Source organism: Antechinus flavipes, chromosome 3 (assembly GCF_016432865.1).
Source record: "Antechinus flavipes isolate AdamAnt ecotype Samford, QLD, Australia chromosome 3, AdamAnt_v2, whole genome shotgun sequence".
In the NCBI taxonomy this organism is placed as follows: Eukaryota; Metazoa; Chordata; class Mammalia; order Dasyuromorphia; family Dasyuridae; genus Antechinus; species Antechinus flavipes.
In genome coordinates this window covers 634435170-634575316 of record NC_067400.1, presented here as the reverse complement: position 1 = coordinate 634575316, position 140147 = coordinate 634435170, and the positions used below count along the sequence as shown (strand labels likewise).

Genomic DNA, 140147 nt, shown 5'->3' with positions numbered 1-140147 from the left:
AGCACCTGAATTATTATTCTCAGGATATGATACCTGAAGTCAGGAAGACTTGAGTTCAAATCTGTGTGTTTAACACTTCCTAGCTGTGTGACCCTGGGCAAGTCACTTAACCCCAATTGCTTTAGCAAAAACAAACAAAAAAATAAGGTCAAATGTAAATAATGCTTAAGGTATTTTTTTTTTTTAATCACTCTTTCCCTAGGAAGGTGATTCATTAGTTTAGTCATTTCTCCACCTCAAGAATGAAAAAAACAAAAACAAAGAAAACCTGGCTATTTGCAGCTTGTTCCCTCAACAAAAAACCCCAAAAAACCTAAGGTCAAACGTAAATAATGGTTAAGATATTTTTTTAAATCACTCTTTCCCTAGGAAGGTGATTCATTAATTTAGTCATTTATCCACCTCAAGAATGCAAAAAAAAAAAAAAAAAGATTGGCTATTTGCAGCCCATAGGCCATATCAAGGGAACTTTCTCCCATGAATGATTTCGCAGAAATGTTTCAGTACATTAGCGACTAAAACAAACTGCCACTTGAAGGGAAGCTAGGTGGTGCCATGATGGATAGAATATTCAGCCTATACTTAGGGAGACTCCTCTTCTGCCCTCAGACACTTACCAACTGGGTTACTCTGAGCAAATCACTCCACCCTGTTTGCCTCCATTTCCTCATCTGTAAAATGAGCTGAAGAAGGCCAAGACAAACCACTCTAGTATTTTTGCCAAGCAAGCCCAAAATGTCATGAAGAATCAGACAGAGCCAAACAACAATAACCTGTGGCTGGAAGGTGAGTCAGGTAGAGGGTAAAGATCATTGCCCTGCAGAAATGTTTGTCCAGATCCATAAATATGTGACAATGACTGACAAATAATTCTTTGACACGCTGCAATCCACACATTCTTCTTAGTCCACAAAAAGAGGTTAGAGTCTTAATCCCAACTTCCTTCATGTCATAAAAGTTGAGCAAACTGAGGTAAACAGTCATAATCTTCTATATATCCTGAGGAAACAAACTTTGTCAAATAAACTCTGAAGGAAAACTAAGCCAAGTTATAGATTAAACTAATAGGGTTCTCAAATAAGCTGCTGGAAGAGGAAGATTTACTTCTTTTCGAAGGAATATTTAAGTCTTTAAGTAAGTTTTCACATCTGGGATAGATTTTGATCAACTCAACAACTTCTGAACTAACATAAACAGCCTGACCCTTCCCTTTAACATATACCTCAAATCAAATTTTCAGCAGATGATATTAAGTCAAAAATCAAAAGTTTTCATTACAGGGATTTGGTGACAGAAAGTCATTTGTTCGGGAAAGAGCAAGTTGGAACCCCTGGGGACGACTGACACCTGGAGAATGGCAGAGAGTGGATGGAGAGAGATTTCCATGCCATTGGAGAAAGATCAATAAGAGCGTGTAAAACAGTGCAGGGACAGGGGCCTTACCACGGGGATAGCGTTCTCTCTGACCTCTGCCATCATCCACACTGTTCTGGGAATGAGGAACAATGGAAAAAGGAAATCCGTGGGGTGAGCCCTACAAAGCAGAAGCAGAAAATTGTTAAGGGGAGACACTAGAATTAACATTCTGGATGTTTTGACTGCATGACAAATAGAGATAACAAAGAAATCAAATAATTATAGGAATCAAGAACAGGTGAATGAGGCTCTAGAGTAAACAGAGAAAAGATGGATGATGAAGAGAGTAAGAGCTATCTTTTTTAGAAAAGAAATTTTAAATAAATAAATGAACAGGACTACCCGAAAGAGAAGAGAGAAGGGGGAAGTTATTTGACTTAGAAAAAAGAAAAAGGGGGAAAGAATTCTATAACCAGTTAAAAGCGAGAGATTAAAAAGTAATTAATAAGCAAACCTCCAAAAATAGAGGAAAGAAGGGCACACAGGAAGGGAAAAGGGAAGATGTAATGCCAGAGAAACTGAGGCAAGATAGCAATTAGAGAGTATTTAATATTTTATTTGAAAGGGAGAGATTTACTGGGACCAAATGGATCCATGGTTTGATCTCAGGGCTGAATGAGATTATCATCTCCAAGAATCCAGCAAGCAATGTGAGTTCTCAATAAGCTATGTATACATGGCTCAGACTCAGGGGGTATACTGAGGCAGGGGCAGAGTCAGGGTGCTGAGAGCAGGAACATTCTGACAGGGTGGGGTGAACCACCTGAGATGGGGGGAGGCACTCTGAAGAAGGGGAGAGGCATCTTGATAAGACAGTATCTGATATTCTAAAAGCTTGGGATGAGGAGAGGCATTCTGATATTCTAAAACATAAGATCTTTTATCCTTATCAAATATTCTGATTAAGAGGGAGGGGTGGTTTTGCAGGAATGAGCAGAACAATTATAAACTGAGGCAGAACAATTCGGAAAGCTAGGCAGGACAATTTAGGGAAACCGAGTCAGGATAATTAGGGAAACTGAGTCAGAACAAAAAGACAAAAAAAGACCCCAAAAAGTTGTGGCATAACAAAGAGAGCCGATGGGAACAGGGCTATCTTAAAAAAGATTAAGGAATATAGTACTGTGTTTCCTGCAGAAGTTGTGAGGGGGAGGGAAAGAATTATAACTTTTTTTTTTAATCCAATATCAGAGATAGATAGAAGAAAATATAAATCTAACTCTCAAAACTAAATGTAATTGAATAAAAAAATCCAATAAAATGAAAAAATGACAGGTTAGATAAGAAAACAAAACTCTATAATCCATTGCTTGCAAGTAACACATTTGAAAAACAAAGATACACACCAAAGAAAGCTGAGGGGATGGGAAAAAATTTCCTAGGCATAAAGCACTCCAAAAAAGAGTTTCCATCATGCTATCTGGCAAATTCAAAAACGACCATTCCAAAACCAGATATAACCAAGGAAACAATATTATGCTAAAAGGAACTACAGACAAGAAATTGATCTTTCCATTCATATGCTCTGAACGTCTTAACATTCAGACTTATAAAGAAAATGCTCTCTGAGCTACAAGACAAACAGAAACACAACAGTGAAAGGAGACTTCAATATTCTTCTGTTTTGGATAAGTTTAACAGAAAGAGAAGCAAGTGGGAAAATACATAAGTGAACAAATGACTAGAGAAAGCAGAATTTAAATACGTAGCATTTTCTAAATGAGGCTACAAAAGAATACACATATTTCTCAGCACCTTATGGAATGTTTGCAAAAATGGATGTTGTACAAGGGTACAGATATATTGAAAATAAAATGTTAAAAAATAGCAAAAATAGTTAAGACATTTTTCTACAGACCATAACAATAAAATTAGTCACTGGTTCTTGGGACCACAAACAAAAGATATAAAATGAGTGAAGTTAAGAACAAATCATAGATAGAAATACTTATTTGGAAAACTGTTTTAAAAAAATATGGCAGAAATTAGGCTTAGATCAACACTTTATACCACACTCCACAATATTATTCTAAGTGGACACATGACCCTAATATTAAAGATTATACTATCAAGAATTAGAAGAGAAATGGATCATATGCTTATATACACATATATATACTCAGAGCTATGAGAAAGAAATGTAAAAGACAATCACAAAAGATAAAAATGATGACTTTGATTACTTGAAACTGAAAAGCATCCACATAAACATTAATGTACTAGGATGATAATAATATCTAATAAGTAAAGAATAATAATAGCAAACACTTATTTAGTGCCTACTATGTATCACTGTGCTAAACACTGAGAACTATTATCTCATTTGATCCTCACAATATTAGAAGGCAGTTGTTATTATCCTCATTTTACAGTTGAGGAAACTGAGGCAAGCAGTAGCAAAGTAACAGCTAGTAGTGCCTGAGGCTGGATTTAAACTCAGGTCTTCCTGACTCTAGGCTTATTGCTCTGGGTACTGTGCCACCTAACCTCTCTAAGGCAAATAAGGATTAAAAAAATAAAAAAACTCAATAGAAAAAAATATCTTTGGATCAAATTTCTCTGATAAGGATTTGGTATCCAAGATACTTAAACTACATACAAACACACACATAGTGTTTATAAATCAATATGATTAAGTCATTTCCTAATGGATAAATGGTAAAAGAATATGAACAAAGAGGTATCAAAAGAACTGCAAAATATTTACAACCCCACGAAAAATGCTCCAGATCACTAATAGAGAAATGCTCATCAAAGTAATCCTGAGGTTTCCCCTCACACCCTGCTCTGATAAAAAAAAAAAAAAAAATCAGCAATAGTCAATGTTGAAGGGGTGGTAGGAAGATAGGCACATTAATACATTGTTGGTGGAGCTGTGAAAAGGAACAGCCATTTTGGAAACAATTTGGAATTATGTAAATACAATGACTAAAATAGCCACACTTTGAATTAAAAGCTCCATTGCTAGGTTTATACCCCAAGGAAGTAACCAAGAAGTAGGAAGTCACCAAATACTCTAAATTATTTCTAGCAGCATTTGATAGTGGAGTTAGAAGAAACAGTGGGTAATGGCTGTGCAAATTGTGGTATGTGAACATAATGGAATATTACTGAGCTATGAGAAATTTTGCGTGTGATGAATATAGAGAAGCGTGGGGAAAAACCAACATAGAGTGAAGTCAGCAGAACCAAGAAAACAGTCTACACGGTAATTAAACATAAGTGGAAAGAACAAAAAGTCAAAAGTGAATATTAAAAATATATGTAAAGATAAAGCAGGACTTAAAGGATCTGAGCAGATCCCAACTCCTCCCTTTGTGGAGATGGAAGATCTACAGATATTAACACATGACAGATTTGGGGACTTTACTGACAGATCAACCACTTGGACTGACTATTTTCCCTTTCAAAAAATACTATTTGTCATATGGGATGGCTCTTGGGAAGAGGGGAGGGATAGATGAGATAACCATAATGATGAAAATGTCAACTGAACTTATTTAAAAATGAAAAATAAAAAAACAGGTTGGCTGCTAGAATTGATGTTAGTAGTTCCTTTCTTCTCCCTCTCTTAACCCTCTGTAACCTGACTTTCAACCTCACCATTGCACTGAATGCTCTTCCTTAGTTGCCAAATCAGTGGCCTTTTTTCCATCCTCACTCTCCTTGACCTCCCTGCCACCTTAGGCAAGTTTGATCATTGGATATTCTCCAGCACATTGTTCTCTCTGGGTTTTCAGGTCACCTATTCTCTCCTGGTTCTCCTTCTTCTCTGACCAGTCCTCCATCTCCTTTGCTGGCTCCTCTTCCAGATCCCCTCCACCACAAGTTCTGTCCTGGGCTCTCTGCCTTTATACCACTTCATTTGATCTCATTAGCTCTCCTGGATTTCCTTTTCGTTTCCATGCTGCTGATTCTCAGACACAATCGTCCACCTCTAACCTCTCCATCTGCCCCCTGGAAATCTTGGATTAGCTGTCTCACAGACTCTTAAATTCAAGATGTTCAGAATCTGAACGTGTCATCCCCCATGTGCACACCCTCCTCTCTTCCTGATTCCTGCCATGCTTCCAGTCCCCTAGATCATCCTGGACTCCTCCCTCCCTTTTATCCCCCAGGCCAAGGACTTCACCTGTCACAACAGCTCTCGAATCCACCCCCTTCTGACCCCGCCTTCATGCTGCTCCAGAACTCATCTTCTGATATCAGGACCACCGTATTAGTTGCTGGCACTACCGCCAGTCTTTGTCCACTCAGCTGTCAGACAGGTCCAGCCCATGCCATCCCCCTCTCAACAAGCTGCAGGGGACCACTTGTCACATCAGGGTCGAACGTTCAATCTTCCCAATCTCCCCCTCTAACCCAATACATTTCCTTTGATCCTTTGTCACCTGGGGACACGCAATCTCTAAGCTGGGGGTACTTTTTCTGGCCACCCCTCATGCGGAAGCACTTTCCCTCCTCTCGTGCCAGCCTCCTGGCTTTCCTCATTTGCACACAAAATCCTGCTCTGTACAGGAAGCTTTACCCCCACGTTTCTTAATTCCCGTGCTCTCCTCTGTGGATTTTCCCCCCCATTTATCCTGGTCATAGTTTGTACGTAGTTGTTTGCAGTTTGCCCCACTGGACTGAGCTCCTTGAGGCCAGACTCCCTTTTGCTATTCTTTCTATTCTCCACACCCAGGACCATGTCTGTCACAGAGCAGGTGCCCGATAATTGTTTCTGATTGAGAACCGAGAGAACGATTTATACAGTAACAACAACGTATACAGTAACAAGCCATTCTGAAACACTTTGTAACTGGTCTACCCAACGACCATGATCTCAGAGGACTCCCGATGAAACATGTTTCCCATCCCCGTGAGCAAGGTGAAGAACTGGATATTTTAGTTCTGATAGACTGAGATATTTTTATTCTGGGGACGAGACCAATCCTGCAGTTTTTCTTTGGCTTCTCGGTACGTGTTTGCTGCAGAGGGCTGGTTTTTCCTTCTTGTTTTGGCAAGGATCAATGGTAGTTTTGTTGATTAAAAACTTAAATTTTTTTCCCTCCAGTTTGATTTCATACATTCTACCATGGCATATCTGCCACGTTCAGGGCCCTGGGGTTTCAAGGACAAAATGAACAAGACAGTGTCTGTCTTCTCGGAGCTTACATGGGGAGATAGGCCATGGCAAGAACACAGAAAACCCCCACTCGTCTTTCTTGGGGGAGGAACTGCAGGATCCCAGAAGGCATTCCGAGTGCCACAGGGAGCTTAGCTAATGAGCGAGACTAGTCATGGAGGGCTTTCCTGGTGGCCCAGGCACAGCCCGTGAAGATATTCCCTCCTCGGTTTTGATCAAACAAGTTTGCAGAGCCTTCTTTCAGCCAGGATTAAGCCGCTCAAGTAGATTTCCTCTTGGGTGCAAAGTGAGCCATACAAAAAGGTTTAAGCAGATGATCTCACTGTCTCGTGGTGACGTCCAAGACGGAAAGAAGGCTGTGAGCAGGAGACAAGGCAAGTTGTATGCAGCCCCCTACCTGGCCACCGTTTGTCCCTGGGTTCACTGGACCCCCATTTCTGTTTCTTCTCTCCTTAGGCAAATGGGCATTTTAGATAGGAGTGCCCAGGCAACTGGGAAAAATGCATCTCCATCAATGCCCGTGAGGTCCCACCAAGACCCTGAGCTCAAAGCCAGTGGGAGTGGGAGCAGATGCCAGAAGAGACAAAGACCACTTATCCCAGCACAGCACAGCCTCGTACCCAGCATCCCTGGAGACACCTGCAAGAGCCCCCAGAGTGGAGAAAGGGAGCGACTGAGTCACTCTCTTACATCAAGTGAACGAAGTAAGGATGAGGGATCGCTGAAGGGAAAGGGGATATTTTAGAGCCAAGCCGCAGGCCCCGAGTTGTTTCTATATTTGCACCATAAGCATGGGGCCAAGTTTGAGCTTGTTCTTCCCAGGGTGTGTGTATATGTGTGTCCCGTGTGCCCGTGCACACTACACAGGCAAGGGGCTCGGGAGAATCACTGTCATTTCTATTCTTGTTACACCTTCTGGGTAAATAGCCCTTTACCAAGGTAATTGGGGCCAAACGTTCATCAGCCTTGGAGAGCACAGACTAACCCCCCAGGAAGCCGAGGAGAGGGACGGAGAGCGTGCCTCGGAGGGAGTGATGGCCGCTCATGGGGATTTAGCCCATCTCAAGGCTTGCAAAGGAAGGCTGAGCGTGGGGACAGCAAAGCCAGTTTGGCTAAAATTCAAGTGAGGGGCTGAGCTTCCAGTGCCCAGTGGAGGGGTCTGCGCCAGATCCTTGAGCCACAGGGCCCTGGAAGGGCTGACGGAGGCGCTCCGGCACAGCTGGGACAAGCGGGAAGACCCCACAAGGAGGGCCAGTGACCAGGTCTTTGCAGCATTTGGGGGGGGGGGGGAGATGAGAACCTAAGCTCTTCAGGTAGAGAAGGGGATTCACGCAAGCAATGATGGGGTGGGAGGGCAGAGGTGTAGGGAAGTGAAATCCATGTTTTAAAAAAATACAATCATTTTCTAAAATTTTAAAAATTTTCCTCCAAGGCTGGAGCAAGGGAGAACATGGAGAGGGAGGAGTGAGGTTCTGAGACAGCAAGAGAGGACCTTGTGAAGACCGGCCGCCACTCTCTGGGGTCTCCTCTGAGAGGGAAGGCGGCCGGAGAGGCGCCAGGCAGCAGCGAGGGCTCTGAGGGAACCCGCCTTGAAGGCCTGGCCCGGTGGCGGGCAGAGCCAGAGCTGATGGCGGGCTGCGCAGAAGGCAAGGAGGTGGGGGAGCCGGAGCAGAGCCTGCAACAACCGAGCTCGGGCTCAGGGCTGAGCCTCAGAGGGGGCCCCGGGTAGGCTCCCAAGGGATGCCCGGCCCTAGAAGGCTCCACCTGTGCCCCCGAGCTCTCAGGAAAGCAGCCTCCGAGCAGCATGGGGGGCTCTCCTGGCTGCCGCAGCCGCCCTCCCCTTGGTGCCGACTCTGGGCTAGAAGAATGGGTTTGTGCCACCTGGGTCTCACCAGAACAGGTAAAGTGACTCCCCCGTCGTGGGTCATTTCCTTCCCCCACCCCACTCCCCTCCTTGCTTTTCTGCTTGTTTTTTTTTTTTGGGGTGGGGTAAGCTGGCCACTTTATAAAGGCGTGTTTTCAGACGACCCTCCCCCCACCTGGCAGATCCGAGTGTGGCCTCCGCTTCCCCCCAGTGCCGCCTCCTCAGCAGCAGAACCTTCAGGGGGTGCCCCAGGAGGCTGATCACCTCCCCAAAATCTGGCTGGGGGGAGGTAGTTACCCCTGAAGCGCGAGATCCGGGCCAAGCCTCTGTGCCCTGGCTGCGGCCGAAAGCTCAACTGTCCGCGATCCGCCCGAGGCAGCGCCCACTGGGCCTGCGGCCGGCTGTGGCTGCATTCTCACCGCCCAAGGCCCGTCCTGGGACCCACGGATCCGTGTCTGCGCCCCCACCCTGCCCATCACCCCCCAGTGGAGAGCAGGAGCGACGCCTGTGAGGGGCCGGGGATGGCCCAGAGGCCGCTCGGGAAGGTTCGGGCCGGACCCAAGCACCTGGTCCGGTGCAGCTTCTCTCAGTATGGATGACCAGAGGGTCTGCAGTCCCCTTCTCACCACGGCCACAAGTCTGGCCATCGGGCTGCTCTCCCAGGGCAAACACGGCAGGTCTGAGCAGCTCGGGGGGACCGAGGCGGGGGCCTGAGGGATGCCCCCGCGAGCTGGTCCCAGATCTAACAGAAGGGCCTCTCTTACTCACACACTGAGGCACAGACGCGCGGCCTCCTACCCGGGCACCAGGGGCAGATCCAAGCTCTCGGCTCAGAGCCCCCGCCAGGGTCCCCGAGGCTCCAATCACCGCTTCCGCCTCCCGCTCCCACCCATGACCTCCCCCCCCCACGACCGCAGCTGGTTCTAGTCGAGCTGAACCGCTGTGTGCCACCCCAGGCCAGACGCTGCGACTCCTGACCAGGCCGTGGGCGACATGGGACACGAGGGAGAAGCGGAAATCCCGGCCCGGCCTCCTTCGGCGCCAAGGCCAGAGGGGCAGCGGAGGGAACCCAGGGCCCGACCACCAGCCGTCTGGAGTCCAGCGGTGGCCAGCGCCCCACGCCCCGGACACTTCCCTGTCCCCCGTCTGCCTGAGATTTCGCGGGCTCGCTCGTCCGTGAGCACCCAGGGTGCAGAGGGCTCCCGCAGGCCAGGGGGGCTGCCGCTGGAGGACTTGGGAAACCGCTGGAGAGCAGCGGGCCGGGGGGAGGACTCCAGGCCAGGCCCTTGCCCAAGGCATGGGCAACGGCTGCCTCCTAGGGCCCTTCCTCTCAGAGCTGCAATCCCTTCCCCTCAAATGTCTCCTGTTCCACCATCACCCCCTCCTCACAAACGAGCCCCTGCCGCTTGGGGAGGGAAGAGGCTTCACAGAGCGCTTCTCCCCACCCATGCAGCAACAGCACTGGTTTTAGAGATGAGCTTCACTGCAGACCCCCCGATTCCCGGCCCAGGGCCCTTGGGGAGATCGTGGACCGAGTGACGGGGAGCTGAGGGCAGAACACCTCCGACAGGCTGACTCGATCACAGGACCCCCGTGGCTTTGGATCCTTCTCCCTCGGCACAAAGCCCAGGTGTGACGGCAGCCCCGACACTTCCTCCTCCACACCCCGCCGAGGCAGCAAGGCCCTCCCGAGGGCCTCCCCCCACTCCAGAACCCCCAACGCCGTTCGGCACTTCCGCCAGACAGGAGAGCTGGGCTCCCCGCACCTGCCACCACAGGGTCATTGGCGATTTTAAATGGGGCCAGATCCCTGGGTCATGCACGGGAGGGGCCTCCTGGGAATGCCCGAGATGACCTCCACGACCCTGACAGCGTCCCGGAGGCGTTATTATGCCCAGCATAGCTGTGCCCGAACACCTCTCCCGCAGGGCACAAGACTTTGTCCGGGGGTCTGCCGATGCCCAGGGAAAGGAGGGCTGGAGGGACACAATCCTACCCAGGAAACCTTCCTGAAACCCGGCCCGGGCTGGCTCTGGGGGCACCGCGGGCCATTTACTCACCGTTCCTTCCCAGGGAACCAGTCTTCCCTCCATAGAACACGGAGACATCGTGGTGCCCTGCCCGTTGCCAAGTCTCGGCCACAGTGCCCCGTGGCCCCCGGATGCCAACCCTCCACACTCAGAGAGCTCGGCAGCTCGGGAAGGCGCCCCCGGACTGGAACCGGCCATTTCCTGCCCCATCGGCCCCCCCAGGGGCCCGGATCCTTTGCCAGCATTTGTGACGGGCAGCCTCGAGCTCTGCACCCCGACAGGCCTCCGGACAACCCCGGCCAGCCTTGTTCCAGCCCCAGAGGCCGTGGCCCCGTTCACCCCCTCTCCCCAGGTTCCCTTGGCTTTACCTTTGAGAGACAGTGCTCCTCTGGGCCTCGTCCCTCCCCCCTTCCCAGGTGACCCCCAGTCTAGATCCTCCTGGCCTTGCCCTCTCCACCCCCCCCCCAAACTCAAGAAGCACACAGGGAGGGACAATCTGATGGCTCCATTTATTGTTCCCAACTCCCCCTCCCCCAACTTTGCCTGGGATGGGCAGATCAGCACGGCTGCCCCAGAGGAGGAAGGGGAGGGAGAACCCCCAATGGAGTAGAGATTGGGAATAGAAAAGGGAGGAGGGGAAGGGGCTGAGAGGAGGGAGGGGGTAAGAGAACTAAAATAAAATGCTAAATGAGAGAGAAAAGGGACTCCTTTTCCTCTTTGCTCCCCCCCTTGGCTCAGGGAGGAGGGGAGATCTCTCCCCTTCTCGCAGGGGTCCCCAGATTACAGGGGGCGGGGGGCCTGTCTCGGTCTCTCTCTCTCTCACTGTGTCTATCTGTCTTTTGGGCCCAGGGAGGGGAGGAGGGAGGGGAGGCACAGCACCAGAGGATCCGCCGTGGCTCCGCCCCACGTGCCCAGACGCCCCAAGTCCCCTATCTCAGACCGGGGGGGACGGAGGAGGAGCTCCCCTCCGCCCGCCGCCCGTCATTCACTATGTCTAACTCCCGCTGAGTGTCTCTTGGTCTGGCTCGATTGCGCTCTCTCTCTCTCTCTCTCTCTCCCAGCCCGAGGAGCCCTCCCCCCGGGCCCCGCCGCCCCTACCGGACCCGGCACTCGCTACAGCGGCCCTCGTCCACGACCCCGGCGGCCCCGTAGTAGTTCTGCCCGCAGACCTGGCAGACCAGGGGCGCTCCCACGGCGTGCGTCTTCTTGTGTCTCCGCAGGGCGGCCCCCTGGCCGAAGCCCTCCCCGCACTCCACGCAGATGTGGGCGGGCTCCTCCCCGGCTGCGGACTCCCCCCCGTCCTCCTCCTCCTTCACCCCCCCATCCCAGCTCCCCAGCCCGTGCTGGGCCCGCTGGTGGGCCAGGAGCTCCGCGCCCTGCAGGAAGCCCTTGCCGCACTCCACGCACACGTAAGGCTTCAGAGTGGGGGCTCGCCGCGGCCGGGACACCACCCCGCCGGCCCCGACCTCCACCTTAATCACCCTCTCCCCCAGCTCCTTCTCATCCCGAGCTCGGCCCGAGGCCAGCCCCCCCCCATCCCCGGCGGCGGCCGCGTCTCCATCCTCCACCGCGGATCCCCCCATGGAGGCGGCGGCGGCGGCGGCGGCAGCGGCGGCGGCGGCGGCGGCAGCCACCTCGGCCTCCACCTCGGCCACCACGGCGGCTCTGGCTCTGCGGGCGGCCGCCTTGCCCTCGGCGGCCAGCTCGGGGTGCAGCCGCAGGTGGCGGGCCAGGCTCTTGGCCTGGCTGAAGCCCCGGCCGCAGCGGGGGCAGACGAAGGGCTTGAGGCCGCTGTGGGAGCGCCGGTGCTTGGCGAGGCTCTTGCTCTGGGTGAAGCTGCGCCCGCACTCGGGGCAGGCGTAGGGCTTCTCGCCCGTGTGGATGCGCTGGTGCTGCATGAGGTTGGAGCTCCAGCTGAAGCGCTTGCCGCACTCGGAGCAGGCGTAGGGCTTCTCGCCCGTGTGGATGCGCCGGTGCTGGACCAGGTGGGAGCTCTGGGAGAAGGTCTTCCCGCAGTCGGTGCAGGCGTTGGGCCGCTCGCCCGTGTGCGTGCGCTGGTGGCGCGTCAGCTTCGACCAGTGGCTGAAGCTCTTGCCGCACTCGTTACAGATGTAGGGGGCCGGTGGGCGTGGCCGGCCCCCGGGCCCCGAGGGAGGGATGGGAGGCGGCGGCGGGGAGGGCTTGGGAGGGGGCCAGCTGGGCTCATCCTCGTCATCGTCCAGGAGGAGGATGTCCACTGGAGGGAGGGAGGAAGGCAGGTCAGGAGGCGGCCCTCGGCCCACCCCTGGGGGCCTCCTCGGGGGTCTCGGTTTCCTCATCCGTAAAAAAGACAGGGCTGAGATCCTCTCTCTGCTCGCCCCCTTTAGAGCAGGAGTCCCCGAGGCACAATCTCGGCAGCCAGGGGGAGGCCGGCCGGCTAAGGCCTGACAGAAGGGCCTGGAGGCTTGCCAAGGCCCACCCCGTCTTCTCTCCCTCAGGCTCCTGGTCCCCAATTCCTTCACTGACCCCCCCTTCTCTAAAACGTGGGTGTGCCTTCCCAGGAGAGCACCGAGGAGCCAAAGGGACCCAGGGAAGGCCAGGCTCACGGAAGGGGGAGCCCTGAGCCCCAGAAAGAAGGTGCCACGGGCCAGAGCTGCTCAGTCTCCAGCGAGGTGGGGGGCTGCCTTGGGGGGCACCCTGCTGGCCAAAGGGGGGAACCCTGAGCACCCCAGAGCCAGGAAAGCGAGTTCCTGGGAGGCCCCTGCCACCCAAGGGCCCCTCAGGGGAAATGGAGGGGGAGGAAGTGAGCTATGGCTGTGGCCCCTGGGGCTCTCTCTGCATGCTGGAGCTCCCCCCCAAAGCCAACCTGCTGGATAGCCCCAGAGTCCTTGTCTCTGGAGACCGGAGCTGACAAGTGCTTCTGTCCGTCTGAGCCGCTCTGCCCCCCCTCCTTCCCCTCCCTTCCCCCACCCCTCACCTGGGTGCTCGCGGCTGGCCATCTGCTGCTCCGAGGAGTCCAGGGGCTCGGGGGACCAGTCCTCCTCCCGCAGCTCCATGCCTGGGGCGGAGATCCTGGGGGCGGAGACAGGGGCCAGGGGACACTGAGTGTGGGGGAGGGTCAGGACCGAAAGGCGCTGGGGGAAGGGGGCGGGAAACTGAGGCTGGGGAGGGCTGCGGCTCCCTCCGGGACCGTCCTGCGGAGTCAGGAAAGGGGGGGATGGGCACAGGGTGACCTTGGGCCAGTCACTCCACTCCCCGGGTCTCAGTTTCCCTCTCGGGGACAAGATGGGGAAGGGGGTGAGGTTACGGCCCACCTAGTTCGGGCGGAGCCCAGAGGGAGAACTGAGGCTCTCCCCTCCCCCTTTCGGCCTCAACTTCCCCTTGGAGCCTCAGAAGCAGCTTCCGGTCTCGAGGCCAGGCCTGGCCAGAGGGGGGGAGGGGCAGGGTCACGTGTCACTCCTGCCCCTCCCCTCCCCCAACATCCGCAGGAGGCGAGAGCGAGCACCAGGAGGAGCCCGCTACCTGGGCGCGCGCCCCCAAGCGGGAACGTTACCCCGCCCCTCCCCCCGCCTCGGGAGCGCGCGGGCGCGGCCCCGAAATGTCCTTCCTCTCCCCGCGCATGCGCGTCCCCGAGGCGCGCGCCCCCCACCTCCACCCCGAGAAGGGGGCCCTCCCCGAGGAACGCGCATGCGCGTCCCCAGGCGCTCCCCTCCCCGTACCCCCCCCCTCCCGCTCACCGGCGCGGTTCCTGTTCCTGTCCGTGTAGGTCGGGCTGCGGCTGGACTCCCGGAGCCGCCGCCGCTCCGTCTTCCTCCTCCTCCTCCTCTTCCTCCTCCTCCTGGTCCTCGGACTTCTTCCTCCTCTTCCTCCTCCTCCTCCTCTTCTTCCCTGACGGCGGCGGCGGCGGCTCCTCGGGGCCCGGGGTCAGGGGGACGGCCGGCCAGACCGGAAGTGACCTTGACGTCACGTCCGTTCCCTCCCCAGGCCCCGCCTCCCCCGACCCCGAGCTCGCGGGCCGCTCCAGGGCTCCGGGACCAAAGCCGCCCGCTCCTTCGCGGGGCCTGCCGGCGCGTCTGGGCCGCGGGCCGCCCGGAGGCTCCGCTCGCCAGGAGGCGGGCGGTGTCCACACAGGCCCCGCCCGGTACTCGTTTCCGGGCCCCTCTAGGACGCCGAGTCCTCCCGCCCGCGCGCTCGATGGTCGGAGGCGGACTGGGGCGGGACCGACTTTGAGGGGGCGGAGCCTCGGTCTTTCCTTGCGCCTCGTCCGGCCCCGCCCCCTCGGCGACCTTCCTCCGCGGATACAAAGTATAAGCTGGGGGGGGGGCGGGGCCGCCGCCCAGCGGCTACTAAGTAACTCCCGCCTGACGTCACCGCCCGGCGCGGACCAGGCTGTCCTGGGAGCGCGTGGGCCCCACTGAGCCAAAAGTCCAGAGCCCGGAGAGGAGGGACTCGCCGCGTGGGAAGGCCCCGGGGTGCCCCACGGTGGGACGAGCTTGCGATGTTAGGCCGCGCGGTCCTAGCGCCGCGCGCTGTCCGCGATCCTCAGGCTGGCCGCTGACCCGGGAAAGGAGGGGAGGGCGTGGGAAGGGCAAGGGGGTGGGTTACTTCCCGCCTCTGACCTCTAGGGACCTGGGGGAAAGGCGCCCGGGGGACCCCCAGCCTCCAGTCTGTGGCCCAGGGGCTTGAGGCGGGGACATCCACTGGGAGCTTACTGCAGTGACCGGGAAAGGCCAGGCCCGGCCTGGGTGAGAGCGCTCTCCTCTCGGTCCGGAAGAAAGGGGGGTGGGGCAGTCCAGGGAAGTGTGGAGGAGGCGGGGAACTGGGGACTGAGGCGGGCCTCGGGGAAGTGGCCGGGAAACATCACGGTGTTCCAAAAGGTGCAGCGCAGTTGGAAGCTCTCCCGAGATGTGGGGGGTGCCCTGCAAAGGAGGGAGACGGATTTCGGGGGTCCCTGGCGTCCTTGGGATGATGAGAAGGGCCCAGGAGACAGTCTTGACACGTTCCTCCCCAGGAAAAGGTGGAGATAGTGGGCCTGCTGAGGCCAGAAGACAGACCCGAGTTCCACGTGGCCTACTTCCCAGCCGGTAGCTTTGACTACCTCAGTTCCCTGGTCTGCAATATGGGAAGGAGAGTAGCACCCAGAGTGGTTGTGAGGGTCGATTGAGAAGCTGTTTATAAAGTGCTGGCACATGTAGGCACTCTCTACACTGGGGTTTAGGATTATTATTGAAGGCAACTGAGGCAGGATCAGAGGGAGGGGAGGAGGGCCAAGGGAGCCCCGAGGGTGGACCTCGGTGCCCAGCTCTTCCAGGAGGACAGAGGAAAAGCCAATCTGCAGTAAAGAGATGGCTGGGCCTGGGGAGCCCTCTGGGGGCTGCCTTGCCACAAGCTGAGGCTCCTGGACTGGCTCTGGGCAGCTCGATGGCTTAGCCCACAGGCTCTGACAGTAGCTTTCCAAGGAACTCAAGGATCCAGCGCTTCTCCCCTTCTACTCCAGAAGTAGCCCTTCAAGCCGGAAAACCCACTCTGTAATTAGCCCGGCCTGGCCAAGGCAGGGTCCGACCTATGGTTTGCCATCTCAGTAGGAAAGAGCTTCCCCACTGGGGCCCTGCTCCCCTCACTTGGTGTCGGGGAGGGCTCGGCCAGTCTCCCTCCCCCGCCCCCATTCCTTGTTTCTGAGGGTACTGGACTCCTCCATCACGTTCAGGTGGTCCATTGCCCTTCAGGGAGAAGGGCCTGTTTCTGCTGCCAGCCTCTGCCCAAAGGACCCCACAGATTTTGCATACAGTTATTAGGTAGGCACCATGGGTAAGCTCTGAGTCTAGGCAGTGGAGGGGAGGGAGACCAAGTCAGAAGGAAACATTCTCCTGGGGGAGACCAGACTGGAGCCCAGGCCCATTGAGTCTGCCCACCTCTTTAAAACTGCCACAGGTTTCTGGGGGGACTTCTCCAATGCCCTGGGATTTTTCAGAAGGACTCTGGGAGAAGGAGCAGAAACTCCTGCCCTCCCTGGGCTGGGCAGCAAGGTGGGCAGAGGGAGAAGGGATCTGCTCCCTGGGCCGTACCCCGAAGGGGGACCGAGAGGAAGACCAGGGTCATATCTTGTGTACTGAAGGTACACAATCTTGTGTACACGGAAGGAAATCTGTGCTTTACACTAAAGGGAATGGGGGGGGGGGGGGGGAGGAAGGAGACTGGAAGGGGTTCCACTGGGGTGTGATACAATAGAGAGGAAAAGGATGCAGGCGTGGGGGTGGGGTGGGAGCACACTGGGCACAGGCAGCAGGAAGCTGCAGACTTGTGCTGGGGGGCAAATAGGTGAGAGCCCTTCCTAGGAGGGATGGGCCTGAGGGTGAGGAGGTGCTGCCATTTCATCAGCCACACTTGCTTCACTGACTCGGGGCTCCCGTGGGGCACTTCTTAGCCCTCATCCTTCTTGAGCCCTTTGCTCGGACCTGGGGACTCCAGCTGAGTCCCGGGACCCGTCCTCTGCCGACCGCTGAAGCAAGGACTGCCCCCATGCCCCCGAGGTGCCGAGCCTGAACCCACGCACCGCAGATGTGGATGATAAGAGGGGAGACTGTTCTGCCCCCTCACGTTGCTCTTTCTGCAGCTTCACAACAATTAGCACTGGAGAAGCTAACATGAACTGTTTAAACAGAACTGAGTGCTACTCACAGACTGACCTCAGCATAGCTAGAATAGGGGCTTGAGCTGATGATGTTAGAGAAGAAACGACCCCTAAGTTATCCCTCAAGTCTTGGCCTTGAGATGCTAAACCCAAAGCATGCTTGAAACACATTAATACGTGCCAGGCGCAGCTACACGTGGTAAGCAAACCCCCAAGCAAAGATAGAGACCATTTAACAGGGAAACCCACAGAGGGCGACCAGGAAGGAGTTCTCTGGTCCACATAGTCACACGGATAGTTAATGGGGCCATCCAAAGTATATGACACAACCCGTCCAGGAACAGTGGCCGGGGCAGTGATCATGGTTTGTGCTGTCAAAACTGAAGACGCTTCCCAGAAAAAATTCCAGGAGAGCTAAACCAGTCAGGAGAAGGGGGCCCCAAAGCTTAAGGTCATTCCTTTTGGCAGGTTGACAGTGGGAGAAGAGAGAATGATGTGAAGGCTGCTGGGTAGCAAGGAGGCTAGGCAAAGAGGGAGGCTGTGAGGTGTCTCCTAGGCCTGAACTCTCCTCACCTTTGCTTCTTGGAACATTTTGGGGTGACTCCTACATGTGCCCCTCCAGGCTAGCTTGCCTCCATCTTGTGTTGTTGGCTGGCCCTCAGCATGGGGCTCGGCACTGCCTCTGGTCCTCCTCTGGCCATCCAGCAGCTCCTTCTCCTAGATCTCCCTTCTATTTTCTATAGAAAAAATTTTTAGAAAATAGGCAAATGTGGCGAGCCCTGAGATCCCTCTTCTCTTACAGTTCAAAGCCCGCGCTGACCTCCACAATCATCCCCACCCCACACTTCATTCTCCCTAAACTGTCCCCTGACTCCAGGCTAGAGACTGGTCTCCTCCCTGGAGCTCATTCGGGCTCGGAGCTGCTTTTCCCCAGGTAACCGGGAGCCTCTCCCCATAATTGACTGGGTTTTCCCAGAACCTCCCCTTTAAAAAGAAAGCCCAAGGCAAGCGTGACTTCATTCCTTTACGGGTTATCTTCCCAATCCTTTCTAGGTACCTTCATCCCTTCCCTGCCCTCTCCATTCCAAAGGAATCTGGGCTGAGGTATCTTTCTATGGGCAGGTAGGCAGCACAGGGATTCAGTCAGTGCACTGGATCTAGTCAGGATGAATCATCAAATCTGCACAGAGACACTCACTAGCTGTGTGACTTAACCCTGTCTGCCTCAGTTTCCTCATCTGTAAAATAGCAAACCCCTCCAGTATCTCTGCCCAGAAAACACAAATGGTGTCAGGAAGTATCAGACCTGACTGAAAGGACTGAACAGCAATAACAAAGTATCTTTCTGGTTGTAATTGTATTCCCAGGCCACACTGTGAGGCATGTCAAAGCTCTTGACTTATTTCCATGGTCCTTCCTCCCAGCTCTGACAAAGAGCCTGTCTCTCTATCTGCTCCAACTCTTCAGCGAGTATCCTTAGTTCCCAATCGATTGTTCCCACCACTGTCCCAGGCCTCTTTCATCTTCAGCCTCTCCATTTCTGTCTCTTCCCTCCTCCTTAGTCTCTTCCATTCTTCAAAATCTCCCACCAGACCCTATGTAGAAGTTAATAAGTGCATAATGATCGATTGACTCGTTACTCCCTTCTAAAATCCTTAAGTGGACATTATTCACCTTGTCGAATAAACCACTGGCTCCCTATCAACTCTAGGAAGAGTCACACTTGAATTCTATTTAACTCAAAAAGCTCTTTCTGACTGGATTCCAGCCTGCACTTCCACTTTTACTTCTCTTCTTCCCTTATGTTAAAGTCCTTCCATTGTGGTACACTTTTGTGGCCTTACAATATACTTTCTCCCACTTAATTTTTGTGCTATCCCCCAAGCCTGGAATGCCCCCTTCTCTCAGGACCCACCTGATACAAGATGCCATTTTTTTAGACCTAGAACTAGGGCCTTGTACTTCTCACACCCCAAATATGTATTTATTTTCTCTGGAACTTAGAGAGTTCATGTTGTATATGTCTCTATCAAAAGAATATAAGCTTCAGGGTAGAAACTTTCATTTTTATCTATACGGCATGGTAAGCAGTAGGTGCTTTTTCATTAAAGTTAATCAATTGATTGCCCCAATTTCATCCTCCCCAAACGTCGATATTTCTGCTTAGGAGCCTCTAAATCATCCTTAACTCTTATTTACTCAAGGTAAATGGACTCAATGGTCATATCTCCTTTAAAAAATATATTTTATTGATCTTTTATTTTTACATAATCTAGATTTGCCCCAGTAATCCTTCCCAGGGAGCAATCCTGTAAAATAAAAGATTCCCCCCTCCCCCAACCAAAAAAGAGAATGAAAAGAATAAAAAACAATAAAACATCAACATGTTGAAAAAAGTCCACTTTTATATGCAGCATCCTGCACAGGGGCCTCTCACTTCTGTGCAATGAGAAGAGGTTTCTTATATTTCTCCTCGTGCATGCCTTCACAATTAAGGTGGGGGCACCACCTCTGGGTCCTTCCCAACCTAAGTCATTCCTGGGTTCCTCATTCTCTCACCCCCTACTTGGTGCAGAGGCCTGTTAATTTCATCTCTGCAACATTTCTTGTGGATTCCACCTCAGTAACACTCCTGACTAGTTCACCTCTGTAATACCTGTTGTGGATTTCACTTCTGCAACACCTCCTGACTAGTTCACCTCAGTAACACCTCTTGTCTATTTCACCTCTGTAATACCTGTTGTGGATTTCATCTCAGTAACGCCACCTATTTCACCTCTATAATACCTGTTTCACCTCTGTAATACCTGTTGTGGATTTCATCTCAGTAACGCCACCTATTTCACTTCTATAATACCTGTTTCACCTCTATAATATCTGTTGTGGATTTCACTTCTGCAACATCTCTTGTCTATTTCATCTCTGTATTACCTGTTGTGGATTTCATCTCAGTAACACCACCTATTTCACCTCTATAATACCTGTTTCATCTCTGTAATACCTGTTGTGGATTTCATCTCAGTAATGCCACCTATTTCACTTCTATAACACCTGTTTCACCTCTATAATATCTGTTGTGGATTTTACTTCTGCAACATCTCTTGTCTATTTCATCTCTGTATTACCTGTTGTGGATTTCATCTCAGTAACACCACCTCTTTCACCTCTACATGTGGATTTCACTTTTGTAACACCTCTTGTCACTTCACTTCCACTACTGTCTGATTCACTTCAGCAATATTTCTTCAATGTTCCCCCTTCTCTCCTCTGACATTGATTGCCCCATCACAGTGCAGACCCTCAATCATCCTAGGCCTGGTCTATTGCGATGGTTGCCAGAGAGCTGGCCTGCCTCAAAGCCACACCCCTTTCCAATATATTCAGCACTCAGTTGCCAAAGTGAGAGTGTCTGTGTGCTTACTCTTCTTCCAGGCCACCCACACCTCCTATCTCTTTAGGAATCTATCTCTCCCTCTCCTCCCCAATTTTTTCTTTGTGTCTCTCTTTCCCTGTCTCTGTTTCCTTCCTCTTCTTTTTCTCCCCCCCCCACTTGTGTCTCATCTCTATTTCTCCTTTTGTCTCTTATAGTGTCTTAAATATTCAAAGGTGAATGAAACATAAATTGAAAGGAAGCTGGATGCCTTGCTGGATACCATAGTGTTCAAGGGAAGGAACCCCAGGACTGGGCTGGGCCTCCAGGGCAGAGAAAGGATGGAAGGAATGTGGAGAAGAACTAGCCTCCAACTAGTTCTCCTGGGGGTAAGAAAAAGTGTCTTGTTGAACATGGAGCTGAAGGAGAGTTTTCAAGAAAAAAGCTCAGAAGCCCTGTCCTTTACCAAAGAAGGGCAGAGGATGGCTGAGCTCTGGATAAAATCTAAGGGGGAGATCATCCTGGATAAGACAACTGCACTCCTGTAGCTATCACCACTCTACTTTAGAAGTTGCCATAGCTCCCTTTTATCTCTGGAACCAAAGTATAAATGTCTCATTTTCACTTTCACTGAAAATCTTTCTTCACAGCCTGGGTTCTGTTGTACTTCAAGGTGGAATTATTTTCCTCTCATGCTTCCAGTCAAATGCCCTTTATTTGGGAAGCAACTAGAGCATGCAGTGGATAAGAACCATTGGGAAGAACTGAGTTCTACAAATCTATGAAACTCACTTTGATGAAAGTCTTTGCCTCAGGCTTCCTCTTCCCCATAAAGTGGGGATCTTCTTAACACCTACTTACCAAGACTGCAGTAAAGATCAAATGAGATAACACAGGAGAAAGTGCTTTGCAAACCTTAAGCTAGCAATTGTGACCATGGCATTCCCAACTCCCATTACCATGCTTTTGCACAGGCTGACTTCCACACCTGGCATGCCCTCCTACCTCACCTCAGATATGGATCTCCATCTTTGCCCTCAAGGAGCTTTGAATGCAGTCTGCTCTGAGTACAGAAGAGATCCAGGTCTTCTTCTTAACCTGTTGTCCGCCTCTATAGTACTACCAGCCATGCCAGAAGGCCCCGGCTAGCTGGCCTACCAAGAGATTGTGTGCCGGGCGCCTCCAAGGACAGAGATTAGAACGAGGCTACTCCCTCTTCCTCCTGCTTCTAGGAAGAGCTCTGGAACATAGCTCTCTTGGGCCACCGCTCTCAACGCCCTCCCTCCAGTTTCTCCTGTGGCATGGATCTGGGACTGATCACTCCGCAGCTTGGGTAAACTGACCCCCTCCCCAATCTCCCAGGGGGGACCTAGAGGGAAAAAGAGATGGCCCTCCCAGCACCCCTCAACGAGTGCTGCTGGCCTTGCCTACAGGACCTCAGCATCTGGCCCCTGCTGGCCTCCCTCAGCATTCCTAGACCACCTCCCCTTCCCCCACTTCCCTATCAGAGTCGTCCCTTCACGTGCCCTCCACTCCATTCCACCATGTGCTTCCCTCCCCGCCTCCTCCGCCATCAGGAGGAAGCTCCATGAGGTCAGGGACCTCCCTGGCCTTCCTCCCCTCCCCCCTTTGGCTTTCTCTTTATCCCCAGCACTCAGGGCAAGACTGCGCACAACAGACGCTAAATAAATGCTTGTTGACTGAAAAACAATCTAGTCCAAACTCTGCATTTGACAAACGGAAACGCAGCCACAGAGTAAGGAAGAGCCTGACCCAATCGCGGCTCCTGTGTCCCGAGTCCAAGCCCCTTCATCAGGGGAAGGCCGGGGGTCAGCTCTGGCCGAAAGTCCAGGCTGAGGCAGCCCAGGAGTGGAGGGGAGAAAGGAGAACGAGACAGCAGAGGCTGAAGGGTACGGTCAGCACGTGTGGGGTGATCTCTGCCCCGCAAGGCCGGAGTTCCTCCGAGATCCGGGTCGCGAGGCCCGCCGACTCCCCTCCCCCTCCCCCCCAATCTTCTTCTCAGCGTCCCTCCCTCCTGAGGGGGCGGGGAAGGCTGGGAGTAGTAATCCAGCCGATTACTCTCGCCGACTCCCATTGGCTGGGGCTTCGAGGGCTGCAGCTCGGGATTAGTCCAGAGTCCGGCCAGACCCCGCCCCCTGCCGTCTCTCCTCCAAGGCGCTGTCATCCAGGGGCCCCAGCTTCCGGCGGAGCCATCTCCTCCCCGCCCTCCCTCCCACTGCCGTCTCCACAGCAACCACCCCTCCCTCCCGGGGCCCCACAGCGCGCGCCTGCGCCCTCACCAGCCTCCCGCCCCCCACCGCCCCGCCGCCTGCCTGTCGCGCGCCTGCGTACTTCTCCGCATTCTACGGCTCCCCGCCTCTCGCCGGAGGACGGCCTATGAGGAGCCAGGCCACCGCGCGAGGCTTCCCGGGAAGTGTGGTTCCCGCGGGAAACTAGGCTCACTGCGCCGCAGAGGCTGCTGGGACATGGAGTCCTAGGTGTGCTTGTGCGCATGTGCGGGCGGCTGAGGGGGCTTTCGGGGGCGCGCGGGCGGGCGGGGGGCCTGGTGGTAGACACGGACACGGACACGGGCACGGGCGTGGGCTCCGACACCGAGTCGGGCGCGGGCTCAGAGGGAAGTGGGCGGACGGACCGACGTGCCCGCGGTGAGCGATCTGGGAGAGATAGAGGGGGGACAAAAGGGAGGGGGCGGGGCGGCGAGGGAGGGGAGCCCCCCGCCTCTCGGACGCCGAACTCCCCTCCCCCCTTCTGCCCCGCCCCACGCTCTCCCCCTCCCCCTCCCTTCACCTGCCCCTCCCCCTTGGCTAGCCTTCCCAGCTCTTCTGCCCCTCCCTCTGTGCTCCCCCTCGACCCCGGCCTCTCCCCTCCCGCCCCTCCCCCTGGTATCTGCCTCTCCGCCATCCCCCCTTGCCAACCCTTCCACCTGCCCCTCGGGCCTTTCCTCTTTCCCCTCCCCCTCCCCCTCTGTTCTCCCGCCCCCTCCTCTGCCCTTCCTTTATGTCCCCCTCCCCCCTTCCCTTTTCTCTTTCCTCCTCCCTCCCCCCCTCCCCCGGGCGGAAATAGGCTTTGGGTTCAAATTCCAGCCCCACAACTTAATGACCCGGAGCCTCCATATCCTCCTCCTCCCTGAAAGAGGGGGTGGGGGGAGGGGTGCCGGGGGCGGGGCCGAGGCCGGAGGGGGAGGGGCCCCACCCCGGAGGCCAATGAGAGGGACCACAGAGGAGGAGGGAGCCCGCGGCCCCGGGCGCCAGGGGCAGGCCCTCGGCCTCAGTTTCCCCGCGCTAAGGGCAGCGTCTCCCCGCAGGCTCCGGCAGCCCCTCCATGGAGGTGACGCCCCCCCTGCTGCCCCCTCAGGGGCCCCCGGTGAAGCAGGAGGCCCGCGCGGGGGAGGCCCTGGCCCCCGACTCCCCGTGGTGCCGTTTCCGCCACTTCCACCTGGGGGACGCCCCGGGGCCCCGGGAGGCGCTGGGCCTGCTGCGGGCGCTGTGCCGGGACTGGCTGCGCCCCGAGATCCACACCAAGGAGCAGATGCTGGAGCTGCTGGTGCTCGAGCAGTTCCTGAGCGCGCTGCCCGCCGACATCCAGGCCTGGGTGCGAGGCCGCCGGCCCGAGAGCGGCGAGGAGGCCGTCAGCCTGCTGGAGGAGCTCTGGGTGAGGGGCCGCCCCGGGCGGGGGGCCGGCCTCCCCACCCCCCCCCCCCCCCCCCGCGCCTGGGACCCTGTCCGGGCCACACCCCCAGCCCGGGGCCGGGAGGGCGGGGCCCCTCTCCTGTGCTGCGGGCGCTCCCGGAGGAGCCTCCCCCGCCCCTCTCCTGTGCTGCGGGCGCTCCCGGAGGGGCCTCCCCGCCCCTCTCCTGTGCTGCGGGCGCTCCCGGAGGGGCCTCCCCGCCCCTCTCCTGTGCTGCGGGCGCTCCCGGAGGAGCCTCCCCGCCCCTCTCCTGTGCTGCGGGCGCTCCCGGAGGGGCCTCCCCGCCCTCCCTCCTGCCTCCCGCGGAGCTCTCCCTCCCCCGCTTCCTTCAGGCAGCCCTAACCCTGAAGTGCCTCTTCCCCAGGAAGCCTTCCCTGATTCCCCGATAGAACGCGAGCCTGAGGTCCCAGGGGATTTCTTTTCCGCTCTAGTCCGTGGGAATAAAGGCTTGTTAATCCCCCCCACACGCAAGGAACTGAAATGGGCAGATGGGCCCGGAGCTCCCCCTGCCCCCTCCGTGCCCTGGGTCCCGCTCTGGGGGGGGGGGGCGCCCACGCCTTGCCCCGGGCCGTCTCCTCCCCTCACCCGGGGCACTGCCCGGGAGCCTCCCAGAGGGGCCAGCTCCGCCTTCATCAGACACCCCCCCCCCCTTTATTTTTCTCTTGAGTGTCTGGCATTCGAGGTCTCCGCAGTTTGGCTGCTCTCCTCGGCCTCAGTTTACCTTCCTCTGCTTCTGTCACATTGTGCCCACCTTCTCCTTCCTGTCTGGGCCCCTCCCCCGCTGCTCCCTGGCCTCTCTCTGAGCACTGCCCCTCCCCCCAGGGCTGCAGAGCCCCCCCCTTGGGCCCGACTAGTGGAGGAGAGCCCCCGGGGTGCCCCCCCTCACGTGACCTCTGACCCCAGCTGCCCGGCCACGTCCCCTCCCTCCCCCTCCTGCCACCCTCGCTTTGCCGGGAAGGGCCGGGCTCCCCAAGCCTTGTGATCTTGACCCTGGTCCCCTCGTGCTCCTCTGAGCCTCCTCACTGCGCTCTCTGCCCCGGCCGGAGCCCAGGGCAGCTTGGCCCACCCCCTCTTGGGCTCGGGGTCTCTGAGAAGGCCCCCGTGCTGGCCCCCGAGAAGGTTCCCTGTGCCCCCCCCCCCCCGAGAAGGACCCCCCCTGTGCTGGCCCCCGAGAAGACCCCCAATGCTCCCCCCCCCGAAAACTCCTCCCCACGCTGACCCTCGGGGGAGTCTCCTGGGGCCCGGGTCCCCTCTGGCCTGCGGGGGCATTTCCAGGCCTGGGGGGGGGGGGCAGAGATGGAGCCGGGGCCTCCTCCCGGGGAAGCCGCTCCCCACAGCGCCCCCTGAAGGTCCGGGGTGTGAGGGAGGTAGGCTTCTCACCCAGCCCTTCCCCCGTTTCAGGGGCCGGTGACGGCCCAGGATCGGCCCCAGGAGCTCAGGGGGCAGCGAGAGATGGCCGGCGTCGCCGGGGCCGGGAAGGAAGACGGCGGGATGATGCCGCTAGGTGAGAAGCGGCCCTGAGCCCGAGGGGAGGGGGAGGAAGGGGTCTCTACTGCCCTCGGACCCAGCCCTGCCCGAGCCCAGGGGCTCCCCGTCCTTCTCGGCTCCCGGACCCTCATCCGGAGCACGGCCTGCTGGCTTGTGGCCACGTGACCGCCAGGGAGGGGCTCCCCCAGTCACCCAGCAGGGTCTGCGGCCCCCGGGAGGGAGGGCGGCAGGAAAGGGGGCGTCCGTAAGGGAGAGAAAGGCGGGGGGCCCGGGGGGCCTTCCCGGCCACAGGCAGGGGAGCAGCGTCGGTAAGTGCGACCGGCCTGGGGGCCGCAGCTCGGGTTCTCCCGGGTTCTCCCAGCCTCCCCCGCCCCGGGCCCGGGCGCCCCGTCACCTTGTTTGCAGCTGGCCCCAAGCCGGGAGGTCGCAGTGAGCTTCCAGACCAATGAGGGCGCTGGGGGGATCCCCCAAGGTGAGGGGGACGATGGAGGCTGGAAAGGGGCGCGGGCCCAGCCCCCACGGCGGAAAGGAGAATGGGGGGGGGCGAGGGAGAGGCTGGACCCTGGCCGGCGGGGAAGGTGCCCCTTGGGAAGGGCCCGAGGAGCTGTGGAGAGTCCCAGGAAAGCGCTCCCGGAGCTGAGCCTTCCTCGTCCAGGGGCCGGAGGCTGGCGCCACCGGGCTGGGCACGGGCTGCGGGGGCTGCTGGGGCTGCTGGGGGCCCAGCCCGGGTGGCTCTCCTTGCAGACCCTCTCCCCCTCCCTCCTCACAATCCCCACCCCCCCCCATTGTTTCCCCTTCCTCCTTGTACCCCTGACCTCTTTGGGGCCCCTTCCCCTTTTGTTCCCTCCCCCTTGTGGTCTCTCCCCCTCCCCCTCCCTCATACCCCCTCTTGTTCCCTCTATCACATGCCCCCTTCCTCCTAGGGCTCCCTTGCACCCCCTCCTCCCTCACACTCTCCCCCCTCCCTCACACTCCCCCCTCCTCCCTCACACTCTCCCCCTCCTCCCTCACACTCCCCCTTCCTCCCTCACACTCCCCCCTCCCTCACACCCCCCCTCCCTCACACCCCCCCTCCCTCACACTCCCCCCTCCTCCCCCACACTCCCCCCCTCCACCTTTGGGGCGCCCCCTGGCAGCTGCTTTGAGCCCGAGGGCAGAGCTCGCGCTTCCTTCTCCTCCCGGAGCAGACTGGAAGGCCGGGGGGAGCCCCAGCTCGGACCCCGGCGTCCCTCCCCCGCCGGCCCCTAACTCCCCGTCTCTCCGGCAGGAGGCGAGCCGCCCTCGGGGGCCGTGAGTGTGAACGCCGCCCCGGCGCCAGCGGGGGCCTCCTCGGAGCTGGCGCGCCCCTACAAGCAGGAGCCGGGCAGCCCCCCGCCGCTGCCGGCGCTGCCCTCCTGCCTGCCCTGCTTCCTGGGCCCGGCGGCGGCCGTGGTGGCGGCCGCGCCGGCCTCCTGCCTCGAGTGCGGCAAGGCCTTCCTGAAGCCGGCCCACCTGCTGCGCCACCGGCAGAGCCACTCGGGCGAGAAGCCCCACGCGTGCCCGGAGTGCGGCAAGGCCTTCCGGCGCAAGGAGCACCTGCGGCGGCACCGGGGCACCCACCCGGGCCCGCCCCCGGGCGCGGGGCCCGCGCCCACCCTGGGCCTGTGCGCCGGCCCCCGCCCGGCCCGCGAGAAGCCGCACGCCTGCCGCGACTGCGGCAAGACCTTCTACTGGCGCGAGCACCTGGTGCGGCACCACAAGACGCACTCCGGGGCCCGGCCCTACGCCTGCTGGCAGTGCGGCAAGGGCTTCGGGCGGCGGGAGCACGTGCTGCGCCACCAGCGCACCCACGGCCGGCCCCCGGCCCCCTCCGGCCCGGCCGCCGCCGTGGCCGCCACGGCCGGGGGCGGGCCCTTCGCCCCGTGGCCCGTGGGATAGGGGCGCCCGGCGCCCGGCGGGCCGCGGCCCGACGCTGGTCGCTCCCCCTCCTCCCCGACCCTCCGGACCGAGCCCGCCCCGAGGAGGCGAAGGGGAGAGCCCCGGACGTTCGGGGCGCTGGGGAGGGGGCCGGGGGGAGGGCCCGAGGCCGAGGGGCCGCGGGGGGGACCGGACCCCAGGGATGGGGCGGGACCACATGCGGCCCGGAGCCCGGGAGGCCGGGCCGGCTGGGCTGGGAGGACGGTCACCCCGGGCCGCCCCCGCCCCACCCCGACATAGGATTGGAAGCCAAGAACACAATAAAATCATTGAAGCTACGGACGAAGGGCCCCGCGCAGAGTCCCCGTGAATCTGGCCTCCGGGGGGTGGTTTGGGTGTCTGGGGGGGGGCCCGCCCCCTGTCCCGGCCGGGGTCTCCCGAGGCACGAGGCAGGGGACTGATGGTGTTGGCTTTGGGGTCTCGAGGTCGCTGAAAGTCTGAAATGGGTGGAAAAAGTGCTTTCTGTGGGGCCGTTTGGGAACATTGGGGTCCTCGGGCAGCCAAGAGAAGCCCCCTGAGGTGGGGGGGTCCCGTGGTGGGCACCTGGGGAGCCTCTGCCCGTATGCCGGGGGCAGCCCTGGACGGGAGAAGGGTGTCCCCTGGAAGGGGGGGCTGCCTCGGGGGTCTTTGGGGAGGCCCCTCGGACAGAGCTCCCCCTCCCTTTGCGGGCCTCGGAGTGCCGGCTCCAGCACAGGGTCTGCTACCTGCAGGGCAGCCGCTAGGCTGGGATTAGGCACCTGCTGTGTGCTGCCGAGGGCGACGGAGAAAGGCCAGCAGCAGACCCTGCCTCGGGGGAGCTGAAGGGCCAGCAGGGGACGGCAGGGCAATGGCCGACCCCGGACGAACGGGGAGGGAGGACGGAAAGTGGGGGACAGAAGGGGGCCGGGAAGGCTTCCTGAGGGAGGGAGGCCCCCGGGCGGGACTAGGCTGGTCACCGGGCGGCCTGTGGGTCTGTCTCTGTTCTCTGGCCTTTGTGACTGGGGGGGCCTGGGCCGCCGGAGCCGTGGTGGGAGGGGTGTCGGGGGACTCGGTCTGGGGGCAGGGCCTGGCCCGGCTCTCCGGGGCTCGTCCTGCCTTGGGCTGGTGGCCGGGTCCTGGGCTCTGGGTCAGTCAGTGGGCGGGGCTGGAGATGCGGGTCACAGCTGGAAGGAACCTGAGGTCTGTGGGTGCCCTGGGCCTGGATGCGAATCCTGCCTCGGGGCCGACGCAGCCAGAGGAGGAAGGGGGGGACGAGTGCCGACGGCCGCAGACCTGCGCGCTCTGAGCCCGCCTGCCGTCCCGGCCCCCACGGAGGCCCGGGAACCCGAAACCTCTGCGCCCCCTCCGGCCCGGGCTGGCCCCCGTTCCCCGCGTCCCTCCTGCAAATCCCAGCTCCGGGTTTCCTCCGTCCCCATCCCCAGAGGCCGCTGACAGTACGGGCTAAGCGGGTGTTCTCCATGTTGCTGCCCGAGAAAAATCAGATCCAGGAGGGGAGAAGCGAGAAAGGAAACAAAAGCAAACGGACAAAAGGAGGAAGTGCTCCCGGCGCCGCAGACTCCCCAGCCCCGGCCTCCCTGCGCTCCAGGGAAGCATCCGCAAGGGTGCCCAGCCCTCGGGCGCTGAACAGGACAGCGTCCCGGAGCTCCAGTCTTGCTGTTTAGTTTATTTCCCCCCAATCCACACAAGGCCCTTGGAAGATTTTGGCTTCCTGGTTTTTCTCTGTCCTCCCCCCCCCCACATCCCCTTTTCGCTCTTTCTGCCCAGAATCTCGGGGTAGCTGGAAGAGTCCGTTGTGGCCCAGAACACAGCTTTTGTCACCGGACCGGGACGGTGGGGCGAGAACGAGGGCCGTTCTCTACACCAGTGCCGAGGGGGATGAGGCCACAGACCTCCCCCCCCCAGTTGGATTGAGCAAAGCGACCCCACGGGGGCTTCTTTCCAGCCATGAGACGGGGGCACGGGGGCCACCGGCCGCTCGGCGAGGCTCCGAACAACAGGGAGGCCGGAGTTTCCTTCCACACGCGAGTCTCTGAGTGGGAGCAGGGGGATCTCGGCCATCGCTCACCCCCTTTTGACGGCCCAGCTGGGTAATGGAGAAACGCCCATTGAGCGCCCCCCAGATGCCAGCTGGTACAGACCCCAGGTTGGTTAGGTGAGAAAAGTCATTAACAGCGAAGGCACTGGAATGACCAGGGAGGGGAAAAGCCGTTTCTGTCCAGAGCGGAAGACGAGAACCGAATTGGGACTCGGTGGGAACCAGGGAAGTCAGAGGTGGGGATGGAGCGAGGCTTCTGTCAGGGACACAGCCAGGGGGATGCCCAAAGCTGGGGAATGGGAGGGGGTCTCACTCCTGGGATGGCCGGGAGCCGGGCCAGTGTCCTTATTGGGGACTGGGAAGGGCCCCGGGCTGGTTTCCGAAGTCCTGACCGTCTTTGCTGTGGGGGGTCATGGGAGCCTCTGGAGTTTTACCGGATCGGGCACGGGGGTCCCGCCGGCTTTAGGAAAATCACTTCAGTAGCTGAATTAGAGTGGCAAGAGACCCCTCCCCCCAGGGCCTCCTGTGGCGGTGCAGACATGGAGCCTTCGGCCGGAGCCGGCTCCGAAGAAAAGGCAGGGATGCTTCAGAGCCGAGATCCGCAGCTCAGACCCCGAGGGACTGGAGGGTCGGGGTGCCCGGCGCTGGGAGAGAGAAGGGCGAGGCGGGAGGAGTGGGGCTTGATGGCCGAAGGCGGCCAGAAGTGATGGAAGACCGATGGGAACTTAAGGACTGTCAGCAAAGAGCTGGTAATTAAATCCCTAGGGATCGGTGGAATGAGTTTGGATCAAGGGAGAAAGAGGGACCGCCATGGAATTCTGAGGGACACCGATGATGATCTGGTGGTCAAGGAGGCCACCGGGGAGCTTTGTGAGAACCGGGAGAAAGCGGGGTCCCGAAGGTCTGGGGAGAAGTGGGTGACCCAGGGGGCGGCTGAGATCACTGGAGGGAGCCCTGCAGGGGAGTGACGAGCTTGGAGGCCGCGCCGAGAGCTTTAGAGGAATCGGGGAGAAGAGTGGGAGCGCCCACTGGGGTTCGAGAAGTTTAATCATAAAGGGCAGAAAGGAGCTGGGGGGGGGCGAGGCTGGGAGACGAGGCGCGCGGAAGGCGGGGCGGGGTTGGCGGGCTGGAGGGGCACGAGCCGGGAGGGGGGCAGCCACCCGGGCACAGGAAAGAACCGCTCCGGGGGAGGAGCAGACGGGAAGGGAAGGGGCTTCTGGGGGAGGCAGCCGGGAGGAGCTGTGCAAGAACTTGGAGGGACCCCGCAGGAAGAGGGGTCCGACTTTTCTCTCCCGGGCTGGATTGCCGGCAGGAACGGGGGGGATTGCCGGCAGGAATGGAGGGGGGAGGGGGCGCGGATTGCCGGCAGGAACGGGGGAGGGGGGGCGGATTGCCGGCAGGAACGGGGGGGGGGGGCGGATTGCCGGCAGGAACGGGGGGGGGGGGGCGGATTGCCGGCAGGAGGGAGCGAGGGGGCCGTGCGGAAGGGTTTACCGGGGAACAATGAGAGACCGGGGGCGGCAGACGAGCCGGTTCGCCCTGACGCCCCTGGGGGCAGTTGCTGCGGTCCCGATTCCCAGAAGAGGAAGTCGAGGCGAATTTAGGCTTAGGGTTACATGAGCGCTGCCCTGGGCTGACGCGCCCGGGCCGCAGCTGCTGAGCTGGAGGCGGAGTTCCAAGGCCCAGGCCCGGACGCGCGGCCATCGGCCGCTCCCGTGACCAGCCCCCCGACTCGGCTCCGGTCCCGGGGCTCCCGGGATGGGGGGGGGGGGAAGGGAATTCAGAGCGAGGGCGGAGGCCCGGGGAAGCCTCAGGCGAAAAGGCCCGTTTTGGGGGAGGGCTCTCCTAGGCCACGCCCACCCCGACCTCGCTCCCAATCCCCTCTGCCCCTCCCCCCGCTCCTCGGAGCCTCTCTGGCCGAGGTCTCCCCCTCCCCCACCTGCGCTGTCCCAGCGCGTCCCCACGAAAGCCGGGAGGAGTCGCCGGCACCCCGGCCCTGGCCCAGACTGGGGCTTCGGGGCCGCCCGGCGCGCGCCCGGCCTTGGGGGTTTGCTGCGCCGCCTCTGGGCCCCTGTTGCGCGGGCTTGCAGTTCCAGAAGCCTCCCCCCGCCTCCCCGCCGCCCATTCTCTGCCCTCGGGCTTGTGAGCGAGTGAATCTGGCACAGCCCGAACCCGCTCTGGCTCCCATTTCCCCTCCCGGTCCTGGGGACTCGGTGTTTCCAGGTTCCTTGAAATCCTGTTGCAGCTGCCTCCCCTGGTCCTCCCAGGCCTGCCCGAGTCCTCCCGGGCCTCCCCTGGTCCTCCCAGGCCTGCCCGAGTCCTCCCGGGCCTCCCACTCTGCCTTCCCCTTTCATTGTGCTCTCCTTAACAACCCCTTCGGCTCCGCCTTCCTCCTCTCCAGCTGCTTCTGTCCTGGGACATCTTGCCAAGCGTGGGATCCCCTCTGCTGTGTCCTCTACTGGGCCAGGGGCCGGAGTAGCCCCTCACACCCCCTTTTTCCCCTCAAGTTCACTGTCTCCTTTTTATTGGCCCAGCCATGCAGTAAGGGGACTCCCCCCCAGCGCCCTGCAGTAAGGGGCCCCCCAGCACCCTGCAGTAAGGGGACTCCCCCCCAGCGCCCTGCAGTAAGGGGCCTCCCAACGCCCTGCAGTAAGGGGCCCCCAGCACCATGCAGTAAGGGGACTCCCCCCAGTGCCCTGCAGTAAGGGGCCCCCAGTGCTCTGCAGTAAGGGGACTCCCCCCCAGCACCCTGCAATGAGGAGCCCCGCTCTCAGCTGGGGCTTCTTGATTCCCGTTGCCCTCGGTTGAGCAGCCTTTGGTCCAGCGCCTGTCGGGTCTGCCACCATTGGGGTCCTGGGGCTTGATACTCCCACTCGGGTAAATCCGTGTGTGGATCTGAGTCCGAGACTCTTGGGAGGAACAGAGGGAAGTGGGAGAGAACGGGAAGGGGAAGGCCAGGGACGGGCTGGAGTCTCAGCCCGAGCTCTGGGGCCGGACCCCTGCCCGATGACCGTCCCACACGCCCCTCGGGCCCCCCAGTCACCCTCGGGCTCCCGGCCAGCGCCCTCCCCTATGTCCAGTTCCCGAATGATGTCACTGGGAACTTTCCCGAAGCACTGCCCGGGGAGCTCCTCCTGTGCCCATTTCTCAGAGGAGCAGATCCCCTCAGGGTGCGGGGGTCGCCCCCAGCTGGGAAGCGGGAGGCGGCTCTGGCTGCTGCCAGGTGGTTCTCCAAGTGGCCGGGGCCGCCGGGGCCCTTGCCGGGAGTCCCAGGGTGGGCATTGTCCGCTTTAACACGAAGGCATAGAGGCTCGGGGGAGCTGGGTCCTGGGTCATTTTGAAGAGTGAAAAGGTCGAGAGGTTTGGGAACCTCCGGTTCAGCGGGCCAGCTTGCCCAGCAACCCTCAGGCTGCCCAGGAAACCTCTCCTCCCTTCCTGTTTTCTGCCGTCCCGGGGTTCCCCGCTCTGCGCCTTCCCCTTCCCTTGTATCTGAGACGCCCACTCCCCCCCATCCAATATCCAGCCTCCTTCCTGCCGGCCTCACCACCCTTGGAGCCCGAGTCAGGGGCTGGCCCTTCCCTGCCCACAGCAGCCCCTCCACTGGTGCCTTGGAGCCTTTCCCATCTTGCGCGTTTTTGATCCTCGCCAACCAAGGGGGTCCCGGGGTACAAATGCTGAGTATGTGTGTGTGTGATTGTGTGTGTGACTGTGTGTGTGTGTGTGTATGTGTGTGTGACTGTGTGTGTGACTGTGTGAGATTGTGTGAGATTGTGTGTGACTGTGTGTGTGTGTATGTGTGTGTGACTGTGTGTGTGACTGTGTGAGATTGTGTGACTGTGTGTGTGTGTGTATGTGACTGTGTGTGTGAGTGTGTGTGTGTGATTGTGTGTGTGTGACTGTGTGAGATTGTGTGTGACTGTGTGTATGTGTGTGAGATTGTGTGTGTATGTGTGTGACTGTGAGTGTGTGTGTGTGTGTGTGTGATTGTGTGTGTGACTGTGTGTGTGTATGTGACTGTGTGTGTGAGTGTGTGTGTGTGTGTGTGAGATTGTGTGTGTGTGTGACTGTATGTGTGTGAGATTGTGTGTGTGAGTGTGTGTGTGATTGTGTGTGTGTGTGTGTGTGTGTGTGTGAGATTGTGTGCGTGTGCGTGTGTGTGACTGTGCGTGTGAGTGTGTGTGCGTGTGTGTGAATGTGTGTGTGACTGAGTGTGACTGTGCGTGTGCATGTGTGAGTGTGTGCGTGTGTGTGACTGTGCGTGTGCATGTGTGAGTGTGTGTGTGAGTGTGACTGTGCGTGTGTGTGTGAGTGTGACTGTGTGTGAGTGTGTGTGTGTGCGTGTGTGTGACTGTGCGTGTGTGTGACTGTGCGTGTGTGTGTGACTGTGCGTGTGAGTGTGTGTGTGCGTGTGTGTGCATGTGTGAGTGTGAGTGTGTGTGTGTGTGAGTGTGACTGTGCGTGAGTGTGTGTGTGACTGTGAGTGTGTGTGTGTGATTGTGTGTGTGACTGTGAGTGTGTGTGTGTGAGGTTGTGTGCGTGTGCATGTGTGTGACTGTGTGTGAGTGTGTGTGCGTGTGTGTATGTGTGTGTGTGCGTGTGTGTGTGTGACTGAGTGTGACTCTGCGTGTGCATGTGTGACTGTGTGTGTGACTGTGTGTGAGTGTGTGACTGTGCGTGTGCGTGTGGGAGTGTGTGTGAGTGTGAGTGTGTGTTGTGACAGTGTGTGTGTGTGACTGTGAGTGTGTGTGTGAGTGTGTGTGAGTGTGTGTGTGAGTGTGTGTGTGTGCGTGTGACTGTGCGTGTTCATGTGTGAGTGTGTGTGTGTGCGTGTGCGTGTGCGTGTGCACATGCACGCAGCGGACAGAGGCCAGGCTGGGTCCAGGACGCCTGACAGACTCGTGCCTCAGACACTCAGTTTACCCCTCCATGAGGTGGAGATGATAGTTGTGGCGAGGACCATCTGCGCAGATGCTTAATAAGCAAACCCACACACCAGCTACCGTCACACCTGCACACACCGACGATGCCCAGGGGTATGTGCGGGCCCATGGGGGGGCGCTTGCCGGGGAGCTGAGCCTGCCTCTGGTCTCTCCTCCGGGGTTCCTCGGGGAGACATCGGGGCCCAAGTCAGAGGGCAGTGGGTAAGCAGCCCAGGGAACGAATCGGTCCCGGGGACTCGGGCGGCCCCTAGAAGGGCCGTTTGACCTCATGAAGTCTCGACCCCAACCGAGAATCAGGCCTGGGGTCACTCTTCCCTTCTAAGGCCTGAGGGATGTGGGGCCCTGCCTGTGTCACGTAACCCCGCTATGTCCACTTTTCTCACCTGAAAAAGGAGGTGATGGTTCTTTCTAAATCAGAGAGTCCTTTTGTGGGTATCCCGGACCCCCCGGTGTCTTAAGGGCAGCTGGTGGCAAAGTGAATAATGTGACCCTGGGCAAATGACTTCACTTTGTTTGCCTCAGTTTCCTCATCTGTAAAATGAGCTGGAAAAGGAGATGGCCACCTTCTCCAGTATCTTTACCAAATGAAGTGGGGCCCCATTGAAACAAAAGAAAAACAACCCCCAGCAAGTGGTGTGAAGGCTGCAGACCCCTCCTGGGGCTAGACTAGATAGAACTGCAAAAGAAACCAACATTAAAATGCGGCTCTCAAACTATTTCTGAAGACAAGTTTACCGGCCCCGGGTTGAGATTTGGGATTGCCACGGAGCTGTCTGGCAGCCCTTTCTGCAGCGACCCAGAACTGCCCATCGGCTGGGGAACGGCTGAATAAGTCCTGGTATATGAATGTTAGGAAACAGTGTTCTGTAAGAAACAACCAACGGGGGATTTCAGAGAGAGGCGAGAGGGACTCACACGAACTGGTGCTGAGGGAAGTGAGCAGGGCCAGGAGATCATCATACACGGCAACAGCAAGATTCTGCCATGACCAGCTATGGCAGACTCGGCTCTTCTCAGCGATCCGGTGATCCAAGACAATTCCTAAACACTTGGGATGGAAAATGGAGAAGAATGGAGACTGCATGGAAGCATAGGATTTTCAGCTTTTCTTTTGTTTATTTCTTTGCTTTTTCTTTCTCATGTTTTTTCCCCTTTTGATCTGATCTTGCACAACATGACCAATATGGAAATATGCTTAAAAGTATTGTACGTGTATAACCTATATTCCTTTTTCCAGATGGGGAATCCGAACACAAAATCTTACAAAAATGAATGTTGAAAATGATCTTCACATGTACTTGCAAAATTAAACTAGTATTAAGATTTGGAGTTCCTATGCACTCTAGGGCCCCATTACATTCCCTTTGGTGGGGGAGGAAAAGAACTGCCTGAGGAAAGTTTTTATTTTTTCTGCTGTTTTGCTGGAGTCATCGTTATGGTGGTTGTTATCATTGGAATACATCTATTTTGTGTCGAGAGAGATTTAGACCAAAACGTCTACAATGATTTGTCAATAAAGTTTAGTCCTTTTTAAAATCAAAGGAAACTAAAAAGAAAAAGGAAGAAAGCTCCAACTCATTGCCCTTTTACACCTTCAAGACATTCAAGATGCTTCAGTGCCCTTCCTGGAAGACAGCACCATTAGATAGACTAACCTTCTGATGCCCCCTGTGGCCGAGGCCAAACTTGCAGGCTCCACAGGTGACCTCCCAGGCTCTCGGATCTCTGAAAGTGTCTACAGATTCCCCCACATCCCTTGAGTCCAGCTCAGTGAACCTAGAGGAATGAGCGACATTACTGTGTTTGGAATGAGGGTTTGCATCAGGGATGCCCAATTCCAAGAAGCCTGGACCTTCACAAAGCCCTGAGCCGGGACACTAGGGAAGGGCTGGTGGGGACCCTTGGGGGGACGTAAAAGACTCAGAGAAGAGGGCGGTGTAGGTGCTACATGGATGCTACAGGCTGGATAGCTGCGGAGATTTCCCAAGTCCACAGGGAGATCTCGGAGGTTTGGAGTGTGGGCCAAAGTGAAGTCGGGGGCGGTTTTTAGAGACCAACGTTTTAACTAGAGGAAGGATGCAGACAGTGTGTAGTTATCTGGTCTCTGAAGGTGCCTTCCTCAGAATGTGGGACATCTCCTGTGACATCCTGGAGAGAGTTGGGGAATCTCTTGAATGGAAAGTGGGAAATCTTTCTCCCCGTGGACAATGAGTGCCTTTCCCAATGACTGGGGATGGAGGGGGTGCATGTCTGGTTCGACCTTCCTCTTTATTTTGGTTCTTCAAAGGGGATTTGATGATTTTTGCAGAGATAAGAGAACCTCTAGGGTTGAGAGGGGGGTTCCCCACATAGACAAGATCTTGGGATGAAGCCAGATCCTCTGAAAAGCCTGAAGTTGGAGCCACTAGAAATAAGGGCAGGATCCTTCAGATAGGGAGATCAAGGAGGGCTTCACGCCAGAAGTGAGGGAGTCTGTGAAGCCGAGTGTGTAGTGACTTCATTGTATATTCAGTTTTTACATTTCTTCCACAACTAAATGACTGCTAGTTGTGGTCAAAGTATAGAGGATTCCTCTTCCATGAGAGCAGAGGAAGGAGTTCAAGAATACTCCCCCATACTCTAGGTTTCCACCAAGCCAGTGGCTGTGACAGAAAGAAGGGAGTGTATTGGAGAGATTCTGCAGAGATGATGGACTAGAGATGGAGCAGAGATGAAATGGACCAGAGATGGAGCAGAGATGAAATGGACCAGAGATGCTGCAGAGATGAAATGGACCAGAGATGCTGCGGAGATGAAATGGACCAGAGATGCTGCGGAGATGAAATGGACCAGAGATGCTGCGGAGATGAAATGGACCAGAGATGCTGCGGAGATGAAATGGACCAGAGATGCTGCGGAGATGAAATGGACCAGAGATGCTGCGGAGATGAAATGGACCAGAGATGCTGCGGAGATGAAATGGACCAGAGGTGATACAGAGGTGTAAGCTTGGTCCTGGCCAGACAGGGCATCAGGAGGTTAGTCTCTCCATGGAGCTGTTTTCTAAGAAGGGCATTGAAGCATCTTGGAGAAATGGAAGGACAGGGACAGGAGAAAGTGTTTAAAAGGGCAGATTGGTGATCCTGACCTAGGCAGGTTGATAGGGTGACTTTCATGACTGGTACAGAGATGCCCTCAGCTCTTTCTCTTTGAGTTCTCCCCACCTGGAAATTACAGAGTTTCTTGACCCTGACCTGAAAGTCCTGTGGAATCCCCTCCTCCCCCACCGTTGTCCTTGTGGGAGAATGAAGGGATGAACATTTCCAAAATCTGGACTTTGGGAAGGCTTGAAGGGAGCAAAGGAGGGAGGAAATGGAAAAGGGAACAGGAAGAGAAAGGCAGGAAAGGAGGAAGAAGAGACAAAGGGGCAAGACCAGGAGGAAGAGAAAGAATAGAGAAATGGAGGAGAATTGGGAGGAGAGACAGGAGGAGAAGAAAATGAACTGGAGAATAAAAAGGAAGAGCCATCTGGGGCAGGAGCAGGGGTAGAGGACCGTGGACAGAGCAGAGGAAGGCGGCTTTGCCTGTCAGTTAAATGTTAAGAACTTCCTATATACCAAGTCCTGGGCATTCCGGTATCTGGAAAACCAGAAGCAAAGTCCGTGGATATCTAATAAAGGAGACACCATGGGAATGCCCTGATACAGAAGAGATGCACGCGCTCAGAGAGAGGGAAGGCACCAGCCCTGGAGCGGGGCATGGAGGGGCTAAATGAGAGCTGACGGGTAAAGGAGCTGAAGGGGAGAAGAGGGGGAGCCTGCAAAGTGGTCCAAACCTGGCAGATGCCAAAGGGCAGACTGCAGGGAGAGAAGTCAAATGTAAGAAGACTAGAAGGGGAGGGAGAAGTCAGCTTGTGAAGGGTTCTAAAAGCAAGAGTAGAGTTTACATTTGATCCTGGAGGGGATCTTGTGTGTGTGTGTGGGGGGGGGGGGTGGAAACGTGACCTGGCTGCTCCCGGCAAGATCAGTTAGACTTCTGAGTGAAGAATGGACCAGCGACGAGGAGATCCATCAAAGCTACTGACCGGAGTAGTGACATGAAGTGAGGAGGGTCTGTCCTCCCGAAGGAACTCAAAACTCTTTTATTCAGATGCAGTACTATCTTGGCAAGATTTTCCAACATATATTTTAAAATGTTTTGTCTTATTACTTGTTTGTTTTATTACATTCTAATTTTCTTTTAAAAGTTTTATTTACTTTTGAACTATTCTAAAGATTCTTACTATCATGACATGATTTCTGGGGGAGCTTCAGAATTCATTACCTTGTTCTTTTTTTCATTGGTTGGTTTTTGTTTCTTTGACTGGCTTGGTGGATTCTCTTTTCTTTAAAGCACAGCAATCATCCATCCTTTCAGGAACACTTTTTTCCCACATTTTCTTCTTGATGAGTCATATTGTGGTTTGTGCATTTGAGAGCTGGTCTTTCTCTCTTGGCCATTATGGCTTTTCATCTTCAATTTATTTATTGATTCTATTTATTTATTTGTTTTTTTGCTGAGGCACTTGGGGTTAAGTGACTTGCCCAGGATCACACAGCTAGGATGTGTTAAGTGACTGAGGTCAAATCTGAACTCAGGTCCTCCCGACTTCAGGACTGGTGGTCATCTAGCTGCCCCTCATCTTCAATTTCTGATAATTTTCACCAAGTCTCCTCCAGCCTTCCGTTTTCATGGTGTGCTCACATATTTCCCCCTGCTTTGACCCCTTGGGATTGACCTTAGCCTTCTTGAGAAGCACAGACGAACTCCCTTTCCCTCCTTGTGACTCTGGGGCCATGTCTCCCTGCCCTCCTGCACAATTAGATCTTCTTTCTGTTAGGTTCCTTCTTATGAACACAGGATGCTTCCGGAACATCTGCATGCTCTTAATATTCTTCGGACAAAGATGTCACACTGAGCGAGAGCAGCAATCTCCGAGTTAATATTTAGATTAAACATTGGTTAATATTTAGCCGTCCATCAACATTCATTAAGCACCCACTGTGTGACAGTGCCACATGCTAAACACTGGATTAGGTAACTGAGGACCCCCCATTTACCCTTCTTAGCACTGCCCACTTGGTGATGAACTCTTTGTCAGGAGCAGCCCACGTGATAAGAAAAATGCAAATGGTCCCCGTGTGATCACCCCCTTTTGCTTCTCCATCTGCGGTGGCAAAATCTCCCCGCCCTTTGCTTGGAAAAGAAACATTAACTCCTGCAAACCCATAGAGGGTCAGATTTTCCAGCTCTGGCTGCTTGGAGCCTCCTTCTCTGCCTTCTCCACTTATCAGTCATCTCCTTTTTTGACTTTTTTTAGCTTGATGACTAAAGGTTAGGGACAGAGCTGGAGGGTGGCTCCTGAGATGACTGGGCAACAAATGGGGAAGTGAGCCCTTCTTGAGCAGCAGAGGACGGGCAGCCCATCCTGCTAGGGAGGTGAGGGAGGAATTTAGGATCCCTTATGCAGGCTGTGAAGGAGGAGGTGGAATTCAAGCGGCCCAGAGCATGTCAGGAGTCCGTCTTAGCCATGTTGGAAAGCGAGATCAACTGCAGGGGTACGGGAGTGTTGGGCTGGTCCCAGTAACTCTGGATTCTGGTCATCTTTTGATGACCTAGAGGCTGGAAATCAGGAAGGGCTCCACCCCTCTATACTGATCCTCATGTGCATAGTAGGTGCATAATAAATGCTGGTTTGATTGGAGGTACAGCCTGCTTTCCTCATGACTCATGAGTCATGAGTTTCTCTGAACTATTTGAATTGATTTTTCTTGGTAGTTAAGGATATGAGAGGTAGAATAACGTGGAAGAAGAACACTAGGTTTAAATCTCTGTCGATTGACTCCAATTTTCCCTATCTATATTTTGTTGGTATATAAATGTTTTCATGTCTTCTGACTCATTACGCTATGAGCTCCTTAAGAACAGGGACCATCTTTTGCCTTTTTATTTCCGGATCTTAGCACAGTGCCTAAAACATCTTAGGTGCTTAATAAGTACTGCTTAAGGTCCTGAGTTCAAATTCATCCTCAGACATTTAACACTTATTAGCTGTGTAACCCTAGGCAAGTCACATAACCCCAATTGCCTCTCCAAAAAAAAAAAAAAAAAAATTAATGCTCATGATGGATTGACTGAATCTCACTTCTGGAATTTGGGACTAGGGACAAGTCAACTTGTTTCATTATCTGTAAAATGGGGATAATAAAATCATCTCTATTATAGCTATAAGGATAAAAAAAAAAGTCATTTGTGTAAAGAACTTTGCAAACCTTAAATGCCATGTAAAGTTATTTATTATTAGTTTTCTTTGCTTGACATTGAAAGTCTGAAGTTTGACCACTACATTTCCGAGTGAATTAAATTTCTCATTTATCTTTATTGAAAGCCTACAAATTTTATTAATCTGTACTTTGTCTTCTTTTCCAATATTTCTGGCCAAGATTTTCTTTTTTTGTTTCCTGCTATATGACATTCAGAATATTAAATTCATAGTCCTTTTCTGGAATACCTATGCTCTTTAAATAATATTCATTTCAAAGTCAGTCACTGTGATTTATATAAACCAAAAAGTGCACACTCATATATATGTTTTTTAAGGACTGAGGTCTTTTTATTCCACCCTAATTATATTTCACTTCTGTCTTTTTTAGTAACAAAAAGACCATTCTTTTTCAGACACTATTTTGTTTTAGAGTCTTCATCATCACTTTACAATTGTCTCTTCTCTTCTTTTTCTTTTATATTTCTTTGAGGTTTCTAATTTCTGCACTAATTTTCATTTTTATTCTTCTTTTAATTATTTTCTTAATTAAGGAGTTTTACTTTCTTCTGGAGATTACAAAGAACTTCTGGTTTTGTTATCTCTTTCATGAGGATGTTTTCAAATTGCTCACCTTCAGTGTGCAGTCTTTGTTCACTGTGTTCTATTTACCTTTTGTCCTTCTTTGCTGTATCTCACTATTGTTCTTCAGTGAAGTGAGAGAAGATGGACTTATATACAACCTTTCTCTCTGAAATCTTCCTGTTTGTACTTTCTATTCTGGTCAAAGGAGCATTGGATAAAATCCTTGGTTCTCCTCCCATGTAGTGCTATTTCCTCATGTTGCAAATAACACAGCTGAGTTATTTCACTGAGTTAATCATGAGTTTAGGAAGAAGGCCTGGCTGGATCCCTGCCATGTGGAAACTACATGGAAAAACAACTCTAGCAACGCTCATATCCCCATTTCTAGCAGTATAGAGGTTCTTTCTCCTCTAATCAGTTTTGTATTCCCGAGTCCCATCCTTTCCATAGTTAACCACTTTCTCCACTTCAGGAAAATTGAACTCTCTTCTGCTTCTCTGCTTCACACTCTGTCTCACTACTTTTAATTCTCTATCTTAAAGTAGCTCCTGCTGTCAATGATCTCTCCAGTAAGGAGTGAGTCGCCAGGGGAACAAACTTTCCATCAGCTGGAAAGACATCACTGGTGTTTTGTGAATCAATTAAACTGGTCCTCAAATGTCAACTCTAATGCCTCCACGTGATTCCTGAGGGTTCTATTTCTGGTACTTCTCACCAGAAAGCTCACTGAGCCATTGTGTCCAGATTTTCCCTACTTGCTTGACTGTGTGCAGCCAATGCTCAAAAAGATTCCTCCTATGGGACAAGGTAAAGAGTGCTTCTGTGTTCTCAAGGTCCCTCCTCAGCTGTAATGCTAACTGACCAAGACCCGGTCAGTCCTCTACTTTGGACAAGCATATTCCAGATGAAGGCTGAAAGGACAGCTTTTCCTGGTGTATTCTGAGATCTTCAAGATGAATGTGGCCCTCTGCATAGCTCTCATCATCAGCCTCGTGGCAAGTGCTCCTCAGAGGGTGCCTTTAGACAGGTGAATGCTGCTGGGCAGGAGGCAGCCTCTTCCCTTTATCAATAGGACTTACCTTAGAGGTCTAAGGCAGGAGACACCCTTTTGGCGATTAGACGAAGTAGGGCATGGGAACTCCTGGTGGAATAGTTAATGATAACAGTGATAACGATGATGATGATGATGATAACAATAACAGTAGCTACCATTCATAGTGTTCTCAGGATTTCATAGAATTTTTACAAATATTATAGCTAGAACTTATGTAACACTGTGTGTAGTGTACTGTATTAAGCATTTTACAATTTTTATCTCATTGAATCCTCCCAACAATCCTGGGAATTAGGAGCTATAATTATCCTCATTTTACAGATGGAAACTGAGACAAGCTGACAGAATGGTCATGCAACCAGTCAATAGTGGAGACTGGATTTGAATTCAACTCTATTAGACTATAGAGCTGTTCCATTTTATCTTCATAATTCTGGAAAATGGATGCTATTTTAGTCTGTTTTATTGATGAAGAAACTGAGGAAGACATCCTCTTATCCCTGGCCTAAATTTTCTTTAAAAATATATTTCATTGAATGCCCATCATTTGGAGAATGGTTGGGTAAATTGTGGTATATGAATGTTATGGAATATTATTGTTCTGTAAGGAATGACCAGCAGGATGAATAGAGAGAGGCTTGGAGAGACGTACATGGACTGATGCTAAGTGAAATGAGCAGAACCAGGAGATCATTATACACTTCAACAATGATACTGTATGAGGATGTATTCTGATGGAAGTGGATTTCTTCAACGAAGAGAACATCTAACTCAGTTCCAATTGATCAACGATGGACAGAAGCAGCTACACCCAGAGAAGGAACACCGAGTAAACTGTTTGCATTTTTGTTTTTCTTCCCAGGTTTATTTTTACCTTCTGAATCCGATTCTTCCTGTACAACAAGAGAACTATTTGGTTCTATACACATATATTGTATCTAGGATATACTGTGACATATTTAACATACGTAGGACTGCTTGCCATCTGGGGGAGGGGGTGGAAGGAGGGAGGGAAAAATCGGAACAGAAGTGAGTGCAAGGGATAATGTTGCAAAAAATTACCCTGGCATGAGTTATGTCAATAAAAAGTTATAATTATATATAAAAAAAGAGATAATGTTGTAAAAAAAATTGCCCAGGTCTATGTTGTCAATAAAAAATTATTTTAAAAAATAAAATATATTTCATTTTTATATCATCACCTTTAATTCCCAATGTATCCCTCTCCCCACAGCCAACCCTTGCAACAAAGAATCAAAAAGAAAAAGAGCAATTCAGCATGAGTAACCAAGTATCAAGCCAAGTTGGAAGTGTCTGTAGTGCTCCACTCCCTGGGACCCCACCCTCGTAGTGCCAAGCCTGGTCATTATATTTACTGGGTGATTCATTTGGATTTCTGTTGTCCTGTCCTTGACATTTATACTTCTCTAGTTCTATGTGTGTTGTCTCATTGGCTCTGCTTACTGTATTTGGCCAAGTTCTTCCTAAGTCTTTTGGGCTTTTCTGGGCTCAGTGTGTTTCATCATTCTTGGAACATGAGCTATTCCGTCCATCCATCCATCCACCCATTCATCCATTCATTCGTGATTCAGACATTTCCCAGTCAGACAGCACCTACTTTCCAGTATACATTCCAGTCTTTTCTCTTACAGAAAATGCCACTAGAAATATCTTGGTGGGTGTGGATCCTTCCTCTCCATCTTTGACCTCGTTGCTCACATATGTCAAGGAATGGGATCTCTGGGACAACGGGAATGTTCCAAGCATCCTCTCCTCATGGAAGCTTCTCTGTGGGAGACAATGGCTTGAAAGGACTGCCAGATATCCCCCATATGGCAGCTGCCTGGTGGCTTTCTTACTGGACTCTAACCTTCCCTTCCCTCTCACCTAAGTAAGACAGAATCAGTCAGCATTTATTGACTGGCTGATGTTTTCTGGGTCTGAGCGGATCGTAAATCCCATTCAGTACTGTGAAGTGGACAAAATGCTAAGGAGATCTTAGGTCTTATTGTAAGAAGCATGAGGGAGAGACAGTCTCACTGCCATTTGGCCTTGTCAGACCACCTGAAGAGTGTTCCATACAGGGAAGGACCTTGGTTCCCCAACATAGGAAACAGCCCGGAGATAAGAGACCTGGGGCTAAAAGAGCCAAGCCCCAGCATCCCAAGTCCTGGCCCCTGGAGGCTGAATCAGAGGCTGCTGCTGGGTCCCCCAACAGGCAGAGCCATGAGGGGAACAGACTGGCATTTAAGAAAATATTTTGAAATCCATGCTGTCCTGATCTTGCAAAGATGTCAGGGAAGAGTTGATCAGAGATGTAGCAGAAGAGAATGTGTAATGAGGAGGCAGCAGGAGAGGTCTGCACCGATTATTTGTGTTGAGGGGCTGAAGATGAGAATGAAATAAGAGAAAAGACAAGAACAGACTGGAAGGGAATAAGAGAGTCTGAGAGCTGGAGGGGAGGCAGCTGCTGTCCAGCCTGCAGGGTGGGAAGAGTGTCAGCTCTTCCATTGTGTCAACAAGCATTATTTATTTTATTTTTTTCTTTTTTTAAAAAGCTTTTTATTTTACAAACATATGCATGGAGGAGATGTGGACCGGAGATGTTGTAGAGGTGAAATGGACCAGAGACACTATAGAGAGGAAATCAGCAGGCCTTGGCACCGTTGGGGTGAGAGAATCTAGGGTGGCTCCTATGTTGAGAGCCTGAGGGCCTAAGAGGATGGTGGACCCCTCTGCTGTTGTTGTTTGTCCTTTGTTCTCAGAGGGGACCGTGGAGTGAGGGAGGTGATACCATGACATGCAATTGAGTTGGATTGAAGTGAGTGGGGGCTGTGAAAAGTCATCAGCCTCACTAATAGGGAAGGCAGGAAGAGGGTCAGAATCAATAAACATGAATTAGGCACTTACTATTTGTCAGGAACTGTCTTAAGTGCTGGGGATACAAAGACAGGTCCTGTCCTCGAGGAGTTCCCAATCTGATGAGGTCCGTATAAAAACATATGAAAAGAAGCTGAAAGGTAGGAAGGGTCCCTGGCAGGACAGCGGTGGTAGAAGACAGCATGAAGTCCTGGAGCCGGAGTGAGAAAGGGTCTGGGGAGGTGTGAGTTACACAGCTGAATTTATCTTGCAGAATGATGTGTTTTGGGGATCACAAAATCTGGGGAAAAAAGGGGGGATTCGGGGAGAGGGAATGAATGAATTCAATTTTGAACACGCCGAGTTTAAAATGTCTATAGGACATCAAGTTGAGTTGTCCAACCAAGAAGCTGGCGATGTGGGATAGTGTAGCTTGGGAAAGAAGTTAGGCTAGAAAAGTCAATCTTAGAATGATTAGCATAGAGATAAGTGATTCTAAGGGGAGCAGATGAGATCACCCAGTAAAATAGTGTAGACATGGAAGAGAAAAACAAAGAGAAGAGACAGAGATGGTGGGAGGGAGAAAGGAGAGAAGAAAAGAAGGAAGGGACTGAGATAGAGACAGGAATAGAGAAAGGTGTTCTGTGTAGAGAAAAGAAAGTCTCCATTAAGAGATGATGATCAATAGTGTTGAGGGATTTAGAGAGGAAAGGGAGAATGTGGATTGAGAAAAGGCCCTGAAGGGATCACCGGTGACTTTGGAGAGAGCAGTCTGGGTGGAATGAAGAGCTGGAAGCCAATTGTAAGAAGAGAGGGAGTGCAGGCTCTGGGTACATGTGGACTTTTTTTTTTTTTTTTTTTTTGCTGAGGCAAGTGGGGTTAAGTGACTTGCTCAGGGTCACACAGCTGGGAAGTGTTAAGTGTCTGAGACCCGATTTAAACTCAGATCCTCCTGACTTCAGGGCTGGTGCTCTAACCACTGCGCCACCTAGCCATAGAAGCGGGTGGGGAGGGAGGGGAGGAGGAGGGGGAGAGGGGTGAGATATGCTAGCAGGAATGGAAGGATAAGGGAGTTTCGGGAATAGGAGAGCCATGGGCATGGTTGCAGGCAGTGGGAAATGTGCCAGCAGGGAGAGAGAGATTGAAGAGAAATGAAAGACGCCAGATGACTGATAAGGAAATCTCTTCTGCGTGACTGCACATGCACGACCTATAGAAAACTGCTTGCCTTCTCAATGAGGGGGAAGGGAGGGAGGGAGAGAGTTTGGAACTTTAAATTTAAAAAGGTTGTTAAACATTGTTTTACCTGGAATTAGAAAAATAAAACAAAAAAAAAGCTAAGTGAATGAGGGGAAGGCCAGAGGGAGCAACCTGCTGGAGGAGATCACTGAGCAGCGGAGGGATCAGCCTTGGGCAGAAATCGGGCTGCTCCTTATGGAGTGGGGGGCGGGGTGGGGGGGAAGAGGGCCAGAGGGCACCTGAGGGAGGAAGGGAGGGGAAGAGGGACCTCAGAGGGAATGTCCTCATTTATAAAATATGAGGCAAGGTCTCGGATAAAAAGCATGAGCAGGAAAAGCTGTGAGAGGTTTACGGAGTCTTGGAGAAGAAAAGGCTTGGAATTGCCCCACCGGGGAAGGTGAGAGAATGAGCGGATAAAGGGAGGTGCAGTAAGATTGCCTGGCAGCAGAGAGGGCCCAGCGGGGATTATATAACAGGAATTTGTAGTGGGCCCAGTGCGATCCCTTTGAGACTTTCTCCACTTTCATTTAGTAGCAGGAGGAGGAGGATGAAGGAAGGGGATGGGGAACACGATCCAAGACTGGGGCAGAGCACAATCGTCGATATGATGGGGGAACGGCTTGAGAGAGGGTGGTGTCCAATGGACTGGTACGGGGCAGGAGAGGGGTGGGGAGAGCTCTAGGACACGACTGTGGGGTGGCAGGACTGGAAGTCACTCTTTGAGGTATAGACAAAGGAGAAAGGACGACAGCTTGTGAGCAGAAAAGGCATTTCAGGCTTCGAGAACATGAAAGGGGTGATGCAAGCTCCAGCACAGTCATCTTTGGGTGGGGTCTGAGGCCACGAACGAAATGGCTGGAGGTCCCCCAGCTAAGCTGTGTCTGAGTATGGGAACTTGCCAAGGGCCCGAGAGGGTGCTCTGGGGGGCCCAGCGGTGTCCCAGGTCCTGCTGCTGCTGGCGCACCTCCCTGGGAAAGACCGGAGAGAGGGAGCCAGCTCGGCCTTTAGACTTTGTACCAATCGTTCTCTTTGTAGCACCCTAGTGAAAACCTATTTAGAAAAGCTAGCTGTCCTGACCCTTATCTGGCCACTGGATTCTGCTGAGCCTGCAGGAGAGAGAGGCTGATGGCTTTGCTGAAATCCAATTCACTCGCATCCTTCTGATGTCATTGATCCTCTTCAAGAAGGAAGGACCAATAACAACAAAACAAAAATCAAGCTAAATCTGGCCGGCCAGTTGAGAGAGAGAGAGAGAGAGAGAGAGAGAGAGAGAGAGAGAGAGAGAGAGAGAGAGAGAGAGAGAGAGAGAGAGAGAAATGGATGGATGGATGGATGGATAGACAGATTTATAGCTAGATAGCTGGATAGATAAATGGATAGACAGATGATAAATAGATGGAAAGATGATAGATGGATAAATGGATAAATGGACGGATAGCTAAATGGATGGATGATGGATAGATGTATAGATAGCTGGATGGATAACTGGATGGATAGATGGATGGACAGATGATAGATGGATAAATGGATGGGTGATTGATAGAGGAATAGATGGATGGATGATAGATGATTGATGGGAGATCACACTGGTGCTCATAAGTCTATTGTACCGAGAAATCCCTCCCCAGCTCTCAGGATTTTTCTAGTGAAATAGCCCCAGGGAGGGCTTTTGTTAGTTCCTCTGGGCCGTTGACCGAGGGGAACAGCAAAAGCTATGGGTCCCCAGCAGAGCCGCTAGTTCCAGAGTCTTGGTGAGTTCCCAACCAATCGTTAAGAGTAACTCCCCCAGGAAGAGATGACCATTTTCCCGTGATTGCTCTCCCCCCCCCCCCAAGCTGCTTCCCCTGAGCACCAGTTCCCGGACGCCCTTTGGGTCCATCTGCTTTTATGACGATAAAGGCCCTTCCTTCGAGGAACGAGTCTGGCCTCCTGGGAAAAGTTAGGCCCGCGACCCCGGGCACTAGGGTGGGGACAGACAGGGGGTCAGGAACTTTCTGGATTCTCGACGGGCCTGGGCAAGGATGGGGGTCAGAGCCACCCCGGATCCCCGGGAGATGCTGGGATCGCAGCAATCTCATTCTAGTGTGGTGAGATTCCCCCGGCAATGAGCGCTGAAGCGGGTTCGAAACCTGGCTCCGGCACTTCCTGGCCACGTGGTCCTGCACAAGTCCCTGCCCCTTTCTCCTCTGGAGAGAGCACTTCTGCTCTCCTCCCTCGAGGGGCCGAGAAGAAAATCTCCGCTCCTCTGTACCATGGGGACGACGCCTAGAGCATCAGTGCGCTGTGAAGCGCGTTTCAGGCCGATATAAAATCACCGGGCCGCCTTGCCCCGTGCCCAGTCCTCGGTAAGTGTCCTCTCCTTCGGTCCCCGCGGCTGCTGGGCGTCGGAGGCGGGGTTTGAACTTCCTGACCGGCTAGCAGCGAAGTCGGGCGGCCCAGGGGGGCGCGGGCGGCTCCTTGCTGTGGTCCCGACGGCAGCGCGTCCTGCAGCCAGCATTCTGACCGCGCTCCAGGCGTTTGCTCAGGAGGACTAAAGGCGAATTTTCTGGCGGCTGAAACCAAGCGCCAGGGCTTCTGGTCCCTCCCCCTCCCCTAGTCCCTTCCCCCTCCTTCACCCCTTCCCCAGCTGGATCTGACCGCCACGTTCCTGCCCCGGGGCGGGCGCTTGGGGAAGAAGAGCGCCCCCAGCGTGGTCCTGCTGAGCTGGGCCCACTGTGGCCGCGGAGGCAGCTTCGAGTCCAAGGCTAGCCTGGCTCTCCTCGCTCCGGTCTTGGCCTCTTTCCTCCTGTTCATACTTAAAAGTACTGGAGGGAGGGCTGTTTTTGCCCCCCAACTTTCCCTAACGTCGGGGCTTTCCCTCTTCCGATGTAAATCAGGATTATGTAAACACTTAGTGAAACTTACTTTTCTATTTGGAGGTTTCAGCACACAGGAAGCACTTAATAAATGCGCAGTCTTTCCTCCTTTCCCACAGGCTAGTTTCCCCCCTCCCAACGCTATGCTCCTCAGAAGCGAGCCAGGCCATCAGTATCGATTAGGCGCCAACCGCGTGCCAGGCACTGTGCCTAGTGAGCGGGGCTGGACACCAGCGAGGTGTGAGGGAGTCAGTAAAAGGAGGCTGTTGGCCTTGGCGGCCCGGGAGGGCACAAGGAGCCGGGGACCCAGGCCTCAGTTTCCCTATCTGTAAAAGGAGGCTGTTGGACTGGGCGGCCCTAGAGAGCACAAGGAGCCGGGGGCCCGGGCCTCAGTTTCCCTATCTGTAAAAGGAGGCTGTTGGACTGGGCGGCCCGGGAGGGCACAAAGAGCCGGGGGCCTGGGCCTCTGTTCCCCCATCTGTAAAATGAGGCAACCCCAGAGAGCACAAGAAGCCGGGGGATTGGGTCTCAGTTTCCCCATCCGTAATTTGAAGCTGTTGGACTGGGCAGCCTCAGAAGGCACAAGGAGCCCGGGAACTGGAACCTCATTTATAAGTTGCAGTCCCGAGGTCTCTGTGGCTGAGAGGAAGGAAATGGGGGTGCCAGAAAAAAAAGCCAGAGATGCGAAGTGGGGAGGGGAGGAAGAGTTCCGGTCCGGCAGGGCCTGGCCAAAGGTATGGCCCCAGGAGCCAGACTGTCTCTGCCCCCCCCCCCATGGGGGGCTGCGCCTGGGGCCTCATGGACCATCGGGAAGGCGGTGCCCTACTGGGGTACCTAGCATGTGGCGGAAGCGAGGGACCCCAGGCCACAAGCCACGGGGAAGCTGGGGGGGAGGGGCACTGGAGCTCAGGCTCTAATGGGGATATGACGCCAGGCCGGGTCCAGGGACTGCCCACGCCGAGACTGGGAGGCAGGAGATGGGGGGCAGAGGCGGGGTGTAGATAAGCCCTTCGGGAGCCCCCTCAGCCCGGGACAGTTCTAGGGGAGACGTCCCCTGTCAGGGGTCTCCAGTTAGACTGGAAACTCACTGAGGGCGGGGCGGCAGCGGACGGGTCGAGATCCCCAACTCTGGCCCAGCTGCCCCTCCCCCCTACATTGGCCAGAGGGGAGCTGTGGGGGTGGGCGAGCCCAGCAAGTGGAGACGCCCCCAGGGAGACCCCAGGTGGCCCAGGTGGCCACTCCAGGCCGCAATGGGACAGACGGCAGCCGTCCCTTTGACCTTGGAGGAATATCCCGAAGGGTGGGAGGGTTCCCGAGGGGCTGCCACCGGGGGACAGCCTGCTCCCTGCTTCCGGGATGGTGAGTCCCGGCGGGAGGAGGCAGAAGCCGATCCGGCGGTTCCCCGTGCTCCCAGCGGCAGAAGCGCTCGTCCGAGGTGCCGGCCCCAGGGCCCAGACTCGGGGGCGCAGGACCCAGGCTCAGGGGCGCAGCCCTGCTCAAGGACGTCTCTGAGGACCGAAGTGTCCAGTGCTGCAAGGGCTCCCAGGGAAGAAGTCTCCCGCAGGGAAACTGAGGCAGGGTACAGTGGCGGAGGAAAACCAGACCAAGGGTGATTTCAATGGTCAAAGGAACTGCCGGGGTGGGGCAGTAAGAGAATCGCTGACAGTGGCGCTCTTAGTGGGCTGGAGGCAGGGAGACCCACCAGGAGGCTCTGTGGGCAGGACAGCCTGATGGCTTAGGTATTGAGAGACCACGAGTTGTTTTGGGTTCCTCCTGAAGTGATGCCTGGGTGAGCAGAAGGGTGCCCAACTTGGAGGCTCCTGGGCGGGCCAGGCTGATGCCCACCAGCAGGCAGCCGGGGCCTCCGCGGTGATGGCGAGGGGAGTGGAGAGGGAGGTCGGGAAGCTCGGAGGCCCTGGAGCATTCCTCCTGACTGCACCCTGAAGGGACGTCGATCAGGCGGCTACGGGGCTGCTCTGGGCTAAAGGCTCCAAAGGGAAGACCACCTCCAAGCTCTCCTGAGATTACTCCTGTCCGATGCCTCCCAGAAAGCCCATTTTCCCCGCAAAGAAAACCCTTAAGTTTTCCCGGAGCCCACGCCTGCCGACATCCCTGTCGGGGCAAACCCTTCCTTCCTTGGAAACTCCTTCGTGGGCGGAAGTTGATGTTGGGTGGAAAGTGGAACCCACGGAGCCCCCGACCCGACCATAGCTCTTGAAAAATAAAAGATCCGGCGACTGACTAAGCTAATAACGAGAGCTTGCTCTCTGTAGCTGCTTGAAGGGCGACAGCAACTTTCAATGCCGACCGGGGAAGGCCACGGGACAGAACTGGCACCTCCCGCCTTCCTCTTTCCTTCTGTCCTATTAAGCAACAGCAACAAAATTCAGAAAAATGCCCACGAGGAAGAGTTCCGAAAGGGACACAAACAACGCAGACTTGGTCTTCATCTCGTGATATTTTATTTATTTATTTTTTAATTCGACAAACTCAGTATTACAGCTTCATATATAATATATTTTTGCTTGTGTATTTGAATGCTTTTTTTGTGGATTACTAAGTTTAGAAAAATGGAAAAGAAAAGAAAAAAAAAGAGGTGAAGTCCCTTGTAACTAGTTATGCATATGACACTATAGAAATGTTAGCCATGATTAGCTTATATATATGTATATACACACGCACATACACAATACATATACACGTACACTGAACATTTCAGTAGTTTTACTAAATGGGTTGTTTTTGTGCATCTGGAATTGGGGGGGGGGATGATTACTAAGCTTAGAGTTACATAAAGAAAATAAGGCTGATCCTAATGATATGGCATCAGAATAGGAACAAATGTAAAATCTTACTCTCGGGTTCAAGAAAACAACTTCACAAATACACAGTGGGGGAAGGCGTGATTAGACAGACGGGATTTTGTCTGAAAAAGACCTGGCAGTTCTAGTGGACTAAAAGCTCAATATGAGTCAAATGGGATTCAACAGCCAGGAAATCGAGGGTGATTTCAGGCTGCCTGCTCTAAGAGAGGTATGGCTTCCAAGAGTAAAGAGGGCTCCTTGTGGGCTCCCGTGGTCAGACCACAGTGTTCAGTTTGGAGGCCATAACTGAGGAAGAACCGGGATAAATTGGAACACTGTCCGAGTGCCTCTGGTCATGCATTTGGAGCCTAGAGAAGACCTGGGGATCATGGTAACTGTCTTCAAGTATCTGAGAGGCCATCCCATGGAAGGGGGATGGCCAGTCTTCTCAAGGGCAGAAACGGGAGCAAGGAGGGGATGCTGCAAAGAGGTAAATGTAGTTTCGATAGAAGCAAAAACTTACTCTTAGAGCGATCCCAAGTGGAAAGTGCTACCGTGAGGGCTCGGTCCGAGGCGCTGAATCCCACCCACCTGCCTGCAGTCTCTCAGGTGCAGAGCGGCAGGGCTGGGCTCAGCGCCCCATTGCCGGCCTCCCACTGGGCTCTCCCCTCACAGAAGAGCCTTCACCAAGGCTGGGATTCTTCTCATCTTCTCTGTTACCGGGGGAAGAGCGGAGAGGCAGACCGTGGGGGTCTCTTCCCAACGAACATATCTATACATGCATGTAGGTAAGCTATACATCCCCCCAATACATACATATCTACATGTCAGTGGTCTGAAGGAATCGCACAGTTGAGGCACTATTGGACTCGGCGCAGGAGTGTGGACCCCTGCACTGACTCGGGCTCCTGCCACCGGAGGCAGCTAACGGAACGACAAGATGCGAGGCGGTCTCCAAACATCCAGCGGCCCTGGGCATGCTGGGAGACTCTGCCATCTCCAGTCTCCAAGAGTCAACAAATGGCTTCTCTACGAAACTCTTCCCACAGGATCCCATCCCTGCCACTAACATCCAGGAAGAAGTCTTGCACGTGGGATATAGCAAGATGGCATAAAGTCATTCTATTATAAAGAATTCTCACGTAATTTTCTATGGATTTTCTGGGACATAATCATTTCCCTATAACCTATTCCCTCCCCGTAAATGCCCCCCTCCCACCCACCCCGACCCCATGAATAGTCCCTTTGTTTAGCAGAAATACTGAATGTGGTGATTTCGAAGAATAGCACATCTGGCTCTTCATTCACTGTTGAGCATTTCTGAACAGGGAAGAGGGAATCATGTTTTACTCCGAGTCTTGGGGACGAGATTGGTCACTGTGCTTGTGCTGGACTCTAAAGTTGCCTCTGTCACTCCATATGTTGGCCTTCTGCTTTTTCACACCAGCCAGATGGTTCTCTGCATCTCGAATACTATTTGGATACGTTTGTATGCCACAATTTGCTCCGTCATTCTCCCAACTTTTGGGAATTTCCAGGTTTTTTGGTACTAGATGAGTCAAATGCAAACTTCAAGTGATATGAAAATATATTCTAAGTCACTAACAGTCCAAGAAATTCAAATTAAAATAACTTCTCAGTTTTACTTTATCCTATGCAAATTGGTTTAGATAATAAAAGATGGGAACCACGGTGAAGTAACCATGGAAAACAGGCACCTTGATGCTTTTTTGGTGAACTGTAAAGCAGTCTGAACATGGTGGCTTTTGGTTTGAAATCACCCAAGTAAATTGACTAGAATGTCTATACTTTTAACCCAGATAGCTCACTACTGGGTATGTAGCCCAAGGAAGTCAAAGAGAGAAACCAAAGTCCAATCTGTAAAAAAAATATCTAAGAGCAGCACTCTTCATGGTAGCAAGATGTTTGAAATGAAGCAGGTGGCCTCTTGTTGGAGGAACAAGATTGTGGAAAGGGATTGTAAAGGGTTATTTCTGGGCCATGAAAAGCGATATATATATATGAGGCAGGGGGAAGTAAGCAGAATCAAGAGAACAATATATGATGACAACATAAATGGGGAGATCACTAAAACCAAGTCAAAATGAGTAATAGAAAACCAAGGAAGGTTATGGGACATGATGAAACAAAATCCCTTCCCCTCATGGCAGAGAGATGGGGGAATACTAATGTAAGATTTTGTTTACATTGTCACACAAAGTTCTTTATCATATTTTTTAAAAATTATTTGTTTTGTCATAAGGGATGGCTGAACCTGGAAGGGGTGGGTGGCAAAAAGCTATGATATAAAAATTAGTCAAATATTTTAAAAGGCTGAAGTCCCAAAGCCTAAATAATATACAACTTTAGGAGAGGATATCGTACAGTTAGTCACATAAGGTCTCAGCATCACTATTTCTATATAACTGTTTTTGTCAAGAGAAAGGGTTCATTTTGGGGATGTGTGGGAAAAGTGAGGTAACAAAAGGTGAAATGCAGATATAAAATACTGCTGTGATGAATTTTGCTGCATACTGGACCTTTCTTTCAATGACATCCTTGGGGGTATAAAACTTGTAGTGAAATAGTGGGGCCAATGGAGAGGAACAGCTCTGTAACTCTGCTCACATGATTCCAAGTTGTTTTCTAGAGAACTCGATTCCACTTGTAAATCAACAGTGTATTAAGGTGCTGTCTTTCCAGAGTCCCCCAGCACAGACCATTTCCATTTTTTACCATCTTCACCAACTTAACAGATGTGATCTCTCACTTCCACTGATACCTCACTCTCACTGTTAATGAGTCAGAATCCTTTGGCCATCTATCCACTATGGAATGGGTTTTTGATAACTGTTGCCCTATCGTTGTTAATCCCTCATATTCTGAATGTCTGCAAATACTCTTTGCTAAACTGAAAGCTTGTTACTTTACTCCGTTTTCCAGTGACTCTGTTATTGTAAAAGTATTTTGATCTTAAACAACTGAAAATGACAATTTTTAATTTGTAATCTTCTCCCTCCCTCATCTGGTTGCGAATTCTCCCCAACACTATTTGTGATTAGTACACTCATCCAGTTACTCTTGTAACGTGCCCTTTTACATTTATATGCATTATCTTTGATCTGACATCTAAAATCTACAAGGGGTTGGCAAATGCATAAGATCGAGTGATCCTCCAAGAGATAAATGGTCAAAGGATAGACAATTACTATTACTCCGATCGAGTCCTTCTTTTCATTGTGGCATAGAGGCGACTCTATGGGTACTCAAAGGAATGAAAGCTGTCAAGTCCTACACTAAGGTCGAGAGGCTACAGGAAAGGTCGAACAGGCTCACTCAGACTGGCTACGGGATAAACTTTTTCAGCTAAAGCAACCGTAAAAGAACTTCTAAATCATGCAGGAGCTGTCTGCGCTAGCACAAGCAGTACTCACACTGATGCACATCGATTATCTGATGCTTCCCAAGGAATCGGCCAGGGCTGCGGGCGTTTCTGCGTTCATTTCATCTATGAGTTTCTCACCAGCATGGATTATCTCTTGCTCATTTAAGGGTCTGATCTGGCTGAATGGTTTCCCGAATTCATCACACCCAAAGGGCTTTTCTCCAATGTGGATTTTCTGATGTTTCCTAAGACTTCCATAACGGCTGAAGAGTTTTCCACATTCGTTACATCCGAAGGGTTTTTCGCCAGTATGAAGTCTCTGATGGTGAAACAGAGATGACCGGTGGCTGAAGTTTTTCCCACATTCATTACATTCAAAGGGCTTCTCACCAGCATGGGTTCTCTGATGTTCTGTGAGGTGTACTTTCTGGCTGAAGGCCCTCCCACACTCGGTGCATTCAAAGGGTTTTTCTCCAGCATGGATTCTTTGATGTTTTGTCAGGTTTCCTCTCTGGCTGAAGGATTTCCCGCATTCCTCACATTTAAAGGGTTTCTCTCCGGTGTGAATTCGTTGATGTTTTGTAAGGCTTCCACTCTGGCTGAAGACCTTGCCGCATTCATTACATCCGAAAAGTTTCTCTCCTGTATGAATTCGCTGATGATAAAAAAGGGATGTCCTGTGGCTGAAGTTTTTGCCACACTGATTACATTCGAGTGGTTTTTCTCCAGCATGAATCCTCTGGTGTTCAGTAAGGTGGCCCCTCTGGCTGAAGGCTTTCCCGCATTCATTACATTCGAAGGGTTTCTCTCCAGTATGAATTCTCTTATGTGTGTTAAGGTGCCCTCTCTGGCTAAAGACCTTCCCACATTCACTACACTCAAAAGGTTTCTCTCCAGTATGGATTTTCTGATGCACAGTAAGGCTCACCCTCCAGCTAAAGGCTTTTCCACATTCACTGCACTCAAAGGGTTTCTCTCCAGTATGAATTCTTCTATGTGCATTAAGATGGGCCCTCTGGCCAAAGACTTTTCCACACTGGTTACACTGAAAAAATTTCTCTCCATTATGGCTTCTCTGATGTAAAGCAAGGCGTGAATTGTTGCTGAAGGCTTTTCCACACTCATTACACTCAAAGAGTTTCTCTCCTGCGTGAATTCTCTGGTGTTCAGTAAGATTGCCACTCTGGCTGAAAGTTCTTCCGCACTCATTGCACTCAAAGGGTTTTTCTCCAGTGTGAATCCTCTGATGATAAAATAGGGATGTTCTGTGGCTGAAGTTTTTCCCACATTCAGTACATTCAAGGGGCTTCTCTCCAGCATGAATTCGTCGATGTTCTGTAAGGCAGATCCTTTGGCTGAAAGCTCTTCCACATTCATTACACACAAAGGGTTTCTCTCCGGTATGAATCCTTTTATGTGCATTGAGGTGGCCCCTCTGACTGAAGACTTTTCCACATTCGTTACAGCCAAAGGGTTTTTCTCCAGTATGAATTCTCTGATGCACAATAAGGCGTACCCTCCAACTAAAGGCTTTTCCGCAGTCGTTGCATTTAAAGGGTTTTTCTTCAGTATGAGTTCTCTGATGTATAGCAAGACATGAGGTGTTGGTGAAATTTTTTCCACATTCATTGCATTCAAAAGGTTTCCCTCCACCGTGAATTCTCTGATGTTTAGCAAGGTTTCCCCTCTGGCTAAAGGATTTCCCACATTCATTACATTCAAAGGGTTTCTCACCAGTATGAATCCTCTGATGTTTAGAGAGGCTTCCACTGCGGCTGAAGACTTTCCCGCATTCTTTACACGAAAAGGGTTTTTCCCCAGTATGAACCCTCTGATGATAAAAAAGGGATGTCCTCTGGCAGAAACTTTTCTCACATTCGGTGCATTTAAAAGGTTTTTCTCCCGTATGACTCCTCTGATGTTCAGTAAGGCTTCCCCTCTGACTGAAGGTCTTTCCACACTGACGACAATGGAAAGGTTTATCTCCAGCGTGAATTCTCTGATGTTCGATAAGGCTGCCCCTGCGGATGAAGGCTTTCCCACATTCGTTACACTGGAAGGGCTTCTCTCCAGAATGAATTTTCTGATGTACGGTAAGGTTTCCCCTGCGGCTGAAGGCTTTCCCACATTCATTACACTGAAAGGGTTTCTCTCCTGTATGAATTCTCTGATGTTTGGTAAAGTTACCCTTGTGATTGAAGGACTTCCCACATTCATTACAGTGAAAGAGCTTCTCTCCAGCATGAATTCTTTTATGTTCACTAAAGTAGCTTCTCTGACTAAAGCCTTCCCCATTGAATTGAAAAGGTTCCTCCCCAGTATTCATTATCTGATGATAAATAAGGGATGTCCCTGGGCTGAAGGTTTTCCCATACTCATTATAGTCAAAGGGTTTGTTTCCAGGATTTACAGTAGGGAATGGAAAAAGATCTGGGGGGTAATCGAAGGGCTTCTTCCATTTATTGTACTTACAATGTTTATTATCTAAGGACATTCCATTAAATAAAATCAGGTCTGAAAACTGATCAAAACTGCTTCCAAGTGGATCAAATTTAAAAAGATTTTGTCCCGAAGGAGTTCTCTGTTGTGGAACAAAGAGTGACCCCAGATCAAAATCTCTCCCAAAAGTACTACCTCCGTGGATGCTCATCTCATCAAAATTTTTCACATTAACAGTTTCTAGTTGACTATATTGATTCTCTTGGTTGGCTTTCTGCCTTTCTAACATGATGTCATATTCCCAATCTTCTCCCATCTTAGAATCCCAAAAACCATCTTTTGTGAGTTTCTCATCAGATGTTTCCATACAAATGATGTGCTGTGGAATTGAGTCCAAGGTTTCACATTTAATCTCCTGATTAAGGGAATCTGAAAGAAACACAGAAGTATCAATGTTCCTGTTCTTTGTGTGAGGAGAAAATTCTGTTAGAGGAATGATTATCAATCTGGAAAAGGTCAGAAAAACACTGTTAATTCAATGAAATTCAACAAGCATTTATCGAGTTTCTGCTACAAGTGAAGGGATGTATGTATTCAGGAGACAAAGAAAATTCAACAGGAATTGCTTTCAAAAAGCAGAGCATGATGGGAGGAGAGACACAGGAGCAAAAACTTCAGAAAAATCGAAAGTCCAAAGACAGATGACAAGATAGTACCTGCACCCACAGTTAGACAAATGCCATGAATTCTACTCCAGAACATGGGAGGCGCTCAAAGATGGTCTCCAAAAATCACAGTTGGGAATTACTGGGAAAATGTCTCTGTCTCTTTTTTTGGTGAAATGATGGAGTTATGTGACTTGCCCAGAATCACACAGGTAGTAGGTGTTAATGGTCTGAAATCATATTTGAACTTGGGTCTTCCTGACTTCACTTTGCCAGTTAGCTGCCCCCAATATCTCTTATTTTCAAAACAGGAGAAATCTGCTAATTATGAAAGCTACAAACTGGTAAAACTGGTGCTGATTTTGGGCCAAACTAAATTAATCATCAATAAACATAAAGTTTGTGAGTATTCAGAAAAGATCTAATTACTAAGGTTCATTCATCGGGACTAAATCATTCTGAATTATAAATCACTATAAATATAGAAATAAGACAGGAAGGGGATAGGGAAGGAGAGAGGATAAGAGAGGTACTTTTAGAGGGAACCTACTCACATTGGAGTTAAAGAGAGAACATACACATTTAGAAGGGAATAAAAATCTTCTAAATTTACAAAGAAATAAGAGGGTGAGGGAATAGAATAAGGGGGTACAGAATGACATATAGAAGAAATGGGATAAGGTGTGTAGATTAATGGGAATAGGATAAAGAAGGAACAATACACACTCACTTCCTCCTTCCTCTGTCCATCCCTTCCTTCCCTCCTTCCCATCTACTTCCCTATCTATCTATCTGCCTGCCTATAAGTCTTCTGAATTCAGATAAAAGGGAAAGGGTGCATGGAGAGGATAAGAGAGGGATCTCTGTCGGGGCTAAATAACGGGAGGGCAAAGTAGCGGGGAGAAGAAAAGTAGAGGGGTCAGGAGGGGTGGGAAATGAGAGAACTACGCCAACAAAATAAAGATCAGGAGTAGAACCTGTCACGTCAAAAACAGCAGGGTCGGAAGCGTGAGCTCAAAGTTAAAGCTAAAGGAGACTTAGTCAAAAGGGAACCCAGGGAAACTCCACCACTCATCGCTACGACCATCAGTGTCGTTTCAGAACATCTCGATAACTGGACAGGATGAGCTGGGAACGCTGGCGCGCTGCAGGAAACGGGAGCCACAGCGTTGGAGGCGCGGCCTCCTGGGGAAGACGGCGCCCGCTTCCAGGGCCAGCCTCCCCACCTCCCGGCACAGGGGCCAGAGCTTCCAGGGCGCCGGGCAGCCCGGCCCGAGCGAGGTGCGGACTCCCGGGTGGGACTGGGCACATGGCCCGACACGTGGGCACCCTTTCCCCCTTCCTCCCTCCCTCCCCCAAGGCCACAATTAAGCACACGTGTGTGTCTGTGTCTGCGTGTACAGAGACACGGACGCGTTCACATACACACGTCTGCAATCACACGCGGACCATCACCATCCTCCCCCTGATCAACGCCATCAGCACCCCCCACCCCCACCTTCATCACTTCCACCCCCCCATCCTTTACCGCCCCCATCACCACCACCACCATCACCCTCCCTTCCCCTCATCACCATCACCATCATCACAATCATCACCCCTCCCCCTTCTGGATCAAACACGGGCTCCTTCACGCCGGACCCCCACATCCCTGCCCAGCCTCGTTGCACATCACCTCTGGACTTTGCCCTCTGACCCTGCTGAGTCCAGCCTTCAACCTCTTCCCCTGCCTCATAGAAGGCTCTTTCCGCCCCTCCCTGCGTGGGGGCCGGACGGACCTGGGCTGAAGGCCCTGACTCGGGCCTGGGAAAGGGGCCGCTATCAGCCTGGGCCCGAGTCAGACCCGCGTCCCGGGAGGGCACCGAGGCACCACCAACGGGCATTTACAAAAGGCGACCCAGATGTCCGGCCACGGGGAGGTCCGACCAGAAGGGGGTGTGGGCGCCCAGACTCGCCCGCCGCCGCCATCGTCCGGACCGGCTGTGAGGCAGGCGCTGCCGGGCCTCTTCTGCCCATTTCTCAGGTGAAGAAACTGAGGTTGGAGAAGGCAAGCTCTCATTCGCCGTGAGCCGCCGTCTGCAACAGCGCTGCTCACCACCTCCCGGCCCCGGGACCTCCCTCCCTGGCACCGGGGGCTTGTCTGAGGCCGGCTCTCTGCCCCATCTCAAGCCCTTGCCAGGCGGGCACCCCCACGGACAGTCCTTCGGCGGGCTCACGCGGTGAGGAAGGGCCCCTCGCGCTCTCCTCCAAGGGCCGGCCCACCGCGGCCTGGAGGCCCCCCAGAGGGGCAGGGTTCTGGGGCCGGCCCGCAGCTCTGCCCAGCCAGGGGGGCTTCCCGCCCTGCCAGCATCCTGCCGAAGGGTCCCTGGCGGCCGGGGAGAGCCCCGCGGGGGGGCTGCACTCACCTGTGCACAGGCTCAAGGAGGATTCTGGGGGCTCCACAAATGGAGGGACTTCGCCCTTTTCCAGCTGGCAGATGACCTCAGGCTTGGTCACGGGGAGCCCTAGGGGGATGGAAAGGGGGGGTTGGCGACTGGCTCGTGTGCCGGGCAGCCCCTGCCAGGAGCCTCGCCGCCACCCAGGCAGAGGATGCCCAAGGGCACCCCATGTGATGTGGGGGAGCTGAGGCCGCGGGGGCCCCCACGGAGCTCACGGCCCACCTCCTGCTGCTCGCTGGGACCACCCGGGACCCACAGGGGGCCCGCGGGGGCAGACTCTGGGCCTCCTGGGCGGCATCTGCCAGGGGGAGGGGTGAGCCTGGCGTGCCGAGCTGAGCCCGGGGCCTGGCACACGTAGGGGCTTCAGAACCAGGGCTGAGCCCGCCTTACCCAGGAAGACCAGGTTCTCGTAGTTCTCCAGCATCACGTCCCGGTACAGGGCCTTCTGGGTGGGATCCAGCTGCGCCCACTCCTCCTGGGTGAAGTCCACGGACACATCCCTGAAGGACACCGGCTCCTGGGGCGCGGCCGTGCTCGGGCAGGGCAGCCATGGATCGCTCGTCCCAGGGAGCCCAGGGGAGGCCTGAAGGCAGGAAGGAGCCTGTGGTCACATCACCCGGGCCCTAACCTCCCTGCCTCCTGGCACAGGGGCCCCTCCCAATGCCCCCCCCCCCCCCCGCCCAGGGGCCAGAGCACCGGCCCCCCCCCCCACCGCCTCTCTGCCTCCCAGCACAGGGGCCAGAGCACCGCCCCCCCCCCCCCCCCCTCCCGGCACAGGGGCCCCTCCCAATGCCCCCTCCCCCCCTCCTGCCTCCCAGCACAGGGGCCAGAGCACCACCCCTCCCTCCTCCCCCCCTCCTCCCCCCCTCCCCGCCCCCGCCTCCCGGCACAGGGGCCCCTCCCAATGCCCCCCCCCCCCCCCCCCCCGCCCAGGGGCCAGAGCACGCCCCCCCCCCTTGCTTTGAGGCGTTGGGCCCCGGGTCTGGGGGCAGGAAGGGCTGCCTGTGCAGCTGAGCAGGCCCTTTCTCTTGTGACTCAGTTTCCTCACAAAACAGGGGTCCTCGTGGTGCCCCCTCCCAGCCCCTGGTGGGGCCACGGAGCACTCCGCAAGCCCCCAGCCCGAAGTCCCTGCGGCCGTTCCCTGGGCAACGACTCTGGCTCAGCCAGCTGGCATCCACTGAGCACCTACTGTGCGCCCAGCGCTGGGCTCGGAGCCGAGGGCGCCCGAGGGGGGGGAAGGGGAGAGGGCCCGGCCCGGGGACCAGCCCAACGCTCCAGATCCCGGCCCCAAGAAGCAGCCGAAGGGACAGCTTTGGGGGGGGGGTCACAGAGAGACCGGCCAGAGCCGCTCCCGCACCGAGAGGGGCTCAGCCGGGGGAAGCGCGACGGAGAATATCTGGGGGACGATGTAGCTGGGGGCCGGGGGGGGGTGAGGAGGGGGGCTCCACCACACTGGGGCCCGGGGGGGGGAATCTTTGCCCAAACTGGAGCCCTCGGCCTCCCCCATGGGCTCCATGCTTTTGTGGGACCTCCCGACGGGCCGAGGGGCAGCGGCCATACACCTGCCCCTTCCTCTCGTTCCAGCAGCGGGGACTAGCCAGGCGCACCGCCCCGCCCCCCAGCACTCTCCCACTGAGGAGAGCGGCCCACAAACGGAGGCCCCGGGGCAGGGCGAGAAGAGGCTGCGCCACCCTCCCCCCCACAGGCACGGCCAGACCGTCCCCTCGGAGTCGGCCTCCCCCACACAAGGGGGCTCCTCCCCAGGGCAGGGACCGACCCGGCTCTTCCCGAGGGGCTGGGCCTTCTTGGGCCAACCGGCATCTCTTCCGGTCCTTTCCGGAGGCGTGGTGCGCTCAGGGGCGGGGCGGGGCGGGGGGGGGGGGGGGGCCGGGGCTGGAGCTTGGGGGCGCAAGGGGGGGGCGGGGAGAGGGGGCCGGGGCGAGGAGGAGGCCGGGGGCACAGAGTATGGAGGTGCAGGGGCGGCGCGGAGGGGGCCGGAGTGGGGAGGGGCCGGGGCGAGGAGCTTGGGGGCGGGGGGAGGGGCCGGGGCGAGGAGCTTGGGGGCCCGGAGGGGGCCGGAGTGGGGAGGGGCCGGGGCGAGGAGCTTGGGGGCGTGGGGGGCGGGGGGAGGGGCCGGGGCTGGAGCTTGGGGGCGTGGGCACAGAGCGTGGAGGTGCGGGGGCGGCGCGGAGGGGACCAGCGACCTCTCGGAGGCGGACTGGGACGGCCGTGGCCGGGCACGGGGTAGAGGTGGGAAGGGGCGTGGCTGCCGGGGCGACGGAGAGCCTGGGACCAAGGCGCCGGGCAGACAGTGCCTGGAGCTGAGCGACGGGTCAAGGGGCAGGGGCGGCAGGTGCCCCCATGGAGCCTTGGGCGGAAAGGTGCGGGAAGGGCCCTGAATGCCGAGCAAGGGTTTTAGCTTGGATGAGGAGGCGCGGGAGGCTCAGAGAGCAGAGGCCCCAACACCAAGGGGCGGGAGATCCCGGTGCCTAGACAGGGGATGGGGGAGGGGTTCAGAGGGCCCGGCCCGAGCCCCTCGGAAAGGTTACGCGCAGCCGCAGAGAAGCCGAAAGGGAAACAGACCACACCTGGGGTGGGGGGGGGGTGCACAAAAGGGTAGAAGTTAGCGGGGGAGGGGGGGAGGAGCTGAGAAAGCGGGGAGGGGAGGGGGAGCTAAGCCCATTTCTGTTCAGTGCCATCCTCAAACATGCCCCTCAGGCCCCGCCCCTCATGGCCCCCCATGGTCTCCACCTCCCAGGCCCCGCCCTGTTCCACAATGTGACTTTCTAAAGCCCAGGATCTCCCTCCCCCCCTCCCGTGTCCCCCAGAATCCGGCCGCCATTGCCTCCCTGCGAGTCTGGGGGGAGGGGGACGGCCCGGCCCCAGAGGCCTGTGTCTGGACCAGGGAGCCTGCAAGGAGCCCCCGGGGGGGGGGGGTCCAAGAGGACTCGTCCCGGCGTCCCCCTCTCCTCACAAGCAGCTGAGGGGGGAGAAGACCCCCCCATGTCTTTGCCTGCCAACCCTGATTCCAAAGACCTTCTCTGCTCCCCTCAAGTCTCTGTCTGAGACCAAGGAAATCCCCCCAGCCATAGGGCAAGAAGGAGCCCTCCCTTCTCTGCCAGGGCCCCCGACCCTGAGCTCCCTTGTCCCTCCTGTGCCAGGCCCCCCCAGCTCCCTTGTCCCTCCTGTGCCAGCCCCCCCACTCTGAGCTCCCTTGTCCCTCCTGTGCCAGCCCCCCCAGTATGAGCTCCCTTGTCCCTTCTGTGCCAGGGCCCCCCCAGTCTGAGCTCCCTTGTCCCTTCTGTGCCAGGCCCCCCCCAGTCTGAGCTCCCTTGTCCCTTCTGTGCCAGCCCCCCCAGTTTGAGCTCCCTTGTCCCTTTTGTGCCAGGGCCCCCCACTCTGAGCGCCGTTGTCCCTTCTGTGCCAGGGCCCCCAGTCTGAGCTCCCTTGTCCCTTCTGTGCCAGCCCCCCCAGTCTGAGCTCCCTTGTCCCTTCTGTGCCAGCCCCCCCAGTCTGAGCTCCCTCGTCCCTCCTGTGCCAGGCCCCCCCAGCTCCCTTGTCCCTTATGTGCCAGGCCCCCCCCAGTCTGAGCTCCCTTGTCCCTCCTATGCCAGGCGCCCCCCAGTCTGAGCTCCCTTGTCCCTCCTGTGCCAGGGCCCCCCCCCGTCTGAGCTCCCTTGTCCCTCCTATGCCAGGGCCCCCCCAGTCTGAGCTCCCTTGTCCCTTCTGTGCCAGGGCCCCCCCAGTCTGAGCTCCCTTGTCCCTTCTGTGCCAGGGCCCCCCCCCGTCTGAGCTCCCTTGTCCCTTCTGTGCCAGGGCCCCCCACTCTGAGCTCCCTTGTCCCTTCTGTGCCAGGGCCCCCCCCCGTCTGAGCTCCCTTGTCCCTCCTGTGCCAGGGCCCCCCCAGTTTGAGCTCCCTTGTCCCTTTTGTGCCAGGGCCCCCCACTCTGAGCTCCCTTGTCCCTTCTGTGCCAGGGCCCCCCCAGTCTGAGCTCCCTTGTCCCTTCTGTGCCAGGCCCCCCCCAGTCTGAGCTCCCTTGTCCCTTCTGTGCCAGGGCCCCCCACTCTGAGCTCCCTTGTCCCTTCTGTGCCAGGGCCCCCCCAGCTCCCTTGTCCCTTCTGTGCCAGGGCCCCCCACTCTGAGCTCCCTTGTCCCTTCTGTGCCAGGGCCCCCCCAGTCTGAGCTCCCTTGTCCCTTCTGTGCCAGGGCCCCCCACTCTGAGCTCCCTTGTCCCTTCTGTGCCAGGGCCCCCCCAGTCTGAGCTCCCTTGTCCCTTCTGTGCCAGGGCCCCCCACTCTGAGCTCCCTTGTCCCTTCTGTGCCAGGGCCCCCCCAGCTCCCTTGTCCCTTCTGTGCCAGGGCCCCCCCAGTCTGAGCTCCCTTGTCCCTCCTGTGCCAGGGCCCCCCCAGTCTGAGCTCCCTTGTCCCTCTGTGCCAGGGCCCCCCCAGCTCCCTTGTCCCTTATGTGCCAGCCCCCCAGTCTGAGCTCCCTTGTCCCTTATGTGCCAGCCCCCCAGTCTGAGCTCCCTTGTCCCTTCTGTGCCAGGCTCCCCCCAGTCTGAGCTCCCTTGTCCCTTCTGTGCCAGGGCCCCCCACTCTGAGCTCCCTTGTCCCTTCTGTACCAGGGCCCCCCACTCTGAGCTCCCTTGTCCCTCCTGTGCCAGGGCCCCCCCCCTTGTCCCTCCGTTGCTTGTCTGTCTGTTATAATCCACTAGCTAAGAATGAGCATCATATTTAAAATAAATGCGCCTTGTGTTTACGATGTAACCGCCATTCTTAGCCTGCGGGGGCCGAGGCTGCCTCTTTGCCCCTCCCTGCGTTAAAGTCCGGTGAATTTTATACGTAAAGGACCTGCCAGTCATGTCTGCAGATAAATTAATTTCAACTCGACCAATCAGAAAGTTTTAGGCCGTGGCGGGGGGGGGGGGGGGGGGGGGGGGGGGGGTGGACAACAGCCCTCCACAAGGCAAAGCGGCTGGGCTGGGGTCGGGCCGCAGCCTCCGGTTGTGGGACTACTCCCCAGTGCCCCGGGGCTACTTCAGATAAAAGGGAGCGGAACAAGGAGACCCCGGCCCGGGAACCCCAGAGATGGGGGCTGTGGGGAGAGGGCGGGCGCTGAAGGACCGACCTCCCGGGGTGCTGGGGGGCAGGAAGAGGCGGAAGCGGGCAAGGGTCCGAGGCCCGAGGCAGCCGTGGAGGCCCAGGAGGCCTCGGGCAGGAAGAAGCCACAAGGCAGAGTCGGGGGGACTGGCTGCCAGGCCCGGCCCGGAGGACGCGGACTCCCCCCCCAGGAAGGCCTGAGAGACACCTCCTTCCCTCCCCCCCCCCTTCCCCCAGACAGAGGCCGGGGGATCCCTGGTGCTGCTTCCCCTGCCGTGTCCCAGGGGATGCTGGGAAAGAAAAGGGACTAATTTGTAAGGAAAAGCCACGAGCTGCAGCCCCCGCCGCGGGGCCAAGGGGAGCGGCCGCCAGGCCCGCACAGGGTCCGCGGAGAGTCTGACAGAAAGCGCGCCCCCTGCTGGGGCCTCTCTCCACCCAGCCCTTCCCCCAGCCCCGGCCGGCACTTTGGGTTGGTGCTGCACGCGAACCTGCTCACGTGTCCACACACCACAGTGCGCACGCGCGCGCACGCACCACACTGCGTACACATGGTTACGTACAGGTACACGCCACCTCCGTGTACACGCCTGCCCTCCTGCTTGCTCACACCTGACGAGGCCCTAGAACACACGCGGGTTCTCGGCGGCCTTAGAATGCACCCTGACGGCCGGTAGCTGGTGAGTTATGGGGGTGGGGTGGGGGAGGGGCCCGAGCCTGCCCCAAGGCCCCCGGCGGCCTGAGTGAGGAGCCCGGGAGGACGCCGGAAGGTCGTCCTGCGGGTGCACGTGTGTTATGATCCCATGATCCACATCTACCCTGGCAATAAGTGGTGGGTGGGCGAGGGCAGAGATCAGGGCCCCGCCCCACCCACAGGGGGCGCATTTAGGGTTAGCATTAGGAAAAAGGCCGATGGGGAGGAGAAGTGGGAGCCGGCCCAAGAGGTCGGGGACCACCGGGCAGGGGTGGCCCGTCCTCTTTCTGCTCCACCGGGGCCTCGAGGGCTGCACCCGACCTGGCTGGAGTGGGGGCGGCCGGACCAAGGATCCGGGCTCTTTGGCCACAGGAACTCAGGGAGCCAAGAGAGAGCCCGAGGGAGCCCGAGTCCCGCGCAGGCAGTCCTGCCGAGGCAGCAGCTCCCCTACCCTTGGCCCCAGGGAAAGGGCTCCCCACCTGGTGTTCATGCTGGATCCTGCTCCACCCCCATTGTGTCACGCTCCGCCCCCTGGGTGTCCCCCCCCAAGGTGTGTCCTGCTCCGCCCCTGGGTGTCTCTCTACTGTGTCCTGCTCCACTTCTTGCCCCTCCCTCCGTATTTTGCCCGGCCCCAAACTGTGTCCTGCTCCACCCCCATTGTGTCACACTCCGCCCCCCACTGTGTCCTGCTCCACTCCCCCAGTATCCTGCTCTGCCCCCACAGTGTCCTGCTCCGCCCCTGAGTGTCCCCGCAGTGTCCTGCTCCGCCCCCTGGGTGTCTCCCCACTGTATCCTGTTCCACCTCTTGCCCCTCCCTCCAGATCCTGTCCCCCCCTAGTGTCCTGCTCCACCCCCCAGTGTCCTGCTCCACCCCCTGAGTGTCCCTCAGTGTCCTGCTCCACCCCTCCACTGTCATGCTCCGCCCCCCCACTGTGTCTTGCTCCGCCCCTGGGCATCTCCCCACTGTGTCCTGCTGCACTTCTTGCCCCTCCCTCCGTATTTTGCCCGGCCCCCCACTGTCCTGCTCCACCGCCATTGTATCACACTCCGCCCTCCACCATGTCATGCTCCGCCCCCCACCGTGTCCTGCTCCACCTCTTGCCCCTCCCTCCAGATCCTGGCCCCACCCCAGTGTCCTGCTCCGCCCCCTGAGTGTCCCCCAGTGTCCTGCTCCACCCCTCCACTGTCATGCTCCGCCCCTGGGTGTCTCCCCACTGTGTCCTGCTCCACCTCTTGCCCCTCCCTCCAGATCCTGGCCCCACCCCAGTGTCCTGCTCCGCCCCCTGAGTGTCCCCCAGTGTCCTGCTCCACCCCTCCACTGTCATGCTCCGCCCCTGGGTGTCTCCCCACTGTGTCCTGCTCCACCTCTTGCCCCTCCCTCCAGATCCTGGCCCGCCCCCCAGCATTTTGCTCCACCCCTTTGCCCCCCTCCCTTGTTGTCCGGGTATCTCGCCCCTGGCCGGCAGGCCCAAAGCCGGGCACCTAAGCAGTAGGGACTAGATAAATGCTGATGAACAATTATCAATTCCCTGGCCTGGCGGATCCAGACACCCTCGATGGTGGGAGCCCGGCCCCCCAAACAGGCCCTTGGGGGTATGGTCAAGAGGGCGAGGAACATGTGACCATCCAGCAGAGCTCTCACAACTCCTAACCACCTTAACTGATAAAATGACATCTCAAAGGGAGCAGGGGCAGAGCCGGGGCGCCCTTTCAGGGGCGAGCCCACAGGGGAGGGGGGGGAAGAGGGCAGGAGCGGGCGGGGGCACGGGAGGGGCTCAGATGGGGCGGGGAGCGCTGGTGGGGAGTCCTGAGCTGGCACAGGCACTGTGGTCAGTCCCAAGGGAGCAGAAGCAGGCCTGACTGGCAAAGACCAGAGCCCTCCCCAGACCCTTCGCCTCAAGGCCCGGTAACCTGCAGACCCCCAGGACGCCGCCATCTGGGGCACCAAGCTCAGGGTCGAGGATTTGGTGGGGGCAGAAACTCAAAGGACAGGAGCTGACCCACTCGGGCCAACGAGGAGGAGCAAGAGCCGCGGGTCCTGACCTCCGCCGTGAGGGTCTCGCCCGCTGCGGGGGGGCGGAGCCTCCCCTGGCGGGCCCATCACCCCCTCCCCGAGCCCACAGAGAGGAGCTGCACTGACCTGGAGAGGGGCTGCCGGGGGGGACGGCCGGTCCTCTTCTGGGGTGTCCCTCTCGCTCTTCTGGCAGAAAGCCCCGTCTGGGGGGGGCAGAGCTGGGGGAGGGAGACTGAGCTGGAGGGGGGCTCCAGGAGGGCCCCCATCATGGAGCTGAACACCCCGGCCCCAAGCAGGTCCCCCACCCCAGGTGAAAGCCCGGGGCTGGCCCAGTGTAGGAGCAAAGGGGAAGTGGGGGCCAAGGAGGGGCTCTAGGGCTGGCAGCTGCCCTGACTGGGGTCACCCCAGCTCACAAACCCACTGAGCCTGGGGCAGGGAGCCCCAGAGACCTCCCGGAGCCTCGGGGGCCAGACTGCCTCCACCCCAGGGCCACAGGGGTGCCTCTGGAGCCAGCTGGGCACCCCAAGGTCACTGGGGCCATCCCCCTCCCCCAAGAAGAGTCCCACAGCAAGGGTCCGTGCCTGGAACCTCCCCTGCAGGGCAGGACCCCCTACTTTAGGCAGACCTCACTGTGGAGTCAGAACCCCTGCAGGGCTCCTCACTGGGGGGGCTTCCCCTTCCCCCTTCCCAGAGAACAGCTTCTTTCCTGCCTCAGTTTCCCCCCATGCTGGAGGCTTCTTCCTGCAGACGACCTCCAGCACAGAGCCTAGCCCTGGGGGTGGGGCCATGGGGAGTCCGAAGCTGCGAGAAACCTCACAGACCCATGGCTGGGCCGGAGGTCCCCTCAGACCTCCAGCTCCTTTTCTCCCGGTCCTGATGCAGGTGATTCTTCGGATCCCCAGGAAGCCCTAGGATTGCCCCAGAGTGGCCTCCCCCAGCCCCCCATCCTGGCGAGTTCAGGCTGCCCCTCCCCACCTCCGCGCTGTGCCCGGGGCCACCCCTCCTGCCTCCCCCATAAGCCCCCTCACCTCGGTCCTCCATCATCATCCCCAGCAGAGGAGCTGTCCCTGGAGCGATCACCAGACGGATCCAACGATCTGCAGCGAGTCTCGTCCTATGGGAAGAGTAGCAGGTTAAATCAAAGCCATCCCCAGTATATGGGGGGAAGCGCGCAGGCCGAGAAGGGCCAGGAGCTCACCGGGGGCGGCCACAAAGGCACGAGGGGCCCTTCTCTAGGCTGACATCCGCGATGAGCGCTGAGGCAAAAGCCCGGAGGCAGGAGATGCGGGAGTGCGGGGCAGGGGGGCAGCGGGGGAGGGGCAGAGTTCCACGGACCTGGGCCAGGGGCCGGGGCGGGAGGTCACGGGGGCGGGGCCCTGGCGGGCGGGGAGGGGGCGGCGGATGGGCTGTGTCCGGCCGGAGCCTGTCCTCGGCCTGGGCTCTCTCGGCAGCAACTCCTCCGCCCCCACCCTGCGAGCCTACTGAGCACGCGCACACCCACCCCCGAAAGCACTGTTCCCACCGCGCATCGCGACCGCCACACTCTCCCAAGAACAAAGGCCTGAGCGCCGCAGGGGAGAGTGCGCCTGCGCAGAATAGGGCCAGGAACTACATCTCCCAGAATGCCGAAGAACGTAGGCCTCGGCCGAGGCGCACTTACAGGACAAAAGCCTTAGGGCGTCGCCCAGGACGAACTGAGCTTGCGCATGGACAAAGAATGCCTTTCCCTACAACTACACTTCCCAAGGTCCCACGAAGCACCGCCCTAGGCGCCACTCATAGGACAAAAGCCTCAAGGCGGGTCCCAAGAGGTACTGCGCGTGCGCAGAACAGCCCCTCCAACTACACTTCCCAGAATGCCATAGTGTTAGCCCCGCCCATCCCCACCCCCTTCTTTCCCGCCCCCGCGCCTCTCATAAAAGCCCCGCCCGCGGAGCCCCCTCCCCGTCTCAGGCCGGGTCAGGGCGTGAGGCAGAGCGCACCTTTCAACCGATGTCGTGTGATGAGAGGTGAGCACAGGTCCCTGACCTGTTCTCCTTCCAGTCCTGTGCTGTCCCTCCGGTCGTCACTCACCCGCCGCGCTGCCCTCTCGCTCGCCTGCCACGGAACAGCAACACTGGCCCACGCCGCTCTGCGCTTGCGCGCCGCTCTTGGCTTGAACTACTCTTCCCATAGGGTAGCACGAGCCGGTCGGAATGGATTTAAGCCAGGGGATGCTCGTGGGCATGCCGGGAAATGTAGTGTTGGTACCTGCCGTGCCTCCCGGAGCTGGAGAAGGCCGAGTAGTAGCGTGCCCCGTTGTGGGCGGGCTGGGAGGCGCAAGTCGGAGTGGCATTGCCCCCCTTCCCCTCCCCGTCCCTCCGCAGCATTGCTCTGCTGTTTTAAACCTGGGAAGGCTTTTGGGGGAGGAGGGGAAGAGGAGGGGGTGGGGAGGGACGTTCAGCAGCAAATGGGGCCTGAAAACCGCCATCTCCCCTCGAACCCCAAAGGGCCTGTCCTGTTCGCTCGGGATTTTTAACAAAGTGTTTGTTGGACCGGAGTAAATGCGCTTCCCGTGCATCTGCGGCCCACTCGGCGCTGACCTTTGGCGGCGGGCCGGGATGGCCACTGGACGGGCTCCCTGCCTGCGGGGGTGGGGGGCCCCCACTGTGGGGGAGTGGGCAGAGAGTGCCCCGCAGGGGCTGGCAAAGAGCCCACCGCCAGGAGAGGCCTACCCGTGCCAGCGCAACCCTGGGTTGCAGCCACATCGATCCAAAGGCAATAGGAGGCCTCTGCTTTCTACCGATGGGGCCGGAGAGGTCGTGACCCTTAGAGGGGAGCCCAAATGATGAACGGAGCCAAGTCCGAGTCAAAGAAGGCAGCAATGAGCCAATCAGTCATTAAGCGCTCATTCGCCCTGCTTAAGCCCAGGTTACCTTGTGCCCAGCCCTGTGCCGAGCCCTGAGAGTGCAAAGCCAGGCAAAAGCAAGGGCCGCCCCCAGGAACTTGCAGTCCGAGGGAGAGACAGTATGCAAACATGGCCGCTGGGGTGGGGGGGGTCGCGCCGTTCATCCTTCTGCAGGAGGACCCCTGACATGGGGAGTGGGGGGATGTCTCGACTCCCTGTGGACCAGATTTCAGAGCCTGGCTGCGGTAAAGGAGGGGAGGCCCTGGGCCCACGGGGAGTGGGGAAAGGCTTCCTGATCGGCCGGTCAGGGCGGGCATTGCTGTGGAATTCTGCTGTGGGCTCTTGCGGGGCGCCGACGTCAGTGACCTCATCAAGGCTTCAGTCTCTGCGCATTAGGAAGTAACGGGCAATGTGGATTCCCCTAATGGCATCCAAAGCAGCAGCATTCATCCCGGCAGCCAGTTCTGTAAAGGAACCACAGACTCTGGACTCACGAGGGTGAGGGAGGGGGGGTTCCCCCGGGGGTTCCCCCAGTTCCCTCAGAAGGCCACTCACCCCATCTGGAGTTACTCTGGGGAAACCTCCCACTCCAGATCAGGTAGAATTTGTCTGCTTTCCCTACATGTGAAAAGGGTTCCCAGTTCCCATACAAGTGCTCAAAGTAGCAACACGCAGAGGTGGGACAGCCTGGATTTCACCTAAAGAAAATGCACAAGAGAAGGGGCAGCTGGGTGGTCCAGTGGATAGAGAACCAGCCCTGAAGTCAGGAGTTCAAGTCTGCTCTCAGACACTTAACACTTCCTAGCTGTGTGCCCTAGGCAAATCACTTAACCCCAATTTCCTCAGCAAAAAAAAAGAAAGAAAATGCACAAAGGGCAAAGACTTGGGAGCAGCCCACCCCCAGAAATCAACTAAGGCCCGGAGACCAGCATAGGGAGACCAGAACAATAATATTCCATAACATATACAAGCACTTATTCAGCCATTCTCCCATTGATGGGCATCCCCTCAGTTTCCAGTTTCTGGCCACTACAAAGAGACCTGCCACAAACGTTTTGGCACATACAGGTCCCTTTCCCTTCTTTAAGATCTCTTTGGGATATAAGCCCAGCAGAAACACTGCTGGGTCAAAGGATATGCACAGTTTGATGGCCCTTTGATCAAAGGAGAATGATTAATTTCTAAACATTGAAAATGAAATCTGAATAGTGATAAAGATGAGATCCAAGTAAGATCTGCCCTACCCACCTTTCTCTTCACTGTTTTGGTTCTTCTTTTGGATCTTGATTTTACAGGATTTTTATACATTTGTATAATCCTGTATACAGGATTTGTATACAAAATACAGAATATTTATTCCATGTTCCCTTTTTCTTTTTCTTTTCTTTTCTTTTAAGACCATCAAACAGAACAAAACCATTTCCAGGCTCTCCTTCTGGTTTATATGGCCCTTTTAAATCTTAGGGCTATTTCTTCTTTCCTGATCCAACTGTAACCATTTTATTCTGGTTCATTCTTTCCTGATGGCTCTTTTTTTTGCCAGAATTTTCTACATTTCTTTTGATTCCTGCCTTTGCACTTCACAGTTTCGCCTTCAGTCTGACCTTTTTGCCAGAAATGCTTTTATCAAATTTCTTTTCCCTGAAGGGGTGTAGACTTTTTTTTTTCTGGAGCAGTCATTTAAAAAAAAATGATCTATCTGTCTTTTAAAAATGTGTATGTTTATTTTTAGGGCAACAAGGTGGTGTAGTGGATAGAGTACCTGGCCTGATGTGAGGAAGGCTTCTCTTCCTGAATTCAAATCTGGCCTCAGATACTTAAAAGTTGTGTGACTCTGGGCAAGTCCCTTAATCCTGTTTGCCTCCATTTCCCCATCTGTAAAATGAACTGGAGAGGGAAGTGGCCAATCATTCTAGTGAGTTTGCCAAGAAAACCCAAATGAAGTCACAGACATTTGGACATAAACATCAATTTTATTTTTTTAAAACAGCAAAAGTCTGCTTTCTTTCCCTCCTTTCTCAATCCTTACTGAAAAAAAAAAAAAAAGGATAATGACAGAAACCTGGAACGAGCGGTCTAAATTTCTACAGTGACTGTGCCTAAAAAGCCTGATCCTCTTCTGCCTTCTGAATGGCTGCACTGCCCTAGTCCGGATCAGGAGCAGGGAGGAGGTTTCAGCACTTGTAATGTTCTGGTTGGCTTTCTGGAGGTCTCAGGACCAGCCTTCATTTCAGCAGAATAAAGTGATAAAGTCCAAAAGTCTTCATTGTCTCCTTTACAGTCTGTCTCTTAGCCTGGGACTGGGCTAGCTTTCTGGAGGCCTTCTGGAATGGGTCTCATTTTCAGTGGAGGAATGCAGGAGAGCCACCACGATGGTCTCTATCTTAAAGTCTGTCTGAATCCCAGAGCTTGAGCTCCAGCCTCCAGTCCTCTGTCTTCTCCAAGTCTGTTTCTGGCTGAATTTGTCCCAGTTTATATGCTTTATTACAATTGCATCGTTTCGGTATACTGAGTATAAACCAATCATTATATCACTAGGGAACCATTATTTGTTGTAAGGTTAAATCAATCATACTGAACTAGAGAACTATTAATACCACGCTAAACTAGATAACCATTGTCTTATCAGTTCTACTGAGTTAACACCTTGTAGGATTAAATAAATCATACAGAGTTCCTGCCCTTTACAAGCAATGAGTATTTAGTTTGGTGTCTGGCCGCTATGTTGCTTGGAGTCTTTGAGCTGTTTGCCATGTTGTCACGGTACACATTGTTTACTGTTGACTTTATTCTCCATCTTTGCCATAAAAGCAACCCCAGGTTTCTCTGAAACCATCCAGCTCATCATTCCTTAGGGTAGAATAGAATGCTATCACATTTATATACAATAAGTTCATTCCTTCTCCCAATGTTGGGTATCTTTCAGATTCCCATTTTTTGTCCCCTAAAAAAAGAGCTATAAAAAAAGTGTTTTTGTTTATCCTTGAAGTTTGTTTTGCCTAGGATGAATCCCTCCCCAGGTGGCACAGGGGATAGAGCACTGGGCCTGCAGGAAAAACTGAGTTCAAATCTTACTTAGCTTAGTTGTGTGATCCTAGGCAAGTCACTTTAACCTGTTTACATTAGTCTACAAAAGAAGGAAATGGCAGACTGTGCCAGGCTCTTTGCCGAAAACCAAACCCTATGCACAGTACTGGCTCGCTGTGCTTTGTGGGGTATGAAGAATCAGGCACAACTCATTAATCATCCCTCCCTTTTACTATATTCTCTTTCCCTTCCATTTCCTTGTTGACAGAAATGCATGTGGGTGCATTTATTTATTCTTCTCCTTTGGTTTAAATGGAGATAAGTTTCAAAGGTCAGCTGCTCGCCCCCCCCCTTCTGTTTGTATAGTCTTCCACCTGCCTTGAAGGTGTGAGATGATTCCCCCTACCCTCCCTTCCCCTCCCACACCTTTGTATTACTTGTCCTCTCTTTTCCCAGTTTTTCCTTATGCACATGAAGAGAAAGGAGAACCCCTTGGATTCCTGTTCTGACCTTGGATGTTGATGGAACTCAGAGAGGACATGGGAATCATCTGCCCATATTAGAACATCAGCAGTTTATCCTTGCTCAGTCCTTTACAACATCCTTTCACATTGGCCTTTTTATGTTTTCGAGTTCTGGTGTGAGCACTTCAAAACTTCTGTAGTTTTCATCAAGAACATTTGGACATTCTCGAGTTGATTAAAGTCCATTTTCTCTCCTCTAGAACCATGCTCAGTTTTTCTTCTTAAGTCATTCTTGGTGTAAGCCCATATTTTTGCCTTCTGGAATATTGTGTTCTAAGCTCTCTACTTTTATAGGCATGGCTATTAAGTTAGGGTGGATCCTGCTGGTGGCTCTTTGTACTTGGAGTCTTTCTGTATCCATTGCATCTTTCTTTGGCTTGGAAACTCTGGATGCTGGCCCTGATGTACTCCAGACTTCCTCCTGCAGGGTGAGCTTGGGATCTCTTCTTGCCCTTGTGCCAGAGTGCTCAGGCATGAGACCATGGACCTCTATCTTTCTGTGTCAGTCTGGGTGGGAATAAAGACTTTGGTCTTTCCCATCCAGAGTCAGTCTGATTCGTTTTCCTAAGCTATTCAGAGGCACATTGGAGGGAATCCTCTGAACTTTGTCCCACTAAGTCCCCACCTGGCCTCCACTCGCTAAGGAATCCTTTTTTGTAAACGTGATGCTGGCCTTTTGAAAGACACATAACAAGCTCTCTTTTCTTAACCTGCCGCTGCCGAATCTGTCACCATCTTGCCCATGGTGTCTTGTTACTCGGTTTTCTCTGCTCACAGCATTTTTTATTTCAGCTAGAAGTTCTAGATATTGGTCACAACTTTCTTGCAAGTTTAAAAATTTTTTTTTCAGGAAGTGATTGGCAAGAACTTTCAATTTTTACTTTACCCTCTAATATGAAGAGACTTAGGAAGTTTTCTTGATAATTTCTGGAAATATGTCATTTTGCAGTGACTTTCTGGATGCCCTTCGAGATATATGTTATTTCCATTCCAATAAACGCTTATTAAATGTCTTCTATGTGTTGAGCATTGTGCTCAGCTCTGGGAATCCAATTAATAAAAAGAGACATGCTTCCTGCGCTCTAAGAGTTTTCAGTCCAAAAAAGGGGAGAAAAGGAGCATCGGAGACGGCGTGGGGAGGGACCTAAAAGGGGGAAGGAAAGGATGGGGGAATTTGACACCAGGGATGCCCAGTCCAGGGGTATCTTGTTCAGTGGAGTTGAATCCAGTTAGGGCAGCACATGCGAAGGAAAGCGTCTGAAAGTCCAGCTTCTGCTCCCTAGGGAGGAAGCAAAATTTGCTGGTCTGCACCCCAACCCCCCAGTCAGGGGGAGACAAGGAGAGGGGCACAGCTTCTGTAAGTGAGGAGGTTGAGTGTGATGAGGGATATCCCTGGCTACGATCGTCGGGGCAGCAGGTGCAAAGTGGGGTCAGAGCCATCTAATACCTGTTGTTGTAGGATCAGTTACTTTAGGCGTGTGCTGCTCACCCAGCACGGCCTTACATTTACTTATGTTCTATTGTCATCATAGATTAGATTTCTGTTGTGGCCCTCTCTCCGTGACCTCCCTTGGGGTTTTCTTGCCAAAGAAAACTGGAGGGGGTTGCCATTCCTTCTCCGGCTCATTTTACAGAGGAGGAAACTGAGATGGAGCAGCACAGTCCCTTTTCGGTTTCCTCTGCCTCTGTCTATTTCTTCCTTGGTCAAGCTCTCAATGAGAAAGGTTTTTAACTCTATATTTTAACTCTATATACATATGTATCTTCTCCAATTTCTGTTTTGCTATTGACTTAAATGGGATTCTTTGCCATTCACTATGTGTGTTTATTGTAGAACTTTCCCCAATGATGAAATAGTGACCAAAAATTAAGTTGAACCTGCAAGTTGCATCCCCTAGACTGATAATATCCAATTGTTATGTATAGTTGTAGGCAGAGTGGCAGGTGGCTATAATTCTAGGCCATTACTCCTCTCTGATGGAGTGGAGGGATCAACTTTTGTCCCAACCTCCTGCTTCCCTCTGGGCAGAAATCAAGAGTGTCATTGGAGAAGTGGGTAGTGGTATCTGGAGCCTCCCTGGGAGAGACACAAGGCATTCCCATGTTGCTCGGAGAAAACTGCCCTCCCATGGCTTCAGAATCAAATTGGGAGCAGTGAGACTTGATCCCAGAAAAACAACCTCCCCCCTTCTAACACCTAGACTTGTCCAGAAAGGGAAGGGGCTGGTGAGCTCGCCCCACTGTTACAGCAAACCTTGCTTCGAGGCCGTTCCAGTTCTCCAGTTTTGTGATCTGGGGCCGATGATGAAACATGCTTCCCTCCTCATAAAAAGTGATGGACGAATGGTGCAGAATGAGACCTATTTCTTTCTCTTTTTAAATTTATGATTAAACATATTTTTATTTTCAAAACATATATGTAGATAATTTTCACCATAGACCCTTATAAAACCTTGTGTTCCAAGTTTTTCTCCCTCCCTTCCCACTCCCTCCTCTAGATGGCAAATAATCCAATATATGTTAAACATGTATTTCCATGTTTATCTTGCTGTACAAGAAAAATCAGCTCAAAAAGAGAAAGGATAAAGCAAATAAAATGCAAGCAAACAATAACATGAAGTGAAAGTGCTATGTTGTGGTCCACACTCAGTTCCCACAGTCCTTTCTGGGTGCAGGTGGCTGTCTCCATCACAAGACCATCAGAACTGGCCTGAATCGTCTCATTGTTGGAAAGAGCCACGTTGAGACCCATTTCTGGGCACAGCCAAGGACCTGTTTTGTTTTCTTTGATATGGGAGGCTTTGTTTATTTTTGAGGGGGAAGAGAGAGGGAGGTGGTGAGAAAGTGAACAAGGCAGAAAGGAAGGGAGTGATGAAAATCCTAAAGCAAAAGAGAAAAGAATTTCACTGAGAAATTTTTTTAAATGCACAAGAAAACTGAAGGACACTTGGGAGACACCACCAGACAGGAGGGCTCTGCAGCTGCCTTGAATTTATCGTACATATCACAGGGAATGCTTTTTTCTTCTTACAATAAGTTGCAGCATTGGCTTTAATTTAAACATCTAGTACGGCTCTCCCCCGCTCCTTTCCAGATTGGTTTTGGTTAAGACAGTGAAGAAGAAACAGATTTCTATGAGCAATCACAGACTGCAAGTTCAGTGGTTATTCAACACTGTAGCAGCTTTGGGAATCAACAAAAAGATACAGTTAATGGGCTTCAGAAATCAATGTATACACTACAAATGTCTTTTGCTTCTTTGTATCCCCAGTGCTTAGCTCGGTGTCTGGAACACAATGGGCACTTAGTGTTCTCTGAAGCTTTAATAACTCAAGAATTTTAATTTTTGTATAACAAAATTTTCTAAAAGTAACTGGAGCTTATACATTGATTTCTGAAGCCCATTAATTGTATCCCTTTCTGTTGATTCCCAAAGCTGCTACTGTGTTGAATAACCACTGAACTCGAACTCTGTGATTGCTTATTGAAATTATTCCTTCTTCATTGTCTTAACCAAAGACGAGCTGGAAAGGGGAGGAGGAGAGCCATACTAGATGTTTAAATAAGATCAATGCATGATGTATAGACTGGCCATTTCATGCCCCATTGGGTAAACATTGGGCCTTTCCCCAAATGGATTCTCTCTCCTGCTCCAACGGTGGGTTGGAGGTCTCCTGGGATTGGGGTAACATCATGCATGGTGGAGTGAGGGAGGGTTTTTGTTCAGGTTCAGGTTCTCTGCACTTCAAAATGCTGTAGGAACCGGCTCTTGGGAGGCCCATGCCATCAGAGAGAGTCTCTTTTCTGGGAGGGAACCCCAGGGCTCCCCCTTAGGCCTGCTCATGGTCCTAGTATGCAATTTTGTGAACTCCCCAAGCCACAAAGCACATTGTGGGGAGCGGGGCTGGGGGTTTTCTGGGGGCGATCTCGGCCATCTTCATCCTCTGGTATTTAAGTAAGCTTCTTCATCACGATTCTCCCTGTCATTCCCTCTCCGTCATTCCCACATCATTCCCTCTCCGTCATTCCCACTGAGCTCCAGGTCTCCAATGGGGGACGCCACATTTCCAAGTTTTTCCTAAGGTTACACATTCATCGAGGTTTTGCCTTTTCTGTCTTTCTAGGCCGATCTAACCCTGGCTTGTCAGGGGGGCACGGACTGAATGCGTGTGTTGTGGAGGCAGCAAGACTTGAATCTAGGTCCCTCCTCTACCACTCACCAGCCCTGGGGCCCTGGGCAGTGTCTATAAAATGGGGATGGCCACTCCCTCCACCTCACCGAGCTGTTAGGAGGATCAGAGGAGAGGAGGACTGAAAGAAAAACTTGTATTAAATATTTCCTTTGGGAAAAGTACTAGGTCCAGTGCTTGGGGTCTAACAAAAAAGGGAGAGGTCGCCTCCTCCCGGGAGGAGAGGGAGGCAGCTGCAAGTCCGGGCTGATGGGGACAGTGCTTCTCTAATGTCATTTCCATGGGTAAAACCACATTGGTGACAGTGAGTCGCCATTCCTTCATCCATGGAGCAGAGATTACTGCGCCTCCTTCCGAGGAGTGCTACCGGGCCAAATGCCACCGTGGTTGGGAAGCCCTTTGCCAACCTTGATGTTACAGGACAGTGGTGGCCCAGGAGGCCCCGGCGGGAGAGGGGAGAGCCAGATCGGGTCTCCTGCAGGCTTCCTTCCTGGGACCGGGGCTCAGGGGCTTGGTTTGCAGCAGCACAAAGTGAGGGAGGGGGGAAGAAGGAAGGGGGAGCTTTTGCGCTTCGGGGCAGCTTATCCGCCTGTCAGGGGCGAGGTGGGTGGCCAGCCACCGTGCAACCATGTGTGGGGCAGCGGGTGCCCCGATGGGAGGCTTCCACGTGCCCCATCTGGCCCAGCACATCTTCCACCTCCTGGCACCAAGCAGGCAGCGCTCAGCCAGCCTCAGCCCCCACGTGGGCAGCGCCGAGCCCAGCTGGAGGAGCGGTGTGGGCCGGCGTGATGGCCACTCCCACTCGGGGTCCCTCGGATCCCCAGCACACCCTGGGGGCGTCTTTCGTCCCTTTTTGCACCTCCCCCTTCTCCCTTCCCTCCCCCCCTCCCCAGTTTAGCAGAATGCGGGCCATGCAGTAGGCGCTTAGTAAATGTTTCTTTGTGATTTTCACTTTGCAAACGTTGGAATTACAGAAACATCTGCCTTTGTGATGATGATGAAAGGCGGATGTTTCTGTAATTCCAAGGTTTGCAAAGTGAGGATGATGATGATTAATGGTCTGGAAATGGGACGAGGAGGGGGTTTGTCTCCCTGGCTGTGGCTGAGGGGCAGTCAGCGAGCCGGGAAACAAGGAGGCTGCAGGGCACCGTGCCCCTCACCCTCTCCCTTCTGGCTGCACCCACGGACGTCAGTCATGGGGGAGGCCCCGCCTTCGGCGCCTGCTGAGGGATGCTGGGGCAGATTCGCATCATCCCTGCCGTCAAGTTCCCCAACCAGGCAGCGCTTATGTACCCGCAGTCCCACTGGACTACAATTCCCAGAATCCTTGGGCCTCAAGACAACTGTTGGTCCCAAGACTCCATTTCCCAGGAATCTTGGGAGAAGTCCAATACACATCACAGTGACAACAGAATGTACCCCATTGCTTCTTGGGAAGAGTAGTTCCCGGGTCTCCGCGCCTGCGCATAGAGCCATGACTGGGCCTCAATGGAGAAAACAGGGTGACTGTGCTGGTGAGGGAATAAATGAGGAAAAGAGGGCTGCAAGGATTGAGGGACAGAAGGCGGGGTAACGGGTGGCCTAAGGGCTTCGCGCTCTGCGCGGGACAGTGAACCCGGGAGAACGGAGAGGTGGCTCCGCGGGCCTCCACAAGCAGGGCGCCTGCGCAGGCGCACTGCTTTGTACGGGCAGGGAAAAGGAGGGGCGCGCCCTGCTCTGGGGAGTGGCTGGGACCGTGTGCGCAGGCGCACTGCTTTGTACGGGCAGGGAAAAGGAGGGGCGCGCCCTGCTCTGGGGAGTGGCTGGGACCGTGTGCGCAGGCGTGCCGCTTTGTACGGGCAGGGAAAAGGAGGGGCGCGCCCTGCTCTGGGGAGTGGCTGGGACCGTGTGCGCAGGCGTGCCGCTTTGTAAGGATTGGGAAAAAGAGGGCTATGCGCAGGTGCGCTGTGCTGGGGAGGGGAGGAAGGATGAGGGGATACTGACAAAGGATCTGGCCGCCTCGTACTAGGTCCCTCCCCCCGCTGCTTCGGTCACGTGGGGATATTCACAGCCCCGGGTCCCCCAAGCGTGTTTCCTCCCCTCCCCCCCACCCCGGGAAGGAATCTGACCCCTGGTCACGAACCAGCTTACGTGGGGGAGGCGCTCCTGCACTCACTCACTCACTCACTCATTCGTTCAGCTGGGGGGCAGGCCAGCCGCTTCCTGGGGCACACCTCGGGGCCCAGCATCCTTAGGTGCTTAATAAGTGCTGCTAATGGTCTCCTGAGCCAGGCAGGGGAGGCCGTGTGGCCCTAAGGTGCTTAATAAGTGCTGCCTCCTTCCTCTGAGCTAGCGGGAGGCAGAGTGGTCGGGAGGCAATTGGTCATTTTAGTTTGTCTCTCAGTTATGCTCTGTGATGCCCCGTGGCAGACTGGGGGGGGAGCCAGGTCCCCTGGGGGTCTTGCGTTCCTCCTTTCCCCCTTGCGTGCCCCTTGTTTATTCTCATCTGAATCCAGGTCATGAAATGTCTCTAGTTACTAAAGTTAAGGCTCCTCTCCCTCCTTAACTAGCTCTGAGCCCCGCCCTTCAGACCCCTCAAAGATGAGTGTGGATGAGCCGGAAGGGTCCGATGGTGGCCCTCGGGGCAGGCGGTGTCCCCGGCTCCGGCCCAGCTCTGCTCCGGCCTTTGGGTCCACAGACGACTTCCCCCTTAGAGCCTCTCTTGAGTAAAGGAGTCCATTGCATTTTCTTTCTGCCGCCGCCCACCCGTCCATGCTCAGAGCGGAGCCGCCGCCCGCCTCAGCCACCTCCCTAGGGCTGTCCCCATCTCAGGTCTTGGGCCCCCACTTACCCAACCTTTTCCACTCTAGCCACGTTAAGGCGCGGAGCCTCCCATCGTCGGAACCTGTGGAGGTCGGGAAGGGGGGACCCCCAGAGTCCCAGACCGATGTTGGGCGGTGCCTGGAAAGAATTTGCAGGCTTGAACCCACCTCCTAGTCAAGGGGCAAAGTTTATTGAAAGCAATGTGACACCATTACTGAGGGAATCCAGGAAAGAGACCGGAGCAAAGAGACACATGGTAATTCTATGGCCCCGGGGTAAGGCTAGCGGTCTTATTCCCCTTTCGCTCAGGAGTTTGATCTGTGGGAGTTTCCTGAGACCAGAAGTGGTCAGAATCAGACACATTGGGCAGACTCCAAAGCCAGAAGACTCAGGACGGCTGAGCCATTAGAACAGAAGCCCAAGGTCAGGGGACCCCAAATCACATTACATCAATCTGGCTCTTCTCTAGCTTATGGCTTTTCTTCTCGTGGTTCTGCACCCCCTGCCGCTTGGAGGTCCCTCCTCTCCATAGGCAGGTCATCAGATGGCTGGCCTGGAGCCTTGGTTTTGGCCGAGGGCCACCTCGATTCCTCCCCCTCAGATGCTGGGGCACATTTGCACATTTGAGAAGGACATGCTGCAAGCTTTTATCTCAGTCAATAATAAAAATATTCAACAACTCAGGGCTTGGGTTCCTGTAGCACTCTGCTGGACACCCAAGGCCACATCCCTGACTCCTCCTTAGGTCAGATGTCCTAGGTTTCTAATTCACCTCGTTGGGCTGTTGCCTGAGGCTCGTTTCTTGGGCTCTCAAGAATTACAAGGAGAGTCTTCATTAATACCGGCCTTCTCCTTCCAGTGCCCACTCCCACTGTGGAGATCTGTCACAGAGCTGGACCGCCTCTCCCTCCCAGTGAATGGACATGGACAGTAGTCTGATCACAGGCTCATACCCATCCCCCTCCCACATTCTTCCTGTCCCGGAGACCTTTTGGGGGGAAGGGTTGGAGAGACCCTGATGTGAACTGTGTGCCCTTTAATCTGTGGGGGAGAGGAGATTGGGGTCTCAAACGCTCCTCTAGGAGGGGCACAATCTTCTGTCCATAAGGGAAACTCCTGAGATAAGTAATCTCATTCAATTTTGAATTGAACTGAATTGAAAATCACTCAGATTCATCCAGAGATTAGGCCTGGCTAGGGGCCAAAGATCATAGCAGCCCCAATATATCTGGCCCTGGATGCCCAGACATCTTTGCAGAAGTCCTACCAGGATTTCGCCCACTGCTGAAAATATTTTCTTCTCAGTGGTAACCCGCCTTGGCTAATTCCTAATCAGGAGCTATTTGCCCTTCTGGAATTAGCCCATTGATGAAGATATTTTCTTCTTAGTGTAAATCCACCTTCGAAAAACTATTCTGCTAGGATTCTTTGCCCACTAAGAAAGCTTTCTTCTTAGTGCAGATAAATCCCCTTTTGCTACGGACTTCGGGTTGGCAAATTCTTTCCCAAGGAACCTGCAACACAGACCGGAGGGGATCTCTTACCCTCAATTCTCACACCTCATCATAATGACTGTGGAAAAGCCTTCAGTCAGAGGGGAAGTCTAATGGTCCATCAGAGGATTCGTAGTGGAGAGAAACCCTTTGAATGTCACAATGTGAGAAAGCATTTAGCTGCCGGAAATCCCTTTTTCATCACCAGAGAATTCATACTGTGAGAAACCTTTTGGTTGGAAAGAACTTGGAAAATCCTTCAGCCAAAAGGGAAGCCTCACTAAATACCAGGAAGTTCATTCTGAAGAGCAACCCTTTGTGTGGGATGAATGTGGGGAATCCTTTAGGCAAAGGGGATGCCTTAGGGTGCATCAGAAAACTCATACGGGAGAAAAATCTTTGAAGTGTAATGAATGTGAGAAATCCTTCAGCTGGAGGAAGAGGCTTAGTAAACATGAAAGAATTCACACCGAGAGACCCTTTGAGTGCCACAAATGTGGGAAATCCTTGGTTCCTCCAGAAGGCCAGACTTACTGAACATCAGAGAATTCATGCAGCAGAGAAACCCTATGAATGCTGTGACTGTGGGAAATCCCTTAGCCAGAGGGGAAGCCTTACCGAACATGAGAGAAGCCCTTTGAATGTACCGAATGTGAGAAAGCCTTCAGCCACAGGACATCATTTTGTTATCATCAGTAGTCATTCTGGTGAGAAACCCTTTGCACGCAGGGGATGTGGGAAATCCTTCTGCCGAAGGGGAAAGCTCACTAACTTTTGGAGAATTCATACTTCGGAAAAGCCCTAAGAGTGGCGAGTCTTTCAACGGGAGGGGCAGGCTTACTAACCATCTGAGGATTCATTCCGGAGAGAAACCCTTAGGATACAATGAATGGGGGAGGGCCTTTAGGTGATGGACATCTCTTTATCGTCATGGCATCATTCATAGTGGTGAGAAACCCTTTGGGCATAATGAATACGTTAAATCTTTCAGCCTGAGAGAGAGCCTTCATATACATATAAGAATACACTGGAGAGAAACCATTTGAAGGTACTGAATGTGGAAAATCCTTCAGCCAGAGAGGTCATCTAACCAAACATTAGAAGACTCAAGCTGTTGGGAGGCCATTTGACTGCACTGAATTTAGGAAAAATGAGCAACAATTCTCATGTTACGCCTCCTTAGAAAATAAATTCTGTGCGTGACCCTGGGCAAGTCATTTAACCCCAATTGCCTCAGCAAAAACCAAACAAATAAATAAAATAATTTCTGGGCTTGTATTCTGTGAGCTAATGAGGCCTTCTGCCAGAGTAGATGCTGTGATGCACATGAAAAAACTCACATGGGAAATAAGTGTTCTGAAAAGTACACATATAGGAGAGTCAGCGAACTCCTAGAGGTGCATTGCTGCATACGTTCTGGTGCTGAGCCTTTCTGAACTGGACTAGGCAGGCCCTCCCACGACAGACAGAAGATCGGTCACTGAGCCGCGCTTGTAGTCTGTTCAGTTTAAGGTACAATCTTTGCTCCTTTGAGAAGCCAGGGTTGCGTTGCCCATGATAAGACAAGAGAAGGACTCTAGTCGACTACAGAAAGGGGAAAACTTTTATCCATGTATGAGCTTAGGAAAAGCTTTGAAATGTAATTGATCCTCCATTAGAGGTTTCCTGTTGGATGGGAATGATGGGAAAGTAGTAATGTGGGGAAAAAAATCTTCATAAAGAAGCCGTTAAATATCGGGCAATGTAGGGGGCAGGATGTGCTACCTTGGTATTTCAGAGAAAGCAAAACAAGCATCTCCTTGCCTTCCTGTAGCCTGCACATTGACTGTGTGCCAGTGATGTATAAAATCACAGCAGCAAATGTTCTGGGGGAGGATCTGAAATCTGGCTTCATTTTTGAGATAATTCTTGAAACATAATGTTTAGTCCCTCCCTTTCTCTTTCTGTCTCCCTGTGTCTCTGTTTCTCTCTGCCTCCCTCTCCCTCCTTTTAAAAATTTCTCCCTTCCTCCCTCTCTTTGTTTCTGCTTCTTTCTCTGTCTCTTTCTTTCCCTCTTCTTCCTTCTTTTTTCATTTTTCCTTCCCTCCCTCTCTCTGTTTCCGTTTGTCTGTCTCTCTCTCTCTCTTCCCTCCTTTTTCAATACTTCCTCCCTTCCTCTTTTTTCCTTTCCCTGTCTCTGTCTATCTCTCTCTCTCACACACACATACCCACAATTTGAGTTGAGATTTCAGTAGCTATTTAGTGCTAGAAATAGTGCAGGGACAAACAGATCCCTGAGATGCTTCCCTGGGGATCTCCTGAGGTGATGACATTGAACCATCCGCAACAAACTGAGAACAGCAAGCCCTCCCGTCCTGCACTCTTGTTACATAATCCACATGAAGATGGCATTAGGTACATCATGCAGGGAAAGGAGGTATACACAGCATTCTCACTTACTAGTTTACTGGTCCTGATAAAAAGGGAAACAGGTCAGTCTGGCTCTTCTCTTTCCAGATTGGTCATCAACTCTCTTTTCTAATTATATATTCTGGATGGAGCACAGGAATTAAAGTCAGCTTTTTGGATGGGGGAGAGGGGAAGGAGATCATAATGGAGATGAAACATTTAAAAAGAAAAAAGGCACTTATCCAGATTAAGAACCCCTGTCTTCTGGGTGATAGGAATCCACCTGATAAGGGGCAAGGGGGCCAGATTTAAGGCCATTCCCTTTAGCAACTGTGTTAAAGAAAAATCGGACCGGAAAGATCTGCAGCATGGAGACCATGGCCACCCACTTTCCAGTGGCAATGCCAGCGTGGATTTGCATTCCATCTCTGTGGAACACGGAGCCTCCATCTTTCCCGTCTCCCACTTTTAGAACTTCTGCATCGCCCTGACCGCTCTCCCCCTTCCTCCATCCAGCCAATCAAGGCGTCATTCTCCATGACCTTTCACCTCAGGCCACAGCCCCTTCATTGGTCTCATCTATGCTTTTATCCAAGTCACTGATAAAACGAGCACTGGGGAGAACACAGATCCCTAAGCTATTGATGTTGAACTGTCAGCCATCCCTCCTGTCTCACCTCCTTCTGGTAGCTAATCCACAGCCCTCTGTAAGGGCCACATGAGATGTGGCATTTGGGTGAACTCTACCCACAGCATGCCCCTCATCCACAAGTTTAGCCATCCTGTTGAAAAGAAAACCAAGAACTTTTGCTTCTGGTGTTATTAAACCTAGCCCCACGCGTGGCCTTTCTGCACAGGTCTGGGCTGGCTCTTCCTAAGAAAGGCCTCCCTTTGCAGCTGTGTGCCATCTTTTTGGTGACTTCCAGATTTGCTTCAGGAGTTGCAGTCAAGGGCACTGGCCTCTTGTTGGCAGGCTCTGTCTTGTTTTCCTCTGCCGTTTGCCGTAATCCTCCGGCTAATGCTGGCAGAGGCTCGGCCATCTCATCAACCAGTTCTGGTCAGACCCAAGGATGGAGAGAGGCTCAGCCAGGCGGGTGCTTTCTTTAGGATCCTTCCTTTTTTTGGCCATCCTATTGGTCATTTGTCCCTCATTGCCCACTTAGCATGTGCTAGTGTTGCTGGCAGAGAAAAAGCAAGCGGCTGGAAGTGGGTCGCTCTGCCCACTCTCTGCTGGCGGTTACCGTCGACCTTTGGCATCGCACTTGGACATCATGCTGGCCCATGTTCTTATGCCTCTCAGAGGCCTTTTTCTTTATGGGAATATTGTTTGATTCTGTACACATACAGTCTTGTGGCTTGTATACACATAAGGAACTCGATTTCATTGGTATGGAGAATTCCCAGTGTGGAAGAGTCTCTCCTGGATGCAGATTGGCAACTGATATGGACTGCATGTTTTCTTGGGGTACTAGAATATAAGCTATCTAAGGCATATGGGTCATAGGTTTCAGAGGTGTGTCTTCCTGACCCTCAGGTCAGCCCTGTTATGCCAGTTTGTCAGCTGATTGGCCTTTAGTTAACACTTACTATGTGTCAGAATCCATGCTGGGCTTTCAGACCACATAGAAGGTGTGTGGGGGGAGATCCCTGCTTTAGGGAGCTCACACTAATAATATTGTTCTGTAATCAATGAATTATGAGGTATTTTCACCATTTATTTTCCCTTGCATTTCATTTAATAGTAATCATACACATGAAATTATCACACATGGACCAAAACTTAAGGAGTGACAATTTTTAAACTAAAACAATGTACATCAAATGGAATCCCCTTGGAAGAAAAACAGCTTGTTTCTTCTTCTGAGTAACTGTTTTGCATATTTTATAGGAGTGTTTTGTTTTCAGGCGAGGAGACCCTTTTTTCCAGTGGAACAAGCAGGGTGCAGAGAGAGCCTTGCTTCAGATTTTACCTTCCACATCTTTAGCTCTATGATCTGGGATATCTCATTTTCCTCATCCGTCTTTGAGTAAAATCAAGACCCGCAATCTTTATTTGGGTCCTTCACTGAGACAGATGGAAATCCACCTAATTAACATCTTTGAGAATTGCTTGGACAGAGAAGCTGGGTCACAGGGTTGGAGAACTTGAACCCAGGTCCTCCTGGTTCTGACCCTAGTCTGCCTCCATTGGCTGCACATATTGGCCATCCACAAAATGACAGCTGCTGCCTGAAAATTTTTTTTTTTTCCTCTTGAAAATAGCTCAAGGTAAGCCTTGAAAGGTGAAATAATTGTAGGAGGACTTCAGTGTGTCCATGGTGCTGATGTCTTTGTCTGCCACTTCTGACATGTTCATAACAGGAGAACACAAGGTCATCCAACCCATACAATGGCTGTACCCTTAGGCTCATACAGTGATGAACAAAACTCTTTGGAGGGAGGCAGAACCTCTGGGGGATGCATCGGTGACTTAATTATGTCCCCTCCAGAGAGGTGGGCAGCCCAAGATGGGACACTGAATTCAAGGGGAGAGTTACTGGGTGGCTGAGCCAATAGCCAGCAGTGGGTGAGATCAACCCTTCTCTTCTTCTTGCCCCCAAGAAAGGGCTCTTGTTTGAGATTTCAGGCTAAGGGGGATATCAGGGACAACCGGAAGGATACTGTCCCTTTGTCTCCATAGCCAAAATTAGGAGCTAGGGGATCCATATGTAGATGTAATTTGAGCAGGGATGACATGGAGTGCTGAAGCCGGCTTCTGCGGGCTCCGGAGAGCTGATCATTAACATTTTAAGAATCCTGTGAACCGGTTGTGAACATAACTGCTATTACTGGGGCTGCTCGATGGCACATTAGAATAGGAATTTCTCTTTGGATCCGAATGCTATGAAACAAGGAATTTAAGTTAGCACTTGAGACTTCTGTCATCATGGTTAAAAAAAAAAAACAAAACTCAAAAACTCAAAAAACAAAACAAAAACACCCAAACTTCCTTAAGTATTCACCTCAGTAAATCTGCTTTAAAATAATATTTGGGAAGAAAAAAAATCTCCTTGAGAATGTCCATAACGTGCCGAATTCTCCGGAGACTTTGGCTGGCCAATCTCGGCAAGACCGTTAGTGACTAACGAGAAGCAAGGCTGCCTAGGAAGAGTTCCAGCTGGAAGAGAACAGCCGGATGGTCCCTGGGTGTTTGGGGGGACCTTGTTTGTTCCTAACTGGCACCCAAGAGAAAAGTTTTATGGACACTTCCATCCATTGCTTGTGACAAGAAGCCGGCTGGCTCCCTGGGACTAGCGTGGAACCTCCCGGGCTGATTGGCTCCACATTTGCCCTGGGATTGGATTCTTTTCCATGGTTATTAAGCCCGCCCTCCTGCCTCCAGCGGAAAGTGCTGCGGGTGGTGGCTGGTCCCCGAAAGGTGACCATGTAATGGGTCGGCGGGAGCCTCCTCTTTCAGTTTCCTCTTGGTGCTCCTTCCTTTGGGAGTTTCCCCACCCTGGGCCTATCCTGGCCAGGCTGACCTGGCCCCGGGGGCCTCTCCTGGGTCTACACCTGTACACAAGGGGGCGTGGCTGCACGTGTGCCAGGCACATGCTGGGGGCGCGGCTGCCTCAGTTTCCTCTGTGTCTCCAGCTGTGGTTGGTGGGAAGCTTGAGGGTGGGACCTCTCTTCACTCCACCCTGATCCCACTCCCAAACACCTGCTGAGACACTAGCCCGCCCGCCCGGGGCGTCCACCCACGTCTCACTTAGCAACGGTGCGGGCGGGGGAGTCGGCGGGCAGATCTCCCTGGCCTGGTTCCCCCTTTCCAGCAGCCATTGCTCAGGGGGGCCTTAAAGGCCGGGAAAGTGAGCGCGGCAGCAAGAGGCAACCAGAGCAGCCTGCGCCACAGGGTCACTGCCTAATTTCTTTCTTTGTAAAATGGGGGATAACGAGAGGAAGGGATCAAGCGTCTGAACTAGGGAACCTCCGCAAAGCGCAAGCCAATTCTGAGTTCATTGCTCAGGGAGGCCGGCCCTGGACTACACTACCCAGAATGCACATTTGTAGCGAGACGGACTGCATTTCCCACAAGTCCCGTGGGCGCCCCGCCACCTCCTGGGAAAGGTAGTTTTGGACGGAGTAAGAGACACGCGCAAGCGCAGAACCGTCACAAGCCGAACGCCTTCAGTCCTCCAGGCGCTGGCAGGCGGCTCAGCGGGTGAGTTATAAGCAGGGAGGCTGGGGAAAGTGCGGGTTCCGGCCTTCCTGAGGCTTTGGACGCCGCCTCCGGTGGCGGGGAACGACAGACGACACACCCTCCTTCCGCGGCAGCCCCGGCCAGCTGGCTAAGCGCTCTTCTCGGGCCGCTATTGTCCTGAGAGGGCGGTGGCCCTAATGCACCCTGGGAAGCGTAGTTCTCACTCGGGTACTACGCAAGCGCACTTCCTCTTGTAGTTCGCCTTTAGGACTTTGTTCTGGGTGAGTCGATGTTCTCTTGGAGAGTTGAGGGCACCGTCCCGGCGCATTCTGGGAAGGATTGTTAAGAGTGGGGGTGGAGGGGCAGTGTGAGGGTGGAGGGGCAGTGCGGGGGTCGTTTGGCAGCTCGCGGGTGCAGTTTCCGGGAGGGGGCGGGTTTGACACTTGCATCCTTGCCATCTCCTGTCTCCCAGCTTTTCCTGGGCTGCCCTCATCCAGGCATGGCCTCCCTATTGTCCCCAGGGAACAACGTTTCTTCCTAAGGACCTTTAAGGTTTGAGTGGCCATTGCAACCCCCAAGGGCCTGCCAGTATCCCATTGTACAGATGGGGAAACTGAAGCTAGCAGAGGGAGTGACTTGTCTAGGGTCGCACCTGTCCTACACGCTGGCGGCAAGCCCAGAGATTCGTGTAACCCTCCCCTAGCGTCCGTTTCTTCCACGCTCATGTCATACCCTGACTTTCTTTACCTCATTTCTAGCTTGGGGACTACAATTTCACGGGTCTCTGAGGTTCCCTCTTTGGGGAGCTGGAATCTAGGTGAGAAATGGAGAGTTCTTTCATCCCCCTTTCTGTTCCTCCCCCTGGGCAGGGCCGCTCCGCCCTCTCGCCTTTCTGTCCCTCCTGCTGGATGTGGCCCCACCCACCTCATCTTCCTTCCCCAGAGTAGGCCCCGCCCTCTCCCAGTGGCCTCCAGTGACTGATGATTCTGCCTGGAGACATTTGCCAAGCAAGGGGCAGATTCTATCCCATGTTGGTCGATGGACATCCTTGGGAGGGGGGAGGGGAGGAGGGCCTCTCTGGGGGCTTGGCCTTCGTTTCCTGAGGCCCCTGCATTTGGAGGCCCTGAGCCCCCTTTGCCCCACTCTCCGTCCCAGGGCATCCGTCCTATCCTTCCACTGAGATTCAGGGGTCTGGGGTAGAGCAAGTATAGCACCTGATCCTGAGTAGATGCCTAATAAATGCTTGTTGATCAACCAGTTCTGACCCAGGCAGCTGGTTCAGATTGTCATGTTCCCAGGCCTCAGTTTCCCTCTCTCACTGATATAATCTGTGAGCCTGGGCTTCTGCCTTGCTCCCCACCTGGCCTTTCAGACTCTCCTGGTTACCTTCCACCTCCCCACCCCACCCTTTGCCCTCTGGATTATTTGGTATCGGCCCAGTGCATTTAGAGCAGACTGGTCTTTGGTTCCTTAGGTATAGCACAATGGCTGCTACATACAATAGGAGCTTAATAAATGATGGTTGTGTCTAATTGGGCCTTCTGTCCACCAGCTTCTACCTAGCCACACCTGACCTCTGGCTTCTCCCAGTGGGGCCAACTTGGGAGCCTTCTCAGGCCAAGGGGACATCCATCCATTCTCTGACTGAAGTGGTTCTCTCCTAAGGCCCCTTCCAAGGTGGGGTCACTGCCCTCCAGTGGTTGGCCTGGTGGTGGGTTCCAGAGGTGAAGCCTCTGTTTCCCCTGGTTCTGGGCAGAGCACTTTGCATGGTGCTTTCTCAGACCCTGCCCCTCTGGGGCTCCACCTCCTGCCCTGGATCCTGGGATGTTAAGTTTTTGGAAGCTGGGAAGTGTTTGTTATTGTCACCGTTGCCATCTTTAGGCTTCTCCATAGCTTATCATTGTAAGTATTGTTATTATGATGATTGACAATGTCATGATGATACTCCCTGGCTTATTATTGTTACTGTTGCCATCATGAGGCTTCTCCCTAGTTCATTATTGTCACTGTTGCCATCATGATTATTCTCCCTGGCTCATTATTGTCACTGTTGCCATCATGATTATTCTCCCTGGCTCATTATTGTTATTGTTGCCATCATGATTATTCTCCCTGGCTCATTATTGTAACTGTTGCCATCATGATTATTCTCCCTGGCTCATTATTGTTATTGTTGCCATCATGATTATTCTCCCTGGCTCATTATTGTTATTGTTGCCATCATGATTATTCTCCCTGGCTCATTATTGTTACTGTTGCCATCTTGAGGCTTCTCCCTGGCTCAGCATTGTAAGTATTATTATGATGATTGACAATGTCATGATGATTTTCCCTGGCTCCTTTTTTTTTTTTTTAATATTATTCTTTTTTTTTCATAATTATAACTTTTTATTGACAGAGTCCATGACTGGGTAACCTTTTACAACATTATTCCTTGCACTCACTTCTGTTCTGACTTTTCCCCTTCCTCCACGCCCTCCCCCAGATGGCAAGCAGTCCTATACATGTTGAATAGGTCACAGTATATCCTGGATACAATATATATGTGCAAAACCGAACAGTTCTCTTGTTGCACAGGGAGAATTGGATTCAGAAGGTAGAAATAACCTGGGAAGAAAAACAAAAATGCAAGCAGTTTATATTCATCTCCCAGGGTTCTTTCTTTGGGTGTAGCTGCTTCTGTCCATCCTTGATCAATTGAAACTGAATTACATCTTTTTTTTTGTTGAAGAAATCCACTTCCATCAGAATACATCCTCATATTCTGATGGAAGTGGATCTCTTCGATAAAGAGAGCTAATTCAGTTTCAATTGATCAAAGATGGACAGAAGCAGCTACACCTAAAGAAAGAACCGTGGGAGATGAATATAAACTGCTTGCATTTTTGTTTTTCTTCCCGGGCTATTTATACCTCCTAAATTCAGTTCTCCCTGTGCAACAAGAAAACTGTTCGGTTCTGCACACGTATATTGTATCCAGGATATACTGTGACCTATTCAACATGTAAAGGATTGCTTGCCATCTGGGGGAGGGGGTGGAGGGAGGGAGGGGAAAAATCGGAACAGAAGTGAATACAAGGGATAATGTTGTAAAAAATTACCCTGGCATGAGTTCTATCAATAAAGTTATTAAAAATAAATAAATAAAGATTAAAGCAAAAAAAAAAAAAAAACATCCTCATACAGTATTGTTGTTGCCATGTATAATGATCTCCTGGTGCTGCTCATTTCACTCAGCATCAGTCCATGTAGGTCTCTCCAAGCCTCTCTGTATTCATCCTGTTGGTCATTTCTTACAGAACAATAATATTCCATAACATTCATATACCACAGTTTACCCAGCCATTCTCCAATTGATGGGCATCGATTCATTTTCCAGTTTCTAGCCACTACAAACAGGGCTGCCACAAACATTTTGGCACATACAGGTCCCTTGCCCTTCTTTAGTATTTCTTTGGGATATAAGCCCAGAAGTAACACTGCTGGATCAAAGGGTATGCACAGTTTGATAACTTTTTGGGCATAATTCCAGATTGCTCTCCAGAATGGTTGGATTCCTTCACAACTCCACCAACAATGCTTTAGTGTCCCAGTTTTCCCGCATCCCCTCCAACATTCATCATTATTTTTTCCTGTCAGCCAATCTGACAGGTGTGTAGTGGTTTCTCAGAATTGTCTTAAGCATTTCTCTGATCAATAGTGATTTGGAACACTCTTTCATATGAGTGGAAATAGTTTCAATTTCATCATCTGAAAATTGTTCATATCCTTTGACCATTTATCAATTGGAGAATGGCTTGATTTCTTATAAATTTGAATCAATTCTCTATATATTTTGGAAATGAGGCCTTTATCAGAACCTTTAACTGTAAAAATGTTTTCCCAGTTTGTTGCTTCTCTTCTAATCTTGTTGGCATTAGTTTTGTTTGTACAAAGGCTTTTTAATTTGATATTATCAAAATTTTCTATTTTGTGATTAATAATGATTTCTAGTTCATCTTTGGTCCCAAATTCCTTCCTCCTCCACAAATCTGAGAGATAAACTACCCTATATTCCTCTAATTTATTTATAATCTCGTTCTTTATGCCTAAATCATGGACCCATTTTGATCTTATTTTGGTATACGGTGTTAAGTGTGGGTCCATGCCTAGTTTCTGCCATACTAATTTCCAGTTATCCCAGCAGTTTTTATCAAATAATGAATTCCTATCCCAAAAGTTAGGATCTTTGGATTTGTCAAACACTAGATTGCTATAGTTCACTATTTTGTCCTGTGAATCTAACCTTTTCCACTGATCAACTAGTCTATTTCTTAGCCAATATCAAATGGTTTTAGTAACTGCTGCTTTATAATATAGTTTTAGATCCGGTACAGTTAGGCCACCTTCATTTGATTTTTTTTCATTAATTCCCTTGGGATTCTTGACCTTTTGTTCTTCCATATGAATTTTGTTATTTTTTCTAGATCATTAAAATATTTTCTTGGGAGTCTGATTGGTATATTACTAAATAAATAGATTAGTTTAGGGAGTATTGTCATCTTTATTATATTCACTCGGCCTATCCAAGGGCACTTAATATTTTTCCAGTTATTTAAATCTGACTTTGTGTGGAAAGTGTTTTGTAATTTTGCTCATATAGTTTCTGACTTTACTTTGGTAGATAGATTCCCAAATATTTTATACTATCGACAGTAATTTTGAATGGAATTTCCCTTTGTATCTCTTGCTGTTGGATTTTGTTGGTGGTGTATAAAAATGCTGAGGATTTATGTGGGTTTATTTTGTATCCTGCAACTTTGCTAAAGTTGTGAATTATTTCTAATAGCTTTTTAGTAAAATTTCATGGGTTCTCTAAGTATACCATCATATCATCTGCAAAGAGTGATAGTTTGGTTTCCTCATTTCCTACTCTAATTCCTTTAATCTCTTTCTCAGCTTTTATTGCCTGGCTCCTTATTGTTACTATTTTCATGATGACTATTCTCCCTGGCTCATTATTGTTACTGTTGCTATCATGATGAGTCTCCTGGCTCATTCTTGTTACTGTTGCCATGCTGATGATACTTCTGGCTCAGGGGAATTTTTTACAGCATTATCCCTTGCATTCACTTCTGTTCCGATTTTTCCCCTCCCTCCCTCCACCCTCTCCCCCAGATGGTAAGCAGTTGAATAGATTACAGTATATCCTAGATTCAATATATGTGTGCAGAACTGAACAGTTTTCTTGTTGCACAGGGAGAATTGAATTCAGAAGGTACCAGTTAGCTTTCTTAGAGGCCTCTCTCCCTCCTTGGTTCCAGGAGCTTTTGCAGCTTGTCTTTTAGCTCTTCCAGCTTCTGCCTCTAGCTCAACTCCGACTCGTGGCTTCTCAGTCTCCAACTGATGCTCCCCTCTCAATCTTTTCAACTGACTGACTGAGCTCAGCTGTTTTTATGCTCTTTTAGAGGTGTAAACTCAAAGGTTGACTCCTCCTCTGAGAGTGGGATTATGGGAGGTGTGAATTTGGATATCTCATACTGAACCCTGAACTCTCCCAAATGTGTGAACTAATGTGTGAACTCTCAAAGGTGTTAACTTAAGCATTGTTTCTATCAATTCCATTGAGTTATCACCTTGTTTCAAGTTCTGGCTCATAACCGATTGACAATGTCATGATGATACTCCCTGGCTCATTATTGTCACTGTTGCCATCATGATGATTCTCTTGGCTCATTATTGTTACTATTGTCATGATTATTCTCCCTGGCTCATTATTGTCACTGTTGCCATCTTGAGGCTTCTCCATGATTCAGCATTGTAACTGTTGTTATCCTGATGATTCTCTATTGTCTTAGGCCTCTCTGGATGGTTCTGGGCCTCCCTGGGCACTGCTCTTGGGCTGAACCTTCGCTCTGAAGGGCGTCATGGCGTGCTTGGCTCTCATGTTGGAGGAGCAAGGTGAGAATCCTGGTCAGGAGCCAAGACTCTCCCTCCCTTCCCCTCCCCCCCCCCCCCAGCTGAGGCTGCTCCCCTCTCCTGGCTGGGCCTGCCTTTGACTTGCTACAGCTCCTGATGGAGCTCCTTTGAGGTACTAGAAGCTCCTGCCCTCATAGAGTTTACCTAGGGGAAGGAGTGATAGGTGGGTACTCTTATTAAGTACTTACTGTATACCCAGCTCTGGGCTAAGCACTTGACAGCTGTGATCTCAGTGGATCCTCCCAGCAGCTCTGGGAGCGCGGGGCTATTACTATCCCCACGGAGAAGCCAGGAAACTTGAGCCAGACAGAAGTGAAGTGACATGTCTAGAATGTAGGTGTCTCAGCGGATAGAGCGCCAGGCCTGGAGTCATGAAGATCTGAATTCAAATGCGACGCTGTGGGACTGGGGAGAGCTACTGTACCCCGTTTGCCTTTGGAGAAGAAAATGGCAAACCCATTATGAACCCTGGCACAGGGGCAGGGCAGGCCCGTCCCACCGACTTCCCGACTCCAGGCTCAGCAGTCTGTCCTGTGCCTCTCTGAAGGTGCAGAGTGTGAGCCAGTGGGAAGTGGGGTGGGGAGGGGTAGGCCAGGCTCTGGGCATTTGGGGCAGGGGAGCGGGGTGGAGAGGAGTGGGCTGGGCTCTGGAGCACTTGGGGCGGGGGAGTGGAGAGCCAGGGAGCCCTAGCGCCTGCTAGGTGAGGGCAGCACGAGCGTCTGGGTTGCCATGGATGAGAGTAGGTTGGGATAAAGGAGCTGCTTGGGCCCCGGGGCACAGTCACTGAGGAAGGGCGCAGGGGGCAGGGGCTCTCCGCGGCTCTGAGGGATCGGAAGGAGTAGCTGGGGGTCTGCTTGAGAATCATCGGAGAGAGAGTGGAGCCGGGGGGTCTGCGAGCCAGAGCGGGGGCAGTGACTGGGGAGAGCAGAACCAGGGGGAGGAAGGCAGTGCTGGGAGAGGCAGCTGGGAGCTGGCGGGAGGAATGGACCCTTAGAAGAGCTGCAGCCAGACTCAGCAGGCACTGTTCGGTCTCAGGGGCCCAGCTCTGGCCGCCCTCCTGATGCCTTTCTTTTCCTGCAGCTTGGCTCTCTCCGGCCTCCGCCCTGAGCCAGAAATGGAGCCAGGAGGAGGATGACAGAAGATCTTCTGGCCTCTCCACGGCCAGCTCCCTGGTGAGTCTGGTCCCCTTCTCCTTTCTCTCCTTGCTCGAGCCCCACTGAGGCTCCTGAACTTGTGGTGGCCGGGCCCAGGGCCCTCCATCCTCGGGACCCTCCATCCATCCCCTCAAGGACAGGTGTGAGGGAAATGAGGGTCAGACCCTGTGCTTAATTCTGGGGACACTGGGGGCTGGAAGGGCAGGGCTCAGGTGGGCACTGAAGGCAGAGTTGGATTCCAGACAGAAAGTCCCACTGAGGTCAAGGCAGGTACTGGGGTCGGGGGTGGGGTCTTTACCGCTGTGATCCCGGCTTGGGATTCTGCTTCTATGCCGACCAGTTGGTTTGGGGCCCGCCCTTTCCCTTCTGTTTCTATTAAAACTCAGCTCAGCAAAGAGTAGTCTCTAAGGCGTGTGTGGAACCGGATCAGAGGAAGCGTGCTCCTGACGTCCCCCACTTGGGAGGGCCGGGTCTGCTTAAAATCTAAGCTGTATCCAGTCTGGCCAAGCTTGGGGAGCCCCGTCCTGGCTCCTTCCATGGAAGGTTAAGGTAGCCCTCCCCTGAGGCAGAGAATTAGCAGAGGGCAGATGGACAGACCTCCCCTTCCCCAGATGGCTTGAGGGGTTGCGGCTCATGATCTAGCTGGAGGAGCTGAAGACTTTTAGCTCACCTCCTCATCAAATGTCCACTAGTCGGGTGTTATGGGCCCATAACACAGAGGTGACTCCCTTGTCAGCGAGTTCCCTTTCAGAAGGGCTTTAGGACATGTCAGATCTCTCTTAGAGAGAGCCATGGCCATCAATTTATTAATTTCTTAACAAATTGACTCTAATTACCCAGAAACCCTGTCTCTTGGGCTTTGTATTTGTCACAGCTATAGGATGCTGTGGGCAGATGTCAGGGGGGCGGGGTTCAGGGGTCAGTGAGCTGGACGCTGCCAACGGGGCGGCTGCAACAATGAAAGGCTTTGTGTCTGCGGCGTGGGGGCCGTGCTGGCCTGCTGCCCGGAGCCGAGGACGGGGCCGGCCGTTCCTGTGCCACCAGGAAGAGGCCTGCCGCCCTTGAACCAATGAGCAGCTCCTCCGCACGAGCAAGTGGCAGCGGGCAGAATCAGCCTCTTGTCAGCAAAAGCCCTGCTTTAGATAGATCCCACCCAGAATTGAACTGGGGCCTTTGTCTGAGCAGGTGGGCCCTTCCCCAGAGCTCTGAACTCCTAGTTATGCCCAGGGTTTCTGGTTTGGGGCTTCTCTGGGCTGAGAGTCTGCCCCCTTTAAAATGCCAGCAGCGCATGCCGCCATCCTGTCCCGTCATTCTGCAGCCCCGGAAGCCTGGAGGTGGCCCGGGCACTCCTGGGGGCTCCGGGACTTTCACCTTCCTCTGTTTTCTAGGAAAAGTGAGGCAGCATCCCGCAGAATTGATCTTCAGATGTTTTGTGGTGGCTCTAATTGCCATTGCCATTTTTCAGTCACTGTATTATTGGCTCAGCTCTCTTGGCTCTGCCTCAGAGATCTGTCCCGGCTTCTTTTAGCTAAGATGTTCCCCCCTTTTTCCCATCCCACAATTTGCGAGTCATTCCCAGGTGGGGGACGCCCATTTTGTTGCCAATTCTTGGCTGTCACAGCCTCAAGTAGGAGATTAAACCATTTCTGAACTGCTTCCTAATTATTGGGTGAATTTTTCTCTCACCTTTACATCCAGTTTAAAAGAAAGCCTTTATCTAAAGTGGGACTTAAGTAGGGTTCTAGAAAAGAAAGAGAGGATGGGACAGAAAAAGAGAGAGAGAAAGTACAGAGAAAGAGTGATGGAGAGAAAAACACAGAGATATATAGAGAAAAAGAGAGACAGAGAGAGAGACAGGGAGGAAAAAAACAGAGAAACAGAGAGAAAAACAGAAAGAAGGAGAAAAACAGACAGAGAAAGATAGAGAGAAAAACTTAGAGGAAAAAACAGACACACAGAGAGAAAAACAGAAAAACAAAGAGAGACAGAAAGAAAAATAGAGACAGAAAAACACACACAGAGAAAAACACACAGAGAGACAGAAAAACAGAGACAGAGAAAGACAAAGAAAAACAGAAAGACACACAGAAAAACAGAAGAGAGAGACAGGAAGAAAAATAGACAGAAAAACACACACACATATACAGACAGAGAGAAAAACAGAGACAGAAAAAAAACACACAGAGACAGAAAAACAGAGAGAGATAGGAAGAAAAAAAAAAAACAGAGAGAAACAGAGAGAGAAAAAACAGAGACAAAATGATGGACAGAAACAGCTACACCCAAAGAAGGAACACTGGGAAACGAATGTGAACTATTTGCATTTTTGATTTTCTTCCCGAGTTATTTTTACCTTCTGAATCCAATTCTCCCTGTGCAACAGGAGAACTATTCGGTTCTGCAAATATGTATTGTATCTAGGATATATACTGCAACATATTTAACATATACAGGACTGCTTGCCATCTTGGGGGGGGGTGGAGGGAGGGAGGGGAAAAAACGAAACATAAGCGAGTACAAGGGATAATGTTGTAAAAAATTACCCTGGCATGGATTCTGTCAATACAAAGTTATTATTAAATAAAATAAAATTTAAATTAAAAAAAAAAAAGAAAAAAACAGAGACAGAGAGATAGAGAGAAAAACAGATAGAAAAAAACAAAGACGCAGAAAGAAAAACAGAAAAACAAAGAGAGACAGAAAGAAAAATAGATAGAAAAATACACACACACAGACAGAGAAAGACAGAGAGACAGAGAAAAACACACACAGAAAAACAGATAGAGACAGGGAGAAAAAAAAATCAGAAACAGAGAGAAAAAACAGAGAAAAAAAAAAGACACACAGAGAAAAACAGAAAAACAAAGAGAGACAGAAAGAAAAATAGAGACAGAAAAACACACACACAGAAAGACAGAGAGAAAAACACACAGAGAGACGGAAAAACAGAGAGAGAGACAGGGAGGAAAAAAACAGAGAAACAGAGAGAAAAAGAGACAGGAAGAAAAAAAAAAACAGAGAGAAAAACAGAGACAGAAAAATACAGAGACAAACAGACAGAGAAAAACAGAAAGATACACAGAAAAACAAAAGAGAGAGACAGAAAGAAAAATAGAAAAATACACACACACACACAGACAGAGAGAAAAACATAGAGATAGAGAAACACACACACACAGAAAAAAAGAGAGACAGGGAGGAAAAAAACAGAGAAACAGAGAGAGAAAAAACAAAGACACACAGAGAAAAACAGAAAAACAAAGAGAGACAGAAAGAAAAATGGAGACAGAAAAACACACACACACACAGAGACAGAGAGAAAAACACACACAGAGAGACAGAAAAACAGAGAGAGACACAAATGAGAAAAAAAAAAAACCAAAGAAACAGAGAGAAAGAGAAAAAACAGAGAGAGAAAAAGACAGAGACAAATAGAGAAAAACAGAAAGATACACAGAAAAACAAAGAGAGACAGAAAGAAAAATAGACAGAAAAACACACACACACATACAGAAAAACAGAGAGAGACAGGGAGAAAAAACAAAACAGAGAAACAGAAAAACAGAAACAGAGAAAGATAGAGAGAAAAACAGAAAAACAAAGAGAGACAGAAAGAAAAATAGAGACAGAAAAACACATACACACAGAGACAGAGAGAAAAACACACACACAGAGACAGAAAAACAGAGAGAGACAGGGAGGAAAAAAAACAGAGAAACAGAGACAGAGAAAAAACAGAGACAGAGAAAGATGGAGAGAAAAACAGAGAGATAGGAGAAACACACACACACACACACACACACACACACACACACACACACACAGAAAAACAGAGACAGAAAAAGACAGAGAACAACAGAGAGAGGAAAAAACAGACACCGAAAAACAGAAGAGAGAGACAGAAAGAAAAATAGACAGAAAAACACACACTCAGAGAGAAAAAACAAAGAGACAGAGAAAAACACACACACAAAGACAGAAAAACAGAGAGAGAGACAGGGAGAAAAAAAACCAGAGAAACAGAGAGAAAGAGAAAAAACAGAGATAGAGAAAGAGAGAAAAACAGAAAAAAAACAGAAAGACACACAGAGAAAAAAAAGAGACAGAAAGAAAAATAGAGACAGAAAAATACATACAGAGAGACAGAAAAACAGAAAAACACACATAGACAGAAAAATAAAGACAAAAAAAGAGAAAAAGAGAAAAAACAGAAAGACACAGAAAAACAAGCGAGAGAGAAAGAAAAATAGACAGAAAAACACACACTGACAGAGAAAAACATACAGAGAGACAGAAAATCAGAGACAGGGAGAAAAAAACAACAGAGAAACAGAGAGAAAGAGAAAAAACAGAGACAGAGAAAGATAGAAAAACAGAAAAAATCAGACACACACAGAGAAAAATAGAAAAACAGAGAGAGCCAGAAAGAAAATTAGAGACAGAAAACACACACACACACACAGAAAGAAAAACACACAGAGAAACAGAAAAACACACACACACACACACACACAGAGACAGAGAGAAAAACACAGAGAGACAGAAAAACAGAGACAGAGAAAGACCAAGAGAAAAACACAGAGACAGAGAGAAAAACACAGAGAAAGAGAGATGGAGAAAAAACAGAGAAAGACAAAGAGAGACAGAGGGAGAAAAAAAAACTCAGAAAGACACACACAGAAAAAAACAGAAAAACAGACACAGAAAGAAAAATAGACAGAAAAACAGAGAAAGACAGAGAGAAAAACACACACACAGAGATAGAAAAACAGAGACAGAAAGACAGAGAGAAAAACACACAGAGATAGAGACAGAAAAAAACAGAGAAAAATAGAGAAAAACAGAGAGAAAAAAAACAGGAAGACACACAGAAAAATAGACAGAAAAACACACACAGAAAAAAAACACACAGAGAGACAGAAAAACAGGACAGAGAAAGAGAAACAGAGAGAAAAAAAAGAGACAGAGAAAGACAGAGAGAAAAACACACAGAGACAGAAAAAACAGAGAAAGACAGAGAGAAAAACACATCGAGAGATAGAAAAACAGAGAGAGAGACAGAGAAAAACAGAAAAAAAACACACATAGAGAGAAAAAAAACAGAGAGAGACAGAAAAAACAGAGACAGAGAAACAGAGAGAGAAAAACACACACAGAGAGACAGAAAAACAGAGACAGAGAAAGACAGAGAAAAACACAGAGACAGAGAGATAAAAAAACAGAGACAGAAAGACAGAGAAAAAAACACAGAGACACAGAGAAAGAGAGAGACAGAAAAAGACAGAAAAATAGAGAAAAACAGGGAAAAAACAGGAAGACACAGGAAAACAGAAGAACAGACAGAAAGAAAAATAGAGACAGAAAAACACAGAGACAGAGAGATAGAAAAACAGAGACAGAAAGACAGAGAAAAAAACACAGAGAGAAAAGCAGAGAAAGACAGAAAAAGACAGAGAGAAAAATAGAGAAAAAAACAGGAGACACACAGAAAAACAGACAGAAAGAAAAACAGAGACAGAAAAACACAGAGAGACAGAGAGAAAAATACGCACAGAGACAGAGAAACAGAGAGAAAACCACAGAGAAGGATTGAGAAAACAGAGAGACAGAAAAAGACAGAGAGAAAAATAGAGAAAAACACACAGAGGAAAAAAATAGGAAGACACACAGAAAAACAAAACAGAGAGACAGAGAAAAAGAGAAACAGAAAAACAGAGAGAAAAAGAGAAAAAACAGAGAGAGAGAGAGAAACACACAGAGACAGAAAAATAGAAAAACAGAGACAGAAAGAAAAATAGAGAAACAGAGAAAAAAAACACAGAGACAAAAAAGAGAGAGAGAAACGGAGAGAAAAAGACAAAGAAAAATAGAGAAAAAACAGAGAGAAAAAAAACAGGAAGACACACAGAAAAATAGACAGAAAAACACACACAGAAAAAAACACACACAGAGAGACAGAAAAACAGGACAGAGAAAGAGAAACAGAGAGAAAAAAAAGAGACAGAGAAAGACAGAGAAAAACACACAGAGACAGAAAAACAGACAGCGAAAGACAGAGAGAAAAACACATCGAGAGATAGAAAAACAGAGACAGAAAGACAGAGAAAAAACAGAGACAGAGAAAGATGGAGAGAAAAAACAGAGAGATAGGAGAAACACACACACACACACACACACACACACACACACACACACACACAGAAAAACAGAGACAGAAAAAGACAGAGAACAACAGAGAGAGGAAAAAACAGACACCGAAAAACAGAAGAGAGAGACAGAAAGAAAAATAGACAGAAAAACACACACTCAGAGAGAAAAACAAAGAGACAGAGAAAAACACACACACAAAGACAGAAAAAACAGAGAGAGAGACAGGGAGAAAAAAAACCAGAGAAACAGAGAGAAAGAGAAAAAAACAGAGATAGAGAAAGAGAGAAAAACAGAAAAAAAAAACTCAGAAAGACACACAGAGAAAAAAAGAGACAGAAAGAAAAATAGAGACAGAAAAATACATACAGAGAGACAGAAAAACAGAGAGAAAAACACACATAGACAGAAAAATAAAGACAAAAAAAGAGAAAAAGAGAAAAAAACAGAAAGACACAGAAAAACAAGCGATAGAGAAAGAAAAATAGACAGAAAAACACACACTGACAGAGAAAAACATACAGAGAGACAGAAAATCAGAGACAGGGAGAAAAAAACAACAGAGAAACAGAGAGAAAGAGAAAAAAACAGAGACAGAGAAAGATAGAAAAACAGAAAAAATCAGATACACACAGAGAAAAATAGAAAAACAGAGAGAGCCAGAAAGAAAATTAGAGACAGAAAAACACACACACACAGAGAAAGAAAAACACACAGAGAAACAGAAAAACACACACACACACACACACACAGAGACAGAGAGAAAAACACAGAGAGACAGAAAAACAGAGACAGAGAAAGACCAAGAGAAAAACACAGAGACAGAGAGAAAAACACAGAGAAAGAGAGATGGAGAAAAACAGAGAAAGACAAAGAGAGACAGAGGGAGAAAAAAAAACTCAGAAAGACACACACAGAAAAAAACAGAAAAACAGACACAGAAAGAAAAATAGACAGAAAAACAGAGAAAGACAGAGAGAAAAACACACACACAGAGATAGAAAAACAGAGACAGAAAGACAGAGAGAAAAACACACAGAGAAAGAGAGAGACAGAAAAATAAAGACAAAAAAAGAGAAAAAAACAGAGAGAAAAAAAACAGGAAGACACACAGAAAAATAGACAGAAAAACACACACAGAAAAAAACACACACAGAGAGACAGAAAAACAGGACAGAGAAAGAGAAACAGAGAGAAAAAAAGAGACAGAGAAAGACAGAGAGAAAAACACACAGAGACAGAAAAAACAGAGAAAGACAGAGAGAAAAACACATCGAGAGATAGAAAAACAGAGAGAGAGACAAAGAAAAATAGAAAAACACACATAGAGAGAAAAAAAACAGAGAGAGACAGAAAAACAGGACAGAGACAGAGAGAAAAACACACACAGAGAGACAGAAAAACAGAGACAGAGAAAGACAGAGAAAAACACAGAAACAGAGAGATAAAAAAACAGAGACAGAAAGACAGAGAAAAAAACACAGAGACACAGAGAAAGAGAGAGACAGAAAAAGACAGAAAAATAGAGAAAAACAGGGAAAAAACAGGAAGACACAGGAAAACAGAAGAACAGACAGAAAGAAAAATAGAGACAGAAAAACACAGAGACAGAGAGATAGAAAAACAGAGACAGAAAGACAGAGAAAAAACACAGAGAGAAAAGCAGAGAAAGACAGAAAAAGACAGAGAGAAAAATAGAGAAAAAAACAGGAGACACACAGAAAAACAGACAGAAAGAAAAACAGAGACAGAAAAACACAGAGAGACAGAGAGAAAAATACACACAGAGACAGAGAAACAGAGAGAAAACCACAGAGAAGGATTGAGAAAACAGAGAGACAGAAAAAGACAGAGAGAAAAATAGAGAAAAACACACAGAGGAAAAAAATAGGAAGACACACAGAAAAACAAAAACAGAGAGACAGAGAAAAAGAGAAACAGAAAAACAGAGAGAAAAATAGAAAAACAGAGAGAGAGAGAGAAACACACAGAGACAGAAAAATAGAAAAACAGAGACAGAAAGAAAAATAGAGAAACAGAGAAAAAAAAACACAGAGACAAAAAGAGAGAGAGAAACGGAGAGAAAAAGACAAAGAAAAATAGAGAAAAAACCAGAGATAGAAAAACACAGACACAGAGAAGAACAGACACACACACACACACACACACACACACACAGAAACAGAGAGAGAAAAACAGACAGACCCATGGAGACAGAAAGAGGGAGGGAGGGGAGGAAACAGCTCTCCTCCCAGTGCAGTGAGAAGGGTGGGACTCCTCTGTAATGGAGTGACCTTCACCTCAGGGCTCTCTTGCCCCTTGGGCTCTCCCTGGAGTCGCCCCCTCTCCCCGGGGGCTGCCTGCTCCCCTCCACCCCTGGCCGTCAGCCCCACACAGCTGCTGGAGGCCACATCTGACCAGCTTCTCCTGTACTCGTGAGTCGCCTCCCGGATGAAGGCGATCCCCCGTGGCCGGCCGCAGGAAGGGCACGAAGGGCGAGTACAAGGGGACGGAAGACCCAGTGCCGGGAGCTCCTGCCCCTTTGGGCGTCCCGTGGCCCAGGGCAGGAGGCCGGCCCCTGGGTGACAGGGCGGGGCTTCCCGTTTCAGGGCTTGGTGACGTTCAGGGACGTGGCGGTGGTCTTCACCCAGGAGGAGTGGAGCTGGCTGGACGCTGCCCAGAGGGCTCTGTACCAGGACGTGATGCTGGAGAACTACGAGCACCTCGTCTTCCTGGGTAAGGGTGGCTGCCTTCTGGGAGTCAGTCGCTCATGAACAGCCATCCATCGAGCACCTACTATGTGCCAGGCCCTACTGAGGGCTGGGCAAAGAAAGGCCCTGCCCTCGAGGGCTCCCTGTCTCAGGGGGCGACACCAGAGACGTACGGACTGGGTGGAAAGGGAGCCAGGGGGTGGGGGTATCCTGCCCTGGCTAAGACCCAGAGGCCTGGCAGTGGGGAGCCCGCCCTGTGGAAGGCCCAGGGCTTCAGATACTGGGGAGGCTGCCTAACGGTCCCGTGCCTTGGTTTATCTACCTGTTGGCCCGGTCCTGTTAATGGGATCCGTGCTCGGGAGGTCGGGCAGCTCGTCCCTTCTCACTTGTCTGAAGAATTCCCTGGGGTCAGTGGGCCCACAGCCTGGGAACATCCCTTCCGGCCCGGCTCCTGGATGAAGAGTCCTTGCCCGTCGGGCCTGCCCCTTACTTCCCGGAGCCCAGTCCTCTGGGCCTCCCTGGGGGTTCCTGGTGTGGACGCCGGGCTGGGGCCCTGGCTGCCACGGGAACGGGACCGAGTGCGTCTCGGAGCCGGCCCCGTGTCCAGCTGCGTCCTCTCTCCCAGGCGCAGGCTTTCCCGCTTCCCGGGCTGACGTGATCTCCCAGCTGGAGAGAGGAGAAGTGCCCTTGATGCTGGAGCAGAATCTCCCCGGAGGCCCTTTGGCAGGTGAGTGCCGGCCGCTGGGGAGGCGGGCCTATGAGAGGATGGCCACAAGCGCCCCTCGCCAGCCCCCTCTGAGGCGGGGCCCATCCGCCAGACAGTTGCAGTATTGTCTCCCTCCCCAGATGGGCACGAGCCTGGGACGGGACGCTTAGAGTCGGGTGCCCCTGGGGGGCGGGCCTGTGCCAGGCAAGCAGCAAGCAACTAATAATTGCAGATTAGCGTGGCCTTGGATCCCTCCCTCCCCCTGGCTGGTGGCCTCCCTGCCCTGCTGCTCCCTCTCTGTCCCCTGGGGGGCAGGGGAGACCCTCGGAGTGTGCGGCAGATGCGGTGCGAGCTGTCACCCCCATTTCAGAGGTGGGGAGGTGGAGGCAGAGGGAGGTCAGGGCCGGGTCCAGGGTCACACGGAAGAGGCTGGATTCAAGTTCAGTCTGTTGTGGCGCCCGAGCGCCTCTCGCTGCTACACTGCAGCGCATCCACGGCGTCGACGCGTCATGGCGGTATCAGTGACAACGGCCCAGGAAGTCGTGTTCACGGGTCCTTTGGCCACGACCTCCGAGGCCCGTCCCGTGGGCCCTGGAACTTGGGGGCTGGTGGAGCGTCGCGAGGCGCAGAGCAGGGACCTCCGCCCCTCCCAGGGCGCTTCCTTCCGTGAGCTCCCTTTCGTTTCCTGGGCTGAGACTCCTCAGAGTGAGATCGGTGGCTCTTGGTGGCGTGATTGTCCAGCTGGCTCCAGTTCAGCCTCCCGGCTGCGGTTCTTGTGGCCGGGAGAAGTCCCTAAGCTCCCGGCCTCCGTTTCCCCGCCTTATAGAGGAGGCCCTTTTCGGCTCCAGGTCTCGTAATGTTGTGATCCCCAGTTCCTGGAGACTCGGGCTGCAGCCTCCCCTCATCCACCAGCCCAGAACCTTATCGGGGAACTGGTTTTTCATGGCTCCTGGTAACTGGGTTTTCTAAGTCCTCCCAGTCCACCTGTAATCATTCCTCATGTCCTGCTTTCTCGATCTGGCAGAGACCAGACAGCTCAGCTCATCCACCCTTCTCATGGCATAGGAAGCCGAGGCGCTTAGAGAGGGCAAATGACTTGCCCTCCATAATGTAGGTGGTGGAAGGCAAAAAAGGATTTGACCCAGGGCCTTGCCCCTGCCTCCAGACATTGGGTTTGTTTTGTTTTGTTTTGTTTTTTAAACATTTTTGGCCTCTTCCTACCAATTAAGAGTAAGGATTCCCCAGTGGCTTCTTTCACGGTTTTCCCCACCTGAAATGCAATTCCTTTGGTCATGGGCAGTGGGGTGCCGTAGTAAGCCCCCCGTATGCAGTCTTAGAGGCCAATCCATTCTTCTCAGTGCAGGAAACAATGGAGAATGATCACGAAGGTTTCTTCTAGCACAAGGAACGCTCACCATTAGCACTGTCTTGTTTCTTTCAGATTTCCTTGATCAGGAGAGTAGATGCGAAATCCTGGACTCTATCTTAATGCCTGGAATTTGGATGAAGGCGTCATCTAAGGAAGAACTTGAAAGAGACGATCTCTGGGATTCTAAGATCAGAGAAGTTTGGGAATATCAGCAGGGAATCCAAGAGAAACAACTGGGGCAATTAGCCGCTGCTTACAGAAGTTCTTCGTTCAGGAGAGGTTTCGGGCAGGGTTCCCTCCTCGTTCCCCAACAGGGAATCCCTGTGGCAAAGCAGTTCCATAAATATGATGTCCTCGGAAAGAGTTTCAAGCATTTTTCAGACATAATTAAACATACTAGGATATCCTTTGGGAAGAAAGTTTGTAAATATAATAAATACAGAAGAGCCTTCAATTACCACTCTGAACTCATTCACTTTAATGTAGAAAATAGTGAAGGTGAGTCATATGAATGTAACGAGTGTGGGAAAGTCTTTAGCCAGAGAAGATATCTTATTGTACATCAGAAAATTCATACCGGGTACAAGCCCTACGAATGTAACGAATGTGGGAAAGCCTTCAGCCAGAGGGGCCACCTTAATGCCCATCAGACTGTTCACACTGGACAAAAGCCCTATATTTGTACTGACTGTGGGAAAGCCTTCAGCCAGAGGGGCCACCTTAATGAACACAGAAGTATTCATACTGGCGAGAGACCTTTTGAATGTAATGAGTGTGGGAAAGCCTTTCATCGTAGGGGAAGACTTACTGAACATCAGAAAATTCATATTGGAGAGAAACCCTTTGAATGTAATGTGTGTGGGAAAACGTTCATTCGAAAGGGAAGTCTTACTGACCATCAGAAAATCCATGCTGGGGAGAAGCCCTTTGAATGCAATGAATGCGGGAAATTCTTTACCCGCAAGAAATCTCTTTTTTATCATCAGAGGATTCATACTGGTGAGAAACCCTTTGGCTGCAATGTGTGTGGGAAGTGCTTCAGCAGGAGGGCGAGCCTTAATGAACATCAAAGAGTTCACATTGGTGAAAAGCCCTTTGAATGCAATGAATGTGGGAAAGCCTTCAGTAGCAACTCCCGGCTCACTCTGCATCAAAGAATGCACACGGGAGACCAACCTTTTGTGTGTAATGAATGTGGGAAATGCTTTAGCAGAAGGAAAAGCCTCACTGCACACCAGAGAATCCACACTGGAGAGAAACCCTTTGAATGCAACGAATGCGGGAAAACCTTCAGCTGGAGGGGGAGCCTTATTGAGCATCAGCGAATTCATATCGGGGAGAAACCGTTTGGATGTAGCGAATGTGGGAAGAACTTCAGCCACAGAACAACCCTCGTTTATCATCAGAGAATTCACACTGGTGAGAAACCATTTACTTGTGAGGAGTGTGGGAAGGCTTTTAGCCGGAGGGTTCACCTTACTGTCCATCAGAGAATTCATACTGGCGAAAAATCTTTTATATGCATTGAATGTGGGAAAGTGTTCAGCCGGAGGGGCCACCTCACCGGGCATAAAAGAATCCATAATGGCCAGAAGCCCTTTGAGTGTAAGGAATGTGGGAAATTTTTCAGCCAGAGGGGAAACCTCACCAAACATCAGCAAGTTCACAAGAAGAAACCCTTTGATTTCAGTGAATGTGAGACCTTCAGTTATGACTCCCACAGTCTCCAGCAGAGAATAAATCCTGAAGAAAAGCCCTTTGAGAAGGATGATTCAAAGCAAGTCTTCATTCAGGGGGAATCCTTTACGATTTCAGAAGGAATTCAGATGAGAGAGGGAGAGACTTTTTGAATCGAACACTTGTACTCCATTGAGAGCCCATGCCTTGATTACAGTGAAACTTCAATGAAATTCAGACAGTTCATATTGGGAAAAATAATAATAATCCTTACAAATGTTAATAAGAACACTTTTGAGACCTAATTCACCTATCACCAGAAGTTTTGTCCTATTATTGACAGATGCTAATTAGAAATAATGTGGGAAAAGCTTCATGAAGAGTTGTCATGTGTCAGGTACTAGACATTGCGATGGTGGAATTTGCCAGCAGCCCAGAGAATCACATTTCTGATTTGGAAGTAGCTCGGAGTCTGGCTCATCCCACCCATCCCCAAAAAGGAATCCTTTCTACAATTTAACTCTCAGTCTTTACTTAAAGCCCTCCGGGGAGATCCTGGGCACTTGGATTGCCTCCCTTTGAAAACAGATCGTTTCATTTTTTCATGACACTAGTTATGAGAATTGTCCTTCTACCAAGCTTCCATTTACTTCTTTGTGATTCCCATCCACTGTCCCACTTCTTCCCCTTTGGACCTGAAGCTTAATTCACTAAAATCCACACTAAAGTTCACACTAAAGATTCTCAAAGATACCCACCAAGTTTTCAAGTCTTCTCTCCCATCTAAACCCCATCCCCCATTCTTTTCTTTTTCTGTGCTGAACATTCTCAGTTTCTTCAACTAATGCTTCTATAGATATGGTCTGAACCGGAAATCCTTTGCCATCCTACTTGGGCTTCTTTGGCGTTCTCCCTAAAAATGTTCTCAGAACAGAGTCTAATAATCTTGATTTGGGCTAACCAAATCAGATTCTCGTGGGTCCCTCTCCTCCTAGATTGTATCTTGTCGAAGCTATACCTGCAAACCATTCTTTGCCCATCTCACACTACAAGGACAGAGGTTTCAAGTCCTTCCTCTGTCACATACTAATAGTATGGACTGAATGAGACCCCAGGCAGCTGTCCTAAAACAAACCATGGGAGCAGATGGTTTCAAAGAAGAACAACTGGTTCAGAGCTCTGGGATTGGGGGGACTCCCATAGTTATGGAGCACTATGTGAGTGATGAAACAACCAAGGAATTGGAGAGAGACAAAACAGATAGTAGAAACCAGGAGAGATTATGGAGATCATTAAAAAATAGCCAGAAAGACACAGGTGGTTGATGGTGACATATTTCAAAGGGATGAAGAATGTTTGAGTTGATATCGAAAGCATTTATTAAACACCTACTCTATGCCAGGCACTGTCCTAGGTGCTTGGGATACAAAGATAGAAATGTATCGGAACCTTCTCTCAAAGACCTTACGTTGTTCTGTGTGGGAGAAGGGGGCAACAGGGACACAGATAAGCGAATAAACACAAAACAGCACAAACTACATGGCGGGATTCACCAATGAATGAGAAAACCACAAAAAAGCTTATAAGTGGCTTTTGAGATGAGTCTGGAAGAGGTTTTATTGGGTTGGGGTAAGGACAGTATTTCAGGAATGGGGGATGGCTGCAGAATGTCTGGAAAGGGAGAATGAATGTCATGAACAAGGCTTCTGAAACTGGAGCGGGGTGTGCTGGGAGAATTTTTTTTGCTTATCCAGCTGGTAAGCCAGCACTGTCCACAGAGACAAAAAAGGTGCAACTTATGAGACATGTTCCACCATCAGTTTACAACTTAGCTAGTGATATTTAGTTGTAATGTGAGGCAGAGAGAGAGAGAGAGGGAAAGGGAGAGGGAAGGAAAGAGAGAGAGAGAGAGAGAGAGAAAGAAAGGATTGCTCAGGACAAAAAAGAAAGAAAATCTGCTTCTTAAAGAGAATGTAAATCATGAGTTACTGGAAATAGAAAAGGAAGGTGCCTTTTGTAGGCTAACATATCTCACTAACCCAAATAGATTCATCTATCACTTGTGACGTGTCCTTGGACTTTCAAGAGGGAGTTATTGAAGTCTTCCTTTGTTACAGTTAAACCAAACAAGGGGGAAAAAGAGACACTCATAGAGATCAGCTATTGTAAGCTGGTCCCAGAATTCATACTGGGATCAGACAGAACAAAAATAGCCAATCTAGAACAAAATGGAGTCTAGTTATGTTGACTCTTAACAGACCCCCTGAGCTCTTAAAAAATGACTTATTAGATGAAATCAGCCAGGTAGGCTAGTGTCATATGGTGAAGGGATGTGGAAGCTGGACTGAGGGTTGGTATTTGACCCTAGAGAAGCAGTAGGGAGCCACTGGAGCTGTTTGAGCAGGGACATGCTGTGGATGCATTGTGCTTTAGGAATGTCTGCCAGCTGCCTAGTGGATGGAATGAAGATGCAAGAGGCTGGATTTTAAAGTCCTCGGCCACAAGGTAATGAGAATTTGGAGCAGCTTTGTTGTCATGTGAATGGATGGGAGTCCAGGCAACACACACTTATTCAGCACTTAATAATATGTGCTGAGCACAGTGGAAGGAAACAAATGGGACAGCTGCTGCGATGGAGGATTAGGACTGACATGAGGTAATAGTAATTCAAAGATCTTTGGTTATACTGGAGAGGGCAGTTTCAGTGGAACGATGTATTTGGAAGCAAGATTTCAAAACATTGGGAAGTGGGCTGGATGGGAAGGAGGACAGAAAATAGATCATCTAGAAAGCTTTTTACAGGAATTTGATCAGGAAAGAAAAGATAGGGATGAAAACCAGGAAGTGGTAGGATCAAGTCAATGGATTTTTGTTTGTCTTAAATTTGGGCATTACCGAGGGCCAGGGGTGTGCTATAGTAGCTTGAAATGACTAAAAGAGCCTATTGTTAAATTTTCCTTTTAAGCATTCACTTCTGGGAAATCAGCAAATGCTACAGATCAGGGCTTGATTTATTGCTTTATGGACTATCTAGACTTAAGAACATGAACTGGAGAAGGAAATGACAAACCGTGCCAGTATTTGCCAAGAAAATCCCATGGACCATGTTGTGAAGGGCCCGACACAGCTGAATGGCAGTCACAACAAGAAGAAAGGGGTGGACATGTTCAAAGAGAAGGACTCCTTTAAGCAACCAGAAGACTTAAAATCAAGTTCACAAGGAGCAGAATTTGTTTTAAAGGACTAGAGATCTCTTATTAGGTATTAGAGCAAAGCACTAAGTAGAGAATGATGGTGAAAAGTTGAAGTGCAAAATGGAAGAAAAGGAAATTCATGCTACATGGCTTCTATTTTCTTGCAGTTGGGTGCAAACTAGATAGTGTTGGACCTAGAGTCAAGAAGGTTTGAGTTCAGCACTTGGTGACTTGCCCAGGGTCACACAGCTAGCATCCTTCCTCTAGGCCCAGTGCTCAGTTGACTTTGCTACCTAGCTGCCCCCAGGAAAACAGAAAAGAGTTTAAGTTGGGGTGGGACAGAGACAGAGAATCCGTTATCACCCTCCCAATACCTGGCTACCTGCATGGCCCTCCTTTGAGCCCTGAGAGGTTGGCCTTTGCCCTATTCACCTTCATCTTTCCTGATGAGGTCTAACGGGTCATGATGAAGCGATGAAGGCGGGGAGTCTTCTAGAATGAAGTTACAGGTTCAGGCCGTTTCCAAGTCAAGCTTTATTATGATACCATATGGCGGGCTAAGTTCTTGTGAACTTGAATTAGCAAAGGGCAAGGTGGGATAAAAGTACCATTGAAGACTTCTCTTTGGGTCTTGCCATTTATTCCTCTACAATGAAACTATGAGAGGTCTTCTCTTACTTTGAGAAAAGAGGATTGCTAAAGAAGCAATGTCTGCCTTAGGTAGAACTACAAGTTAATCCTGCCAAATACTCAATATGTAAAGCAATGAATATCTGTGCTATAAATTATTCTGTCATTTAGAAAGTGCATAATATTAAATGTTTTTTTAAAGATGATGTTCATAGCCAAATCTGAGAGAAATAACATAGAAAAAAGAATTATAGACCAGTCTCACTAATATTGATTTTACCTAAAATATTAATAATTAGACTCTAGCAATATATTCTAAAATGTTTACTATGGCCAAGTTAGATTTATCCATTAAACATTTACACCAGAGAACATTAAACATTAGAAGACATAGCATCCTTATGCAAACTACGTAAACAACATAATTATATCAATAAAGAGAAAAACTTTTTTACTGCGTAAATTAATGGTACAGCCTATTGCTGTATTAGTCATGGATTTATGGTACTAGAGAAAATAATATAATTCATCTAGTGGAACAAAAGATCTAGCATCTCAAAGGGAATAATGGGGTAAAATGCAGAATTAAAAAGGGGTTAATGTTATTGTAAAGTGGTATTGTCACTTTCAAAAACATAGTGCCTACTAGTTGCCAGGCACTGTGTTAAGTGTTTTACAAATATTATTTTAAATATTTTTCACAATCTCATGTGAACCACAAATTGTTATCTACACTGTATTGTGTTTTTATTTTTAACAATGTTTCCCAATTTCATTTTCACTGGGTTCTAGTGGAAGTAGTTTTTCAGGTAGCGAGTTTGCCAGCTCTGCCATCAGCAGTAATTCCCAGAACTTTTTGATACTGATTCAAAGAGTAGAAAAGTAGATTTGGGTTGTTCTTGGATTGATGGTGTCTTGGACCAAGCTGTTCATTTGCTTCTATGTCCTGCTTGTCTAACCTGAACAACTTTTCTATTTTTGAGATTGGCTGACTGCTTTATCTGCATGCCATAAAAGTTTTGGCATGTAACTTAATTTGTTATTCTTTGCATTAATGTATTTTTTATTTCTGTAATTTGTTCTCATTATTATGGATGTCGTTATTTTGGTCAACATCTCACTAGTGCTTATGTGTGTATACATATATACATATATACATATATACATATATACATATATAATTGCATTGTGGTCTACAAATAAAGCCTGAAGCAGATTAGAATATAATTGGGAAATATTTAACACATAAAAATGCAATAGGACATAGATAATGTTAATATGTAGTTTTCTAAATCAATTTGTGGCCCCATTTCTATTTCAATTTGACACCACTGCTTTATAGCAATAAATTCACAGGTCTGACCCCAAATTTTTAAAGATATTGAAAATTATGTTCGATATTTATTTTTACACTTATTTATGATTTCTCTTAGCACATGTCCAGTTTTTGGTAAAGAAGTACCAGGTGATGAGAAATACTTAATTTAAAAAATATACCTTTTCAAAAATAGTCATAACTTTTCAGCTCTTTAAAAAATCCTGTTCTGCTATCTTCCTTCTTAACTTTTAATTAGACTTCTCAAGTTCTGAAAGAGTAATAGGAGAGTACCCATAATTGTGTGTGTTTTTTAATGTCTCTTTGTAACTTGGTAACTTCCTACTTAGAAGCTGTAGTTAATATGTAAATATTTAGTAATGGTATTGTTTTATTATTCGTAGTGCCTTTATGTGTAACCTGATTTTCCTGGTGGTTTTTTGACATTGTCAGTTTTTATTATTGCCTTATCTGAAATGAAGATTGCAATTAAAAAAAAAAAAAGATCATCTAAATAATAGTATAGTCTCTTCCAACCTATTATGATTAAGTTTGTATTTCCTCAGTAATTCATTTGCATTAACTTTTTTTTTCTTTCCCTCCTTCATCTACTTTTTTATTTTGTTTTATTGGAAGAAAATAGAAAAAAAGAAAAACAGAAAAGGAAAAAAAAACAGAACAGAACAGAACATTGTCATGTGCCCAGTAGAACATCGAGGAGGATTCAAAATCTATAATAATAAATTACTAGTTCAAGAAAGAATATATATGGGCAGCTAGATGGTGTAGTAGAGTGCTGGCCCTGAAGTCAGGAGGGCCTGAGTTCAAATTTGGCTCCAGACACCTAATATTTCCTAGCTGTGGGACCCTGGGCAAATCACTTTACCCAGTTGCCTCAGCAAATACATACACACACACATAAAATAGAAGAAATTCTATTCATGAGTGTCCATTTTTTCTTTGCTTCCTTGAAATTGTCCTTTTGTTCTCTACTGTGCACTTTTTTTTTTACTTTATTTTTTTTTCTCCCTTTCATCCCCTCCACTTCCCCCAGACAGGCTGTAGGTAAGTACACACATATATATTTATATATACACACCTCCTCCCCCCTGCCCCCACATATATACATATGCCTTTACACCCACTTCCATATACATATATCTATATATGCACATACATAGAGCAACATGCATACGTATCTATATATACTCCCGTATTAACCCATATGTAACCATGCATCTAAAATCGTATTAGTATGGCTGACATGTAAATTGCTCTCTTGAATGAGTCTTTAGATAGGATTGTGTCTAAGATCAATGATTACTAGTTGTACTTTTTTTTCCTAATAAATTCTACTCCTGATCTTGGTAGTGTTTGTGTATATCTCTTCTTTCTTATCCCTGTTAACTCTTCTGCTTTAATTTACTCCTTAACTTGCCTTGCTGTTCCTTATTGTCTTCCCACCCTTCCTTGTTTTCTTCCCCCACCCTTTGCTTTTCCCTTTGCCCATCCCTCTACCTCCTTATTTCTTCATACATTTTGGAGGGTGCTGGACCCTTCATGGTATGTATGTAGTGGTGCCTCTTGAACCCATTCCTGATGTGAGTTGGTTTTCAGAACGATGAGCCCTCTGTCCCTCCTAGTGCCTTTGTCTATGCTTCCTCTGCACATCATTTATATAAATATTTCTTCTAAGCTATCCAATTGCTGATGTCAGTCTTAAATATGTGGTACACATTTCCATGTAAAAAACACAAACAATTTGTCCATGTTAAGTTCCTTGAAATTCATCTTGGACATTGGTTCTTACATGATAAGTTTCTATTGAGTTTGGGTTTGGTTGAAAAAAAAAGTCCTGAAAATCTGCAAGTTTGTTGAATGTCCATTTAAAAAAATTCAATTTTATGGATAATTTTACTGGATATGATATTTTTGGCTGCAGATATAATTCTTTTGATTACTGGCATATATGATTCCAGGATCTGTAGTCTTTTATTGTGACTGCTAATAAGTCCTGTACAATTCTAATTATACCTGAATAGTTTTTTTCCTCTTTCTTGCAAAAGTTTCTCTTTAATCTGGGGATTTTGAAATTTGGCATTGGTTTTCTACAAGGATCTCTTTAAGGTGGTGATTAGTAGATTTTTTTAAAATAAGAGTTTTTATTCATTTCAAAGATTCTGCAAATATTTATTAAGTCCTTACTATATATAGAACATTATTTTAGGAACCCCAAAAGGAGTTTACAGTCTAAAAAAGGGAATATGATACATACACAAATTTCTTAAAAGTCACAAGTTTGTTGTTGTTAAGTCATGTCCAACTCTTCATGACCCTATGGAACCACCTATATTCCACTATGTCCCTATGTCAAATTCATATCTGGTGTTTCTATGACACTATCTTTCCATATCATGTTCTATTATCACCTTTTCTTTTTGCCTTTGATTTTTGCCAACATCAGGTCTTTTCCAAAGAATTCTGTCCTTTCATTATATGACCAAAATATTTAAGTTTCAGCTTCAGTATTTGACTTAATGAATACTCTAATTTCTTTCTTTCTTTTTAAATATACATTGCTTTCTGAATCATTTTGGAAGAGAAAAATCAGAACAAAAGGGGAAAACCATGGAAGAGAGTAAAACAACAACAAAAAAAAAGAAGTTAATATAACGTGTTGATTTACATTCAATCTCCATAGTTTTTTTTTTTCCCCTTTTGGATGCAGATGGCATTTTCTATCCAAATTCTATTGGAATTGCCTTGGAGATTGATGGAGTTTTTCTATTTTTATTTTCCCTTTATTTTCTAACACCCCAGGACAATTTTCTAGGGTTATTTCTTGCATTAATTGTGCAAGGTTCTTTTCTTGGTTACAGCTTTCAGCTAGTCCAGTTATTCTATTTTCTCTTCTTGATTTTCAGATCTGTGAATTTTCTCATGTTGCACATTCTGTTCTATTTTTTCATTCTTTATATTCTGTTTTGTTCTTTCTTAGCTTCACTGGCTTTCCCTTGCCCAATTCTAATTTTCAAACACTTATTTTTGTCTTTAAGATTGTATCTCCTTTTCTAGTTGGTTTACTTTTTTTTCCTCATAATCTTGTTTTTCTTGGATGGTTTTCATTTCATTTTTAAGTTTTTCCTCAGTGTCTCTCATTTCATTTTAAAATTCTTTTTTGGATTCTCTAAATTCTCTCTGAGTAGGGAGCCATTTAATATTACTCTTTGGGGGAGAAGAAGCTTTTTTTTAAATTCAGTGTCCTCCTCTGAAGATGAACCCCAGTTTTCCCCATTCTTTGTCAGTTCCTTTTTTTTTAAGTGGGAAGTATTAGTGGAATCATGGGATGGAGAGATGGAGTCTCTGGCTTCATTTCATCTTTCCTCTCTGACCTGGAACCCCAAACCATGAGCTCCACCCTCCTACATGTACCCACTGCCAGTAGTCTTCCTGGCCCTCTGCTTCTGCACTCCTTCTGTGCTGGTTCCTTCTTCCCCAGGGCTGTGTCCCAGCAGCACAGCCGGGCCTAGTGTTCCTGATGAACAAAGGATCTCTCAATCTTCCCTGACTCAGACCCCTTATTCCTCACACTTTAAGGCTATAAGACCAGGGAGCAGGATCAGAATGTGGATACAGTTTAGAGTGTCCAACTCTTTTGTCTTTACCTATCATGTCATCCAAGTGACAATCTGTGGCATTTGACTGTTCTATATATAGCAAGGACTTAATAAATATTTGCAGAATCTTTGAAATGAAAAGAATAATGAATTTGACTGTGCCTTTCCCAGCCACAGGCATACGATCTGAAGCTGGCCACATTATCATTGAGTGTAAGGAAGGTTCTGTCATTACCTTCTACTGTATGCTGGGCTATATGGGCATCCTGGCTCTGGGGGACTTTATAGTGTCTTCCCTGGCCAGAAACCTCCCTGACACCATCAATGACGCCAACTTCATCAGTTTGCTGGTACCTGACAGTGTCTGGATCTCCTTCCTCTCCACATACACCCTCCCAAGGGGAAGGTCATGATCACTGTGGAGATCTTTGCTATCTTGGCTCCAGTGCTGGCTTGTTAGGCTGCATCTTTAATCCCAAGTGCCATGTGATCCTTCTGAAGCCACACTGGAATGCTGAGTGAATAAAGAATAAAGGAGATTCTAGAACCAGGAACCATTCTTAATCTTTGCTGCTGGTGACATCAGAAATGAATAAATAATAATCCATATCACTTTTGTATATGTTGTGTTGGATGCTCTGGTTATCCATGAATATTTTCTGTCTTCCATGAAAAAAGCTATTACTCCTACTCCTTGGGAGTCGACAATGGAATAATGAAATTGGGACCCACCCCTTTATATTCAAGGGCTTTCTTTCACCTTTCTTCCATAATGGCTTAACAGGATGAAGTTTGATGACATCTTTTCACAATGTTCCCTGTTCAAAATCCCAGGTTTGTTTGAAATACTGCTATTCTATTTTATTGTGCCTTCACTTAAAAAGTCAGGGATTCTCTAGCTGCTATGTCTATAAAGTCTTGCACACTATTAGGAGGAAATGTGGCAGAATTCTTGTTTCCCAGGGAGGAAGGTCCCTGGTTTCTACCAAGAACTATATTATCTGTAGAACTGTGATACCAACTAGCCAAGATCACAGTGCTGCTGAGCAAAGAGACAAGCAGCAGGTCATTGGTCTACAGGAGGTGAACTCTCTTCTGTGGGACTGGAGGCTGAACAATTTCCTCCATATTCTTTGAGCAAAATGTTAACACTACTTTGGCTAGAGAAAAGCCATTATCTTTAGTATTTGATCTAAACTTGAATTAGCAGGTAGGCTGAAGAGGCTGAAGAACTAAAAGTTTTCTTGTCTACTTCCTTCTAGAACTTTGGCCTTCAACTTTATCTTTATTCTATCTTATCTTTTATCCAACATCTGTGCATTTGTCTGTGTTCTGTTTTCTCCTTTGTTTTTCTGATCATATGGCAGTTTCTTAACACAGTACATACTTAATAAATATTTCACAAATGACCGATGTGAATTGGACTGTATTCATTGCTCTATGCCTAGCTAAGGGAAGATGAGGGGGTGAAGGATTTCCCAGGATTAGCCACTCATTTAACAACTGCTTAATTCAAACCAAGAACCTTTAGATGCAAAAAATTCACCAGTAGCCGATATGGGACATTATCAATGTAGGGAAGTCCTGGGTGGAAAAATGCTTCTGCTGATGAAAACTGGCAACTTTCCTGCAATCTATCATCTTAGAGATTTTTCTGGGATGCACAAAAAATAAATAATTGCTTGGGTCACCAAGAGTTCAGGACCCACTTCTGACTCATTATGGTTTGGTGACCCAAACCATAATGAGTCAGAAGTGGGTCCTGAACTCTTCCTATTCTTACTCTGAGGCCATCCTCCTCTCCAGCACGTCACACTATCATCTCTCACTATGCCATGTTGTCTAAGATAAATTCTTAGTTAAAAAATAATTAGATGCTTGTGAATGAAATGTGTGTTTTTTATATTTCTAGAAGTCTTATGGCTTTGACAAGTGCATGGGAGACATTTGGAGAAAAGCCTTTAAATCAAGATTTTAAAAATTATTTTTATTTTTTGTTTATTTTAAAAGAAGAATAGAAAAAAAAAGACAGAAAAGGAAAATAGAACAAAACAAATCAAAACAAAATAGAACACTGTCATGTGCCCAACAGAACATTAGGGAGGATCAGGGAGGATATATAACAACACATTTCCAATTCAGAAAAAAATATATAATAGTAGAAGAAATGATATTCATCAATGTCTATCTTTGTTTCTTTGTAAGTTGTTCTTTTGTACTCTGCTGTACATTTTAAACATTTTGTTCTTTTTTCCTCCTTCATCCTTCTTATCCCCCGCCCCCAAACAGGTTGTATTGTTAAGCACAGATATATCGGGTAGATATATATACATCCATACACATATACACACACCGGCCCCCCCCTGCATAGACACACACATATACGTTCACATCTATCCAGAAACATACATACATAAAATGACATGCATACATATCTACATACACAAACTCCCATTTTCCTATATGTAAACATGCACCGAAAACAATGTTATTATGTCTGATATATAATGTAAATTTCTTTCTTGATTGAATCTCTAAATTTGACTTTGTTTAAAATCAATGATCACTAGCCATACTTTTTTTCTAAGAAACTCAACTCCTGCTTCTTGTAGAGTTTGTGTTTATTTCCCCCTTCCTATTCCAGCTAACTCTTCTAGTTTAATTTTACTCCTTAACATGTTTTGCTATTATTTCACCTTCCCCCACTCATGGATCCCTCCCTTGTCCTCTTCCCCCATTCTTTGCTTTCCCCACCATTTATTCCTTTGTAGATTTTGGAGGGTGTTGCTTATTTTACCTATTCGTGATGTGTTGCAGCCATCTTAAGAGCTCAAAGTATATGAGCCCTTTGATCTCAGAGGGGAGATGAATGAGGCAGGAGACTCATAGAGTGTGAAAAGAGCTCCAGTTTATTATGCTGCACATCCCTGTTGATATACATTTTTGCAAGCATGATCAACATGTGAACAGTAGGCAATTCCCAATCACCATTCAGAGAAGCAGCTTGTAGGCTTTGCATATTCATGGTATCTGCCAATAGGAAGAGAGCCCATTGAGCAATTCAGCAACTAGCTCACAGGTGAGTGTGAGTTCTCTTCTTTAAAATAATAATTCTCTCTGGGGGAGAGCAGGTTTTTTGGGGAGGTTTTCTGGAGGCAGCCTTAGTTTCAGTTAAAAGTAAATAATCACCCAAATGCAGCCAGCTGGTAAAAATGCAAACTTTTATTTTCGCCTTCCAAAATAGCCCAGTTAGTTGAGGCCTATCTCTCTGCTTGGTTCTAAGAGGTCTTGCGGCTTTGTCCTTTGCTTCTGCCTCTGCTTTCTTCAGCCTCCAGCCAGAACCAAGTTGAATCTGTCTTGCCTCCAAGAGAGGGCTTCTGGCTCTCAATCTCCCACAGTGCTCTGTGTCTGTCCCAGAGTGCTCCTCTCCAATCTAATTCCACTGATTTCCCTTGACTGGGTCACTGAAGCTCTATTTATGCTCTTTCTCTGAGAGAGTAGGATTATGGGCTTTCTCCCAGAGTGCTCTCTGGCCCTAAGAGCTTCAAGGGAGATGTGAATTCACATAATTACAAAGTTTACTTTGTGAATCTCCCATCCTTGTGATCTCCAATGAGTACTTAAATACTTCTTGCTTATATGAGCTCTCTAAAGATGTGAACACAAGCATTGTATCAATTAGTTCTACTTAATTTTCTTTCTGGTTCTGGCCCAAAACATTTCCTTGTAAGATCACATCAATGATACCGAACCATCCTAAATTAGATAATTATTGTCTCTATCAACTCAAATGACTTAACAATTTGTAAAGATTCCAACAGGTGAGAGGCCCTGTTAAGGCATCCCTCTTCAGGAGCCACTGGCTGTGATCCTGAGGCTCCCCTGTTCCTATGATCATAGGACCTCAAGCAGCAGACAACAAATCATTGCTCCTTGCTCAACAAGGCTATTTTCTGCAACGTGACAGAAAACTTATTGTGCACCAAAAATCCAGGTGGCCTCCATTTTCCCTCTCGGTGGAGTTCTATAGCCCAGCACTGATGTAAGTAGATTTTCAGAGCTATGAACCCTCCTTTCCCTTATAATGCTTTTGTATCTATTCTTCCTCTGCACTCCATTTGTATAAATCTTTCTTTTGAGCTACCCTATTACTAATGTCATTCTTAAACATTTCCATTAAAAAAAATACACAAACAATTTGTTCATGTTGAATTTCTTGAAATGAATTGGAAATTGACTCTTATGGTAAATTTTCTGTTGAGTGGGTTTAGCTGAAAAAAAGTCTGGAACACCTGCAAGTTCATTGAATGTCCATTTTTTCATTCAATATTATTAACAATTTTTTTGGATATGATATTTTTTGGCCACAGGCCTAATTCTTTTGGTTGCAAGTTATATATGATTCCAGGACCTATGGTCTTTTATTGTGGCTGCTGCTAAGTCCTGAGCAATTCTAATTTTAGCTCGAGCATATTTGAATCGGTTTTTCCTTGTTTCTTGCGAAATTTTCTCTTTATCTGGGGGTTTTGAAATTTGGCAATAACATTCCTATGTGTTCTCCACAAAGGATTTCTTGCAATGGTGATTGGATTTTTTTTTCTATTTCTACTTTCCCCTCTTGTACTATCAATATAGGACAATTTTCTTTTTTTGGTCACAGCTTTCAGGTAGTCTAATTATTCTTTTTGTCTCTTGATCTGTTCTCCAGATATGTTGTATTTCTTTTAAGATGTTTCACATTCTGTTCTATTTTATCATTTTTTTATATTCTGTTTTGTTATTTCTTGGTCTCTTATTGCTTCACTGGCTTCCCCCTTGCCCAATTCTAATTTTTAAAGTGTTATTTTTGTTTTTAAGAATATAGTTTACTTTTTAGTTTATTAACTTCCCACTCATAATCTTCTTATTTCTTTTGGATGGTTTTTATTTCTTTATTTTTATTTTTCCTCAATGGCTCTCATTTGATTTTTAAATATTTGAGTTTTTCTCCAATTTCTCTCTGGGCAGGGTGCCATTTAATGTTACACTTTGGCCTGGGAGAAGGTTTTTGTTTGTTTGTTTGTCTTTTTAACTTGGATATCCTCTTTGTCCCTCTCATTTTAAAAAAAAAATGAGAAGTATTAGTGTGTGAAGGATCATGTGTGGGTGAAGGGGCAGGTCAATTTTCTGAGAGCCTCCACAGCTGTGGATTGTGACTCTTGAGAGTGTGTAAAGTTGCAGCCTTTACACAGGTGTTGCTTGTGGACTGGGAATGAGATAAATTTGAGGCAGGGGAAGAGGAGAGAGGTCTTGCTGGGGAGGTCAGAGAACAGCAACTGCCTCTCAGTCTCTTTGAATCACCATCATCCACTCACAAGAAGAGATAACAATTCCAAGTACTTGTGTCTGGATTCTGGAAACTACAAGAGCAGCAGACAACATTACTGTAAGCAGCTCTAATCGTGGTGTGGCAGGATGATGCCTCTAGCTTCCCTTTAGCTCTCCCCTCTGACTTGAAACCCCAAACCAAGTGCTCCACCTTCCTGCAACTGCCTACAACCAGCAGTGTCCCTGTCCCATGCTTCTACACTCTTGCTGTGCTAGTTCCTTCTAGCTCAGAGCCTTGTCTCAGCAGCACAGCTGAGCCTGACATTTCTAATCAGCAAAGTTCCCTCAGTCTTCTGGGTCTCAAACCCTGTTTACACCCTGTCTAGGAAGTGAAAATCTCTGTGATTTCTTCTGAGGCTCCAGCCAGCAGCCCCAGGACTCCCCACTTGCTGTTTTTATGGAGGTAACTTAGAGGTGTTTGCCCCCAAGTTAATCCCTGGCTTGAGGATATCTTTGGGTTTTCTTGCTTGTGCCAGGGACAGTCTGTTCTGCCCCAAGCCTTCTTTGTGTTTCACCAGTCTATCTTAATCCTAAAGTACAAATTTGTTCTGCTTGTGGGGGAAATCTGGAAAATGTGACATTTATAGACTGACTCTGCTATCTCCCCAGAGTCTTCAATTAATTTTTAGTTTATGGAATAAATAAGCATTTCTATAATATAGTGCAGTAAAAAAGATGATTGCATATGAAATGTAAATCTACTATGTATAACATGCTATTCCTTTCCAATATACAACTTAATTATTATATGTATATATTTTTTCTTCCCTGCTTCTCACCCTAGAGATGGTTGCCATGAGATCTGTCAATGTATCTATCTATCAATGGTTATTATATAAAGGCTTCTATTTTATTAGTTATTTCTCTGACTGCAGAGAGTATCTTTCTTCATATGTCCTTTATAATTAATTTGGGCATCTATAATTACATTTTACCATCAATAAATGATGGATCAGTGTAATCTTTGTATTCAGTGCACTTTGTAGTCAATAGATCAGAAGAGATCAGAGCTCCCATGTGAAAGATGCTGTAAAGATAAAATAACAGCCCTTGCTAACAGATTGTATGTGGGAAATGAAAGAGAAGGAATAGTGAAAGATGACAGTTATTTATATGAAAGTAAAGATAGTTCTGAATATAACATAATTTGAAAATAAAATTTTTGAGAAAGATTTTCTTATTCTTTCTTTATGAAAATTCTTTATGCATGTGGATTATTTCATGCCAGTCATTCAGTAAATATTTATTAAGAACCTACTATAGGTGGGCATTGTGTGAAGTGCTTGAGATTAAAAAGAGGAGCAAAAAATTCTCTCCCTCTTCTCAATCAGGGAGCTCCAATGCTGGAAATGTCTACTTCGAGCTTGGGGACCACTTGCTAGTGGTGAGTCAATGTGCCTTTTTCTTCACAGCTCCTCCAATATTTTATCACTTCCTTTTTTGGTGGGGCCGGAGGGTTATCTTTGCCAGTCTGTGTGAAGTAGTAGGATATCATAATTTTAAAAATTTACATTTTTACAAATAGAAATGATTTGGAACATCTTTTTCCATTGTTATAGAAAATCTGAGTTGCATAATTTGAGAAAACTTTGTTTTTCTGAGACTACTTATCATTTAGGAAGTGGCTCTTTCTCTTAGAAATTTGAATCAGTTCCTTATATATCTTGGAAATGAAACATTTTTAATCTTGGATCAGTCTATTATGGAGGACTGTGGCAAGAATCTTGTTTACAATGGTTAAGAGAGAAACTTACATTTTGATCTTATTGGGATATTATTTGGCAAAATTATTGTTATTAAATTGTTTTTCAATTGTGTCTGACTGTTCATGACCACATTTGGGATTTTCTTCATAAATATGACGAAGTGGGATCTCCTGAGGAAGCTGAGACAAAAGGATCACACAGCTAGTAAGAGTTTGAAGCCAGCTATGAATTCAGGAAGATGAGTGTCACTGACTCTAGATCTTGTGCTCTCTATCCACTGTGCCACTTTCCTGTCCCATTTAAATCTGGAGAATATTTCTTTTCCTCTAAAAGAAAAAGTAACTTAACCTAAATGGAATGGCAACATAGGATATTTCTTCTGCTGAAAGTAGAATAATAATGGGTCCATAGTGGTATCTCATCAAAGAAAGATAATAAGAACAACTGATGCAGAGCTTTCCAGGAATTTTCAACTGAATATCAGTAACTCTTCTTGCCTTGCACTCTACCATGTTTTGCCCCAGAGGCAGTTGATCTCCTGAAATCTCATCGATATGCGATTTTCAATTAGTTTTTCATCCCAAACAAATCAACTCCTTCTTCCCTCTGAATTGGAGTAGTGAACACCAAACTCCTCCCAAAGTCTTTTGGACAACCCTAAGACTTCTGCTGAGGATGAAGACTGGTCCTGCAGCAGGGAGCACGGCTGGATTGATTCCCTTCAATGTGAATCAGTAAAAAGGGACTGATTACTGGGAAACACAATGAAACCAATATAGTTTCTGGATACTGGACACTGGAATTAACAGAGTACACATCAAATAGCAAAAAGCCACAGCTCACACAGTAAGTTGTGATAAAGGTGCCCACCAGCAGCAAGATGGTTTGGGTGGCCTTGATCTCTGGAGATTTCCTTGGAGAGGGTCTGGTGCTGTGAATCTGTTGGGTTCTCTGATGGTGTCTGTGCAGGAGAAACACCATGTAGCTACTGGCAAAACTCATGCAGCCTACAAATAAGAGGTCTCGAAGAGAGGACAGGAGGGTGATGTCTGAAAGCACATTTTCCCAGTAGCAATACTGAAGGTCCATTCCCCTGATGTGGCTTTGGTTGCCATTCTTTGGGCCCGTTATATACATTGGTACATAAATATCTACGAGCATGGTGAATATCCAGCACAGGACACACGCGGGTCTGATATACTTTGTGGTTTTGGTCTTGAGAATGGCCAACCTAGAGCTGTTGGGACTGATGATAACTGCCTGAAAGGCACTCAGGAGCCAAGTGATGCAGATAGAAGAGCCTCTGCCGACTCTTTGGATGTAAAATATAATTTTACATACATAATTCCCTAGGATGTATACTGACCTGAAATACAATAATGCTTCAGGGATCCCCTTAAAGAGCAGCATGATGGCATTGGCCAAAGCAAGTTGGGCCAGAATGGCATCCATAGGCCTCAGCTTGTGGTTGGTCAACTTGGCCAAGCTATACAATAAGAGGCATAAGCCATTCCCAAGGAGCCCAACTGCAATCTGACAAAGCGCGATTATCCTTATGACATGGTCTCGTAGAAGCATGCTCTTGGAGAGGCCGGCAGAACTGCAGTCAGAGCCAGAGGTTCCTTGAGGGAAAGAAATAAGCATTGCTTAAGCACCTACGGCTACCAGGCACTTCCCTGGACACTGCAAAGAGATTATCTTGGTTGGTCCTCACCAGAGCCCTGTGAGATAGCTGCTGTTATATCCCTGTTTTACCCTTGAGGACACTGATACTGAGATTGAATGACTTTCCCAGTCTCATCCTAAGTGTTTGAGGTGGAGTTTGCCTCAGGTCTTCCTGCTTCCATTGCTCTGTCCATTGTACCACTTAGCAGCCTCTTGGAACTAGGTAGAAGAACACTGCAATCAGTATGCATTCCCCAGGACAGAGCAATCCCATAATCAGCCTTTGATTTTGGTGCAAAAGTTTAGGACTCTATGGGAGCTAATGGTCCATTCTTCAGTATCTTCCAAGTGAGGACACAAAACACCTTCAGGGACACATAAGTGCAGCAGGACCTTTCTTGTACCCAGCAGCCTTACACACATTCATCATCACCCAGGCAGGAGCTCCCTTCTTCTGCTGCACTTCCCCTTCCCAGATTGCCCAAGTTCTACATGACAGTCCTGGGAGGGGTGAAGCTGCAGGAGGCTGTGATGAGCCTCAAATGCTCCATTCTTGGATTTCTTAGTGAATACTTTGTTCAGTCACAAAAACCTTGTTCCCATCTCTGGACTCTCAAATCACAGCAGGGATGTCTAGCCTATGTGGCCCCTGGGAGCATGTAGATACACACACTTCCACACATCCAGGAGAGGGCATACCTGAATCTCATACTTCAGGACTTCAGGCACTTGGGATTTTGTCCTTGTGGTTCTTGCCTATCCTGAGCACAATGCTGTTACTATTTAATGGCTGACTGATAAGCCTTAGAAGGAATGAAAATTCAACCAGGAATTAAGTCTGGCTTCACAGAGCTCAGGTAATCATCAGTCAATGTCACACAGTCCATTACTGGATACCTCTTTGCCACTTTGGGGGACAGGTCCAATACCTATACTATGGTATTTTTTGTAGGGATACCCTGAGAACTCCCAGGGCAGTATCTAGGCTTAATGAGACAGGGGATTAGTGACCTTTTGTCTGATTAGGAGAGAATTAGTCACATTTATAAACCCAGTTCTTCACTCTTGTCAACGTAGACACAAGAGCGTTCAGGGAAAAGCATCTACCTTGATAATTAATAATAAGTGCTCCTGCTTGTGTTATAAAGAGTTTTTGAAAGAGAATTCTAAGAAGAAAACATAAGAGAAGTGGAGCTGTTGTAGCTTGTGTTCAGAGAAAAGAGCAATTGGAGACAGTTCTTGGGAAATATTTAGAGGAGGGGATGAAGAATTTCATCAATATCTGGAGTTCCTTAGAGTAAATATGAATATCCAGTCAAATGAAGAGTAACTGTCCCCTTGAGAGCTGGAGGTGATTCATGCTGTGGTTAGAGCCACACTATTATTAACATATGTTATTGTGATAATTATAAAAAGGAAACAAGTTCTAAAAGAGAGCGAGAATGAGGAGGTAATTAGAGAGAGCCCACCATGACAGAATAGAGGCACGATCCAGAAACTCAGAAGGACAGGCAGAAAAAGGATGAAGCATGGACAACCTGGGACCATACCCCCATTCTGTTACTATCACTGAGTCATCAGACTTAAACTGAAGTTAATTTGGAAAGCTACCAGGCCATACAGGTTGGACTTCCTTATGAAAAGGAGGTCATCAGTACACTTAAGGGTTTACATGTAATAGATAGAGTGCCTAAAGAACTACAGACAGAGGTTCTCGGTGTTTTACAGGAGGCAGCAATAGCAGCAATAAAAATTCCAAATACTCAGTAGGAAGAAGAAAACACCTTCCTCCCAAGGCTATTATGAAGTTCCAGTAGGGTAAGAGGGGAAAGAAAGAAATCTTTATTAAGTATTTGCCAGAACTAGGCACTAAGTTTTCCTCTTTTGCTAAGATTTTCCCTTTCACAGTAACGAGCTGGCAATTTTCAACCATCTGTTCTGTGGAGGATGCTGGGAGAGCCCCTCGGGTGTTGGATTATGGAAATAAACAGGATTGTTAAAGTCACCAGGACAGGTATTAATGGCCTGGCCCCCTTTCCTTCACTTGATGCAGAAACAATTCTAAGTTAGGGAAGTGCGGGGAGGGGAGGGCGGGTACAGCACACTTAGATGCAGGAACACATCTGACAAAGAATCTCAGGGAGGACTTGGGATCAAGAATGAGAGAATGGGGCCACACTTTGTAGGGCTGAACATTCCCGGATGAATAACTGGGTTCAAAGTGGAGGTTCTCTCATGGTTCTGATGGGGTACTATTCTAGGGAAAAATAGCAGTGAGGAGGTCCCCTGACCTTAGAGTGCTCCTCAACTAACAACCTGTCAATGATTCTAAAATCTTCTGGCCTTAGGATAGTCCTATAAATACTACTGACAGACAGATAATCTGCTGGTCAGCAATGACCAAGTTCCTGAGACAATGGTGAATTGGCCACCCTGGGAACCTACCTGTTAGCTATAAAATTAGCAAATAAGTAACATGAATAGACCACCTCTCAAACCCACCTGTTAGCTATAAAATTAGCAAATAAGTAACATGAAGCTCTGGTCTAACTTTGTCCTATATAAACCCATCTTCTTTCTCTCAGCTCCTTGCTAAACTTTTTGGAACTTAGCCCTCTTCAATTGGCTTTACAATTACAATAAATTTTGCCCCTTGTCTTGCAGATGGATCCAAGGTGCAAATTCTTTTGACACCTCACAACCCGGTCTGCTACCGCAGCCTTTCTGGGTCTCCTTTCTGAACCTCAATAGTTTGATGCCCATTTGAGTTGCATTCACTTGTTGAGAGTTCTAGCACCTCTGTTTGTGGCTTCTCTCAAGATAGTGTGATCTGGGACCAACAATTGCAATGCTAATCACAGTAATAAAATAACCAAGTAGCATGGAACAATTAAAAATTGTGGATAATTTAAGATTTAAAAAGCACTTCATAAATGACTCATTTGATGCACACAACAATTCTGGGAGATAGATGCTATCATTGTCTTCATTTTACAGGGAAGGAGACTAAGGCAAACAGGGAAAATGACTGGCATCTGATCAGCTACCCATTATCTGAGGGCAGAATGAAGTCACAGATAACTGACTCAGTTTAGCATTCTATCTACTTTGGTCCTCATCTGTCTCCTTCAGCCTCTCCCTGCTCATGGACAGAGTTGACTCTGGAGTCAGGAAGACCCGAGTTCAAATCCAATATCTGATACACACAGGCAGTGTGCCCATGAGCATGGACCTCAATCACTGGTCCCTAAAGGACTGCTCAACATGGAGCTTGCAGTGACAGCTCTGCTCTGACTCACATAGGGAAATTCTTACAGGGAGCTCTCAGCTCAGTTCAATCCCAGTTCCATGCCCTGTGTTAGGGGCCAGATGGCACATGAAAAGAGCACTGGGACTGGAGTCAGGAAATCTGAACTGACCTTACTCTTAGCCGCAGCATGACTTTGGACAAGCCATTTAACCTCTGTTTGCCCCAGTTTTCTCAAATGTAAGATGGGGATAATAAAAGCACCTGCTTCCTAGGGTTGTTATGATGGCAGAGATAGTATTTTTTAAAACATCTTTGTATATCTTAAGGCAAGATAGGTGTTAATTGGTGCAACTATGACTCCAATGTGTACTGCTGCCCCGGCCACTACCACTACTGCCTTTTGTCAGAATTGCCTGTCTAGGAGTGTGAGGAAGGATCTCATTGTAGTAATAAGCATTTCTCTTTTTTGCTGGTGATTTTGAACATTGTCCCACAAATTTCTTAATATTCAACATTTTTCCATTAGAAAAATATTCTTTTGGCCACATGGATAATTTACATATATTTAGAATTAGGATTAGAGTTGGATATTTGGGACAGTTTATTAAGTATTTTATTGATTCTCCATTTATTTTCTGCATTAAGTATCTTATTTGTGTAAGTCACTAAGATAAAAGAACACACAAAGAAAAAATGCTAAGCAGTTATTGCTCTCAAGACCTGTCTCTCTGAATTTAACTTAATCTGATTTTAACATAATCAGCACCTGAGCAGCTCTCCCAACATCCTCTTCAAAGTCAGTAGCAGAGTCCTGCTCTCAGCCTAGGTGAGCTCCAGCACATTAATGTGAAGGGGGCAATTCTCTTTCCTGGAGGAGGCCCTTGGTGACAAGTTTGTCCCATGTCCCATACACAGGAAGCCTGTCCAGGACCCCATTCCATCCCTACCCTGCCCAGCACGAAGGCAAAAGTTGTCTCTTTCTCTGTAGCAAGCCTGAGACTGGCAGCAGTGCTTACCTGGGTGCCTGCTGTGCTGCTGAGGAGATAGGAATTCTGTCCATGCGAGCGCAGGTGGAGAAGCCAGGGCTGGAGTTATAGGGACCGGACGCCTGAGCTCATCTCCCTCTTGGAGTTGTCATTATCATGTCACCTGCAGCACTAGGGACACAGTCTTCTCAGGGAGTCAGTGATGGCTCCAAGGGGAAACTCTGGCCCTGAAGCCAATCCCCATCAGCAATTAAGCCTGAGACATGAGAGTGCTGAGCCGGCAGCTGCAGTAACTGAGAGAAAAACTTTGTTATGTTCCTTATGGGAGGGAGAGGCAGACATGACCAAACTGTGAGCACTGAAGGCTGGCAAACAAGGATCTCTGGGACTGTCTCTGTCCATGGTCAGTCCCCAACCCCACACCCTTGGGTGTGATACTCTGGCTCCAAAGTTGGGCTATAGAAAGTAAAAGGCATTTGGGTCACCCTTCATCATGCTCCTGGTTTTTCACCTGGAGGTTTTGAAAACCACAGCTGCAGATATGGTTTAGATTCAAATGAAGGAAATGACCTCCATGAACATTTTCTTAAATGTATATTGTGGGAAGTCTTTCGTGTGAGATAAGCTAAGGAGCCAGTGCAACCATAGCAATGATAACTTTTTCAGTGGAAAACTCCCCCAAGGAAGGCTCTATGCACTGTGCATGTGTCTAGTTTGAGGCTGCTCCACACAGTAGGGAAATTAGCATGTGTTGTGAGCCTTGTCCACTTTGTACTCCAGAGTGACTGTGGAGAGCCCAGAAGATATGAATGAATATGTCCTACTTCTTCAACATCATGCCTGTGGCTTTGTTCAGGACATTTGCAGGATCTCACCCTGACCCATTTCCAGACATTGCTCTTGGACTCCTGTGAATCTTTCCATCATGTCTTTCTTCTCTAGGAAATTCATCTTTGGAAAACCTCATGCAGAGAAGAGTAGAATCTGCTTCAGTACTCAAATCTCATTGGTGCCCTCTACTTTTCTTATGGGACCTTCTTGTTGGAAGGCATGACCATTGAATTCCAGATCCTCTGTTTAATGAGTGGGCTCAGCACTGTTTTCCTTCCATTTTGCAGCATCTATATTGCTTTATGCTTGGATCTTCTCTTCTATTCTATACCTTATAAATTAACGGAGGGACAGAGATTGTCTTTACCTCAAGTAGACATAGTCTTCCCCACCTCCCCTCCTCCAAATTAATAGTATTTTATTTTTTCTAATTCAATGTAAAGATAGTTTTCAATATTTAGTTTCATAAGATTTTGATTGCCATTTTCTCCCTATCTTCCCACCCAGTCCCACTCCCTAAAACAGCAAGTTATCTGATATAGATTGTATATGTAAAATTATATTAAGCACAATTTCTACATTACTCATGTTGTGAAAGAAGAATCAGAAGAAAAGAGAAAAAAACATAAAAGGGTAGATAATATAGGAATTAATAGTTTTCCTTAAAATGATATGCAGCATCTTTGTAATACTATTAATAAGTCTTGTGTGAAATAGGGATAAGCTAGAAACCTTCCCAGCAAGATCAGGAATGAAAAAGGGTTGTCCATTATCATCATTATTATTCAGTATCATACTAGAAATGTTAGTTTTAGCTATGAGAAGAAAAAGAAATTCACAGAATTAAAATAAGCATTGACAAAACAAAACTATCACTCTTTGCAGATGATGAAATAGTTAGAGAATGCCAGAGAATTAATTGTAAAGCTATTAGCAATAATAAACCCCTTTGGCAACACTGCAGGATAGAAAAGAAATCCATACAAATCACTGGCATTTTTATATGTCACCAACAAAGCTTAGCAGCAAGATATGGAAAGAGAAATTCCATTTAAAACATCTGTAGAGAAAATAAAATATTTAGTAGTCTACCTGCCAAGACAAACCAAGGAAGTATATAAACAATTAAAAAACATTTATCACACAAATACAATCTGATCTAAACAACTAAAAAAAATCAGTTGTTCATGTGTAGTGCTAGCTAATATAAGAAAAATAACAATTCTACCTAAATTAATCTACTTACTCAGTGCCATATCAATCAAACTGCCAAAATGATTTTATATAGCTAGGAAAATAATAACAAAATTAATCTGGAAGAACAAAAGGTCAAAAATATCAAGCAAATTAATGAAAAAAAAGGAAGAATATGACTTAGTTGTAAGTGGCCTAAAATTGTATTATAAAGTGGAGGCCCATCAAAACATCAAAACATCTTATACTGGATAAGAAATAGAGTGTTGGAGGCCTGAAGTCAGAAGGACCTGAATTCAAATTTGATCTCAGACACTTGACACTTCCTTACTGTGCGACCCTGGGTAAGTCATTTAACCCCAATTGTTTTAGCATTAAAAATTTTTTTTCTTAATTCTTCTCTAAATTCTCTCTGACTCAGTTCTTGAAAATCAACAAGAATCATTGAATTTCTTGAGATGAAAAATTGTTGATGAGACTATTGCAATACTTCAGAGCTTACAGGAATTATTGGATTCCTGGCCCATGAACTCATGGACAATGGATTCCTTTTGGTCTATTTCTAGGACTTATGGACATGTATAAATTCTCATGTTGACTCATATTATTTGTTACATTACTACTAGCCTGTGTTATATTGCTATGTGCTTATGTATTTTATGTAATTATGTGTAATGCCTCCCATATTGATGGATTAATGTACACCTTGTTTCATACCTGTTTCAAGTGAGCCCATTTATTAACCCACTAATCTGATTTGATTTTCTATTTCCTTTGGTGTTTTCATCTCCCTTCCTGAGATGTCCGGGAGGGCGTGGCCACCTTCTTTTTATGGTGTTTTCACTTCTTTTTTGAGCAGTCAGGGAAGGTGTGATCACTTTCTTTTTGGGGTTCTCACCTTCTTGAGAAGTCAGGGAGGTCATGACCAAGTATCATTTAATGTTACACTTTAGAGTAGGAGTGTTATGGGCCAGAACTCTGAACTTGAAAAAAGGATTCTTACAAAGTACTAAGTGGAATTGATGAGACAAGTGCTTAATAGTTCTCCAAGTTCAGTGTGATTGATTTAATCTTATAACAAATAATGGTTTCATAGTGATATAATGATTGGTTTATACTCAGTGTAGAGCATATAAGCCAGGCTCTCAGAGTCAAGGAGAGAGATTCATTTTCACCTTCAGTAAGGCTCCTGGTGGCTCTCCTTGGGGACTGAGAGAGCTCAAATTGAGAGCTGGGGAAGACAAGAGGACTGGAGGCTGAAGCACAAGCCCTTGGACTCAGATTCATTCATCCCATCTCACACCCTATGGTGTCCTGTCCTTCTGCATTTTCTCCACTGAAACCAAGATGCCAGAAGATCTTTAAGAAAGTTAACTGGGCCCCAGGAAAGGAGATAAAACTTTGAAGGAGATAATAAAGGATTTGGACTTTAACCCCTGGCTAGTCTTGTGGTGATCACTCTGAATTGAAAAGAAGGCTGACCCAAAGACCTTCTAAGACCTCCAGAAGACACCAAGAACATTACATAGGAGTAGCTTTTTTTTTTTAAACTTTGGTGTCCTCCTTTGAGGATGAATCCCAGTCCTTCTTTATTCCCATAGTATGCTTCTATGGTTGGGTTCTTTTTTCTTCGCCAGTTTATTTTTTTTTAAATGAGCATTAGTGTAAGCACCTCTAATCATGGGGTGGGAGAATGATGCCTTTAGCTTCCCTTTAGCTCTCCCCTCTGACTTGGAACCCCAAATCAAGAGCTCCATCCTCCTGCAAGTGCAAGAGCATTGTCCTTGCTCCAATGCCTCTACACTCTTGGTGTTCTGGTTCCTTTTTGCTCAGCACCTTGCCTCAGTAGCACAGTTGGGCCTGGTATTTCTAATCAGCCGAAGTTCCCTCAGTCTTCTGGGTCTGAAACCCCAACTCCACACACGGTCTGTGAGGTGAAAGTCTCTGTAATTTCTGCTGAGGCTTTAGCCAGCAGCCGCAGGACTCCTCACTTGGTGTTTCTATGGAGGTAGCCTGAAGCTGTTTGCACTTGAACTAATTCTTGATCTGAGGGTTTCTTTGGGTCTTCTTGCTTGTTATAGTAACATCCTGTTCTGCCCCAAGGCCTCTTTGTGTTTCACCTGTCTATGTTAATTCTGAAGTACAAATTTGTTTTGTTTGTGAGGGAAATCTGAAGAGTTTGAAAGTTATAGCTCTACTGTGCTATCTCCCCAGAATCCTCAATTAATTTTAATTTATGGAATAAATAAGCATTTCCATAATCTAACACAGTAAAAAAATATGATTGTATATGAAATGTAAGTCTACTATGTATAACTTGCTATTCCTTTCAAATATACAACATAATTATTATATACCTTTTTTTCTTCTCTGCTTCTTATCTTAGAGAAGTTTGCCATGAGATCAATGATTATTATACAGAAGCTTCTATTTTATTAGCTGTTTCTCTGAATGCAGAAGCATCTTTCTTCATATGTCCTTTATAATTAATTTGGGCATTAAATTTTTACCATCAACAAATGATGGATCAATGTAATCTGTGTATTCAGTGCACTGTTTAATCAATGGATAAGAAGAGATCAGAGCTCCCATGTGAAAGATAATGTAAAGATAAAATAATAGCCCTTGGTAACAGAGTGTATGTGGGGAATGAGAGAGAAGATGACAGTTATTTATATGAAAATAAAGATAGGTCTGAATGTAACATAATTTGAAAATAAAATTTTTGAGAAAGAAGATTTTCTTATTCCTTAGTTATGCAAACTCTTTATGCATGTGGATTATCTTATGTCAGTCATTCAGTAAGTATTTATTAAGAACCTACTATAGGCCAGACATTGTGTTAAGTGCTTGAGATTAAAAAGAGGGGCAAAAAATCCTTTCTCTGCTCTTAATGAGTTTACTATCATTTATGTGTGAGTGTGTGGGTGGCATGCAAATGAGTATGTTAAAGGATAAATAATTAATAATAAATGAAGGGAGGGTGGAGCCAAGATGGCAGAGAGGACACATATTTCTTTCTGACGTTCTCCTACTACCCTCACACTAATACAAAATCCAGCCTCTGAATTAGCTTTGGGACTGGCAAATCCACAAATATCGGGAATACAACTAATTACCAGCAAAAAACAATTTCAAAGCTTGCCAGAAAAGATCTGTTTTTTCTTTCTTTCTTCCTTCCTTCCTTCCTTCCTTCCTTCCTTCCTTCCTTCCTTCCTTCCTTCCTTTCTTTCTTTCTTTCTTTCTTTCTTTCTTTCTTTCTTTCTTTCTTTCTTTCTTTCTTTCTTTGTTTCTTTGTTTCTTTGTTTCTTTGTTTGTTTCTTTCTTTCTTTCCTTTTAGAATTCTTTTTTTTAAATTATAACTTTTTATTGACAGAATATATGCCGGGGTAATTTTTTACAACAGTATCCCTTGCACTCACTTCTCTCCCGACTTTTCTCTTCCCTCCTTCCACCCCCTCCCCTAGATGGCAAGCAGCCTTATACATGTTATATATGTTATAGTATATCCTAGATACAATATATGTGTGCAGAACTGAACAGTTCTCTTGTTGCAGAGGGAGGATTGAATTCAGAAGGTAAAAATAACCTTGGAAGAAAAACAAAAATGCAAACTGTTTACACTCATTTCCCAGTGTTCCTTCCCTGGGTGTATCTGCTTCTGTCCATCATTGCTCAATTGGAACTGAGTTAGATCTTCTCTTTGTCAAAGATATGCACTTCCATCAGAATACATTCTCATACAGTATCGCTGTTGAAGTATCTAATGATCTCCTGGTTCTGCTCATTTCACTTAGCATCAATTCATATAAGTCTCTCCAGGCCTCTCTGTGTTCATCCTGCTGGTCATTTTTAAAATTATTATTTTTTAAATATATTTTATTTTATAATAACTTTATATTGACAGAATCCATGCCAGGGTAATTTTTTTACAACATTATCCCTTGCACTCGCTTCTGTTCTGATTTTTCCCCTCCCTCCCTCCACCCCCTACCCTAGATGGCAAGCAGTCCTATATATGTTAGATACGTTGCAGTATATCCTAGATACAATATACGTTTGCAGAACTGAACAGTTCTCTTGTTGCACAGGGAGAATTGGATTCAGAAGGTAAAAATAACCCAGAAAGAAAAACAAAAATGCAAATAGTTCACATTCATTTCCCAGTGTTCTTTCTTTGGATGCAGCTGCTTCTGTCCATCATTTTTCTTTTTTTTTAATTTTTATTTAATAATTACTTTATATTGACACTCGTTTCTGTTCCGATTTTTTTCCTTCCCTCCCTCCACCCCCTCCCCTAAATGGCAAGCAGTCCTTTATATGTTGGATATGTTGCAGTATATCCTAGATACAATATATGTTTGCAGAACCGAACAGTTCTCTTGTTGCATAGGGAGAATTGGATTCAGAAGGTATAAATAACCCGGGAAGAAAAACAAAAATGCAGATAGTTCACATTTCGTTTCCCAGTGTTCTTTCTTTGGGTGTAGGTGCTTTTGTCCGTCATTTTTCAATTGAAACTGAGTTAGGTCTCTTTGTCAAAGAAATCCACTTCCATCAGAATACATCCTCATGCAGTATCATTGTTGAAGTATATAATGATCTCCTGGTTCTGCTCATTTCACTCAGCATCAGTTCATGTTAGTCTCTCCAGGTCTCTCTGTATTCATCCTGCTGGTCATTTCTTACAGAACAATAATATTCCATAACATTCATATACCACAATTTACCCAGCCATTCTCCAATTGATGGGCACCCATTCAATTTCCAGTTTCTAGCCACTACAAACAGGGCTGCCACAAACATTTTGGCACATACAGGTCCCTTTCCCTTCTTTCATATTTCTTTGGGATATAAACCCAGAAGTAACACTGCTGGATCAAAGGGTATGCACAATTTGATAACTTTTTGGGCATAATTCCAAATTGCTCTCTAGAATGTTCACAACTCCACCAACAATGCATCAGTGTCCCAGTTTTCCCGCATCCCCTTCAACATTCATCATTATTTTTTCCTGTCATCTTAGCCAATCTGACAGGTGTGTAATGGTATCTCAGAGTTGTCTTAATTTGCATTTCTCTGATCAATAGTGATTTGGAACATTCTTTCATATGCGTGATACTAGTTTCAATTTCATCATCTGAGAATTGTCTGTTCATATCCTTTGACCATTAATCAATTGGAGAATGCCTTGATTTCTTATAAATTAGAGTCCATTCTCTACAAATTTTGGAAATGAGGCCTTTATCAGAACCTTTAACTGTAAAAATGTTTTCCCAGTTTGTTGCTTCCCTTTTAATTTTGTTTGCATTAGTTTTGTTTGTACAAAGGCTTTTTAATTTGATGTAATCAAAATTTTCTATTTTATGATCAGTAATGATTTCTAGTTTTTCTTTGATTCCTCTAATTTATTTATAATCTCATTCTTTATGCCTAAATTATGGATCCATTTTGATCTTATCTTGGTATATGGTGTTACGTGTGGGTCCATGCCTAAGAAAAGATCTATTTCAATTGGGCATGAGGGAGGTGGGCCAAACGCAAGCAGACCAAGCACAGTTGCTTTTAAATAATTAGATGCTTGTGAGTGAAATGTGTGTTTTTTATATTTCTAGAAGTCTTATGGCTTTGACAATTAATGGGAGACATTTGGAGAAAAGCCTTTAAATCAAGATTTTAAAAATTATTTTTATTTTTTGTTTATTTTAAAAGAAGAATAGAAAAAAAGACAGAAAAGGAAAATAGAACAAAATAAATCAAAACAAAATAGAACACTGTCATGTGCCCCACAGAACATTAGGGAGGATCAGGGAGGATATATAACAACACATTTCCAATTCAGAAAAAAATATATAATAGTAGAAGAAATTATATTCATCAATGTCTATCTTTTTTTTTTGTAAGTTGTTCTTTTGTACTCTGCTGAACATTTTAAAAATTTTGTTCTTTTTTCCTCCTTCATCCTTCTTATCCCCCGCCCCCAAACAGGTTGTATTGTTAAGCACAGATATATTGGGTAGATATATATATATCCATACACATATACACACACCGGCCCCCCCCTGCATAGACACACACATATACATTCACATCTATCCAGAAACATACATACATAAAATGACATGCATGTATATCTACATACACAAACTCCCATTTTCCTATATGTAAACATGCACCGAAAACAATGTTATTATGTCTGATATATAATGTAAATTTCTTTCTTGATTGAATCTCTAAATTTGACTTT

General features: G+C 49.6%; 6 protein-coding genes across 11 annotated transcripts; 3 read left to right on the top strand and 3 right to left on the bottom strand.

Annotated features, from left to right (window-relative positions):
* The first annotated feature begins 9764 nt into the window (after positions 1–9764).
* Positions 9765–11048, top strand: LOC127557687 (uncharacterized). Its single transcript, XM_051990993.1, has 3 exons — positions 9765–9812; positions 9898–10038; positions 10482–11048. Exons 1-3 carry the CDS (start codon positions 9765–9767, stop codon positions 11046–11048), a joined length of 756 nt encoding a protein of 251 aa, XP_051846953.1.
* ZNF787 (zinc finger protein 787) lies at positions 10929–14270 on the bottom strand. 2 transcript variants are annotated; one of them, XM_051990418.1, is made up of 3 exons: positions 14155–14270; positions 13395–13489; positions 10929–12674 (listed from the first exon to the last, which is right to left on the bottom strand). In XM_051990418.1, exons 2-3 carry the CDS (start codon positions 13471–13473, stop codon positions 11533–11535), a joined length of 1221 nt encoding a protein of 406 aa, XP_051846378.1. In that variant the 5' UTR covers positions 13474–13489; positions 14155–14270; the 3' UTR covers positions 10929–11532. The 2 variants fall into 2 exon arrangements, with proteins under 2 accessions (XP_051846378.1, XP_051846379.1); XM_051990419.1 differs by lacking the exon at positions 14155–14270 and adding an exon at positions 13732–13969.
* Positions 14271–22829: 8559 nt separating this feature from the next.
* ZNF444 (zinc finger protein 444) lies at positions 22830–27618 on the top strand. 2 transcript variants are annotated; one of them, XM_051990417.1, is made up of 4 exons: positions 22830–22916; positions 23744–24090; positions 25528–25630; positions 26882–27618. In XM_051990417.1, the coding sequence occupies exons 2-4, from the start codon at positions 23761–23763 to the stop codon at positions 27529–27531; spliced, it is 1083 nt and encodes a 360-aa protein (XP_051846377.1). In that variant the 5' UTR covers positions 22830–22916; positions 23744–23760; the 3' UTR covers positions 27532–27618. The 2 variants fall into 2 exon arrangements, with proteins under 2 accessions (XP_051846377.1, XP_051846376.1); XM_051990416.1 differs by lacking the exon at positions 22830–22916 and adding an exon at positions 22925–23084.
* Positions 27619–51835: 24217 nt separating this feature from the next.
* LOC127556877 (zinc finger protein 569-like) lies at positions 51836–74554 on the bottom strand. 3 transcript variants are annotated; one of them, XM_051990362.1, is made up of 6 exons: positions 70915–74554; positions 69961–70046; positions 69059–69150; positions 61518–61710; positions 61095–61193; positions 51836–58453 (listed from the first exon to the last, which is right to left on the bottom strand). In XM_051990362.1, exons 2-6 carry the CDS (start codon positions 69977–69979, stop codon positions 55650–55652), a joined length of 3207 nt encoding a protein of 1068 aa, XP_051846322.1. In that variant the 5' UTR covers positions 69980–70046; positions 70915–74554; the 3' UTR covers positions 51836–55649. The 3 variants fall into 3 exon arrangements, with proteins under 3 accessions (XP_051846322.1, XP_051846323.1, XP_051846324.1); XM_051990363.1 differs by lacking the exon at positions 70915–74554 and adding an exon at positions 70268–70844; XM_051990364.1 differs by lacking the exon at positions 70915–74554 and adding an exon at positions 70131–70257.
* Positions 74555–90417: 15863 nt separating this feature from the next.
* LOC127556886 (zinc finger protein ZFP2-like) lies at positions 90418–116646 on the top strand. 2 transcript variants are annotated; one of them, XM_051990387.1, is made up of 6 exons: positions 90418–90444; positions 96261–96363; positions 97462–97553; positions 106292–106418; positions 107019–107120; positions 108541–116646. In XM_051990387.1, the coding sequence occupies exons 2-6, from the start codon at positions 96330–96332 to the stop codon at positions 110316–110318; spliced, it is 2133 nt and encodes a 710-aa protein (XP_051846347.1). In that variant the 5' UTR covers positions 90418–90444; positions 96261–96329; the 3' UTR covers positions 110319–116646. The 2 variants fall into 2 exon arrangements, with proteins under 2 accessions (XP_051846347.1, XP_051846346.1); XM_051990386.1 differs by lacking the exon at positions 90418–90444 and having other exon boundaries at positions 94076–96363.
* Positions 116647–126631: 9985 nt separating this feature from the next.
* On the bottom strand, positions 126632–127618 carry LOC127556910 (vomeronasal type-1 receptor 4-like). The gene has a single exon (XM_051990426.1). It carries the CDS (start codon positions 127616–127618, stop codon positions 126632–126634), a length of 987 nt encoding a protein of 328 aa, XP_051846386.1.
* Between the last annotated feature and the right edge of the window lie 12529 nt (positions 127619–140147).

Coding starts and splice junctions, on each gene's coding strand:
- LOC127557687 (XM_051990993.1), top strand. CDS start 9,765: ATGTCTCCTGTTCCACCATCACCCCCTCCTCACAAACGAGCCCCTGCC. Junction 9,813..9,897: donor CTCACAAACGAGCCCCTGCC/GCTTGGGGAGGG, acceptor GCTTCACTGCAG/ACCCCCCGATTCCCGGCCCA. Junction 10,039..10,481: donor TCCCTCGGCACAAAGCCCAG/GTGTGACGGCAG, acceptor GTTCCTTCCCAG/GGAACCAGTCTTCCCTCCAT.
- ZNF444 (XM_051990416.1), top strand. CDS start 22,931: ATGTGCGGGCGGCTGAGGGGGCTTTCGGGGGCGCGCGGGCGGGCGGGG. Junction 23,085..23,743: donor GACGGACCGACGTGCCCGCG/GTGAGCGATCTG, acceptor GTCTCCCCGCAG/GCTCCGGCAGCCCCTCCATG. Junction 25,631..26,881: donor CGGCGGGATGATGCCGCTAG/GTGAGAAGCGGC, acceptor TCTCTCCGGCAG/GAGGCGAGCCGCCCTCGGGG.
- LOC127556886 (XM_051990387.1), top strand. CDS start 96,330: ATGGCGTGCTTGGCTCTCATGTTGGAGGAGCAAG. Junction 106,419..107,018: donor CGAGCACCTCGTCTTCCTGG/GTAAGGGTGGCT, acceptor CCTCTCTCCCAG/GCGCAGGCTTTCCCGCTTCC. Junction 107,121..108,540: donor CCCCGGAGGCCCTTTGGCAG/GTGAGTGCCGGC, acceptor TGTTTCTTTCAG/ATTTCCTTGATCAGGAGAGT.
- LOC127556910 (XM_051990426.1), bottom strand. CDS start 127,618: ATGCTTATTTCTTTCCCTCAAGGAACCTCTGGCTCTGACTGCAGTTCT.
- LOC127556877 (XM_051990362.1), bottom strand. Junction 61,711..69,058: donor CCCCGGCAGCCCCTCTCCAG/GTCAGTGCAGCT, acceptor TCCTGCCTTCAG/GCCTCCCCTGGGCTCCCTGG. Junction 58,454..61,094: donor CTCCTTGAGCCTGTGCACAG/GTGAGTGCAGCC, acceptor TGTTTCTTTCAG/ATTCCCTTAATCAGGAGATT.
- ZNF787 (XM_051990418.1), bottom strand. CDS start 13,473: ATGGAGCTGCGGGAGGAGGACTGGTCCCCCGAGCCCCTGGACTCCTCG. Junction 12,675..13,394: donor GGCCAGCCGCGAGCACCCAG/GTGAGGGGTGGG, acceptor CCCTCCCTCCAG/TGGACATCCTCCTCCTGGAC.